At 44.0% G+C, this 101,098-nt stretch overlaps 2 protein-coding genes across 5 annotated transcripts; one reads left to right on the top strand and one right to left on the bottom strand.

Moving 5' to 3' along the window:
* Positions 1-18,404: 18,404 nt before the first annotated feature.
* LOC112264884 (exostosin-1c) lies at positions 18,405-90,031 on the top strand. 4 transcript variants are annotated; one of them, XM_024441783.2, is made up of 12 exons: positions 18,405-18,598; positions 28,359-29,704; positions 83,007-83,100; positions 85,049-85,156; positions 86,384-86,503; positions 86,844-86,976; positions 87,236-87,354; positions 87,465-87,560; positions 87,893-87,979; positions 88,084-88,244; positions 88,547-88,772; positions 89,367-90,031. In XM_024441783.2, the coding sequence occupies exons 2-12, from the start codon at positions 28,758-28,760 to the stop codon at positions 89,553-89,555; spliced, it is 2,280 nt and encodes a 759-aa protein (XP_024297551.1). In that variant the 5' UTR covers positions 18,405-18,598; positions 28,359-28,757; the 3' UTR covers positions 89,556-90,031. The 4 variants fall into 4 exon arrangements, with proteins under 4 accessions (XP_024297551.1, XP_024297550.1, XP_024297549.1 ...); XM_024441782.2 differs by having other exon boundaries at positions 18,405-18,604; XM_024441781.2 differs by lacking the exon at positions 18,405-18,598 and adding an exon at positions 19,092-19,685.
* Positions 89,985-99,408, bottom strand: LOC112264885 (mediator of RNA polymerase II transcription subunit 30). The gene is made up of 5 exons (XM_024441785.2): positions 99,256-99,408; positions 94,741-94,972; positions 91,345-91,503; positions 90,925-91,014; positions 89,985-90,788 (listed from the first exon to the last, which is right to left on the bottom strand). Exons 2-5 carry the CDS (start codon positions 94,963-94,965, stop codon positions 90,693-90,695), a joined length of 570 nt encoding a protein of 189 aa, XP_024297553.1. The 5' UTR covers positions 94,966-94,972; positions 99,256-99,408; the 3' UTR covers positions 89,985-90,692.
* Positions 99,409-101,098: the final 1,690 nt, after the last annotated feature.

Below are 101,098 nucleotides of genomic sequence, written 5' to 3'. Positions count from 1 at the left end.
CCAGTAAGTTGTGAAATAAGGAATGGAAACAATGTCCCCTTGAAATAAAGTATGTATATATCTGTTGTTCTGAGGGAGCAAGGAGAAACACATTTCTCCTATTGGAGAGTCAACTGGACTAAGCGAGGGTAGGTCAAGAAGGTGAGGTCTGGTTACACCTCTAAACAACATGAGAGTTCCAGATGAAAAGCATCAAAGACTATGACAAACTCTCTAGGTGTAACAGGGATATTGTAACAAGATAATGGTCTCTCCTCCACCCGTTACGGGGTCTGAGACTCCGAAGCCTCCCACCATTAGCTCTGACAAATTGAAAGCCCTAGTCCTTGGCGACTCCATTATCCGCAGTATTAGACTCAAAACGAATCATCCAGCGATCATACACGGCTTACCAGGGAGCAGGGCTACCGACATTAAGGCTAATCTGAAGATGGTGCTGGCTAAAGCCTAAACTGGCAAGTGTAGAGAGTATAGGGATATTGTTATCCACGTCGGTACAAACGATGTTATGATGAAACAGTCAGAGGTCACCAAGTGCAACATAGCTTCAGTGTGTAAATCAGCTAGAAAGATGTGTCGGCATCGAGTAATTGTCTCTGCCCTCCTCCCAGTTAGTGGGAGTGATGAGCTAAACAGCAGAGTCTCACGACTCAATCGCTGGTTGAAAACTGTTTTCTGCCCCTCCCAAAATATAGAATTTGTAGATAATTGGCCCTCTTTCTGGGACCAAGCCTGGCCTGTTGAGGAGTGACTGACTCCATCCTAGCTGGAGGGGTGCTCTCATCTTATCTACGAGCATACACAAACAATGTATACAAAACACTTCAGTCTGGTTTTAGACCTCATCATAGCACTGAGACTGCACTTGTGAAGGTGGTAAATTACCTTTTAATGGCGTCAGACTGAGGCTCTGCATCTGTCCTCGTGCTCCTAGACCTTAGTGCTGCTTTGATACTATCGATCACCATATTCTTTTGGAGGGATTGGAAACCCAAATTGGTCTACACGGACAAGTTCTGGGCTGGTTTAGATCTTGTCTGTCAGAAAGATATCAGGTTGTCTCTGTGGATGGTTTGTCCTCTGACAAATCAACTGTAAATGTTGGTGTTCCTCAAGGCTCCGTTTTAGGACCACTATGGTTTTCACTATATATTTTACCTCTTGGTGATGTCATTTGGAAACATTTCGATGAAACATGGTGAAGCCCCAGAATTGACCCTCCCTGGAAGCCTGTGTTTCAGACATAAGTGGATGGCGGCAAATGTTCTACTTTTAAACTCGGACAAAACAGAGATGGTTGTTCTAGGTCCCAAGAAACAAAGAAATCTTGTGTTGAATCTGACAATTAATCTTGATGGTTGTACAGTCGTCTCAAATAAAACTGAAGGACCTCTGCATTACCCTGATCTCTCTTTTGACGAACATATCAAGACTGTTCCGAAGACAGCTTTTTTTCCATCTACGTAACATTGCAAAAATCTGAAACTTTCTGTCCAATAATTATGCTGAAAAATGTATCCATGCTTTTGTCACTTCTAGGTAATTTTTTACATTTGTTTAAGTTCACATTTATTTAACCAGCTAGGCTAGTTGAGAACAAGTTCTTGTTTACAACTGCGACCTGGCCAAGATAAAGCAAAGCAGTGCGACACAAACAACAACACAGACTTACACATGGAATAAACAAACATACAGTCAATAACACAATAGAGAAAAAAAATCTATATACAGTGTGTGCAAATAAGGTAAGATAAGGGAGGTAAGGCAATAAATAGGCCATAGTGGCAAAAATAATTACAATTTAGCATTTAAACACTGGAGTGATAGATGGGCAGAAGATGAATGTGCAAGTAGAGATACTGGGGTGCAAAAGAGCAAAACATTTAATAGCCGTATGGGGATGAGGTAGTTGGATGGGCTATTTACAGATGGGCTATGTACAGGTGCAGTGATCTGTGAGCTGCTCTGACAGCTGGTGCTTAAAGTTAGTGAGGGAGATATGGATCTCTAGCTTCAGTGATTTTTGCATTTCGTTCCAGTCATTGGCAGCAGAGAACTGTAAGAAGTGAACCCTGTGGCACCCCCATAGAGACTGCCAGAGGTCCGGACAACAGGCCCTCCGATTTGACACACTGAACATTGTCTGAGAAGTAGATGGTGAACCAGGCGAGGCAGTCATTTGAGAAGCCAAGGCTATTGAGTCTGCCGATAAGAATGCAGTGATTGACAGAGTCGAAAGCCTTGGCCAGGTCGATGAAGACAGCTGCACAGTATTGTCTCTTATCGATGGCTGTTATGATATCGTTGAGCGTGGCTGAGGTGCACCCATGACCAGCTCGGCAATCAGATTGCATAGCGGAGAAGGTATCAAATCAAATCAAATCAAATTGTATTTGTCACATACACATGGTTAGCAGATGTTAATGCGAGTGTAGCGAAATGCTTGTGCTTCTAGTTCTGACAATGCAGTAATAACCAACAAGTAATCTAACTAACAATTCCAAAACTACTGTCTTATACACAGTGTAAGGGGATAAAGAATATGTACATAAGGATATATGAATGAGTGATGGTACAGAGCAGCATAGGCAAGATACAGTAGATGGTATCGAGTACAGTATATACATATGAGATGAGTATGTAAACAAAGTGGCATAGTTAAAGTGGCTAGTGATACATGTATTACATAAGGATGCAGTCGATGATATAGAGTACAGTATATACGTATGCATATGAGATGAATAATGTAGGTATGTTGGGATTCGAAATGGTCGGTGATCTGTTTGTTAACTTTGCTTTCGAAGACCGCAGGGTAGGATAGATATAGGTCTGTAGCAGTTTGGGTCTAGAGTGTCTACCCCTTTGAAGAGCGTGATGACCGCGGCAGCTTTCCAATCTTTGGGGATCTCAGACGATATGAAAGAGAGATTGAACAGGCTAGTAATAGGGCTTGCAACAATTTTGGCTGATAATTTTAGAAAGAGAGGGGTCCAGATTGTCTATCCCTGCTGATTTGTAGGGGTCCAGGTTTTGCACCTCTTTCAGAACATCAGCTATCTGGATTTAGGTGAAGAAGAAATGGGGGAGGCTTGGGCAAGTTGCTGTGGGAGGTGCAGTGCTGTTGACCAGGGTAGGGGTGGCAAGGTAGAAAGCATGGCCAGCCGTAGAAAAACGCTTAATTAAATTCTCAAATATTTTGGATTTATCGGTGGTGACCGTGTTTCCTAGCCTTAGTGCAGTGGGCAGCTGGGAGGAGGTGCTCTTATTCTCCATGGACTTTACAGTGTCCCAGAACTTTTTGGAGTTTGTGCTGCAGGATGCAAATTGAAAATGCTTGCCTTTGCTTTACTAACTGTCTGTGTATATTGGTTCCTGACCTCCCTGAAAAGTTGTATATCGCGGGGGCTATTTGATGCTATTGCTGTACGGCAGAGGATGTTTTTGTGCTGGTCAAGGGCAGTCAGGTCTGGAGTGAACCATGGGCTATATCTGTTCCTGGTTTAAAAAAAAGGTAATGGGGCATGCTTATTTAAGATTGTGAGGAAGCACTTTTAAAGAATAACCAGGCATCTTCTACTGATGGAATGAGATCGATATCATTCCAGGATACCCGTGCCAGGTCGATTAGAAAGGCCTGCTCGATGAAGTGTTTTAGGGAGCGTTTGACAGTCATGAGGGGTGGTCGTTTTACCGCAGACCCATTACGGATGCAAGCAATTAGGCAGTGATCGCTGAGATCCTGGTTGAAGACAGCAGATGTGTATTTGGAGGGCTGATTGGTTAGGATGATATCTATGAGGGTGCCTATGTTTACGGATTTGGGGTCAGACAGCTAGCGGGCTGGGGATAGCAGGCTAGCAGAAGGGCCTTAGAGGGACGTTGCAACGGAAGTCTGTTGTTGTAGCCCCCTCGTGCGGTTACGTCAGCAGAACAGTCGTGATGTATCAGCAGGGGTCCGTGTAGTAAAAGGGTCCAGGCTAATTGGCAAAATAGGTATAGTAGCCCAAGAAATTGACTGATGGACCACTTCAGCTAACAGTCCGGTATGCTCTAGACAGCTAGCGGGCCCCAGCTAGCAGGCTAGCAGATGGGTATTCAGGGGACGTCGTGATGAAGGAGCCTGTTGAAAAAAAAACTCTGGCGGATTACGTCGGTTGTCCAGTCGCGATGGAACGGCAGGGCTCCGTATCGGCAATAAAAGGGGTCCAGGCCAGTTGGCAAAATAGGTATTGTAGCCCAAGGAGTGGCTGATGGACCTCTTCAGCTACCCAGGAGATGGGCCTAGCATAGGCTAGCTCCAGGCTAATAGGTGCTTGCTTCGGGACAGAGACGTTAGCCAGGAGAAACCAATCAGAGAGCAGCTAGCTAGCTGCAATGATCCAGGTGAAGAGGTTCAGAGCTTGCGGTAGAAATCCGGTGATATGGAGAAAAAGGAGTCCATTAAGCTCTGGGTTGAAACACGCTGTACAGACTGGCAGGAGTTGTCCTGGCTAAAGGTTAGCTGATGACCGCTAGCAGTGGTTAGCTGACTACTAGCTAGTAGCTAGTTAGCTGTCTAGACTCTGTCGGGGGTTCCGGTCCTAAAGTAAAGAAAAAAGCAGATCCATATCACATTGGGTGAGGCGGGTTGCAGGAGAGTATGTTGAAATTGGGGTTAATAAAAAATGTTAAAAAGATATGCGAAGAAAAAAGATATAAATAAAGATAAACAGTTGAAATCGGAAGTTTACATACACTTAGGTTGGAGTCATTAAAACTAGTTTTCAACCACTCCAAAAATGTCTTGTAAACTAACTATAGTTTTGGCAAGTCGTTTAGGACATTTGATTTTTCCAACAGTTGTTTACAGACAGATTATTTCACTAATTCACTGTATCACAATTCCAGTGAGTCAGAAGTTTACATACACTAAGTTGACTGTGCCTTTAAAAAGCTTGGAAAATTCCAGAAAAGGATGTCATGGCTTTAGAAGCTTCTGATAGGCTAATTGACATAATTTTAGTCAACTGGAGGTGTACCTGTGGATGTATTTCAATGCCTACCTTCAAACTCAGTGCCTCTTTGCTTGACATCATGGGGAAATCAAAAGAAATCAGCCAAGACCTCAGAAAAATAATTGTAGACCTCCACAAGTCTGGTTCATCCTTTGGAGCAATTTCCAAATGCCTGAAGGTACTACGTTCATCTGTACAAACAAAAGTATGCAAGTATAAACACCATGGGACCACTCAGTCGTCATACCGTGTTCTGTCTCCTAGAGATGAACGTACTTTGGTGATAAAAGTGCAAATCAATCCCAGAACAACAGCAAAGGACCTTATGAAAATGCTGGAGGAAGCAGGTACAAAAGTATCTATATCCACAGTAAAACAAATCCTATATCAACATAACCTGAATGACTGCTCAGCGAGGAAGAAGCCACTGCTCCAAAACTGCCATAAAAAAAGCCAGACTACGGTTTGCAACTGCACATGGGGGCAAAGATCGTACTGTATGGAGAAATATCCTCTGGTCTGTTGTTTCAAAAATAGAACTGTCTGGCCATATAATGACCATCATTATGTTTAGAGGAAAAAGGGGGAGGCTTGCAAGCCGAAGAACTCCATCCCAACAGTGAATCACAGGGGGGGCAGCATCATGTTGTGGAGGTGCTTTGCTGCAGGAGGGACTGGTGCACTTCACAAAATAGATGGCATCATTAGGCAAGAAAGTTATGTGGATATATTGAAGCAACATCTCAAGACATCAGACAGGAAGTTAAAGCTTGGTCGCAAATGGGTCTTCTAAATGGACAATGACCCCAAGCATGCTTCAAAAGTTGTGGCAAAATGGCTTAAGGACAATAAAGTCAAGGTATTGGATTGGCCATCACAAAGCCCTGACCTCATTACATCATTCTCTCTACTCTCTCTTCTCTCTATTCCTGACATTTCACATTCTTCAAATAAAGTGGTGATCGTAACTGACCTAAAACAGGGAATTTTACTCGGATTAAATGTCAGGAATTGTGAAAAACTGAGTTTAAATGTATTTGGCTAAGGTGTATGTAAACTTCTGACTTCAACTGTATACACGGTACATGACAAGACGAAGACAAGAGACGCTTGACTGCTACGCTATCTTAGACTACTGCAATGCTCTACTTTCCGGCTCCCCGGATTAAACACTTAACAAACTTCAGTTAGTGCTAAACACGGCTGCTAGAATCTTGACTAGAACCCCAAAATTTGATCATATTACTCCAGTGCTAGCCTCTCCACACTGGCTTCCTGTTAAGGCAAGGGCTGATTTCAAGGTTTTACTGCTAACCTACAAAGCATTACATGGGCTTGCTCCTACCTATCTTTCCGATTTGGTCCTGCCGTACATACCTACACGTACACTATGGTCACAAGACGCAGGCCTCCTTACTTTCCCTAGAATTTCTAAGAAAACAGCTGCAGGCAGGGCTTTCTCCTATAGAGCTCAATTTTTATGGAATGGTCTGCCTATCCATGTGAGTGACGCAGACTTGGTCTCAACCTTTAAGTCTTTATTGAAGACTCATCTCTTCAGTAGGTCCTATGATTGAGTGTAGTCTGGCCCAGGAGTGTGAAGGTGAATGGAATGGCACTGGAGCAACAAACCACCCTATTAAAAAGTTGATTCATCAGCAGGATACAGTATGATTATTTAACCAGTTCTGAAAAAGAAAGACATGTTTCTATACAAAATATCATTATTGTTCCAAATGAAATACCTATGGGGGAAATATAACTACACTTTACAACAGTATGTGTTCGGTTTCTTGGTCCCGGTGACTCCTGGGCCCAGCTTGGTCTCATAGACTAGATCTAACATACTAAAAGTAAATCAGAGACAATCAAATGAGTATGATACAGTGTGTTACGTTCGGTATGTTTACATAAGACAGCAGGTTATGTTGGGGTTTTTTCCTTGTTCCGTGTCAATCATTGGCTCGTTGGTGAAATTAGCATTCAGACAATATCTTAAATTAAATCAATCAAAAACCTTTGTTAATGCAAATGCAGACAGAAGTTAACAACAGGAACATAGCATGCATGTTTCCGAGTAAGTTCTGCAAAATAGTAAAGGGTCCAAGTTATTTTATTATCCCCGAAGTCCAGCCTTAGTGATGTCACTGCCTACACCATTACCTTCTACTCATGAGACCAAGCCCATGCATACACAGCTATACAAACAAGAGATTCAGTGTTATCTAAAGGCTCAGCAGTAAATGTCCACTCCCCAAGTTGATTTATAGTGGAATGTCTGACTAGTCTCTTATCTCTTTCACTCTCCTGCAGAGTTCTGTCTCACAGTCGCACATCCCTCAGACCTTTTCTATATAAGAGGCAGAGATGAGAAAAGACTGTGGAACAATATTTAACATTATAATGCATATATATATATATATATATATATATATATATATATATATATATATATATATATTGTTCATCTGTAGTCTAGGACCCTATAAATGTAAGGAGGGAGGGGTGTTATAATACCTCCCCTTCTATTAATACAACATAAGCATAATCAATTATTATAATACATCTAACATTTGGTACCGCCTCTATCATGACCCCACGGTGAACTTGCTAACATTAGCAACAACAAATTGGAATTCATAACATAAGTTTAGCAAATCTGTAGCAAATTGTACAAATTGCAATTCCTAACAAATCATACTATGTCTATTCCTAAGTCCAGGTTGCTGGGCCTCATTCATAAAGGCAGCATCTCAGAGTAGAAGTACTGATCTAGGATCAAGTCCCCATGTCCATGTAATCTTATTAAGATCTAAAAGACTAAACTTGTAGCATGATGTACTACAGTACCATTAATGCTCTGTAACTATATCCTGTTTTATCTTACTAAACATGCTCCAAGCTAACACCGAGGCAGACTGGGACAGAAATTCAACACTGGCATTTTAGCTACCCCAGCCTACATCACATCACCACAGCATTTCTCAATCTTTAATGTACCAGTAACAGCGAAACAGCTCATTTTAACCAGCTCATGTTAAAAACAAATACAACATGAATAAACACCAATGGAGTATGGTGATACAACTCACCACTAGAACTGTGCCTCTAATTCTGTTGTCTCCCTGCTGTCTGTTTCTGCATCTTCTTTGCTGCCAATGTCTGTCTGTGCTTCTCCTTGATTCACTCTGTTGTCACTCTGTCTATCTGTCTGTGCTTCTACTTGTTCTCCTCAGTTGTTACTCGGTTGGTCTGTCTGTGATTCTCCTTGATCTCCTCTATTGACTTTTCTGGGGCACTTGCCTCTCTTGCTTGCTTGCTTTCTTTCCTCAATTTGATGATGGTCCTGAGCGTCATCATTATCTGGTTCACTCTCTGTGCTAGTTCAAGCATCATCCCAGCTGTGAGTGAAAAAATACACTTATTAGACAATTATAGGAAACTGATTTGCAGATTTTAAGTGTGTCAATACGTAGACATAATTAGGATTATTGTGTTCATTAGTATTACATAAAAAGGAACTGGCAGTATATCTGTGTGTCTCCCTCTCTGCTTTCTTCGTACCTCCACTGCACACGCCCCTGAGCTGCTTCTGTTAAGCCTAGCATCCTTTCTCACGGCACTGGTACCAGAAGACCAGGGGACCACACTGCCTGTACTGAGCTCAGCAAAAACTTAGGTGTGAATGAAACACATTTATTAGATAAAGAAGAAAAAATATATTTTAGATTTTAGATTCTTCAAAGTGGCCACTCTTTGCCTTGGTGACAGCTTTGAACACTCTTGGCATTCTCTCAACCAGCTTCATGAGGAATGCTTTTCCAACTGTCTTGAAGGAGTTCCCACATATGCTAAGCACTTGTTGGCTGCTTTTCCTTCACTCTGCGGTCCACCTCATCCCAAGCCATCTCAACTGGGTTGAGGTTGGGTGATTGTGGAGGCCCTGGTCATCTGATACAGCACTCCATCACCCTCCTTCATGGTCAAATATCCCTACATAGCCTGGTATGTTGGGTCATTGTCCTGTTGAAAAACAAATGATAGCTCCATTAAGCGCAAACCAGATGTGATGGCGTATCGCTGCAGAATGTTGTGGTTGCCATGCTGGTTAAGTGTGCCTTGAATTCTAAGTAAATCACTAACAGTGTCACCAGCAAAGCACCCCCACACTATCACACCTCCTCCTCCATGCTTCATGGTGGAAACCACACATGCGGAGATGATCTATTCACCTACTCTGCGTCTCACAAAGACATGGCAGTTGGATTTTGTGACTGCACTTGAAGAAACTTTAAAAGTTCTTGACATTTTCCGTATTGACTGACCTTCATATCTGAAAGTAACAATGGACTGTTGTTTCTCTTTGCTTATTTGAGCAGTTCTTGCCATAATATGGACTTGGTATTTTACCAAATAGGGCTATCTTCTGTATACCACCCCTGCCTTGTAACAACACAACTGATTGGCTCAAACATATTAAGAAGGAAAGAAATTCCACAAATTAACTTTTAACCAGGCAAACCTGTTCATTGAAATTCATTCCAGGTGACTAACTCATGAAGCTTGGTGAGAGAATGCCAAGAGTGTGCAAAGCTGTAATCAAGGCAAAGGATGGCTACTTTGAAAAATCTCAAATATAATATATATTTTGATTTGTTTAAATTTTTTGGTCACTAGATGATTCCATATGTGTTATTTCATAGTGTTTATGTCTTCACTATTATTTTACAATGTAGAAAATAGTTTAAAAAATGAAGAAAAACCCTTGAATGAGTAGTTGTGTCCTGGGGCCCATTGTCCTGCCATTCATCTGCTGCCATCACCTCATGTTTTAGCATGATAATGCATGGCCCCATGTCACACGGATCTGTATACAATTCCTAGAAGCTGAAAATGTCCTAGTTCTTCCATGGCCTGCATACTCATCAGACATGTCACCCATTGAGCATGTTTGGGATGATCTGGATCGACTTGTACGACAGAGTGTTCCAGTTCCTGCCAATATTTAGCAGCTTCACACAGCCATTGAAGAGAAGTGGAACAACATGCCACAGGCCCCAATCAACAACCTGATCAACTCTATGCGAAGGAGATGTGTCGCGGTGCATGAGGCAAATGGTGGTCACACCAAATACTGACTGGTTTTCTGATCCGAGACCCAACCATTTTTTGGGGGGTCTCTGTGAACAACAGATGCATGTCTGTATTCACAGTCATATGAAATCCATAAATTAGAGCCTAATGAATTTATTTCAATTGACTATTTTCCTTAAATGAACAGTAACTCAGTAAAATCATTGAAATTGCTGCATGTTGTGTTTATATTTTTGTTCAGTGTATATATTTTTATTTTATTTTCAATTTCGACCAGACCATCCCAATAAAATATGGCCGGCCCTTCTGGCATTTGCCAGAATTGCCAGACGGCCAATCCGCCCATGGCTAACACTACGGTGTCCAAGGGGCCAGGGTTCCGGTCTGGAAGCCCAATTTAGACTGCTCCTACAGTTTTGCTTCGGTACTGCAGTTTAACTGACACCCGGCCCAGAAAGACAATTTCCGTACATGGCCACATAGAGAAGTCAGATTCAAAAATTCCGAATAAGACACTTTAGTCATCACCTTTGTGCACAAAACGTCCATTCAATTTGTTATAGAGTGATAAATGATGCTGGCTCATCTAACCAATAGGTGGCGCTTTCACCGGTCCTAGGTTGGTAACCGTTCTGTGAGCAATAGAGATAGTTAGTTGAGTATTGGTCTCCATGATAGATTGGGGTAAATCAGTTCCTAATAAATGACAAGCAAAGATTACATCCTGTGTCCTCCAATTATATGTCGGTCTATTTAAGATGTTACAAAATTATTCAAATAATTGTCGCTGGGACCGATTTTTTTTCTCCAGCTCTCACAGACAGAGATATTAACATTTTATTTTCATCCAATGTCTGCCATGTTTTTGGATGATATGATGATGTCGTCGCTGCTCCCGTAGCTCCCTGTGCACACTGAGTCCTAGTACACATGTGATATTGGTCCGTTGAAACCCAGATGCAACCCGGATATAGACGTCCACAAATCGGCGTATGCGAACGTAAGTAGATTACCTTGAAAACAATGGTCGGACATCTTGAACGCAGTGTCCAATTCTTATTATACCTCAGTGATTGTGTCCCGTCTCCTTATCCTTACATGGTGTCAGAAGTAAAAAACGATGACGTTGATTGCCAATCTGTCTCCTGAAACAAGCTAACCTAATGTCATCCTCGGTGAGTGTGGACATTTACAAGCGAAAGGGAACCAGAGATGTTGTGCAAAAGAACAACACTTTTATACATGCTCACTGAAGTCATGAGGAAGCCCAGCAGCAGCATGTGTCTGTCCACAGGCTGACTGTGTGTGTGGAGTCTTAGTTGCTAGGCAAAGCCGGGCCCTCACCGAGCAGCACGGTCGTCACTAGCTTCCATAGCCAAAAAGTCATAATTATGGATAAACCTCGCCCAGTTCTACAATTTCTCTTTTTAAAATTGTCTTTGAAACCTAACCCTAACTGTAACCTTAAAGAGATGCTCTTATAATTGTGTATACATTTTATCCAGTTGTTCTGCAAGTAGCGCTCACGAGCCAAAAACAGTCCCTGAAAATTGCGTACAATCTCACATATGTGCAGATTTGTGCACCCTTACATTGCTCTCTCTCTGCTCTGCTGTGGGTGCATCATGTGCATCTTGCTAGCTGTCACTCATATGGCAAGGTGCTGAAGCTTATTGGTTGAAGTCATTGCTCTCTCTCTCTCTCTCTCTCTCTCTCTCTGCTCTGCTGTGGGTGAATCATGTGCATGATGCGAGCTGTCACTCAGATGGAGAGGGGCTGAAGCTCATTGTCTGAAACTAGAATTGCTAGGGGGCTGGCCCACATGGTGGAAAATGTAGGGAAAATGGCCTAGCACAGATCCAGAAAAAAAGTCCCTTTCAAACTAGGGATTTTGTGTCTAATTAAGGTGAAACAGTAATTCTGCATATAGATTATGCTTATGAGCTACGAATTGACACATCCAGCCCAAAGCATGAGGTTTAAAAAATACTTAATAATCGTCAAAGCTCCAGAGCATGTCTTTAACCTTAACCACACTGATAAACTTATGCCTAACCCTAACCTTAAATTAAGACCAAAAAGCTCATTTTTGTTTGCATGAAATTTTATGATATTTCCCATTTTAACTTTGGGCATTGGAATCTAGTGGAAACCGAGCAGTACAGAAGGGACAGGAGAGGAGGGAAAAAACACTAGGAGGAGGAAAAGTGTCTCGGCAAGCAGAATAAAACAAAACAAAGATCGAAATGGCAGTGGCAGTTGTACATATAATCAATGAATCAATCAAATGCATTTAGAAAGCCCTTTTTACATCGGCAGATGTCACAAAGTGCTTTTACAGAAACCCAGCCTAAAACCCCAAACAGAAAGCAATGCAGATGTTAGAAACACGTTAGCTATAATTCATCCAGAGCCCTTTGACTTCTCAAACACGGGAGAATGGCCAAGATGGATGAGGAGATTTGAGAGGTTTCGTCTGGCATCAGGGCTGAATACAAAACCAGAGGAATATCAGGTGAACTCTCTTAAATATGCTATGGAGGATGCCGCTGATTATATTTTGGGAGTATCAATGGGTTGATGCAGATAAAAAATACAGTGTGTTCAGAAATGATTCAGACCCCTTGACCTTTTCCAAATTTTTTTTCCACAAGCAGCTTTGGCAAATACATTTGCAAAATTTTCTAAAAACTAGTTTTCTCTTTGTCATTGTGGAGTATTGTGTGTAGATCGATGGGGGGGATGGGGGGACGACGACGACAATTTAAGCCATTTTAGAATACGGCTGTAACTTAACAAAATGTGGAAAAAGTAAAGGGGTCTGACTACTTTCTGAACGCACTGTAAGTATGAAGCAGAAAAGGGAGCATTTGAGCAGCACTGTGTCTAAAAGTATTATTTTATTTTTGAGAGAGCTTAATTCAACATGAGATGTCAAGATGAGGGAGAGAGTGCAGAGGCATTCATCCCAGGTGTACACAAGCTGGCTGAGCATGGTAACGTTGGAGTGCTCAAAGAAAAATTGATAAGAGACAGAATTGTTGTTGGAATAATAGACTGTCGGGGGCTGTCAGAAAAGCTACAGTTCGACTCAGACGTGACACTGGCAAAAGCTATTCAAAGAGTCAGACAAAGTGAAACTGTAAAGAAACAGCAAACATTACCGCACAGCAATTCAGTAGGAGGAGTGACCACTACAAATGTGGATCCCATCAAAGCAAAATTGAATAAAATTCCAACAAAGTGCACAGACAACATACAAAGTGCAAAACAAGACGTGAAAAGCTAAGTGAAAAGAAGTGCAAAATATGTAGAGGAGGACGAGAACATAGATGGAAGGACTGTCCAGCCAAATGACATGGAATGGCAACTGCTCGGCATCTGACCGTAAGGTGCTACAGAGGGTAGTGCGTACGGCCAAGTACATCACTAGGGCCAAGCTTCCTGCCATCCAGGACGTACAGTATATACTAGGCGGTGTCAGAGTAAAGACCCAAAAACTGTCAGAGACTCCAGTCACCCAAGTCATAGACTGTTTTCTATGCTACCGCACGGCAAGCGGTAGCAAGCACGCCAAGTCTAGGACAAAAAGGCTCCTTAACAGCTTCTACCCCCAGTCCCCCCCTCCATTTATTTTGTACACTGCTGCTACTCGCTGTTTATTATCTATGCATAGTAACTTCACCCTTACCAACATGTACAAATTACCTCGACTAACCTGTACCCCCACACATTGACATGGTACCGCCTGTATATAGCCTCGCTATTGTTATTTTATTGTGTTATTTTTTTGTATTTTTTAGTTTATTCAGTAAATATTTTCTTAACTCTTTATTGAACTGCACTGTTGGTTAAGGGCTTGTAAGTAAGCATTTCACAGTAAGGTCTACACTTGTTGTATTCGGCGCAAGTGACAAAGTTTGATGTGTCTCACACTCAATAAAAAGTGTGAGTTTGTCAAGGATGAAATCATTCTCTTGGGTCACAGGAATTCTGCTTTTAGGGCTCCCGAGTGGCGCAGGCACTGCATCTCATAGGCACCGCATCTCATAATAGAGCCATCACTACCGACCCTGGTTCGATTCCAGGCTGTATCACAACCGGCCGTGATTGGGAGTCCCATAGGGCGCACAATTGGCCCAGCGTCGTCCAGGTTAGGGTTTGGCCGGGGTAGGCTGTCGTTGGAAATAAGAATTATTTTCTTAACTGACTTGCCTAGTTTAAATAAAGGTTAAATAAAAATATATATAATTCAGGACTGGAGCCAGATCACAACAAGGTTGAGGCAATCAGGGAGATGCCGGGGCAATCAGTGTAAAAGGGGCCTTTGCTTGCCATGGAGTTGTGAAGACCATAGTTTCAGACAATGGACCGCAGTTCTCCGCAGAGATCTTCCAAGCTTACGCTCAAGAGAACAACTTCATGCACATCACGAGCAATCCTGTACAGCATGCTGTACAGACCATCAAAAATCTCTGGAAAAGAGACCTGGACCAAAGCATAGCACTGTTGGTGTAGCTAGCCACACCATTGGCACATGGATTCTCTCCAGCACAACTGCTCATGGGGAGACATCTGCGCACAAGCTTACCAAAAACAATGACCAAACTGCTTGCCAAGTGGCTGGATGTACAGGCTTTCTGCAAAATGGATGAGGAAGGAAGGAGGAAGCAAGCAAAGAATTACAACCAACACTACTGCTCAAGACCACTACATGACCTCACATCTGGACAGAAAGTGTGGATCACTACAGAACAAACTCTGAGAACAGCCACAACACCGAGATCCTACTTGGTAGAGACTGACAGGGGCGTGCTCAGAAGAAAGAGAATTCACCTTCATTCTGCACTTGAAGGCCTTCTTGCAAGACTGCCTTCCTACATATCCCTTGGCTACTAAGGTTCTGCTATTTTAGAGAATGCAACTGAGAAGATGTATGTTTTTTTCCCCCATTCTTAAACTGACACTGATGAGGAGTGCGTCTGATATGTTCGCAGATCATCAATTCTGGATCAAAGGAATGAAATCCAATCTCGTGAATATAAAGGAAGCCTTTTGTGCTTTGAAATATGATTTGTGTTGTGCTTTGAAATATGATTAATATCATAACAATTACTGACTAAATAATAGTATAAAGGTAGGCAATTATTTTGCTAACAGTGCAAATTCATTTCAGGTTGCTTAGATGTTTTTTTAAAATCTTTTTTTTTAAATTGTTCAGCCTACACCTTGAACACATAACGTTGTATTGTGTGGAGTAAGATGCAGCCAGTGCATTTGGGAATCCTACAATGTTTCCATTTGGAATGAAAGAATCCTGGAATCACATTGAAACTGTGACAGAGGCTGTTGCTAATCCGCAGACAGCCTGCACGGTGTTGCACAATGATCTCAGACCTGAGAGATGGAAGATAGAAGATAGGCTAGCTATGATGTCATGATAGGAGCAGCCTGTTGACAGAGCAAGCAGGTCACCTGTGATACAAGTCAGTATTCGATGTCCATCCATGTCTGAGGACATTGGGAGATGACATGGAAAACAGCCACTAGGGGCAACAGTGAGCGCTGTTACCTTCAAGTAGACAACACTTTTGGTGAGTGTTGTGGGCAGATATGGCGGATATGCAAAAGCACCTCTGGTTCAAATCCAGCTATAGACAGTTGTTTTTGATATTTTTCTTTTAACGCTATCACAAACCTTAATCCTTACCTTAACCATTTGGAGTTAATGCCTAACCTCACGAATTCTGAGTTAACGCCTAACTTAATCTTGGAACGACACAGAGGAGTAACCAAGCACTTCGAAATTTGACATTTGGAACAACTTTGACATTTCATGTTTGAGAATCATGGATGAACATCTAATTCTGACGTTAGCCTGTGAGAGCTTGTCGCAGGACTGAAAACACGGAGCAGCCTCACAAAGGAGAAAGAGACTGTGAGTAGTTACATCTTTTGAACACAAGGAGGCACTAGGTGCATAGACAATGACCCGCGTTTGTGTAGGCCATGTTCACAAAGAGACCATCTTGATCATCTTACTCACATGAGCATACAACCACTTCCTTTCTCTTCATTTTGATTGTTAGCACTTTATACCGTAGGGGTACAGAAAACGTGATTGACATTGTAACATGGAGGGCCTAATTAGGTAATAGCCTAAATTATGAATTGCGTGTGTTTGCAATGAACACCAAGTGTGATAAAATATTAAATTACTGAATTAGTTTTGAGTGTTATTTAAATGGCGTGAGATAGGCTAGTTGTTTTTCAGATTTTTCATTTTCCAACCTCTTAGCTTCCTGCTCAAACTAGAAGATTATATCACCAGACAAACTCAGAATTTGTCTGCGATATAATGGTTTAGAGTTAAGCAAAGTTAATCTTGAACCCAAATCAATTGCCGACATATCGACACCTTGGGACTTTAAGGTTCTATCTATTTTGGTCAAAAATGACTTATTCACAAATAGTTGCTCTTTAGGAGGTACTTCACATGTGAGTATGTCCCATATGTGAGATATGTCAGATTTGTGAAAATGTAAACTATCAAAATAAAGTTGCACACTCAATGTGTAATCTCCCTGCAATTGAATGGGTATTTACCAATGTTTCGGCATCACTGTGCCTTCTTCAGGGTGAAGAACCCTGAACCCTGAACCCTGCACCCCGAAGAAGGCACAGTGATGCCGAAACATTGGTAAATACACATTAAATTGCTGGGAGATTACACATGGAGTGTGCAACTTTCTTTATTTTGATAGTTTATTCGCCATTAGTCAGCACCTCCACACAAACTATTATTCAGGGTGTGTGCCAGCTCATGTTTTAAAAAAAATCAGATATGTGAAAATGTAAATCATCCCAATGAAAAGTATCTGTGCAAAAACCATTGGACTTGGTGCTATAAGGTTCTATCTACAATCCAACTACACAAAGCTGGGTTGTCAATACAAAATGACTGTATATAAGTGATGTACTTATTGAGTCATGAAAGAGGAACACGTCACAAAATAGTTCTGAGATCTGGGACTTGAAAACGACTCATCTCAAAATCATATATTTTGCCGATAGAGCCTTATTCCAAGTCTTTGTTTATTCATAGGTTCTGGTTGTCTTTTGCAATTACTTGGATTTTTTTTCACCACTTTTTCAGAAGAATGGCCCTCACTTAAAGGGAAACTCCAACCCAAAACGATATTTTGGTATTTGTTTCATTGATCCATTGTTGATATAGTCCCAAAATGTTTTGCATATCAGCAATCAAGTTTTCAAGATATATAACTTTTAAAATATAGAAATACAGGCAGTATGATGCATGTTACATGTTTTGCATCATACCGGCTGTATTTCTGTATTTTGAAAGTTATTTTTACCTTGATTTCTGACATACAAAATATTTTGGGACTATATCAACAATGGACCAATGAAACAAATACCAAAAGATCGTTCTTGGGTGGAATTTTCCTTTAAGTGAGGGCCATTCTTATGAAAAAGTGGTGGAAAAAAAAACAAGTAACCAAGCTCTTTATGGTAAAAACAAATAAATACATGTGCATTTGAGCATGGTTAAGGCCAACTGGAGAGACATTGCTGCGTTTGTCTTTTTCCATTTAAATACGAAAACCTTACATAGGAGTATTTCACCAAAATTACAAACATACCACATTTTTATTGATAACTAGCAAGTCATTTACTGACTTTGGGTGTCAGAGACCAGAAAATGTGTCATTTTACTGATCCAGAGCTAAGCTTTAGCAAAATTGTTAGTTCTCTATAGGATATAGTGCAATTGTCACTTTTATGAACTATCACTTTAACAAATGTGTGATGAACATTAATTAATATATTTTGATGATGTGATTAGAAAGAATGAAGGGTATTATCTTTATTGAATCATTACATGTCTGTAATAAGTTTAACATTCTGTGCCATGTAGACTTTTATGGCTGAAGCCAAGTGCGTTTCCACCCCCTTAAACAACGGATTTACAAACGTCTCAGGATTTTGATGCTCTGCACTTAAGGTACATTTAAGGTGAGGACCGTAATGGGTTATGAAATAAGAATTCACTACAACATCTGGGATGTGATAACTTTGATGCTCAATATCTCAGAACTATGTTTTGCACAAATATAACCTTATAGACCCATGGTCACGATATTTAGGGGTTCACTTCAAAGTCGAAGCCGTTCTGTGTGCGTATTTCAGAGGTTCCAAAGTCCTCCAGTTGCGCGGAACCGCTGGCCAGATGTGTGTATTTTCTATAAATAGCCTACAGCTTTGTGCGACTGAGGTACCTCGGCGCCGCGACAACCAATCACAAACGCAGTGGGCTGGTTGTCTTTGGAACGTTGTGTATGTTAAAAAATGACAATATATCGCAGATATCCATATCCGGTATTGCAGGATAACGTGTGCGTGCATGCGGAGGTGATTTGCAAATGCTTGGCCGAGGAGTGAAAAGGAAATCGGCTGAGAGGGGAACTGCACTTTATTTTGACCCCCCGGTGAGGGTGAGTTCTCTGTCGGGAGAAAGCAGGCGGAGCGCACTGGTGATGTAGGCAGCCCATACCCGGGATAGAGTACTATGTCTGTATTTAGTCTGTTCAGCAGCCTATATCAATGACTGTATGTTGCACTCCGGAAGTAATGGGATTATTCTCAATCACATAGTACTGTATATGGACAAGTGTTTATAGGAAATGTGGTGATTCTGCATGTGATATCGTACTCAGTGTCCAAGGGCATTGTGCCTACTGTTCAATATTAATTTCATAAGGGTACGAGCATAGCCTACGGAGTGCATGCTCGGCTCAGCCTCATACTGTCACTGTTGACATATTCTACGAGTAGCCTATGAACCCTACCGATGGCAGCGCATTTGAATGATTGGTCTATTTATAGCCACCTCGATTGTTTATTTCCCCTATGCATTGTTTCAATAGCTTCTACCGAATTGCATCAACGCCCTCGACACACTCACGCTCCGATAAAGGGAATGACACTTGTCGTGACCCAGGGATAGGCTGCAGTCTATGTCTCATATAGGCTAAAGTACTGCTGTCACGTTGAATATTCACTGAGAGGGAATCATATGAAATAATGTGCTAATTTCCTCTCTGCGGAGAAAGCGTGCCGTTTAATGTGGCTCCAGGTAGTGCGAACACCCAAATTATGCCACTGTGGAGAGTGAGAAAACTGTGATTGTAATCGCAGACATAGGCGGAGGGAATCGCCGTGGTGATTATTATTTTTATGGACGCGCCCGGTGTGTATGTTTGCGCGTGTCAGTCGTGTAACGCAATCATGTTACAGAGCTCGTAAATCGAGAGGAGCGCCAGTGCATCAACTACATCGATGTATTGATCTACCCTCATGCCGCTAGAAAGGACGCTCAATTTGTATGCAAACACAACGTGCCGCTGTAGCTAGAGGAGCGTCAAGAGAACAGAAGCAAGCAAGCAAGCAATTACATATTTGGTTGACAACTATTGCTGACAACTCACGAAGATTACCGACAAGGACTAAATACTTGCTTTTGAAAGTGGATGAGACTGTCTGCCTGTCATTCCCGTAGGACCGCAATAAGTACAGGTAACAACACAATAACCTAGCGGTTAGAGCGTTGGGCCAGAAACCGAGAGGTCGCTGGTTCGAATACCTGAATTGATAAGGTGAAACATCAATCGGTACTCTTGAGCAAGGCACTTAAACCCAATTTGCTCCAGGGGCGCCGTACTACCATGGCTGTCCCTGTAAAACAACACATTTCACTGCACATATTACGTGTATGTGACATTTTTGTGTTGTTTTACTCTTACGCTGTTTACTAGTTTTCTGAGGGATAGAAATATGTAGAACATGATGAAGGTTGAATGCTCTGCTTCAGAAGTCTTCTAATATGGGTGTAATTTTGCATTTGTTGCAATAGAACGATGGCATTCCTAAATGACATGTTAAATCCATTAACATAACATTATGCATGACCTTGTGTGTGTCAAAGAAATGCCATTGGCACATTTTGAGTTGTGATGATGGATGACCCTGTTTTTCCAAGGGGTGGACCCTCCGAGATGCCTTTCCTGCACACTCAGATTGGATACACTGACAGAGCTATAAAGCTCAGTATACCCAATTTCAAGTGAGGTGTCACAACCAATTCTGTTGTGAAGCATTTGGTTGACAAATTTAAATGGTGACATCCCCTGACAATAATTAATTTATGGTATTGACTGATGAAGCGCAGCCAAGGACGGGGACCTGGTCCGAACTGACACCCCATAAATAATTAGAAATCAAAACACTAAACCTGTGGAATGATTTCACATTCAATGTTACCAAACAGTAATGGCTTTAAAGCTAGCTGAGGGATGGGCAATGGGGAAATGCAACCACACTCAAATTAATAGACCGCAAGGATTGATATCTAAATTAGTTTGAACCATGAAGCTATACAGTGTTCGTTTGCATTTACATTGTTTACAAACATTGGAGTAAAACAAGCTTATATTTTGGGTTCTGATGGGGAATGACAGTTGAACTAAGCTCAAGTTATATTAGTGAAGAATCGACACGTGTATATATTCATTTGTACGTCCAAAAACTGATACAGCAGACTCGATTCTCTTTCAGAATTCTAGATGCTACTTATTATCTATCCATATTAGGAGAACGTGGTCTAGTAAAGGCGTTGAAAGAATCGTCATGATGATTCTTTCAATCTGGACTAGTCTATACTATATGACTCAGCTTGAATGTGATACCATGGTATCTAGAGATGTGGATAGGTGATTGAAAGTGACTCGGATCTCTGCTCCTCTGACAAGGATGTCGGACTCATTGCATCATTCACACTTAATATATTACCTTATTTTGTGTCGTGAAGGGCGAGGTACATCATGGCTGCAGGCTGGCTGGTTCTTGATAGGCATCATAGTGGAGGAATCAATGTTTGAATTATAGAATTGCTGGGCACTGCCATAACAAGTCACGGCACCCCCATAAAACACTGGCATCTCCTAGGCATACAAATATTATCTTTTATCCAGGCCATTCTTACACATCACTCCTTAGAGTCCAACCACAAGGATAAGCATTGTGTTTTTCACTGGGCTCATTGTGTAGTCGTGAAATTGTCCTTTAGACCTGATCCAACATTACGTTTTACTTTCATCCCCGTAGTCAAGTTTATTTTCACAATAATTTGATATCAGATCTGCATATAAGGGGGCATCTTCTGCTTGAGCACCATGTACAGTGCATTCGAAAGTATTCAGACCCCTTGACTTTTCAACATTTTGTTATGTTACAGCCTTATTCTAAAATGGATTAAATAAATTGTGTCGAGGCACAGATCTGGGGAAGGGTACCAAAACATTTATGTGGCATTGGAGGTCCCCAAGAACACAGTGGCCTCCGTCATTCTTAAATGGAAGAAGTTTGGATCCACCAAGACTCTTCCTAGAGCTGGCCGCTCAGCCAAACTGCGCAATCGGAGGAGAAGGGTCTTGGTCAGGGAGGTGACCAAGAACCCGATGGTCACTCGACAGAGCTTCAGAATTCCTCTGTGGAGATGGTTGTCCTTCTGGAAGGTTCTCCCATCTCTACAGCACTCCACCAATCAGGCCTTTATGGCCAGACGGAAATCCACTCCCCAGTAAAAGGCACATGACAGCTTCTTGGAGTTTGCCAAAAGGCAACTAAAGGACTCCCATACCATGAGAAACAAGATTCTCTGGTCTGATGAAACCACGATTGAACTCTTTGGCCTGAATGCCAAGAGTCACGTCTGGATAAAACCTGTCACCATCCCTACGGTGAAGCATGGTGGTGGTATTTGGTGGTGGTATTTTTTCAGCATCAGGGACTGGGAGACTAGTCAGGATCGAGGGAAAGATGAATGGAGCAAAGTACAGAGAGATCCTTGATGAAAACCTGCTCCAGAGTGCTCAGGACCTCAGACTGGGGACAAGTCTCTGAATGTCCTTGAGTGGCCCAGCCAGAGCCCAGACTTGAATCCGATTGAACATCTCTGGAGAGACCAGAAAATAGCTGTGCAGCGACGCTCCCCATCCAACCTGACAGAGCTTGAGTGAATTTGCAGGACAGAGAAGAATGGGAGAAACTTCCCAAATATAGGTGTGCCAAGCTTGTAGCGTCATACCCAAGAAGACTCAAGGCTATAATGGCTGCCAAAGGGGCTTTAACAAAGTACTAAGTAAAGGGTCGGAACACTTATATTTGCTCAAATTTAAGCAACAAAATGTTGCTTTGTCATTATGGGGTATTGTGTGTAGATTGAGGGGGGGGAGGGCAATTTATTCAATTTGAGAATAAGGCAGTAAGGTAGCAAAATGTGGAAAAAGTCAAGGGGTCTGAATCCTTACCAATTGCCCTGTAGATAGCATGATAAGTTGTGTTTTATATCCCACATGATCTGCTGTGTGAGCAGCACGAGTCGATGCAGAGCTAGCAGCTCTAGTTGTTCCAACCCATCTAGTGTGTTTGCTTAATCAGCCCTTGTGGCGTCGGAGTGAGATTAGCATATTATTGAGACACATTTAATCAAGCCAGGTTGTAATTATCATTGAGTTTGGAATTGAAGGCGGTGGGAGGCTAGGCATGGGTCATTCAGGCTAGAGGTAAACATCTTATTAACCATGTAGGAGTCTCTCACAGACACTCACCACATAGGGCAACAAGGTTGTATTGGGTAGAAACGCACAGCTATTAAATTTTTTTTTTTTTTTTAAATGTCCTCATAAAAATACCAGAGCTTAATTAGGTTTATGGTCATTACGGTCCTCAGGTAATCTCTACTAAATGGAACAATTCCACACTATTAGCTCACTGTAGACAGAAAGGAACCCAATTTCGTAACAGCCTTGGTCACGAATAAAACATGCCGCCTCCATTGTAAAAAAAAAAAACCTAGAGCAAATAGAATTACCTAGAAGCCCTTAATGCCTGGGTGCTTGGGCGTTGGTTGGACTGTTCCTGTTTTCCCTTTTTCCCAAAAGCACTATCTGAGATGACCGCAGTCACACCTCGACCACAACCTCAGTCATTCCTGGTCAGGTCTTCCCCACATAAACACACATCTCCACAAGCACACATTGCATGGCACAATAAGGCTAGGACTAGGAGTGGCCCTTGGAATTGCCGCTACGGTTCTCCGGCCTCTAATGACAGAGTCCAGCGCTTCATTTTAGTCTGGCTTCGCCTCTCACCTCAACGCAAGATTTGTTTTTCTTTAGGAACAATTTCCCTGGACTAACGTATGTCCAGCTTTAGTCAAGCAACACATGTTTTGTGTGTGCACAAAAACACGCGCACACACACAGAGCCTACTAACTGAACACGTTGGCAGAAAACGGCCTAACAAGTAGCAGTTCAGCATTTGAGTCTCTGTGTAACTCTATCACGCAGATAGACACTGACTCAGGCATGCCGACTCTGTTCGGAAAGAATTGAGTTACTATTTTAAAATCAGATGCTGCTGGTCGAGTGTCTATTTATAGTCTACTTTATATACCTATGCAAATCCTCTCCGACGTAGTAGTGCCATTTCCTCATGTACAGAGGAAATGACTACTTCCTTCAGAGTCCAACTCAAGCTCATTTCAGTTTTATCAATGCCTTCATACATATTCCCCACCCTGTTACACCTCTGTATTATTGCATATGAGTAGCAGTCGACAGTTGCTGTAAACACAATTCCATCTACTGCTGATTCAATTGCATTTCCTTCAATAGCTGCAGAGAGACTAGTTTAGTCTTGTGGGAACAGCAGGCAAAGTTGAGGGTAGGCAGTCTTTGAGGTCCTGAGGGAGGCAGAGGAGGGATGGATGGATGAGGTTTGAGCAGGCCGCCGGTCCAGCTGTCACCGACACTGACTGAAGCTTGTGAACCAACAACAAAACCCAGAGATGAGGATGCAGTGTAGGCATGGGAGGTAGAGATGTTAGGGTGAGGAAGGATAACTTGGAGTTTGATTGTCTTGCTAATAAAGAGATTTCACAAGGCACCTGTAAAGTTTACGGTGGGGCTTTTAATGCTCAATGCGAACACACAGGTGACAAGTAGAAGTGCTGTGTATAAACAAACATTGATTAGTCAGAGGAAGGAGTTTCTGTATATTTCACTCCCTACTGCTTTGACAACCCATCTACTTCCTTGTGTGTTAGCCTTCCCACAATGCATTGCAGTATCCTCACACCTCGCAAGTGTCCTTCTTATTTGAATCCACTACTTACCTGAAAAGGCAAGTCACAGTCATCTCAAGTATCCCCCAGAGATACCTTACTCTTTCAAGTCTCAATGCCTTCTTTTGTGTGACAAATTACCTTCTTTCACCCCATATCTCAAGGCTAAGCTGAAATATTTCACAGATACCTTCTTGAGTCTGACATCAACATATTGGCGGTGGAACTAAAAACAAATCCATAACCCTTCTTTACCATATGTGTCAAAGCTTCCTGTCAGACCAGTGATCAACCATACAAAAGATGGAAGGAAGGAAGGACGCAGTCTAAGAGCTTCCAACCAGAACCCTTAAGGTTCCCCTCTGTCTGAATCATGTACTTTCCCTCAGGCTCCTCAACAGGCCATGTGGCCTTTCTCAGTGCTAGGCCCTACCATACTGATCCATTCATCATTGATCTGTGACAGTGGAGCCACATACTCTCTTAGTAGGAGTCTGGCTGTGTAACTCCTTCTCCAAGGTGTGTGTTTATGTGCATTTGTGTAAAGGCTGTGACTGGCCAGACATGTCCGGGGTTTGTATTGGCCAACATTCATTAGCGCTCCCAGCGCTATGCCATCTCCCAGCGCTATGCCATCTCCCAGCGCTATGCCATCTCCCAGCGCTATGCCATCTATTGCTACACTGCTGTTTTCATTTACACAGTACAACAAACAGGATGGCGAGTGGGGTTCTATCGTTGCCTTGCATAATGTTGACAGTTGGTAATGGGGATTACTGATCAATTGTGGAGGGAATTAGTTGATATTTCCCTGGTTCTTTGGTGGCCGTGTGGGATTAAACATTTTGGTGTCTTTCATTTTGAGAAAATATCTCGGTATTAGTTGGAGAAGAAAGTGAGAATCCATTCTTGTCATTACCATCACCCTCATCATTACCTGAACTACAAATCATCAGAGACATTATAGTGCTCGAGTCAGGGTTGGAACCAAAATGTTTTTCCAATCATTCTGAGCAAAACCCCTATATCTTGGGAACAGAGAATTGACATTATTTATTATTTATTTATTTCTTATGATTTCAGAATAACATTTTTGTTCCGGAACACTAGAGATCACTTTCGTTCCGGGTTCTGTTTCCATTCTTCAAAATCGCTGTTTGGTTCTGTTCCCTGAACCGGTTCCAACCCGTAGCTCAGGTTGTCTTTTTTTTCTGTCAGACTGGATATATGTCTTAGCCGTGTGAGAGTATGCTGAGGTAGATTGAGTTTTACTTCAGCAGGAGAGGCAGGGGATATAAAGCAGAAAGGAAAATCAATGTCTTAACTAAAGGAGCTAGTAAATTATTGATGAGGACTATGTAATGGGATCCCTAGTGTCTGTTTCCTTACAACTTTGTCTGCTTGCCACTGTGCTGTGGGAGAGGAGCTTGGCTGAGCCAAAAACCAACACCCAGATTCTCTATGGCTCTCAGTGAGCTCACCATCTGAGACTACCTGATGTGCGCATACATACATGCATACATGCATGCATGCATGCATACATGCATACATAGATACATACATACATACATACATACATTATATCACAAAAGTGAGTACACCCCTCACATATTTGTAAATATTTGAGTAAATCTTTTCATGTGACAACACTGAAGAAATGACACTTTGCTACAATGTAAAGTAGTGAGTGTACAGCTTGTTTAACAGTGTAAATTTGCTGTCCCCTCAAAATAACTCAACACACATCCATTAATGTCTAAACCGCTGGCAACAAAAGTGAGTACACCCCTAAGTGAAAATGTCCAAATTGGGCCCAATTAGCCATTTTCCCTCCCCGGTGTCATGTAACACTAACGAGTCACAAGGTCTCAGGTGTGAATGGGGAGCAGGTGTGTTAAATTTGCTGTCATCGCTCTCATACTGACTGGTCACTGGAAGTTCAACATGGCACCTCGTGGCAAAGAACTCTCTGAGGATCTGAAAAAAATAATTGTTGCTCTACAAAAAGATGGCCTGGGCTATAAGAAGATTGCCAAGACCCTGAAACTGAGCTGCAGCACGGTGGCCAAGACCATACAGCTGTTTAACTGGACAGGTTCCACTCAGAACAGGCCTTGCCATAGTCGACCAAAGAATTTGAGTGCACGTGCTCAGCGTCATATCCAGAGGTTGTCTTTGGGAAATAGACGTATGAGTGCTGCCAGCATTGCTGCAGAGGTTGAAGGGGTGGGGGGTCAGCCTGTCAGTGCTCAGACCATATGCCGTACACTGCATCAAATTGGTCTGCATGGCTGTCCTCTTCTAAAGATGATGCACAAGAAAGCCCGCAAACAGTTTGCTGAAGACAAGCAGACTAAGGACATGGATTACTGGAACCATATCCTGTGGTCTGATGAGACCAAGAAAAACTTATTTGGTTCAGATGGTGTCAAGCGTGTGTGGTGGCAACCAGGTGAGGAGTACAAAGACAAGTGTGTCTTGCCTACAGTCAAGCATGGTGGTGGGAGTGTCATGGTCTGGGGCTGCATGAGTGCTGCCGGCACTGGGGAGCTACAGTTCATTGAGGGAACCATGAATGCCAACATGCACTGTGACATACTGAAGCATTGAAACTTTGGGCCCAATTTGGACATTTTCACTTAGGGGTGTACTCACTTTTGTTGCCAGCGGTTTAGACATTAATGGATGTGTGTTGAGTTATTTTGAGGGGACAGCAAATTTACACTGTTAAACAAGCTGTACACTCATTACTTTACATTGTAGCAAAGTGTCATTTCTTCAGTGTTGTCACATGAAATGATATACTCAAATATTTACAAAAATGTGAGGGGTGTACTCACTTTTGTGATATACATACATACATACATACATACATACATGCATACATACATACACAAATAGTCACGAGGCCTGCATACAGACACCGCCTGACTTACACATGGTTGCACATAAACACAGACAGAATGAGTTGGAAATGTATGTTTCAGTAGTCATTCAATTTACATTCAAAGGGAATTCTGTAGTGTCACAATACACTGGTCTAATGAGACAATGCATTGTTGATCAATATCACCCGTCTGTATGGAGCACGATAACAGGAGCAAAATGAAAGGGGGGGCATCAATTCTACATGGATGTAGAAGGTAGAAGAATGAGCGGGAGGGAGGGAGGGATGTAGAGATGGAGAGGAAAAGAGAAAGTGAGGGAGAGCAGGTGAGACCTGAAAGCTGCCTTTGTGTGGCGGCTGGCAGTAGGAACACTGGTCTGCTCTGTGAGGTGTTCCATACACACCACAGACACACACACTGGGGAGTTATGGGGGGGGGTGCTTTGGCAAACATACCGGGTTGCTGTTTTCAAATGTAACAAAAAGCCACTCTCTCCCCACCCCAAGATTAACAGACCATTACACTGCCATAAAGTGTCTCTATTTTCCCTTACTTTACCAATCTCCATTTTTAAGTTGCTAAACGGCTCCCCGTTTCCTCCTCCACTGTATCTGACGCTGTTCAACCAGAGCTTGAAGTACGTGATAATATCAGAGCTGGCTGCTTGATGTTCGGCATACTGAAACCAAAACGCCACGGTTCCAGGACTGGATGTCAAAAGCATAACCAGACCAAACATTCAAACTACTTTGACCATTTTCAAATATAGAGTGGTGGTATGTTTAAACTTTGAGAGTCAATGTTTTTTTTTATGTCTGTCTCACCAGAACTGTCTGCTATCTGAACTGAACTGAGCGAGGTCTGTGTTTTGAAGAGACTAGATTTCATCTTCAGTTCAACTCAGGGGGTTTTATAGTGACTTTTTATGTGAATGAAATGACCACCGCTGTGCTAATATATTGCTGAGTGTGTACACGCTTCATACTGATAGTGTATGTTTTGGTTTATACAGTATATCGGCATGTTGGTATGAGCGTGTGTTGTGCATTACATAATGGTGTGAGACCGTGTTCCTTGACTTGTTAATGTGCATAGTGCTGCTGGGCTCTGGCTGTGCTGTTAAGTGCTCCTCGGGTTGTGTACTGAGCTGTGATCTCGTTTATTTGCGTCCTCAGGAGAGACCCGGGAGACAGCGGGCGCCATGAGGCGGCGAGGAGGGCTTGAGAGAGAGGAGACATCGTCCTTCATCATCCACAGCATCGGGCAGTGCAGGAAGTGCACGCACGCACCACAGAGACGGTCTAGCAAGAGACAGGCTAACGGCACCCGAATCTGAGCGAGAGAAACCGGAGAGAGTGGCTTCAACATCCATTTATTTATCCTCAATGGGCTCAAACTGGATGGGACCAGACTTGGAAGTGACGATGTCCAAGTTACCACACCGTTCTATATTGGACCCTCCTTGTTAGACCTTTCGAAATAACTCGCCCACCACTGTGAGGCTTAGAACTGAGGGGCAGAGAGAGAAAAAGAGAGAAAGAGAGTGATAGAGAACGAGAGGCACTCTGGGCCCCATGCAGGCGCGTAAGAAGTATGTCCTGCTGGGGCTGTGTGCTTGCTGTTGGCTGCTGCTCTTCTACTGGGGCGGCGGGGTCCAGGTCCGTCTCTTCAAGCTGCTGGGGCGGCCGAGGGGAGAAGTGGTGCGTCCCTGGCCCAACTGGACCGACCGGGCCTTCCTGCCAGGCTATGCCCAGCTGGAGGAACTCCAGACGGGGCCGGGTTCCGCCGAGTCCCCCCGCCAGCGTCACCAAGCCTGGACGGGCATCTATAAAGACAGTCGCTGCCGCATGGAGACCTGCTTCGACTTTACGAGATGTCGACGTAGAGGGCGGGATGGGTTTCGAGTGTACGTCTACCCGTCGGAGAAGGGCGAGCGCGTATCGGAGAGCTATCGTAAGATACTGATGTCTATAGGCGAGTCGCGGTACTACACCACGGACCCTCGCGAGGCGTGTCTGTTCGTTTTGGGGATTGACACTCTGGACCGAGACCAGCTCTCGGGGCAGTTCGTGCCCAACCTGGACGATCGTATCAAAGGTTACCCGCTCTGGAACGAGGGACGGAACCACCTTGTCTTTAATCTGTACTCGGGGACCTGGCCCAACTACAACGAGGACCTGGGCTTCAATATTGGCCAGGCCATCCTGGCTAAAGCCAGCCTCAACACGGAACACTTCAGGCCCGGGTTCGACGTCTCCATCCCCCTGTTCTCCAAGGAGCACCCCCAGAAGGGGGGCGAGAGGGGCTGGTTGGTGCGAAACACAGTGCCCCCATGCAGGAAGTACCTATTGATGTTCAAAGGGAAGCGGTATCTTACGGGCATCGGGTCGGACACCCGTAACGCCCTGCATCACATCCATAACGGGAAGGACATCGTGTCCCTCACCACATGCCGTCACGGGAAGGACTGGGAGAAACACAAAGATGCCCGCTGTGACCATGACAACCTGGAGTATGAGAAGTAAGTCAGGATTTGGCATTCTGCCAAACTTCCAATTCAGTTAGTCACTCATTGAAAACAATGCATGACTAAGTGAAAATTCGACTTAAGTGGAAGTTAGGATTCTCCCCTCAGGGATAGGTTATTATTGTGAGGTGGTGTCATAACTTGTGTTCAGTTTCATCAGGAATACACATTGGGCTTGTACTTGTATTGCTTAGTTTTTACTTGTTCTGGCCGTTTATTGCGGCTCTTAGATTTAGGGGTTTTATGAGTTTGATTTTCTCTCATCTAAACTGAGGTCTCCTTCTGGATATTATCTGGCTTTTACAGTTACTGTTCCAGTTATCATGTTAGGATTATTGAGTGTTGGTTGCGTGTTGTGTTAGATTTAAAGTATAGAGTGTGGTCCTGGCTGTGTAAGGTCTTGGTGATGAGTTTACACTCCTTTTAAAGCAAGTCAACATCCAAAGACCAATAGATTGTCCAAAGGCCAATAGAAAAGGTTCTGAAACCTCCTGAGAAGTGTATTTATTCATCCATGCGTAGAGGAGCAGTGTCACGATGCAAAGAGTGGGATTGAGGAGAGGGAAAGTTGACTGGAATAAGAATAGCAGTTGATTGGGTAAGAATAGGGGGAGGCTAGCAGTTGATTGGGTAAGAATAGGGGAGGCTAGCAGTTGATTGGGTAAGAATAGGGGAGGCTAGCAGTTGATTGGGTAAGAATAGGGGAGGCTAGCAGTTGATTGGGTAAGAATAGGGGAGGCTAGCAGTTGATTGGGTAAGAATAGGGGGAGGCTAGCAGTTGATTGGGTAAGAATAGGGGGAGGCTAGCAGTTGATTGGGTAAGAATAGGGGGAGGCTATCTTTTTATGTAGCTTCCAACAAAGTACACCAGTAATCTGGTCCTGGTCAGTTACCTCTAGAATAAGAGAGAGAGAGCGAGTGGAGGGACTTGTCTTACCCAGTAATAGTAGTTGTCATCTGGCCAGGACATAGCTACCTTTCTCGGTTGTTGACATTGGGCCAGTGGTGAAGGGAAGGGGATGGACCTCCCACTCAATACTGTATGAATGAGCTCATTTATTCCACACATAACAAACGGTCTGCTCAGACATCAGGGGGTGTGGGGGCTTATGTTATATGATAGTGATTTGGATATGGCGAGGGGTTAGATAGGGGTGACAAAGACCTCTCTCTGACTCTCATATCCCGAGGAGTGGGTGGGCTTTTAACATGAGAACCATGCATGGAAGTGGAGTCAGAATGAATTAAATGAAGGCTTTACGATATATAAATGTCCCATGAAGCTGAAGGATTCTGAGAATAAGGTTAGGTAACGACTCCCACCATCCATGTCTCTCTCTCTCTCTCTCTCTCCAAATGCCATTCTTCCTCTCCCTGTTTCTCCTGTCCTCCTTGGCTGTGGGCTCAGGCAGGCTGCAGCCTCTTAGCAGGTTGCACCAGGTTAATGAGCCCATGCATCTGGTCCACCAAGAGATTAACCCAGGAGGACCTGGGACTAGACAGGGTAGGGGGGTGGGAGACCTGAAGGGGAGTACAGGACAGGCAAGACATGGGGGTTAGATAAAGGGAGGGAGGGACGAAGAGGGGGAGAGAGGCAGACAGCAGGAAAGAGAAGAAGAAACGGTGGGAAGGGGTAACAGATGGGGAGGAAGAGGAGAAGAAGGTAGGACTTCAGGCAGGGAAAGGACCCAGAAAGAAAGAGGGGCCAAGAGGGAGGGTGACGAAGAGGGAGGAAGGGAGGGAGAGAGGGGGATACTTTAGGCAAGGGAGAGGCTTTACCGCAGCTTAATGGCCTAGTTTCTCTTTTTTCTTACTTTGAAGGATTCCCTGAGAAAGGAAAGAAAAACCTGCATTGTACAGTGAATCTAAATGAGGGTGTGTGTGAAAAGAGAGGAGTGGAAATGAAGCACGGACTTTCAGGAGACACACACACACACACATATATATATATATAAAAAACACGTACTAGTAGAATACTTTACAGAGTTGCTTTAGTTCTAGTTGAAGCACTGAGGTATAAGTATCAGGGACGTGGGGGAGGGCGGTGTAATGGCAAAAGGATGTACCTCTCCATTCAGCTTAAACGGATATTCCCATGACGACGGCCTTGCCAAGTGGAAGACGGTGTCAGAGCATAGGCCATTATTCATGACCCAAAAAGTACTCAAGGAGAGGGAGAAGAGGGGAATAAAAAGAGATTAATAAAAAGACCACTGTTCGCTACTGCAGTGCAGAATATACAGTAACCGTAGGAATATACAGTAATATACATAAATACACTACATGGCCAAAAGTATGTGTACACATGCTCGTTGAGCATCCCATTCCAAAATCATGGGCATTAATATGATATGGAGTCGGTCACCCCCTTTGAGGCTAAAACAGCCTCCACTCTTCTGGGAAGGCTTTCAACTAGATGTTGGAACATTGCTTGCTTCCATTTAGCCACGAGCATTACTGAGGTCGGGCACTGATGTTGGGTGATTAGGCCTGGCTCGCAGTCGGCATTTGATGGGGTTGAGGTCAGGGCTCTGTGCAGGCCAGTCAAGTTCTTCCACACCAATTTCGACAAACCATTTCTGTATGGACCTTGTTTTGTGCACAGGGCATTGTCATGCTGAAATAGGAAAATACCTTCCCAAAACGGTTGCCACAAAGTTGGAAGAACCGACTCAACTAGAATGGCATTGTATGCTGTAGCGTTAAGATTTCCCTTCACTGGAACTAAGGGGCCTAGCCCGAACCATGAAAAACAGCCCCAGACCATTATTCCTCCTCTACCAAACTACATTTGGCACAGTGCATTGGGGAAGGTAGATTTCTCCTGGCATCCGCCAAAGCCAGATTCGTCTGTCGGACTACCAGACACAGTGAAGCGTGATTCTTCACTCCAGAGAACTTGTTTCCACTGCTCCAGAGTCCAATGGCGTCAAGCTTTACACCACTCCAACCAACGCTTGGCATTGAGCATGGTGATCTTAGGCTTGTTTGCGGCTGCTTTGCCATGGAAACCCATTTCATAAAGCTCCTGACGAACAGTTCTTGTGCTGACGTTGCTTCCAGAGGCAGTTTGGAACTCGGTACTGAGTGTTGCAACCGATGACAGATGATTTTTACGTGCTACGCACTTCAGCACTTGGCGGTCCCATTCTGTGAGCTTGTCCACATACCTTTGTCCATGTAGTCTATATAGTACAGTAAAGGACAACATCATCATTATTACATGCATATTGCATTATAGGAATTATGAATCTGAAATAATTGTGATTTTTCTATAAATGAACTGAAACTAGGCATGGCCCTGACATAATAAGAGGCTTGAATTGTACTGTAGTTAGTGTTCCTGCAGTTCGACCATGGGTGTGTACTTGAATGCATGCTTGTGTAAGTGTGTTTTCTTTGAATGGGTGGATTTGTGTGTGTGTGTGCATGCATGTGTGTTTCTGTGAGTGCGTATGTGTATGCCTTCGTGTGTTTGTGTGCATGTATAAGTGTGTGTGTGTTGGGATGTTGGCAGGCCCCAATAAGAAATCCTACACCCCACTGTAATTAGGGGCTGTGAAATTGTACCCCTGGAGAGCACGTGGTGTGTGCGGCTCGTGTTCCAGTCCAGAACAAACTCCTCTGTTTGTGTGTCTGTTTAAAAAAATGTGAATTGAGACAGAGCCTTATAGTTCTCTCTCTCTCCTGTTCTTTCTCTCGCTCTCATTTTTCCTCTTCCGGTCCTGATCTCCCTCACTCCCATCTCTCTCCCTCTGTCTCTGTAATTTTGTTCTTGACCTCCATCCCTAGCTCTCTCTCTCTCCTTTTCCCCTCTTCCAGTGTCTCGCCCACACTCCTGCACTCCCTTCTCTCTCCCTCTCTTTATTTTGTCTTCCTCTTGAACTCCACTCTTACTGCAAGTACTTCTCCCCATCGGTCTACACGCACTTTTTGATTTATGTTTTTTTTCATCACCGCCCCTCCCTCTTTTTAACATTCAATCAAATTGATTTATAAATCACTTTTTTACATCAGCCGATGTCACAAAGTGCTGTACAGAAACCAGCCTAAAACCCCAAACAGCAAGCAATGCAGATGTAGATGCATGGTGGCTAGGAAAAACTCCCTAGAAAGGAGAAACCTAGAGAGGAACCAGGCTCTGAGGGGTGGCTAGTCCTCTTCTGGCTGTGCCGGGTGGAGATTATAACAGTACATGGCCAAGATGTTCAAACGTTCATAGATGACCAGCAGGGTCAAATAATAATAATCACAGTGGTTGTAGAGGGTGCAACAGGTCAGAACCTCAGGAGTAAATGTCAGTTGGCTTTTCATAGCCGATCATTCAGAGTCCAAAACAGCATGTTTGGGACAAGGTAGCACATCCAGTGAACAGGTCAGGGTTCCATAGCCTCAGGCAGAACAGTTGAAACTGGAGCAGCAGCATGACCAGGTGGACTGGGGACAGCAAGGAGTCATCAGGGCAGGTAGTCCTGAGCCATGGTCCTAGGGCTCAGGTCCTTCGAGAGAAAGAGGGAGAGAGAATTAAATTCACACAGGACACCGGATAAGACCTCTCTGAGTCAAAGAGGGTCGCATTTAATTCAACTAAAAAGAGAGGTGGACCAGTGATCTCTCTATTGCTCTACTGCCCCCTATCAGTAAGCTGACTTCATAGCACCCAGTGGTGATGCCAGGTGGTTCCGTGTTACTATGTCTGGTTGCTTCTCAGATGGTTGTCTATTTTGTCTTGCCACACTGTAGTGGTAAACACATTATTTTGAAATGCTTAACAGAATCAGTTATGCTTGGCAACAAAAATGTGGCTTGTTTGCAGTCCCACATTTGAATATTTTGTTACCTTTTTAAATGTTCTGGTAAGAAAGACTTCCTAGCTCTACTGCCTCACAGTCCTTGGCTAATTGTTTATGTCTTAAGCAGACTCCCCCCCAACTCTTTGCATTTAGCTATCCCTCTCCTTTGGACCTGTGTATATTGAGTGGGAGAGTCCAGCCTGTCAGGTTGTCAGGTGCCTCTCAGGTTCCTGATGTGGAGCCGTTTGGCCCCTGAGGCCCACGCTGTCTTACCACCAGCACACGCGGGGGCCCTGGCTCTACTAGTGTGGATGTCCTTAATGGGGGCCATTCACCGCCGTTTATCCAGCCGGGCCAGCGCCATGGAGATCATTGCGGGAAAAGCCCCCGGCGTCCTCACTCCCTTTTGTCCGAGCCAACTGGAGCTGAAAGCCTTTGACAATATGGGAGAGACTATAGGAGATGGAGAGAGGGAGACTCCTGCCTTCTGCTGATAAGACTCTCCTTCCCCTCTCTCTCTGTTTTTTGCTTGTTTACCCGTTTTGATAGCCTCCACTTGACTTTCTGAACCCACAACTCTGTATCCAGAGATTATGGATGGTAGGGATTAGGAAAAAGGGGACATGTGAAACTAAGTGCTCCTTACACTATGTTTAATGTTACATACAATCAGGTGAAGTTGACCTTCAGCAAGTCTTGTCTTTCAGAAATGTCAAGACAAAAATAGAATACATTTATTAAATATACTTGTAAATGTGTGTTCATTAGTCATTTTTCTTTTTTTCGTCTGAGGGAAAAGAGGACTGCTTTAAACCATTGGTCTTAATGTCCCATTGGGTGGCTTGAGTCTTTGACAGATGGCTAGGGGCATGGTTCAGAGGCTATTCACTCATATATGTATGTGTGTCTGGTGTTAGGGTTAAATTGGGATTTGAAAGGGGTGGATTTAACCTCTTGAAACTAGGGGGCACTCTTTTTATTTTTGGAAAATAACGTTCCCAAAGTAAACCGCCTATTTCTCAGGACCAGATGCTAGAATATGCATATAATTGACAGCTTAGGATAGAAAACACTCAAACGTTTCCAAAACTGTCAAAATATTGTCTGTGACTATAACAGAACTGATATTGCAGGCAAAACCCTGAGGAAAATCCAATCAGGAAGTGCCTCTTATTTTGAAACTGTTGTGTTCCTATGCACCCCTATTGGCCATTGAAAGGGATATCAACCAGATTCCTTTTTCTACGTATTCCCTAAGGTGTCTACAGCATTTTGATGTAGTTTCACGCCTTTATGTTGAAGAATGAGCGTAAACGACTACATTGCGTAAGTGGCCAGCTGAGGGCTCTCAGAGTGATTCTTGCGTAAAAGACAGAGGTAGTCATTTTTCCTCTTGCTCCTACTGAAGAGCCAATTGTCCCTGTTGATATATCGAATAGATATTTAAAAAACACCTTGAGGATTGATTAGGAACTTAGGAAAATACTGAACACTATGAATAAGTCAAATAAAATCCAAATGTATTTGTCACGTGCTTCGTAAACAACAGGTGTAGACTAACCGTGAAATGCTTTCTTGCGGGTCCTTTTCCCAACAATGCAGAGTTAAAATAAAATAGGTGACAAGGAGAAATTCAGTTAATAATGAATAACAATAAAGTGTTAAAGTAACATGGCTTTATACAGGAAGTGTCGAGTCGATGTGCAGGGGTACGAGGTAATTGAGGTAGCTATGTACATATAGGTAGAGGTAAAGTGACTAGGCAACAGGATAGATAATAGACAGTAGCAGCAGTGTGGTTGTGGCATCAGTATGCAATGTGTGTGTTGGGATGTCAGTGTAGGTATGTTTGAGTGTGTGGCTAGTCTGAGTTCTACTGTTCATCTCTTATTTAATGATAGCCTGGGAGCTAGCTGAGGCCAGTTTGGTGTTGAGTCCCCTGTCTCTGCAACACCTATGATAAATGAGACCGACTGGATGCTGCTCCCAGCTGCTCGCTCTGGGACTGTCTACTAGGTATAGACTGTTTAAATCCTATTCTGACGCTTTGCTATATGGGCTCTTGGGATGTTATTATTAATAATAGTTAGGTGGGTGCTTACATTTGCCCTATTTCATGTACATGTATTATATACATGAGTGTATTATATACATGAGTGAATTGGAAATTAGTTTTGTTGCACATCTCACTCCCCCTGAGACACTCTCGGAGAGTGGGGTCACGGCCAGGGATCAGCCATTATTGACTGTGACCCTGGAGCAATTAGGGTTAAGTGCCTTGCTCAAGGACACATTGACAGATTGTTTTTCACCTAGTCAACTTTGGGATTTGAACCAGTGACCTTTCGGTTACTGGCCCAAAGCTAGGCTACTCTTCTGTGCTCAAACTAGCACTTGTATATTTTTGTTCATGTTGTCCTATAGAGGACCACACATTGCTATGATATGTATTTGAACCCGGAGTTCGACCTATATGCTTTGTTACACTGTGATCCCTGTACCTCAGTTTGCATGTTGTTTTCAGAGAACATTTGAATTGCTTTACTCTCTGCCTCTTGCCTTTTTACATACTACACCCAGCCAACACACACTGCCCTTCCCACTGCCTCTACACACCACCTAGCCTATTTCAGTCATTTCCTTCACTCTTCCCTCTGACCCTACGCCCTACATTACAAGCAGTCTCCACGATCAACTTCCTAGCCAACTCCATTCATAGCTCCATTCCGAGGACTATCCTTAGCTTGCTATCCACTACTATTACTACTGCTGCTCCTTCACCCAATACCCATGTCTCTGGACCCACACCCACCCCTCATATCCCACTCTCACACCAGAGTTCAGGTTACCCACACCCTGGCCAGATTGCCCATCCTTTTCCCTGTGTTTCCAGCTGTCCCCAGGTTGTCACCCCTGTCCCCATGGACCCACTAGCCTGTCCGGTATAGTCAGGCTGGCAGGGCTGCAGTAACCAGAGCCTGCTCCTCTCTTTCTGTCGCAATGAGTGTCTCTCTTTCTGACACCCTCTTCCATTATCTCGCTGTTCACGCTCTCTCCTGCTATTTCTCTGCCCCATCTCCCGCTCTTTCTCGTTCTCTCCTGCATTCTTTGTTCCTCCCTTTCTCTTTATCTACCCCATCTATTTTCCCCTGCTGTCTCTCCCTAGATATCTGTCTCTGCCCCGTCTTCCTTTCTCTTAATTCCTCTCTCTCCCTCTTGTCTTCACACTCTCTCTCTCCTCTCTATGGCTGTAATGTGATCAGGTGCAGGGAGTGAGCTGTCTCCACTCCAGTAAATGCATTAGCCCCGTCTCCTCTCCCTATCCCCTAGCTAGACTACTCTGCTGGCCCCAGTCAATCCCCAGTGTGGCTGGACGGCCGGGTCACAAGGCCAGAGCCATTCCAGGAATGGACTTTATTGCTTCTGCAAACACACACATACACAGATAGGTAGATATAAATGTGTGCATACACACACATATGCCCTAAGCAGGAAAATACACACTCATGCACACGTTTGTTTTTCTGTCCTTTTGGGGTCCAAACAATTGATTCCCATTCAAAATACTATTTTCTCTAACCCCTAAACCTAACCCCTAATGTCCCCACTTTTCCTTGTTCTCCTATCCTTGTGGACTTCTGGTTCCTCACAAGGATAGGAAAACCAAAAACACACACACACAATCACTGCTCCTAATAGGGTGTAAGCTGACAGACAGAGCCAGACTCCCTCCGTCAGCACAGTGAATCTATATTCATTCACTAGCTTCACTGTGCGCTAGAGACGAATGAACTAGAGCGAATCCATAGATCCACTAAGCCCACTGATTTATTGAGAAACCCTCTCTGGAATGGAATCTAGGAATCTATATTGCATGGATCCGTTCCCTACAGAATGGATTATATAGCCATAGCGTTAGGACAACATAGCGAGCAGGTTATCAGTTTGCCACTACTGCAGTGGTAAGCATTTAGGTAATGCTGTTAGTGCAGCATAGAGCATAGCTCGTTTCCTGGTTGTCTTATCAGTAAATCACTTATTCAAACCTGCTGTTTTAGCTTGTAGCATTTAGCTTCAGTGGAAGCACCACAGTTGTATGCAATGAATCAAGCAGATTGAATAAGAATGTCTTTGTGAAATACCAGGGGAGAGAGATACAGTCTTAGTTAATAACTCATACTTACAGTACAAATATAGTAGGGCTATTAGCTGTGTGGTAGCCTCCAAATGAACTTCATTAACCCTTGCAGTACCCCTTCCCTCTAGGGTGGGAATGGAATAGCTGTGCCCGCTGCTGATTGGCTGGTGTCCTGCCTGTTATCTGGAACGTCTGTCTGTCAGGAGAGACGTCGTGGGGATACCAATCCATCAAAAGGTGGCTACGAGCTCCACTCATTTGAGCTACGTGTGTGGATGGGCCAGCAGGCCCTATTCGTTGCGTTCCACTCAGAGAGGAAGTCAGCCTTGTATAGTGTATATCCACCAGGGGGCTTGGGAGCAAGAGTAGCTTACCAATCAAGAGGGGCCGAGCCACTCTATTTGACTCTAGCTAGCGACGACATTTGAACTTCCGTGTTATGTGCCTGTTTACAAATGCTAGCTACATGTCAGGCTAGTCTGCTGTTCTATGCTTTACGACACTACGTTTTTAGCCACAGAAACAAACACGTCTCTTATTAATTTGAACTGCAACAACTACTCAGGAGGAGAAGAAAAAAAAAGACTGAGAAAATGGCAAGTTCTTCCACTGAATACTACAAGAGGGGACAATGGAGAATACACATCTCTTGTCCTATGTGAAGCATTGACGAGGAAAGACATTTTCAAAACATTCAGAGGTCGGTTTGATGACTTGCGAGGGGCAAGCCGCTGAAGCATCTCGCACGGGAGAACTCACAGCTCTCCAGTAAATGCTGCAGAAATGCTGTCTGTGACCAATTGGTTTTTGGCGAGTGGCAGCACACAGCAAAGTATCATTACGAGTTATAACTTATACAGTGGCTTGTGAAAGTATTCACCCCCCTTTGACATTTTTCCTATTTTGACTTACAACCTGAAATTAAAATAGATTTTTTTGGGGGGGGGAATTGTATCATTTGATTTACACAACATGCCTACCACTTTGAAGATGCAAAATATTTTTTGGTGAAACAAATAAGAAATAAAACTTGAGCGTGCAAAACTAACCCAAAGTCAATACTTTGTAGAGCCACCTTTTACAGCAATTACAGTTGCAAGTCTCTTGGGGTATGTCTCTATAAGCTTGGCACATCTAGACACTGGGATTTTAGCCCATTCTTCAAGGCAAAACTGCTCCAGCTCCTTCAAGTTTGATGGGTTCCCCTGGTGTACAGCATTCTTTAAGTCATACCACAGATTCTCAATTGGATTGAGGTCTGGGCTTTGACAAGGCCATTCCAAGACCTTTAAATGTTTCCCTTTAAACCACTCAAGTGTTGCTTCAGCAGTATGCTTTTGGTCATTGTCCTGCTGGAAGGTGAAGCTCTGTCCCAGTCTCAAATCTCTGGAAGAGTGAAGCAGGTTTCTCACAAGAATTTCCCTGTATTTAGCACCATCCTTCAACTCTAACCAGTGTCCCAGTCCCTGCCGATGAAAAACATCCCCACAGCATGATGCTGCCACAACCATGTGGGGATGGTGTTCTCGGGGTGATGAGAGGTGTTGGTTTTGCGCCAGACATAGCGTTTTCCTTGATGGCCAAAAGGCTCAATTTTAGTTTCATCTGACCAGAGTACCTTCCATATGTTTGGGTAGTCTCCCACATGCCTTTTGGCAAACACCAAAAGGTGCTTATTTTTTTCTTTAAGCAATTACTTTTTTTATGTCAGCTCTTCTGTAAAGCCCAACTCTGTGGAGTGTATGGCTTAAAGTGGTCTTATGGACAGATACTCCAATCACTGCTTTGCAGCTTCTTCAGGGTTATCTTTGGTATCTTTGTAGCCTCTGATTAATGCCCTCCTTGCCTGGTGCGTGAGTTTTGATGGGTGGCCCTCTCTTGGCAGGCTTGTTGTGGTGCCATATTCTTTAAATTTTTTAATAATGGATTTAATGGGGCTCCGTGGGAAGTTCAAAGTATTGGATATGTTTTTATAACGCAACCCTGATCTGTACTTCTCCACAAATTTGTCCCTGACCTGTTTGGAGAGCTCCTTGGTCTTCATGGTGCCGCTTGGTGGTGTTGCAGACTCTGGGGCTGTTCGGAACAGGTGTGTGTGTGTATATATGTATACTGAGATCATGTGACACCTAGATTTTTCTTTCTTTCTCCTCTCCTCTTCTCCTTACGGTAATGCAGCATTGATCCTTGCTGGGAAAGATGCAGCTACAGTACTTCCCTGCTCTTTAAACCCGGTCTCTGCCTAGCGCTAATTGAAGTTGTCCTTAATGCTCCTGCTCTGATGCTCTCCCTGTTCTCTTGACTGGAGAGGAGACCCCGGTGAGAGAAATGTTTAACCCAAACCCCACTCCTCTAATGTAGGGGTGGGTGCAAAGGTAACCAGTAAAGCTGACAATCCAGTTTAGGAGTGGTAGAAACAGAGGGTGTAGAAGGATGTCCCTTGGGGGTATCCGTACCTAATGTAGGACATGCGAGGGTTAGGTTAATAAACAGGCTGGAGCTAGAACCTCGTTGTCGTGCTTCCTTATTGTAGCTCATACTATATGGTGTCAGAAGTGGTTTTAAAATTCACATAAACGTGAAGGACGTACCAAGTAAATCATACATTCAGGCTGTTTCAAAGCAGGGGGGGGCACAGTGTTGGAGATAACAGCGCATATCATTATTTAGCTAGCTAACAAGCAAGGACTAAGTTACTGCTAAGCAACATGCTGCAAGAGGAAGAAGCTGGCGGGATTTCAGGGTTTGCGACTCCATGTTCAACGGGTTCTGGCGCAAACACGGACAGGCCAGTGGCTAGTGCTGACGGATTTCACATTAGTCCCCCAGAGAAATGGGTTTGTATGGACATTCAAAACTGGCCGAAATGGATCAGGCGCTTTGAAAGGTACAGGGTAGCATCAGGCTTCAACGTGAAAAATGAGGCATTTCAAGTTAATACACTGATCTACTCTATGGGTGATGAAGCCGAGGATATATTAAATGCTTCAACGTTGACCGAGGAAGAGAAACTACAGTGCCGTTAAAGATTGTTTTGAAACGCATTTTGTAGGGAGACACAACATTATTTTTGAGAGAGCTAGGTTTAATATGCGCAAACAGGAGCAGGGTGAAACCACCAACAGTTTTTATCACTGCTGTTCACAAACTAGCAGAACATTGTCAGTTTGGCACGCTCAGGGAAGAGCTGATCTGAGATCGGATTGTAGTCGGAATAAGAAATATATCACTACTGTTTCCAGCTTACCTTGTCCAAAGCTGTAAACCAGGTTAGGCAGAGTGAGACAGACTGTAAAAAGACAGCAGAAGAGAGTGTAGGGGAGAGTGGGGAAATACATGCATTTTCATACAGAGCTAAAAAAAACAGAGGGGAACACAGAACAGAGACAGACGTGGAGAAAACAATCACTGACAGCACCAGTAGCTAGTTCAAGAGTTTGTCGCAAATGTGGGAAATCCCCTTTCCAAAGATGGAAAGATTGCCCAGCAAAGGATGCGGAATGCAGGAAATGTCACAGGAGAGGACACTTTTCAGCTCTGTCAATTTAAAGCAAATGCATGAGGTTTCAGAGGAGGTACAGCAGGACAGCATCTTTCTGGGAGAAGTAAAGGAAAACAACGCTGGCTAGCATTCAGACATTAAACTCAATGGGGAGGTTGTGTCATTTAAACTAGACACTGGGGCAGCAGTGACAGCTATCCCAACTAGGCTGTATAGCTATAGCAGAGATGAGATTTTACCAGTGGTAGGGCAGTTGGTGATTAAACAGGAGAGTAAAGACAAAAGTGCCATCCAACCTGTCTTCGTCATTGACTCTCTGGCCAGACCGTTGCTGGGGCTGCCAGCAATTGAAGCATTGCAACTCATTGAAAGAGTGAGCGAACTGGAGGACCCAGGTGAGGTTTTCAAAAAGAAATTCCCAAAAGTGTTTTCTGGTCTAGGAAGGATACAAGGTGACTACAAAATCCGCCTGAAAGAGGATGCTGTCCCCTATGCCCTTACCACCCCCCGCCGGGTGCCTATCCCTTTATTGGCCAGAGTAAAGGAAGAGTTGGGGAGGATGGAAGAAATTGAGGCGGTGTCTAAAATAGAGAGTCCCACAGACTGGTGTGCAGGGATGGTAGTGGTCCCAAAAGCCAATGGGGGAAATCAGGATCTATGTGGACATGACTAAATTGAATGAGGCACTCTGCAGAGAGAGAGACACATCTTACCATCAGTGGAGCAGTCACTGGCTCAGTTGGATGGCTCGCAAGTCTTCACAAAGCTGGATGCCCGCTCAGGTTTCTGGCAGATACCGCTGTCATCAGAGAGTAGGACACTCACAATGTTTATAACACCGCTTGGCCGTTACTGTTTTAATGTTTTGCCATTTGGAATCGCTTCCGGTCCAGAGCATTTCCAAAGACTCATGTCCCAGCTGTTGGATGGGCTGAGTGGAGTCATAGTCCATGCGGACGATGTGCTCGTGTGTGGAAGGGACAGAGCAGAACATGATGTAAGGCTCACAGCAGTTCTGACCCGACTCCAGGAGACTGGCCTGACACTCAATGAAAAATGCACAATCAGAGGTCTTGTTCTTGGGACACAAAATCAGTGCAGCTGGAATAGAGCCGGACCCAGAGAAGATCAGCACCATCACAGATATGCCCAGACCCCAGAAGGTGGCTAAAGTCAGGACCTTCTTAGGCATGGTCACATATGTGGGTAAGTTCCTCCCACAGTTCTCAGATACAACCAAACCTCTGAGAGACTTACTAGCCAAAGATAATGACTGGTCATGGAGAGGACATGCAACAGGTAGCGTTTGACAAAATCAAAGGAGATCTGGCCTCACAGAGAGTGCTGGCCCAATACCGTCCCCACGCTACGACAAAAGTATCAGCAGATGCATCATCATTTGGGCTAGGGGCGGTCCTCACACAGATGCAGGACAACATGGAGTGGCGTCAAATATTCCCGAAGCTTATCCGACACAGAGCAAAGATATGCTCAAGTGGATAAGGAGGCGTTGGCTATCACATGGGCATGTGAAAGGCTCAGCCAATACCTTTTATTGGCCTGCAGTTTACAGCAGAGACTGACCACAAACCACTGTTGGCTCTGTTAGGGACAAAAGCACTGGACGACTTGCCTCCCAGAGTTCTGCGCTTCCGCCTCAGATTACTGAGGTTCACCTACAAGATGGTGTATGTGCCAGGGAAGGTACTGATCACAGCAGATGCACTCTCCAGGGCCCCAATTAAACGTCCATTATCAGAGGAGGAGCAATGTCTAGAGGGTGAGGTACAGGTGTCCATTAATGCAATAAGGGACAGTCTACCTGCATCTCAGACCAAACTGCAGCTGATTGCAGAGGAGCAACAACGAGGCCACATCTGCCAACAGTGCAGCAGTGCAAAAAGGGATGGCCCAGGCAGGAGGAACTGCCTCAACTGCTGAAGCCCTATTGGGTGCACCAAAGTGACTTCCACTGTAAAGGAGACCTTCTCATGAAAGGACAACGGATAGTTATCCCAGAGACTCTACAACGAGAAATGCTAGACAGAGTGCATGATGGACACATGGGGATAACCAAATGCAGACTGAGGGCTCAACAGTCAGTGTGGTGGCTTGGTCTGAGTACTCAGATTGCCAAGCTAGTGGCCCAGAGTGAGGTCTGTACAAAATGTCAACCTTGTCATCCGGAGCCAATGATGGCAACGGTGCTGCCGAAACGGCCATGGCAAAAGGTAGGGGTGGATATGTTCTATTAGAAAAATGACACTTATCTGCTAGTGGTAGATTACTACTCAAGATACATTGACATAGCAAAGACACCCATAACCACATCAGCTGGTGTTATCAATGGATTAAAGTCATTTTTTTCCAGGCAAGGGGTCGCTGAGGTCCTGGTTACAGATAACGCTCCCCAGTTCTCTGCGAGCTCCTTTTCTGCTTTTGCCGCAGAATATGACTTCATACATGTGACCAGTAGACCCTACTCTTGCACAGAGTAATGGTGAGGTAGAGAGAGCTGTGAAAACAGTCAAGGGACTGCTGAAAAAGAACAAGGATCCATACAGGGCTCTGTTAGCTTACAGAGTTACACCACTGCATCATGGGCCGTCGCCTGCCAAGCTCCTGATGGGCAGGAGGCTGCGTTCCCCATTGCCTGTCTCGCCGGCTCAGCTTAAACCCCGATGGCCTAACAGGAAGGCCTTCGCTGAGAGGGACAAGCGGCTGAAACAAACGCAGACTGGAGACATTAAATCGGAGAAACCGTGCTAAGGAGAGGCCAGAGCTGACCGAAGGTCAACGCGTGTGGATTACAAACTCAGACACCAGCAATAGTGCTGAGGAAAGCGGATGCCCCACACTCCTATGTGGTGGACACAGGCTCAGAAGAGGTACGAAGGAACAAAACACACCTCAGAGCTCTTCCAGATCTACCAGCCACACAGACTGAGGCCACAGAAAATGCACAAAAAGAGTGTGAAGGAGAGAGAATGCTCACAGATCCACAAGCGCGCCCAAAAAGGGATGTGAAGCCACCAGAGTGGCTGAAAGACTGTTACGTGAAGAGAAAACAACATACTGTTGGGGACCATACCCAGCAAAAAATAGACTGTACCTAAGTTAATGTTCATACTGTGTGATTGAATGCTTTCATACTGTTTCAGGATGTTAGAGAATAATACTGGTTTCCAAATTGCATTTCAGTTATGCTTCAGTAGTTATGCATGTTGAGTTCTTGTTCATGGGAGAGGGGAAGATGTAGTAGGACGTCCCTTGGGGGTATCCGTACCTATGTAGGACATGCGAGGGTTAGCTAGAACCTCGTTGTCGTGCGTCCTTATTTTAGATCATACTACAGAGGGTTTTTTGAAATGTTAGTTCTAGTGAAACATTTTGATTTGCTAAGAATCGGCACAAACAAACCTGTTAGAAAAACAGATCCAGGTGAAACTTCAAGTCTCCATTTCCTTTGATGTCAATTTCACGCGCCGTTTGATGTTATGGGAAGCCATACCTGTCAATGGCAGAAAGTGGGTTTTGATGAATTTATCAAGAAAGACACCATGGCCACTTGAATGAAACGGACTGTGGTATAGTGGAGACTTTGTTTATTATGGTCTGGCTCTGACTGAGGCGTGACATTTGAAAAATGCTACATGCACATCGTCTCTGTGGTAACCTTCTCTTTGCTTAGCAGCAGCAGCTCTGTCGGCTGAAAGAAAATGGCTTTCTTCTTGATGTTCTGTTTTCTCATCTGATTGGGCTAGGTGGGAAATTAATGACGCTTATAAGTCCTGTCTAACTTTCACAGATTTTTGTTGTTGAGGGCGTAGCCTTAGACTGCTAGGTTGTGTCCTGTCCTACCTTGTCAGATTGTCCCAGTCCAAAATCGACACCTAGCCCCTTTCCCTAGCCCTTGTCCCTTTGCAGATCTGCAAAAATGGAAAGGTATAAGCAACAGTGCTTAAATCTAGCCAATACTTTCACATCTGCCAACATAGAAGGGGCTTGGGGTTGTTTTCCCACCGACCGGGCCGTTCCATTTATATTATTCCTATTCAAATGATGGCAAATTGTATTTGTCATATGCTTTGCAAACCACAGATAGACTAACAGTGGGATGGTTACTTATGGGCTGTTCCAACAATGCAGGGAGAAGGAAAATAGATACATAATAGAAAAGTATTTACACGCAATAATAAATGCACAATGATTAACAATAACTTTGATATATACCCGGGGTACCAGTACCGTGTCGCTGTGCATGGGTATGAGGTAAGAGGTAGATACAGTATGTACATATTAGAGGTCGACCGAATTTAATTAGGGCCGATTTCAAGTTTTCATAACAATCGGTAATCGGCATTGTTTGGACACCGATCATGGCCGATTACATTGCACTCCACGAGGAGACTGCGTGGCAGGCTGACTACCTGTTATGCGAGTGCAGCAAGGAGCCAAGGTAAGGTGCTAGCTAGCATTAAACGTATCTTTATAAAAAAACAATCAATCTTAACATAATCACTAGTTAACTTCACATGGTTGATGATATTACTAGTTTATCTAGCTTGTCCTGCATTGCATATAATCGATGCGGTGCCTGTTAATTTATCATTGAATCAGCCTACTTTGCCAAATGGGTGATTTAACAAGCACATTTGCGAAAAAATCACTGTCGTTGCACCAATGTGTACCTAACCATAAACATCAACGCCTTTCTTAAAATCAATACACAAGTATATATTTTTAAACCTGCATATTTAGTTAATATTGCCTGCTAACATGAATTTCTTTTAACTAGGGAAATTGTGTCACTCTTGCTTTCTGTGCAACAGAGTCAGGGTATATGCAGCAGTTTGAGCCGCCTGGCTTGTTGCGAACTGTGAAGACTATTTCTTCCTAACAAAGACAGCCAACTTCGCTAAACTGGGGATGATTTAACAAAAGAATATTTGCGAAAAAGCATAATCGTTGCACGAAATTACCTAACCATAAACATCAATTTCTTAAAATCAATACACAGAAGTATATATTTTTAAACCTGCATATTTAGTTAAGAAATTCATGTTAGCAGGCAATATTAAACTAGGGAAATTGTGTCACTTCTCTTGCGCTCATTGCACGCAGAGTCAGGGTATATGCAACAGTTTGGGCCGCCTGGATCGTTGCGAACTAATTTGCCCGAATTTTACGTAATTATGACATTGAAGATTGTGCAATGTAACAGAAATATTTAGACTTATGGATGCCACCCGTTAGATAAAATACGGAACAGTTCCGTATTTCACTGAAAGAATAAACATTTTATATGATAGTTTCCGGATTTGACCATATTAATGACCTAAGGCTCGTATTTCTGTGTGTTATAATTAAGTCTATGCTTTGATATTTGATAGAGCAGTCTGACTGAGCTGTGGTAGGCAGCAGCAGGCTTGTAAGCATTCATTCAAACAGCACTTTCGTGTGTTTGCCAGATGCTCTTCGCAATGCTTTAAGCATTGCGCTGTTTATGACTTCAAACCTATCAACTCCCGAGATTAGGCTGGTGTAACCGATGTGAAATGGCTAACTAGTTGGCGGGGTGCGCGCTAATAGCGTTTCAAACGTCACTCGCTCTGAGACTTGGAGTAGTTGTTCCCCTTGCACTGCGGCTTTTGTGGAGCGATGGGTAACGATGCTTCGAGGGTGGCTGTTGTCGATGTGTTCCTGGTTTGAGCCCAGGTAGGGGCGAGGAGAGGGACGGAAGCTATACTGTTACACTGGCAATACTAAAGTGCCTATAAGAACATCTAATATTCAAAGGTTAATGAAATACAAATGGTATAGAGGGAAATAGTCCTATAATTCCTATAATAACCTCAACCTTATACTTTTTACCTGGGAATATTGAAGACTCATGTTAAAAGGAACCACCAGCTTTCATATGTTCTCATGTTCTGAGCAAGGAACTTAAACGTTAGCTTTTTTACATGGCACATATTGCACTTTTACTTTCTTCTCCAACACTTTGTTTTTGCATTATTTAAACCAAATTGAAAATGTTTCATTATTTATTTGAGGCTAAATTGATTTGATTGATATATTAAGTTAAAATAAAAGTGTTCATTCAGTATTGTTGTAATTGTCATTATTACAAATAAATTTGTAAAATCGGCCGATTAATGGTACCGGCTTTTTATGGCCCTCCAATAATCGGTATCGGCGTTGAAAAATCATAATCGGTCAACCTCTAGTACAAAAACTAGGAATAAAGTGACTAGGCAACAGGCTAGATAATACAATTGTATTTATATTGGTTTTGGGTGTTCTGCCCCCTGCAAGACTCAACTCTCATTGGCTCAGGACTGGTTCTGTGCATTCCCGTCAACTTGTCAAACTTAATGTACCACTAATCTCTCTTCTGTCAGCTAGAAGGTGGGAGTTGGATGAACTTCAAGCTTCTCTCCTCTTCGTACTTGTTCCCAAGAGCTTTAGAGACCCAACCAGATAAAAATGACGCCCTCCTTCTCGAGCACCTTATGCGAACATCAGCCCGAGACAGAAAATTGAGAGTGGGGTCGAGGAGAATGACTCAATAGTTGGGCGGGCACATCTCAACAGTAGAAAGTAGCTTCCTTACTTTGTCTTTGCTTTTTTAACAAAATGCACAAGTGACACACTAGAGTCATCCTAGGTTTCCTTCACATTGCTTTTACCGAGCCTTTGTTCTCAGATGAGACCAGATCAAGGAGAGGAGACGAGGGGAGGAAGCCACTTTCGACTATTGAGATGCACCCCCTCCTGTATATATTTGAACTCTGTGTTCTTTATGCTGGAAGGGTTAATGAGGCTATACTGGGTCATGTTTGTGTAACCCTCACACACTGGTCTGGGGTCAGTGATAAAGAGACACGTTTGGACACACTGGTCAGAAGTCGTCTTTGTCAGACGATGGCGTCATAATGGATGTGCATATTTGGTGGATATGAGTTATGTTATTCATTACTTTGACAGTAATAAGCTTAGCAAGCAAGGGCACGTATATCTTTAGCTCTTGTTTTCATACTATCGGGTTGAATATTTAATTGGGAATGTACTCCGTAGCACGTAGTATAAAGACTAGCATATTCTGCAAGACAACAGTTCTTTAATTATCAGATACCATTTCCCCCAGGGTCTTCCTCTTCTATCCATCCTCCCTTTCATCCACTCCCCTTCCTCCCAAGCCCATCCTTCATTCTCTCTCCTCCTCAGCCAAACATCTCCCATCCTTCCCCTCCCTCTTTCCCTTCCTCCACCGTCTCTCTCTCTCCTTCCTTGTCCCTCACTCCTTCCTTCATCCCTCCATCTACCTCGCTCTCTCTCTTCATCCCTCATCTTCCATCCCTCCCTCCCTCTCTCCCTCTCCATCCCTCCTCCCTCGTTCACCCTGTGTGTTATCTGAGATGGCCGTTCGTACGTCTGTGGCCCAATTACTTGTAAACAAACAAGTCAAACAACCCCCCGAGCCTCTGTCGCGCCTTGCCAACCCGCGCTGTGCTTCACCTGAATCCATTTGAGTTTCTCCTATCACCCTGACCCTCTGATTAGAGAATGAGAAAGTGTGTGTGTGAGAGAGAGATGTATCAGAAAAACAACACTATCTCTGTATCAGCCGGCCAACATGCTTTATAAGGTGTTCTCACTCTACCTGCAGTTTTAACAAGGATAGTTTTTTTTACTGTGCTAGCTGTTTTTACTGTTTTTACTGTGCTAGCTGTTTTTACTGCCCTAGCTGTTTTTACTGTGCTAGCTGTTTTTATTGTTTTTACTGTGCTAGCTGTTTTTACTGTGCTAGCTGTTTTTACTGTTTTTACTGTGCTAGCTGTTTTTACTGTGCTAGCTGTTTTTGCTGTTTTTACTGTGCTAGCTGTTTTTACTGTGCTAGCTGTTTTTACTGTGCTAGCTGTTTTTACTGTGCCAGCTGTTTTGACTGTGCTAGCTGTTTTTACTGTTGACTGTGCTAGCTGTTTTTACTGTGCTAGCTGTTTTTACTGTTAGCTGTTTTTACTGTTAGCTGTTTTTACTCTGCTAGCTGTTTTTACTGTGCTAGCTGTTTTTACTGTTTTTACTGTGCTAGCTGTTTTTGCTGTTTTTACTGTGCTAGCTGTTTTTACTGTTTTTACTGTGCTAGCTGTTTTTACTGTGCCAGCTGTTTTGACTGTGCTAGCTGTTTTTACTATTGACTGTGCTAGCTGTTTTTACTGTGCTAGCTGTTTTTACTGTGCTAGCTGTTTTTACTGTGCTAGCTGTTTTTACTGTGCTAGCTGTTTTTACTGTGCTAGCTGTCTTTACTGTGATAGCTGTCTTTACTGTGCTAGCTGTCTTTACTGTGCTAGCTGTTTTTACTGTGCTAGCTGTTTTTACTGTGCTAGCTGTTTTTACTCTGCTAGCTGTTTTTACTCTGCTAGCTGTTTTTACTCTGCTAGCTGTTTTTACTGTTTTTACTGTGCTAGCTGTTTTTACTGTTTTTTTTTACTGTGCTACTAGCTGTTTTTACTGTGCTAGCTGTTTTTACTGTTTTGACTGTGCTAGCTGTTTTTACTGTTTGTTTTTACTGTGACTGTGCTACTGTGCTAGCTGTTTTTACTGTTTTGACTGTGCTAGCTGTTTTTACTGTGCTAGCTGTTTTACTGTTTACTGTGCTAGCTGTTTTTACTGTGCCAGCTGTTTTTACTGTTTACTGTGCTAGCTGTTTTTACTGTTTTTACTGTGCTAGCTGTTTTTACTGTTGACTGTGCTAGCTGTTTTTACTGTGCTAGCTGTTTTTACTGTGCTAGCTGTTTTTACTGTTAGCTGTTTTTACTGTTAGCTGTTTTACTGTGTTAGCTGTTTTTACTGTGCTGCTAGCTGTTTTTACTCTGCTAGCTGTTTTTACTTGCTAGCTGTTTTTACTCTGCTAGCTGTTTTTACTCTGCTAGCTGTTTTTACTCTGCTAGCTGTTTTTACTGTGCTAGCTGTTTTTACTGTTTTTACTGCCAGCTGTTTTTACTGTTTTGACTGTGCTAGCTGTTTTTACTGTTTTTACTGTGCTAGCTGTTTTTACTGTGCTAGCTGTTTTACTGTTTTTACTGTGCTAACTGTTTTTACTATGCTAGCTGTTTTTACTGTTTTTACTGTGCTAGCTGTTTTTACTGTGCTAGCTGTTTTTACTGTTTTTATTGTGCTAGCTGTTTTTACTGTGCTAGCTGTTTTTACTGTGCTAGCTGTTTTTACTGTGCTAGCTGTTTTTACTGTGCTAGCTGTTTTTACTGTTTTTACTGTGCTAGCTGTTTTTACTGTGCTAGCTGTTTTTACTGTTTTTACTGTGCTAGCTGTTTTTACTGTGCCAGCTGTTTTACTGTTTACTGTGCTAGCTGTTTTTACTGTTTTTACTGTGCTAGCTGTTTTTACTGTGCTAGCTGTTTTTACTGTTTTTACTGTGCTAGCTGTTTTTACTGTGCTAGCTGTTTTTACGGCACTAGCTGTTTTTACTGTGCTAGCTGTTTTCTAGCTGTTTTTACTTTTTACTGTGCTAGCTGTTTTTACTGCGCTAGCTGTTTTGAATGTTTTTACTGTGCTAGCTGTTTTTACTGTACTAGCTGTTTTTACTGTTCTAGCTGTTTTTACTGTTCTAGCTGTTAACAGCCATGTGTGTTTGCATGTGCACATGCGTATGTATGTACATGCATGCATGTGTGCGTGTGTGTGTATACATGTGTATTTGTCTCTGTGTGCGTGTTTACCAATCTTAACCAGATCTGTTTGGGAACGCTCTCCTGACTCATTGCCCCTTCCTATTTCAACGTCTGTCAGGGGGCTTGTAAAAGTAAAGAGAAAGTAAGAAAGAGGAAAGAACTAATGAGTCACTTCTGACTACCCCCCCTCACCAAGTCCCAAAGCAGTGCTTTTGAATTCTAGGCATGCACCAGACCAGAGCCGGGTTCAGCAAGGTAAACCGGAGGCTAGCAAACAAATCTGAAGAACGGTGCCGTATGCTTATGAGGGGTTAGTTTGAAGTAGTTTGAAGAGCCGGTCGTCACGGTTTCGCTCCACCTTGTTTGAAAGACAGCTGGACGGGTTGAGAAACACTCGAGAGGAGGAAAAAAGAGGCAGAGAGGGTGGGGTGTTGTTGGGATATCTTCTCAAGGATGTGTTTGTGTCTGTCTGATTGAAGTGCCACATCTGAAGAGGTGCTATTAGCTAGAGAAGGCCACTGAAAGCTGAAAGAGAGATGCTCTCTGCCAGACGTTTATGTTATACTGCACACTGGAGTTGACATGCTACTGAGGGCTTTTTGTGTGTGTGTGTGTGTGTGTGAGAGAGAGAAAAAGATGAGTGGGTGGAACACGGGTGCTCTTTAATTAATGTGCGTGTGCATGTGTGAGCGTTTGTGTGTGTTTCCATTTGTGCGGATACGAACGGTGTATGCTTTTGTGTGATGTCTGTGTGCATGTGCGCGCTTATGTGCGTTTGCGTGTGATCACCCTCCCTGGAGACGTGGTGGAGGAGTGCAGCCCAGCAGGAGCGTTCCTCACCCTGGCTCCTTGGTCTAATTAACTGTGCTACTAATTACAGCACCATGCAACAAGGAGGACTGCGTGTGTTTGTGTTTAGCCGGAAGATCTGTCTGTGTGAAAGATCCAGATAATGTGTGTTTGTGTCTCTCCTATGTAAAAGTGTAATAAAAAGCATGAGCTGGCGCACAGCCCAAACAGTTGGTAGAGGTGCTGACTAACGGCGAGTAACCTATAGGCTGTAAACAAAGAGTACGGAGACTCGTACTCTATATACAAGCACCCAGTCATTTATTGGGTAAACAACCGGCGTTCTGGCACCACGGTGCCTTCTTCAGGGAGGTGTGGAAGTGTGCCCTGAAGGAGGCACAGTGATGTCGGAACGCCGGGTGTTTACCCAATAAATTACTGGCCGCTTGATTTTTATTTTTAAAAAGCTTGATAGAGATCCCAGATGCTGTCATATATTCCACACCAGAACATTTTATTTTTCTCCAGGCCCCCATTATTAGCCAGATAATAATAATTTTGTGAAAAATGTCACGATCGTGTGGACCAAGATGCAGCATAGTATGTTTCCATCCTTTTATTTGGAAGAGAAACTCAAAGAACAAAAACAATAAAATGAAAAAACGAAACGTGAAGCTCAAAGTAGTGTTCGCAGGCAACTATTCCTCGACAAGATCCCACAAAGCACAGTGGGGAAATAGCTGCCTAAATATGATCCCCAATCATCAGAGACAATGATAAACAGCTGCCTCTGATTGGGAACCATACCAGGCGAACAGATCATTAATCACCTAGATAAACCACCCTAGTCATGGTCATGCTCCAACCAACATAGAGAATAAACAGCTTTCTATGATGGTCAGGGCGTGACACAAAAACCCCAAGTTAGACATGCCCACAGGTAAAAATGGACCAGCCCATCTTGCATTTGTCCCTGTGTGTGTCTCTAGGTGTGAGCTTATTGTCAGAGACAAGCACTTAGCCATCAGACTGGGACAGATGTTTGAGTGGCTGCGGGTTGGCACGGTAACCTTGGTGATAATGAGAGGGGGGCTTGGTTAATTGGCATGTGTGAGCTCTCTCTCCTGTCTCTGTCTGTCTGTCTGCTCTCAATGTCACCTTTTACCCCCTGAAGAGGTGCTCTATTCAATGCAGTGTGTGTGTGTGTATGTATGTGTGGGTGCGCATGCGTGTGTGTGTGTGCGTGGTGGAGACAGGATGGGGTTAGCTAAATGAAGATATGTCAATCAAACAGAGTTTAGCTGTGCAGGATTATATACTCTCACCTTTTGCACAGATGCACACACACACACACACACCTGCAAGCAGTCGTGCGCACATGCGCACAAGATTAACACATACCATCACATGTATCCTATATCACATTCTTAGCATACTGTCAGATGAAAACCTTTTTATAAAATGTTTGACATGTATTGAAAGCAGTAACTCTCCATGTACTGAAAGCAGTAACTCTTCATGTATTGAAAGCAGTAACTCTCTTCATGTACTGAAAGCAGTAACTCTCTTCATGTACTGAAAGCAGTAACTCTCTTCATGTACTGAAAGCAGTAACTCTCTTCATGTACTGAAAGCAGTAACTCTCTTCATGTACTGAAAGCAGTAACTCTCTTCATGTACTGAAAGCAGTAACTCTCTTCATGTACTGAAAGCAGTAACTCTCTTCATGTACTGAAAGCAGTAACTCTCTTCATGTATTGAAAGCAGTAACTCTCTTCATGTACTGAAAGCAGTAACTCCTTTCATGTACTGAAAGCAGTAACTCCTTTCATGTATTGAAAGCAGTAACTCCCTTCCCGTACTGAAACCAGTAACTCCCTTCCCGTACTGAAACCAGTAACTCCCTTCCCGTACTGAAACCAGTCCCTTCCCATACTGAAACCAGTAACTCCCTTCCCGTACTGAAACCAGTAACTCCCTTCCCGTACTGAAACCAGTAACTCCCTTCCCGTACTGAAACCAGTAACTCCCTTCCCGTACTGAAACCAGTAACTCCCTTCCCGTACTGAAACCAGTAACTCCCTTCCCGTACTGAAACCAGTAACTCCCTTCCCGTACTGAAACCAGTAACTCCCTTCCCGTACTGAAACCAGTAACTCTCTTCCCGTACTGAAACCAGTAACTCTCTTCATGTACTGAAACCAGTAACACCCTTCCTGTTTTGAAAGCAGTAACTCTTCATGTACTGAAAGCAGTAACTCCCTTCCCAAAACAAGTTGTTGTTTTGTCATCCTGTGGAAGTACTGTAAAGGATATGATATTTGGCAAGTTATTTTCTTGACTGCTGAGGCCTGATTTTGCAAAGGCAGTTACAGTAGCTGTTGGCTTGTTTGTGTTTCATTGTTTTGTAGAAGGAAGTTTGGCAATGCAAATGGCCCTTTGGGGATAATGAAGTCTCTAAGCTGTTGGAGTATTGGTGCTGTGTAGGCTGAGTTAGGGGGTGAGGAAATGGGTACAGGCAGGTGGTAGTTTTCTGTATTAGTATTTAAATCCTATGTTAGGAGAGGCTGAGTTGTCTGTGTGCCATATTACCAGTAGTTTTGTGTTAGGGGTGGGTAAAAGGCAATAGTCTGTGTCAAATTATTGTGTTAGAGTGGGTCAGGGGTTGGTATACAATTGTTGTGTTGTTTGTGTATTGGTGCGATGTAAAGCTAAATGTTATGGGGTGGATAAAGTGAAGTGGGTAAAGACAGTCGTTGTTGTGCTTGGTGTTTACAACCAGTCTCTGGGCTGAATGAATGTTCTAGACAGCCTCTGGAGCAGGGCCAGTCTGGCCACACTGGGCTCTGTGTGTGTGTTGGAAAGGCCACTCTGTGGAAAAGCCAAAAACAGGACAGTTACTCAATAAGGCTGCAGGCTGCATGATGTGGCTCTGACTAGGTGTGTGTGTGTACAGAGACAGCACCTTGTCAACTCAACACGACCTTCACAGACCATTCTAACCCCATTCCCACAGTATTTGGTAATGGGACCGTTAACGGCCCTTAAAGGGATGGTACAGTGATAGGAGCAGTAAGTAGCCCTTTAATGCTATGCTATCAATACTCTTACACAAATACTTGTGTAGCTATGGTTGAAAAGCATTTTTTGAAAATCTGAGATGACCGTGTTGTTAACAAAAGGCTAAGCTTGTGAGCCAATATATTTATTTCATTTCATTTGCAATTTTCATGAATAGTTAACGTTGCGTTATGGTAATGAGCTTGAGGCTATAATTACGCTCCCGGATACGGGATTGCTCGTCGCAACAGGTTAAGGTTCAGTCTGGTTATAGGGAGGTTAATGGTCATGGTAAGTTAGTAGCTGGACCTTAACCTCAAGCAACCAAAATGTGGGCATAATTATATTTTTGTTAAAGGAATGGTCAGTGATACAGGGCAGGTAATGGGGCAGTAGCTGGCCCTTAAAGGGATGGTCCATTAAATGAACAGTACCAGTCTCTCCTCTATAGGGGGTGGTCACAGGGTCAGGTCACACACTATAACACAGGATAGGAATTCTACTGAACGGCGTGATCCAAGGGAGAGCTAAACATTCCACACGTTCCTATGGGAGGGTGTGATGTGTGATGCATGTTGAAATCAGAGCGGTCACACGGAGTAGAAGGCCATATGATGGGTGTCAGATGCTATGTGAAATTGGTCTATTTTGATCCATGTGTGTGAGTGTGATGTACAGTGGGGCAAAAAGTATTTAGTCAGCCACCAATTGTGCAAGTTCTCCCACTTAAATATAAGGCCTGTAATTTTCATCATAGGTACACTTCAACTATGACAGACAAAATGAGAAAAAAAAAAATCCAGAAAATCACATTGTAGGGTTTTTTATGAATTTATTTGCAAATTATGGTGGAAAATAAGTATTTGGTCAATAACAAACGTTTATCTCAATACTTTGTTATATACCCTTTGTTGGCAATGACATAGGTCAAATGTTTTCTGTAAGTTATCTGGGTAAAAGGCAATAGTCTGTGTCAAATTATTGTGTTAGAGTGGGTCAGGGGTTGGTATACAATTGTTGTGTTGTTTGTGTATTGGTGCGATGTAAAGCTAAATGTTATGGGGTGGATAAAGTGAAGTGGGTAAAGACAGTCGTTGTTGTGCTTGGTGTTTACAACCAGTCTCTGGGCTGAATGAATGTTCTAGACAGCCTCTGGAGCAGGGCCAGTCTGGCCACACTGGGCTCTGTGTGTGTGTTGGAAAGGCCACTCTGTGGAAAAGCCAAAAACAGGACAGTTACTCAATAAGGCTGCAGGCTGCATGATGTGGCTCTGACTAGGTGTGTGTGTGTACAGAGACAGCACCTTGTCAACTCAACACGACCTTCACAGACCATTCTAACCCCATTCCCACAGTATTTGGTAATGGGACCGTTAACGGCCCTTAAAGGGATGGTACAGTGATAGGAGCAGTAAGTAGCCCTTTAATGCTATGCTAGCTATCAATACTCTTACACAAATACTTGTGTAGCTATGGTTGAAAAGCATTTTTTGAAAATCTGAGATGACCGTGTTGTTAACAAAAGGCTAAGCTTGTGAGCCAATATATTTATTTCATTTAATTTGCGATTTTCATGAATAGTTAACGTTGCGTTATGGTAATGAGCTTGAGGCTATAATTACGCTCCCGGATACGGGATTGCTCGTCGCAACAGGTTAAGGTTCAGTCTGGTTATAGGGAGGTTAATGGTCATGGTAAGTTAGTAGCTGGACCTTAACCTCAAGCAACCAAAATGTGGGCATAATTATATTTTTGTTAAAGGAATGGTCAGTGATACAGGGCAGGTAATGGGGCAGTAGCTGGCCCTTAAAGGGATGGTCCATTAAATGAACAGTACCAGTCTCTCCTCTATAGGGGGTGGTCACAGGGTCAGGTCACACACTATAACACAGGATAGGAATTCTACTGAACGGCGTGATCCAAGGGAGAGCTAAACATTCCACACGTTCCTATGGGAGGGTGTGATGTGTGATGCATGTTGAAATCAGAGCGGTCACACGGAGTAGAAGGCCATATGATGGGTGTCAGATGCTATGTGAAATTGGTCTATTTTGATCCGTGAGTGTGATGTACAGTGGGGCAAAAAAGTATTTAGTCAGCCACCAATTGTGCAAGTTCTCCAACTTAAATATAAGGCCTGTAATTTTCATCATAGGTACACTTCAACTATGACAGACAAAATGAGAAAAAAAAATCCAGAAAATCACATTGTAGGGTTTTTTATGAATTTATTTGCAAATTATGGTGGAAAATAAGTATTTGGTCAATAACAAACGTTTATCTCAATACTTTGTTATATACCCTTTGTTGGCAATGACATAGGTCAAATGTTTTCTGTAAGTCATCACAAGGTTTTCACACACTGTTGCTGGTATTTTGGCCCATTCCTCCATGCAGATCTCCTCTATAGCAGTGATGTTTTGGGGCTGTTGCTGGGCAACACAGACTTTCAACTCCCTCCAAAGATTTTCTATGGGGTTGAGATCTGGAGACTGGCTAGGCCACTCCAGGACCTTGAAATGCTTCTTACGAAGCCACTCCTTTGTTGTCCGGGCGGTGTGTTTGGGATCATTGTCATGCTGTAAGACCCAGCCACGTTTCATCTTCAATGCCCTTGCTGATGGAAGGAGGTTTTCACTCAATCTCACGATACATGGCCCCATTCATTCTTTCCTTTACACGGATCAGTCGTCCTGGACCCTTTGCAGGAAAACAGCCCCAAAGCATGATGTGTCCACCCCCATGCTTCACAGTAGGTATGGTTTGGAGTGTGACTGTTTGAGGTTGTGGACAGGGGTCTTTTATACTGATAACAAGTTCAAACAGGTGCCATTAATACAGGTAATGAGTGGAGGACAGAGGAGCCTCTTAAAGAAGAAGTTACAGGTCTGTGGGAGCCAGAAATCTTGCTTGTTTGTAGGTTACCAAATACTTATTTTCCACCATAATTTGCAAATAAATAAATTTAAAATCCTACAATGTGATTTTCTGGAATTTTTTTCCTAATTTTGTCTGTCATAGTTGAAGTGTACCTATGATGAAAATTACAGGCCTCGTCTTTTTAAGTGGGAGAACTTGCACAATTGGTGGCTGACTAAATACTTTTTTGCCCCACTGTACATCAGTCTACTCTGTTAGCGAATATAAAGGATATAATTGTGATTCGGAGGAGGGTGTTCAAGTGTTTGGGAAAGCAGAAAGGGCATTAAACAAAAACATTGAGACACACAGGCTCCGTGAAATTGCTTCCCTTGCCGTGACCTCTAGTCTCTGCAACTTATCTGTCCAATCACTCTCAACACAGACACACCACCGATTCCACATGATCCCAACACACACAGACGCAGCAGGAGGCCATTAAAACACATTCAAGAAGACACATACACGCCTGCATGTTCACCTCAGATAGACTTGAGCGTTACCTAAAGCAGAACTCCATGATACCCCAAGTTCCCTTCGGTGCAAAGGTAATCACCATCACCTGACGGAGCCAATAATCTGGCAACTCCACGAGCATGTCAACTAGGCTGCATTAACATTCAAAACAGGAAGCTTAGAATACGCCAATAGGGGATCCATGGAAATAGAATTCTAAATCCACTGGTGTATTTTTTTTTAACTGTTCATGTGTTACTCAAGTTACAATTTGTTTTTCCATTTCCCATTGCAAATGTAAAATAGCACGTTGGACAGTATAATTCCAAGGTCTCAACTATTTGTCGTTTTTCATCTTAGCCACCCACTGTGTACACTGTCCATAATCACAGTGTACTTTATGATGGCAAATGGAAAGATTATTTACTCCCAAGAGTTTGTAGTGTTGCAGTTGGGGAAATGTGAGATCGTAGGGGTTACATGGCAAAGAAAAACCTCATCTGTCTGACATAAGAACTTCCTGAAATAGGGTGGAGTCTTTATATAGATTACTTGCATATTTTAAGGATTTAATCAAGACCCACAATGCAGCAGTGTCTAGTTTGTCTTCTACGTTGGCATCTAACAGAATAATCCACACACGCTGATCTATCTTCACACACCAGCTCAGATGGAGGCACAATCCCAGAGCTGTGGAATCCCGCATACACATATTTGTACTGATCCACGCATACTTCCGCACTGAGACACACACACGCACTCACACATACACTCCCTACCTCCCAGGGGAGTGTGTCAGGGCCCCAACTGATTAAAGCTTGGCAGCGGGGGCTCTGTCAGCATCATAAAACACAGGCAGTCGTGTAGATGATCTGCCACCCATTTCCTAGGTGATATATTCTCTTACTCTGTTCTCAGCCTATGCACATGTATTCTCTCTCTCTCTCTACCTATCAACCAAGAGGAATGACTCATGTTGATGACCCCTAGACGACAACCCATCTGCTTCGTGCCCATCACACACTTTCTTTTTGACCTCCCTCCTTTTCCCTCTTCCTCTCCTATTCCTTTCTCTGCTTCTCCCATGTCTGCATCCATTATCCAATAGGGTGTTATTTTGTCCATGTAATAATGGGTGAAATGAGAACAGGGAAACAAGTAAACGTATATATGGCTCCGGTAATAATCATTCTTTTGTCCATTTTGGTATTTACTACAGATGAAATTGGACAATGGTCCACAATTCAGGACTATTGATTTAGTGTGGTTTGTATCGGTTTTGTACTACCGGAAATATACAGCTGCCTAGCTCGCTAGCTTACACCCAGACACTTTAACGTCTATATTGACTCCGAGTTGTTGTTCATTGAGCAATGTCTCTGTTAAAGAAGCAGCGGGAGATCATGTCATCTTACTTCATTGTGACAGTCCTACTCTGAGATGCTTGATGAGCACTGGCCCTGGTTTGTGGAGTAGCTGACTGAGATGTATAAAGAGATTGAGAAACCAGACTGAATTCTCTCACATTAGGACCATAATCCTCTCAGAAAAGCAACAGCTCATCAATGGTGGACAACTGGACACGATTCTGAATCAAACGGCACGCAATTAAATGGGAGGATAGGAGCCCAAGAGAGGGAGATAGGGTGATGGATAGAGTCCACTAGGTTCAAATGACCAAATCAAAATGTATTTGTCACGTGTGCCGAATACAATAAGTGTAGACCTTACCGTGAAGTGCTGTTGGTTAAGAGTAAGGAAAATATTTACCAAATAGACTAAAGTAAAAAATTATAATAAAAAATAACACAAGAACGAGGCTATATACAGGGGGTACGGGTACAGAGTCAGTGTGTGGGGGTACAGGTTAGTTAAGGTTATTTGTACATATAGGTAGGGGTGAAGTGTCTATGCATAGATAATCAACAACGAGTAGCAGCAGTGTACAAAAGGGAGGGGGGGGGTTAATGTAAATAGTTCGGTGGTGGTGGTGATTGTATTAATTGTTCAGCAGTCTTTGGCTTGGGGGTAGAAGCTGTTGAGGAGCCTTTTGGTCCTAGACTTGGTGCTCCGGTACCACTTGCCGTGCGGTAGCAGAGAAAACAGTGACTGGAGTCTCTGACAATTTCATAGGCTTTCCTCTGACACCGCCTATTATATAGGTCCTGGATGGCAGGAAGATTAACTCCAGTGATGCACTGGGCTGTACGCACCACACTCTGTAGCGCCTTACGGTCAGTTGCCATACCAGGCAGTGATGCAAATGGTCAGGATGCTCTCGGCGGTGCAGCTGCAGAACCTTTTGAGGATCTGGGGGCCCATGCCAAATCACAGATGTTACTGATGAAAAAAGAATTGGAATGAATAGTAGCTTAATCTTGTTTCCTTAAAACGCAGCCAGTCTTTTTTCTATGTGTAGTCATTAAAGTCGGGGTCAACTCGAGTCGGGAAGTGAATTGTGTATTTTTTTTGTTTTGTTTCAAGAGTATACAATGCTTGGCTTACTGTATAAATGGACTTTATACATGAATTGGAGTACAAGTAGACAGAATTGATGGGTATTTTCACATTGTAAATAATGTAGAAACATTTACCATGTTATCACTAAGTACCGAACAGGGATGTTGAAAAAAACATATTTTCTTAATGAATACATGGTCAGAATAGTACTACCTACAGTACCAGTCAAAAGTTTAGACACCTACTCATTCAATACTTTTTTACATTGTAGAATAAGTGAAGACATCAAAACTATGAAATAAAACATATGGAATCATGTAGTATCCCCCCAAAAAAGGGTTTCACAAATCAAAATAGATTTTATATTTGAGATTCTTCAAAGTAACCACGCTTTGCCTTGATGACTTTTGACTGGTACTGTATGTCCTGTTGGCCATGGTTTGTTTCCTTAGTGTACAACTTCATAGCGGCGGTCAGTCAACTCTGTTATACTGTACCTGCACCTGTGGATGGGCGTTCCATCTTCCATCAATGACTATTGGTACAGCTGCTTACGTATTGTTCTAAATGTATTTGTTTAAGGCCAAAGTAGGTTTAATGAATAGTCTTTGAAGCCAGTGGAGTCATTGACTGATCTATTATTGCCAATGTTTATTTATCTACTATTATCTGCTGTTGGGTTAGGCATATAGGTGGTCTGCTAATGATGACAAGCCTGTTGACGTTTCTCTGGTTTGGTGGTGTGGCATTAAGGGTGAGTGGTTTTAAGGGTGAGTGTGTAGGGAGGGTGGCAGACAGCAGTTGGTTTCTCTCAAGATGAGGGACTCTGGCTAAAGACTAAAAAGCGTCTGGCTTTATTATTTTTCAAGACGTTGGACACACACACACACACACACACACACACACACAGGCTAGACAGAAAAATACGCACACACAGCTACTCCAAAAAACACTCGGTGTTTTAACGTGTGAGCATGCAACACCTATTTATTTGCGAGCTGCATGGAAACACTGTCATTGATGTGTAAAGTCATAAATTATTCAACACCATTTCCTTCATCCAAAAGACAGCCTATTTTCTAAATCTCTCTCAACCTTTCCATCTCTTCCCCCTTTCCCTATAACAGGTTTTTTTTTTTTAACTATAGAGAGAGTCTGATTTTTCATTTGTGGTCTCCAAGTCTGTGATGGACATGAGGGAAGAGGGTTTAAATCTCATGGAAAATGAAAATAGGAAATGGAGGGAAGCAAAAAGGCAGTACTACACACACACACACTACACACACACACACACAACTCCCTCATTCATTTTGCTGACGACCTGACGGTGGTAGGCCTGATCACCGAAGATGATGAGACAGACTTTCGGGAGTAGGGTCAGAGACCTGTCAGTGTGGTGCCAGAACAACAGCATGACCCCTTTCACATCGACGGGTCTGAAGTGGAGCGGGTCGAGAGCTCCTCGTGTCCAAATCACTAAGGATCTGTCATGGCCCACACACACACCAACACAGTTGTGGCAACGCCTCTTCCACCCTCAGGAGGCTGAAAAGATTCAGCATGGGCCCTCTGATCCTCAAAACATTCTACAGCTGCACCATTGAGAGCATCTTGACTGGCTGCATCCACCTTTTGGCCTCTCTCTCTTTCTCACAGTCTCCCCCCTTCAATTTGATTACATTCCAGCACACTATTGGAATGAGTGGTAAACCCTGCCCATTGCCAAAACAGTTGATAATGAAACAATCTTTCAGTCCCACTTCCCTTCCTCCCTTATTTTTGCCCTCCAAGCAGACCTCCTAATCTCTACCACCTTCTTCTTCTTGCCATCCCTCCAGCCCTTTCAAATCAAATAAAACTTTTTGTCACATGCGCCGAATACAACAAGTGTAGACTTTACCTTGAAATGCTTACTTACAAGCCCTTAACCAACAGTACAGTTGAAGAAGAAAATAATTAACCAAGTAAACTAATATAAAAAGTAGCACAATAAGACTAACGAGGCTATATACAGGGGGCACCGGTACCGAGTCAGTGTGCAGGGGTACAGGCTAGTTGAGGTAATCTGTACATGTAGGTGGGGGCGAAGTGACTTTGCATAGGCAACAAACAAACAGCGAGTAGCAGTGTACAAAAGGGGGAGGGGGGTGAATGTAAATTGTCCAGTGGCAATTTTATGAATTGTTTAGCAGTCTTACGGTTGGGGGTAGAAGCTGTTGATGGGACTTTTGGTCCTAGACTTGATGTTCTGGTACCGCTTGCCGTGCAGTAGCAGAGAAAACAGTCTATAACTTGGGTGACTGGGGTCTCTGACAATTTTATGGTCTTTCCTCTGACACCGGTCCTGGGTGGCAGGAAGCTTCGCCCCAGTGATGTACTGGGCCGTTCACGCTACCCTCTGTAGCGCCTTATGGTCAGATGCCGAGCAGTTGCCATACCAGGTGGTGATGCAACCGTTCAGGATGCTCTCGATGGTGCAGCTGCAGAACCTTTTGAGGATCTGTGGACCATTGCCAAATCTTTTCAGTCTCCTGAGGGGGAAAAGGTTTTGTCGTGCCCTCTTCACAACTGTCTTGGTATGTTTGGACCATGATAGTTTGTTGGTGATGTGGACACCAATGAACTTGAAACTCTCGACCCTCTCCACTACAGCCCAGTCAATGTTAATGGGTGCCTGTTCGAACCGCATTTTTCCTGTAGTCCACGATCAGCTCCTTAGTCTTGCTCACATTGAGGGAGAGGTTGTTGTCCTGGCACCACACTGCCAGTTCTCTGATCTCCTCCCTATTGGCCGCCTCATCGTTGTCGGTGATCAGGCCTACAACTATTGTGTCGTCAGCAAACTTAATGATGGTGTTGGAGCCGTGATTGGCCATGCAGTCATGGGTGAACAGGGAATACGTACACACCCCTGAGGGGCCCCAGTGTTAAGAATCAGCGTAGCAGATGTGTTGTTGCCTACTCTTACCACCTGGGGGCAGCCAGTCAGGAAGTCCAAGATCCAGTTGCAGAGGGAGGTGTTTAGTCCCAGAGTCCTTAGTACGCACAAAGCTCATCACTAAGCTATGGTGTTGAATGCTGAGCTGTAGTTAATGAACAGCATTCTCACATAATGTTCAATTTCTCCAGGTGAGAAAGGGCTGTGTGGAGTGTGATTGTGTCATCTGTGGATCTGTTGGGGCGGTATGCGAATTGGAGTGGGTCTAGGGTGTCTGGGAGGATGCTGTTGATGTGAGCCATGACCAGCCTTTCAAAGCACTTCATAGCTACCGACATGAGTGCCACGGGGCAGTAATCATTTAGGCAGGTTACTTTCGCTTCCTTGGGCACAGGGACTATGGTGGTCTGAATGAAACATGTAGGTATTACAGACTCGGTCAGGGAGAGGTTGAAAATGTCAGTGAAGACACTTGCCAGTTGGTCAGCGCATGCTTTGAGTACATGTCCTGGTAATCCGTCTGGTAATCCGCAGCGGCTTTGTGAATGTTGACCTGTTTAAAGGTTTTGTTCACATCGGCTACCGAGAGCGGCATCACACAATGATCCAGAACAGCTGGTGCTCTCATGCATGCTTCATTGTTGCTTGCCTCGAAGTGAACATAAAAGACATTTAGCTTGTCTGGTAGGCTCGCGTCTGGGTTTCCCTTTGTAGTCCATAATAGTTTTCAAGCCCTGCCACATCCGAAGAGCATCAGAGCCAGTGTAGTAGGATTCAAACTTAATCCTGTATTGACGCTTTGCTTGTTTGATGGTTTGTCCAAGGGCATAGCAGGATTTCTTATAACCATCTGGATTAGCCTCCCGCTCCTTGAAAGCGGCAGCTCTAGCCTTTAGCTCGATGCGGATGTTGCCTGTAATCCATGGCTTCTGGTTGGGATATGTACGTGCAGTCACTGTGGGGACGACGTCATCGATGCACTTATTGATGAAGCCAATGACTGAGGTGGTGTATTTCTCAATGCCATTCGATGAATCCCGGAACATATTCCAGTCTGTGCTAGCAATACAGTCCTGTAGTGTAGCATCCACGTCATCTGACCACTTCCGTATTGAGCGAGTCACTGGTACTTTCTGCTTTAGTTTTTTATTGTAAGCAGGAATCGGGAGGATAGGGTTATGGTCAGATTTGCCAAATGGAGGGCGGGGGAGAGCTTTGTATGCATCTCTGTGTGTGGAGTAAAGGTGGTCTAGGTTTTTTTCCCCTGGTTGCACGTGACATGCTGGTAAAAATGTGGTAAATCTGATATGTTTGCCTGCAATAATGTCCCCAGCTACTAGGAGCGCCGTTTCAGGGTGAGCATTTTCTTCTTTGCTTATGGCCTTATAGAGTTGGTTGAGAGCGGTCTTAGTGCCAGCTTATAATACAGACGAGAACTCTCTTGGTAGATAGTGTGGTCTATAGCTAATCATAAAGTACCCACCCCTCATCTTACCAGAGGTAGCGTCTCTGTTCTGCCGATGCATGCAAAATCCCGCTAGCTCTATATTGTCCGTATCTTCGTTCAGCCACGTCTCGGTGAAACATAATATTTCCGGTTATTGTCCGGTTGGTAGGATAATCTTAATCGTAGGTCATCAATTTTCCAATGACTGCACGTTAGCAAGATGAATGGAAGGCAATGGGAGTACACTCGCCTCCGGATTCTCAGAAGGGTACCCGATCTTCCGGCGTCTTTTCTTCACGCAAAAGGCATGGATCTGGGCCTGTTCCAGTGAAAACAGGATATCCTTCTCATCGGACTCGTTAAAGGAAAATGTTTTTTCCAGTCCGCGGTGAGTAATCGCTTTTCTGATGTCCAGAAGATCTTTTCGGTCATAAGAGACGGTAGCAGCAACATTGTTAAAAATAAGTTACACAAAATGCAAAAAAAAAATACAAAATAGGTATTATAAATACCAATAGGTATTTATTGGGATGACCATAACCACACTGCTAACCTTATGCCTTACCCAAATTTTTTACAATATACAGTAAAGCCTATTTTGACCGCTGGCCCATGTAATGGAAATCGGGAGCTCTGCGTCCAGGACAAGATTCATCCCAATAAACATCCACCAGCTTCCCTTTTCACAATATCTATCTCTCTGCCCCTCTCTACATTTGTACAGACCACAGGTGGCTGGTGAGGGCAGGACAGCTCATAATAATGGCTGGAGTGAATGTTTGTGTTTGATGCCATTCCGATTATTCCATTCCTGCATTACTATGAATCCATCCTCCCCAATTAAGGTGACACCAGCCACCTGTGATACATACACAAAGCCCCCCCCTCCCAATCTCTTGCTCCCCCCTCACCCACGCTGTCTTTCTTCCCCTTTCTCCTGGTCTTCCTCTCCATGTTCATGCCGGCTCTGTATCCCACTCTCCCTGCTCCCCACCTTAGTACACACCCCCTAATATTTGTCTTTCTCTGCTACTCTCTCTTGTCACAGAGAGACAGGACTGTGTTTCTGCACTGCACTACACTTTAGCCTAATGGACAGTTGTCTCATTTCTATACATAACATCCTTTGATGAAGTTTCTCAAACTCTCAGCTCGGAGTGTGTGTGTGTGTGTCCATGTTAGTGCTTGGTTGAGGAGTGAGTAATAGTGCTAAGGGATCAACTGGTGGTCAGGTCATATCAGTCCAGATTATAGAGCTTAGTCCCTTTATCCACATCTCACTGTAATTAACAAAGAGAGACTGAGGGAGAGAGAGAGAGACACGCTCAGCGTGAGCTCCTGATTTGTTTCTCGCTCTTTGTTTTTAAAATGAGATAAACACTCAAGACAATAAATAATGAGCAACAACTCTATTCAATCAGAATAGGGGGGGGGGAAATAACTTTGTGCCTCAAATGAAGAATGATTGACTCTCAGTAGCTAGCTAATGTTACACAACAAAAACCTTGCCAGCAAGCTAACCAGCGAGCCAGAAAAAGCATGGGGAGTTAATGAAACTACATCAAACCACCAAATTACACATACAGTATATGGACACCTGTTTGTCGAACATCTCATTTCAAAATTATGGGCATTAATACGGAGTTGGTCCCCCCTTTTGCTGCCATACAGCCAGCAATCTTCTGGGAAGGCTTACCACTAGATGTTGGAGCATTGCTGCAGGGACTTGCTTCCATTCAGCCACAAGAGCATTAGTGAGGTCGGGCACTGATGTTGGGCGATTAGGCCTGGCTCGCAGTCGGCGTTCCAATTCATCCTAAAGGTGTTCAATGGGGTTGAGGTTAGGGCTCTGTTCAGGCTAGTTCTGCCATACCGATCTGGACAAACCATTTCTGTATGGACCTCATCTTGTACAGGGTGGCATTATCATGCTGAAATAGGAAAAGACCTTCCCCAAACTGTTGCCACAAAGTTGGAAGCACAGAATCAACTAGATTGTCATTGTATGCTGTAGCGTTAAGATTTCCCTTCACTGGAACTAAGGGGCCTAACCTGAATCAAGAAAAACAGCCCCAGACCATTATTCCTCCTCGGCTAGGTAGCGTTCTCCTGGCATCCTCCAAACTCAGATTTGTCCTTCGGACTGCCAGATGGTGAAACGTGATCCATCACTCCAGAGAACGTAATTCCACTGCTCCAGAGTCCAGTGGCGGCGAGCTTTACACCACTCCAGGCAACGCTTAGCATTGCGCATGGTAATCTTAGGCTTGTGTACCTGCTGCTCGGCTGTGGAAACCCATTTCATGAATCTCCCGACAAGCGGTTCTTGTGCTGACGTTGCTTCCAGAGGCAGTTTGAAACTCGGTAGTGAGTGTTGCAACTGAGGACAGATGATTTGTACGCGCTACGCACTCGCCGATCCCGTTCTGTGAGCTTGTGTGACCTACCACTTCGCGGCTGAGCCGTTGTTGCGCCTAGACATTTCCACTTCGCAATAACAGCACCTATAGTTGACCGAGGCAGCTCTAGCAGGGCAGAAATTTGATGAACTGACTTGTTGGAAAGATGGCAACCTATGACGGTGCCACGTTGAAAGTCACGAAGCTCTTCAGAAAGGCCATTCTACTGTCAATGTTTGTCTATGGAGATCGGATGGCTGTGTGCTCGATTTTATACACCTGTCAGCAATGGTTGAGGCTGAAATAGCCTAACCCGTTAATTTGAATGGGTGTCCACATATTTTGTACATATATAGTGTATTTAACCACTTATTGTTTTTAGCAAAATGATCCTTGGTATAACCTTCTTAAAAAATGTCCATGTACCTTAGTAGAACCCCATCCCCCTTCCCCAGCTTAGACAGGGCTTCGACTGTAATGGGTTAAGGAGAGAACAGAGAGAGAGAGAACACCACCACCAGTGGCACGCCCTCCCACAAGAGAGACTCAACCAGCACTACCCTCACCCCCACTCACGCCACCCAAAAAGGCACATCCAGCACCTCTCTTCCCACCATAGTGGAGGACCCCCCCCTCCCTCAGGCCCTCCTCACCACCATGAGCTGCCATGAGGGATGAGTTCACCAAACTGGAGGGGGAGGTGGTTCTGCTCAGGGTGAGCATGAGCAAACAGCCACCAGACATCCACACCTTAGAGGAGCTCCTAACCAAGGTGAGGACAGAGCAGGACAGCAGCCTTGCAGCACAGCTGAAAGAGGTTCAGCAAGAGAGAGACTGACTCAAGAGAGAGCTGGCTGTTCTAACAAAGGAGGTGAGAGAGCTCCACAAAGAAAGGGAGAGCAGTAATAACGAGCTGATCCACCCTAGGAGAGGAGATGCAGGAGAGAAAGAGAACATGCTGCAGGAGCAGCTAGATCACCACTCTGTGACTTGCCCTCACACAACATTGGAGCCCACCCCAACCAATCAGGCCTCCCAAGCCCTGCCTGCTGCACGCCTCACCCCAGCTCACAGAACAGCATCCCGCTGACCGCGGCACAGACCAGCCTGAACACCCACCAGCCCAAACTCTATCCCCTCTAGTCCAGAAGACACACTGATATCGTCCTGTTGCTGGACTCAAATGGGAAGTTTGTTCAGGAGAATAAACTTTTCCCCTCGACACAAAAGGCGAAAGGTGTGGTGCCCAACAACGCAGAGTGCCATGGAGCTGCTTGATAAGGCCCATCTCGGGTCGCCAAGCCACATAATCATACACACCGGAAGCAATGACCTGCGTGTTCAGCAGGAGAGGGTGGCCACTTCACTACGGGGAGTGATTGAGAAGGCCTCCGGAATCTTCCCCAACTCAAGGATTGTGGCTTCCACCCTTCTACAGAGGAAGGACTTCCACCCAACCACAATCTAAAGAATAAACGCCGGCCTCTCCCGGGATTGTGCCCTGCGACCCAATGTACACCTGGCCCACCATCCACCTGGACTGTCCACTCTTTAATAATGAATTTACCAAATGGTACAAACATCCAATCGAAATACTGCATGCTAGAGTTTTGCTAGACTGTATTTCAAATGCAGAGAACCTCAAAATAACTAAATGTAGAGCACAATTGGGCCAATACCCTTCCTTATTCGAAATGAAAAAAGAGACATGAAATTTTACAACCATCTAAAAACAACCGACCCTGGAAAATGTCATCACACAGCCCTACACTGAGTGTACAAAACATTCAGAACACCTGCTCTTTCCATGACAGACTGACCAGGTGAATCCAGGTGAAGTCTGATCCCTTATTGATGTCACTTGTTAAATCCACTTCAGTCCGTGTAGATGAAGGGGAGGAGACAGGTTGTAGAAGGATTTTTAAGCCTTGAAACAATTGAGACATGGATTGTGTGTGTGTGCCATTCAGAGGGTGAATGGAGAAGACAAACGATTTAAGTGTCTTTGAACAGGGTATGGTAGTAGGTGCCAGGCGCAGTGGTTTGTGTCAAGAACTGCAACGCTGCTGGGTTTTTCACACTCAACAGTTTCTTGTGTGTATCAAGAATGGTCCACCACCCAAAGGACATCCAGCCAACATGACACAACTGTGGGAAGCACTGGAGTCAACATGGGCCAGCATTCCTGTGGAACGCTTCCCCCGACAAATTGAGTCTGTTCTAAGGGCAAACAGGGGCGATGTAACTCAATATCAGGAAGGCGTTCCTAATGTTTGGTATACTCAGTGTGCAATGTCAAGAGATCGAAAAGAAGAGTCCCTTCAGCCAGCTGGTTCTGAGGCTCAGTTCACTAACCCGAACCAACCCCATATAGCCTCAGGACAACACTCAGGAAATCTGGCCAAACCAAATTATCACAGAGCAAAAATAAAACACCTATTGGAAAGACACCACAGAACTTCGATGCTATTTGGGCCTAAACAGGCAGACGACCTGACCACTGTGGCAGATAGAAAACGGAGTAAAACACTGACTAGGTACAGACTCAGTGAGCACAGTCTGGCCACAGAGAACGGTCGTCGCAGGCAAACCCGGCTGCCCAGAGAGACAGAACTGCATTTCCTATTACACTGTGGCAAATACTTAGAGAATCTTTCTTTCCCCAAATTATAATTCAGTACAAAGGATTTGCAACTATAAGTGATGAAAACATTTCGTAATTATTAGGTGATAATGTGCCCTCCCGCCATAACCTGAGGGACGGACAGTAAGAAGAGCAATGTAACGTCAATAATATTTGCCGTTTTGTTCTGGCTTTCATACCATGCCATGTGTCTTCTCAGTCATGTTGAGACTGGCCTACTACTATTGCTTTCATCTATTATTATTATTGTCACTAATATTGTTGTTGTAGTTGCTGTTGATGGTAATGCCATTTCCACTACTACTAGTATTATAGATGCCTTATTGCTGTTGGTCCCACCATTGCTGTTATACGTGTACTTTGACCTATGTAAAAGTTATTTAACTTACCATGTCAATAAAGTCTACAGAATTGAATTGAGAGATGGGGAGAGAGAGAAAGTGAGATGGAGGAGAATGAAAGAGAGACCGAGAGAAATGGAGATAGGCGTTAAAAGAAGCAGGCAATGATGTATGTACACACACACACACACAGATCCCCCCCCCTCCACAGAGAGAAGAGAGTGGATTGTGTGTCATGACAGGATGGACTGTATTTGTGTATATGTGGATCTAAGTACTATGTCCAGAACAAATAGCAGTGAGGATATGAACTAAGCTCTGTGTGGTTTCTACTAGAGAGTAGCTGTAGTTCAAGACCTCTGTAATATCCTAAGTTATGGGTATACTATACAGGCTGGGATGGGATCCACTGGGAAACTGGGCTGGACATCGGTCTGCCAAACAATGGTCAATCAATCTCTACCATGTACCGTATTTAGATCAGAGGTAAAACATCAGTGCAATTCATGTTGTCATACATTGCCTGTACAATATAGCTTATCTTTTATGCAGGAGTTCCTGCACTTACGTTTTGCTAAATGCACTGTATTCAAAAGGATAAAATGGGTACATTAATGCAGCACTAAACCCAGTCTCAAATGGCTTTACTTCATGTGTAGGAGTAATTAAGTTCATAAACATCCACGGGTCACATTTTACATTAAATTTGCACGTCCGCCACTAATATGGATGATAGACAATGTTATACTTGTATAATATATGTGTGGATGCTATCCAATCCAATATAACTTTATTATCCCTCGTGTAAATGTTTTTATGTTCAAAAACAACACCGAGAAACAGAGCAATTAGCATAGCTCTTAGATAAACGAATCACAGGGGACCGGCAGGCACTAACACAGCTTCAAAAAAACATCAATAGCAGATATCCTAGAGACCACCCACGGAATTGAGCTAACTTTGACACTGTCACATCTCCATTCCTTCTTACATGTGGATCATTATCCGTGTTCAATAAAAACACTGGACAAAACCATAAACGCAACGTGTCGCTCCCATGTCTCATGAGCTGTAGTAAAAGATCCCGTACATTTTCCATCAGCACAAAAAGTGTTTATTACAAATGTGTTGACATCCCTGTCAGTGAGCATTTCTCCTTTGCCAAGGTAATCTATCCACCTGACAGGTGCGGCATATCAAGCAGCTGATTAAACACCATTGATCATTACACAGGTGCTCCTTGTGCTGTTGACAATAAAAGGCCACTCTAAAATGTATAGTTGTCGTCACACACAGTGCCACAGATGTCTCAAGATTTGAGGGAGTTTGCAATTGGCATGCTGACTACAGGTATGTCCACCAGAGCTGTTGCCAAATAATTGAATGTTCATTTCTCTACCATAAGCCGCCTCCGTCATTTTAGACAATTTAGCAGTACGTCCAACCGGCCTCACAACCGCAGAACACGTGTAACTACACCAGCCCAAGACCTCCACATGCGGCTTCTTCAACTACGGGATCGTCTGAGACCCACCACCCAGACAGCTGATGAAACCTAATAATTTCTTAAACTGTCAGAAGCCATATCAGGGAAGCTCATCTGCATGCTCGTTGTCTTCTCCAGGGTCTTCGCCTGACTGCAGCTCGGCATCGTAAGCAACTTCAGTGGGCAAATGCTCACCTTCGATGGCCACTGGCACGCTGGAGAAGTGTGCTCTTCACAGATGGATCCTGGTTTCAACTGTACCAGGCAGATGGCAGACCGTGTGTATGGCGTCGTGTAGGCGAGCGGTTTGCTGATGTCAACATTGTGTACACATTGCCCAATGTTGGCGGTGTGGTTATGGTATGGGCAAGCATACGCTACAGACAACTATTTCATTTATTGATGGCAATTTGAATACACAGAGTTACCATGACAAGATCCTAAAGCCCATTGTCGTGCCATTCATCTGCCGCCATCACCTCATATTCCATCCAGCATGATAATGCACAGCCCCATGTCGCAAGGATCTGTACACAATTCATGGAAGCTGAAAATGTCCCAGTTCTTCCATGGCCTGCATACTCACCAGACATGTCACCCATTGAGCATGTTTGGGATGCTCTGGATCGACATGTACGAGAGCGTGTTCCAGTTCCCACCAATATCCCGCAACTTCGCACAGCCATTGAAAAGGAGTGGGACAACCATGCCACAATCTACAGCCTGATCAACTCTATGCGAAGGAGATGTCGCACTGCATGAGGCAAATGGTGGTCACACCAGATACTGACTGGTTTTCTGATCCACACTTCTACCTTTTTTAAGGTATCTGTGACCAACAGATGCTTATCTGTATTCCCAGTCAGATGCTTATCTGTATTCCCAGTCATGTGAAATCCATGTTTCAGGGCCTAATGAATTTATTTCAATTGACTGATTTACTTAAATTAACTGTAACTCTTGAAATTGTTGTGTTTATATCTTTGTTCAGTGTAAATAAATCATTATGATGATTTCCCTTTTAGATAAGGGAATCAAATGAATAAAAATAGATAAAGAAGATGCTGTCTAAGCTCTGATATTTTGGCTTGCTGTTGTTGTTAGCCTCGTCTTAGTCGGAAGACGCATTGAGTAATATATCAATCATAGCGACAACGTGTGTGTCAAGGGAGGACTGGGACAGAAGCCAGACAGACAGACAGAGAGATAGATAGATGGGAGGGAGGAACAGAGGGAGGGAGGAAAAACAGGAGAGACAGGCTTATCTGTCTGGCTTCTGCAACTGTCGTATTGGGGAGGGGAGGGGGGCATCCATAGAAGATACAGACATACTGTATACAAGATGGGATTAAACATCTGCACACACCGTGACGTGCCCACACACACAGACTTACACACAGCAGGAGATGATGCGCGAACACATGCACACATATAAACAAACACACTGAGCATAAACATGCACCGGTCACTCTAAGTCTTGAGTAATAATGCACAGCAACCTATTGGCATTTTCCGTTTGCAGTGGAAGCGGAGATTCTCTCTCTCGTTCATGTAAGAGGATACTCGGAGAGCTTATTTCTCTGCACATTGAAACCTTAACTGCCTATAAAACCTTTCCCTCTCTCCTTCGTTCTCTCTCTCTGCCTCAGTCTCAGTCTCTCGCTCCACCTCCGTCTCGTTCTCTCTGTCTCTCCAACTGTATTATCTTAGGCATGTTCTGTGTAGGGTGTAACCCTGATCTTGACCCATAGCCATCAGATAAAATTGCTACATAATGCCTCCTCACACACACATCCTATTCCTCTCTTTCTAGTTTTCTATTCATTGCTCCGGTCTCTGCTGCAAATTCTGTTTGTCTTTCTATCCCCTATTTCTCTCCCTCTCCTTATCACTCATTCCCCATTTCTTTCCTCTGTGTGTGGTGCTGGGGCTGTCCCAGAGGCATTAACAGCTGGCCACATCCTGTGCTCTCTCTTTCTGTATCCCCCTGGAAGGAGAAATGTCCAGTCTACTGCAGTATGGAATATGGATGGAGGCAGCACTGTGGGCTGTAGTGACATATGTAGGCTGGACAGACAGTGCATGGTTGGAGTATGAGTAGTACTTCTTAGACTGTATTTTCACTAATACATTTTGCCATTGTTGCAGTGTGGCAGGGACAGTGTTATAGCTGTTGTATGTGTTGGGATTAACGTTAAAGTCCATATGAACTGTATGATGGGTGTAGAAGTACTGTATGACAGTGGTGTGTGTGTGTGTGTGTGTGTGTGCATGGTATGCGTCTCAGGGTTAGCCCTTTTGTGTCCGCCGAGGTGAACAGAGCATGCACGGTATTGACTTTTGTGTCTGCCGAGGTGAACAGAGCATGCACGGTATTGACTATTTAGCGAATCCATACTGCCCGTCAGACACACACGTCACTGACATCTGACCTTTGCTAGGCAGAAATGTGGTGCGGTATTAACTGACCAGCAGCCGCTGTCAATCAACTGGTCGTGCCTCCTCCATGTGTGTCCATCTGTATTGGCTCAATACTCCCCCCTTTATTCTGCTTCATTACCTTATCAATGTTTCATATGGGGCCCGTGACCACAGAGAAGGGAATAGAGGGGGGGAGAAGATGAGGGAGAATAGAGGGGGAAGATGAGGGAGAATAGAGGGGAAGATGAGGGAGAATAGAGAATAGGGGGAAGATGAGGGAGAGAAAGATGAGGGGAATAGAGGGGAAGATGAGGGAGAATAGAGGGGGAAGATGAGGGAGAATAGAGGGGGAAGATTAGGGCGATGAGAGCGAGGACGAGGGAAATTGAGAGTGAAAGAGGGAGAAGAAAGAGGGAAGGGAGAAGAGGGGAAATGAGGGAGAAGAGAGAAGGGAAATGAGGGATTAGAGAGGGGAAATGAGGGAGAAGAGAGAGGGAAGATGAGGAGAGACATGCACGAGCTCACACTTAACAAACAGACCTTCATTCGTACACAACCCACACATAGTGAGTGAGTCACTGTGATGCATACTTTTTAAACATCCTTTTGGTGATAGCCGTACAACAGTGAGCCCTGGGCCTCAGCATGCTGACAGAAGCTGCCGTGCTGTGTGCACGGGTACCATCTGTGTACCATGTTTGTGTGAGTGTTGTGCATTTGTGTGTGTGGTCTATCTGTTTAGTAGAGAAAATATGTATAGATTGTTTCAATCTTCAGATTGTGTGTGGATGTGAGTGTTTGAGAGAGTAAAAGATACCGACAGAGGACAGTGACATCGAAAATGAGATGTGTGTGTGACATTTGTGTGGGCGGGAACAGTGTGTCTGTTGCCACGACTGCTCGATTCGATTCTGGTTTTCTCCAACGTGGATTTCCGTCATATTCTATGTTTAATATTTAATAACCTCAGCCCCCCCGTGGACACAGGGGATCGGAATAGCATCTGTGAGGCGTTTGCAGACCACAGACGCACACACATATATATACAGAGTGCAAGCAGAACACACACACCTCACACCAGTACACTTTATTACAGTACACTGCAGTGCACAATGTCAGTCTGTACACAGGCCTACTTTCTGTATTCCACACGTCAGGCACAGGAGGCTGGTGGCACCTTCATTGGGGAGAACAGGCTCGTGGTAATGGCTGGAGTGGAATGAATGGAATGGTATCAAATACACCAAACACATGGTTTCCAGGTGTTGATGCCATTCCATTCCAATTCCATTCCAATCCAGCCATTATTATGAGCCGTCCTCCCCTCAGAAGCCTCCGCTGACATCATGGTTTCCCTGGACTATCTGCACAGGCTCAGGTCAGGCAGAGGTTGGGCAAAGGTATAGGACGGCAGGGTCAGGGGAAGGCAGAGTGGTCAGGCGGGCGAGCTCAGGGTCAGGACAGGCAGGGTCAAAACCAGGAGGACGAGAAGAGAGACTGTGGAAAAGCAAGAGCTGAACACAAAAATTGCTGGTAGACTTGACTAACTGGCAACAGCCAAACAGAGAACACTGGTATAAATACACAGGGGGGTGGAGACAATCACAAAGACAGGGTAAACAGATCAGGGTGTGACACACTCATGCTGCTGCTACTGTTTTTTATTTTACTCTTATTATTATCTATCATCAGGATCTCCATCAGGCTCTACAATCCAGGAACAGAGTCAGTGAAAGTAAAAGGGCGCTATTGCTGGAATCCATTCGGGCTGCAGCGGTTGTTCAGCCCACTGAACTAGTCTCGTTTCCCCAGCGGTTTCTTCTCACTTACAGTTGGTGTATACGGAGAGCTCTGCTGCACTAAGTGCAGACGAACAAAGTAGGCTTGCGCAACTCCTTAGTGCCTATGGGGGACGTCTTCTCTACTGGACCCACTGATCTTGGTCGCACTGGTCTTGTACAGCATGACATTCGGACGTTGCCTGGGCCACCTGTGAAGCAGCAACCGTGGTGGATGGCATTCGAAAAGTAGCTCAATGCAGACCAGCAGTTCCAGCAAAGTCTTGAAACTGGAGTAGCCTCTCCAAGCTACGGCAGCTGGGCTTCACCAACAGTCATGGTACGCAAAAAGGACCAGACATACCATCAATGTGTGGACTACAGGGCTCTAAATGAGTTACTGTTAAGAATTCATATCCGATACCCCGTGGACAGCCAAATGGTTTAGCGCGGACTTAGCGTCAGGGCCCGTAAAGCAGCCGCTTTCTGCAGCAGGAAGGGCCTCTGAGTGGAATGGGATGCCTTTTGGGCTCTGTAACGCACCAGCGACGTTTCAACTGCTAATGGACCGTGTCCTGTATGGAATGCAATGGGCGACCTACCTAGTATATCTAGATGACATCATCATCCTGGGAAGGGATGTCACGGAGATGCTCCAGTGCCTGGCAGTGTTCTGTCGGCTACGCCAAGCCAACCGGAAATTGTAACGCTTCAAGTGCCGTTTCTTCCGCCGACAGGTAACCTACCTTGAACACATCGTTTCCAAACACAGCATCACCGCAGAAAATTCAAAAAAGTCCAAGAACGGCCCCAGCCTACCGGTGTTTCAGAAGTCCGTCAGTTCGTCGTTCTGACCTCAGACTAGCAACTATTTGTCAATGATTTTTGCTGATGGAGCCGTCTTGTCCCAGATGCAGGACGGTGAGTACTAGCGTATGGGAGCCGGCGGCTGTCCTCCACCGAGCAAAACTATTGTACTACACGGAGGAAACTACTGGCAGTAGTGGAGCTCACTACACACCTCCGTCAATACCTGCTCAGAAGACTCTTCATTGTGCACATTTACCACAGCAGCCTTTGGTGGCTCATAAGGATGAAGGAACCAGGTCAACTAGCGAGGTGGCTCGAGAAGCATAACTTCAAGGTCATACATCGTCCAGGACGCCGCCATGAAAATGCTGACGTCCTGTCCAAGAGGCCCTGCCGCCAGACTTGCCCCTGCACTATACAGGACCCTACCCAGAAAAATGACTGTTTCAGGCAGCCGGAAGTGCAGTATGACCTTTGCCTCAGCATAGCCGATTACGTTCTGGAAGCTACTTTATGGAGCTCCGCTCAGTGAGGGTAGGAGAAGACCCCATCCTACAGCCTGCACTCTCTGGAGCGGCCTTCGACGAGGAGTCGGGTCATCGGGACAGTGAAGAGGACACGTTGGACGTGGAAAATATTTGCCTCAGACACAAGTGACTCTGTTCTCTTCCATGGATGGACTCTGACATGGGCCCCGTCAAGAGATGGCTCGAGGAAGAACAGGAACGCCCATCATCGGGGGATGTCGCCTTTCGGGCCAGAGACTGTATGTCAAGGACGGCATTCGCTTACGCCGCTTCTACTGTACCGAAGGCGCAGGGTTTTACCCACAGATACTCCTACCTCATTGTGTTCCGGACGGACATCGTGAAGCAGATGCACGACAGCCCTGTAGACGGACACTTTGGCGTGGAACGCACACTTGCCCGGCTGCAGACAAGACACTACTGGTACCGAATGAGAGAGGAAGTCACACTACGGTGTCGTACATGTACCAGCTGTGCCGCTAAAGCCAGACCTCCAAGGAAGCCCCAAGCACCTATGGGGACTATCCTCGTGGGAGTACCTATATGGAGAAGATTGCCATTGATCTCATAGGCCCCATGAACAAGAGAGAACTCTACATATGGGTGGTTCAAGACTTTTTCACAAAGTGGGTGGAAGCTCATACATTTAAGTGCACCAATACCAAGTGCACACACACACACTGGTAGACAAATTTCAAGTTTCACACACATAAAGAACATTTAGATATTAGATCACAGTAACTTACTGTATATCCCACACCCATGATAGGCATTTGAAAAACGCTCACACACACACACTTAACGTACCCCTGCAAGCAAACACGCACGCACACACTCAATGGGTCATGACGATGGAGTTCAGAAAGGAGACATGCTCCATGTCCCGTTAGCAGACAGAACAGTCTGTTAATACTGGCTCTGCTCGACACACACACACACGTTTTGTTCTTCAAACCTCGTGGGGACCTAAAATTGATTTCTATTCTAAATCCTATTTTCCCTAAACCTAACCTTAACCAAAACCTAATCACTTACCCTAACCCTGATTGTAACCATAAACACCTGAGCTTAAAATAGCATTTGTCCTCATGGGGACGTGGGTAATGTCCCCACGAGGGATCGTTTTCCTTGTTTTACTATCCTTGTGGGGACTTTGGGGGATTTTAGGTCACCACAAGGATAGAAGAACCAACACACACACACACACACTTACTCACTCATTCAATAGGAAAGGAAAAGAGAGTGAGAGAGTACGACAGAGAGAGAATAACAGAGAGAGAGAGCGCCTGTTCATTTGTTCTTGGAAACAAACTGCTGTTAAATTATTTATTTGTTCCCTTGCATTAAGTAAATTCGCTCATTAAAAAACATCAGCGAACAAATCAGCATGACCCAGAGTGGGATGAAGTAGGTTGCCAGCGACATGCTCACTCCACTCCCACCACATGCTGGGGAGAGCTCTCTCTCGCTCTCTCTCGCTCTCTCTCTCGCTCTCTCTCTCGCTCTCTCTCTCTCTCTCTCTCTCTAATGGGTAAGTGGCGATACAAGTACATCCAAACAGACTTTATACACACTTGCATGAGAAATAACACACATTAGCTCATATCCACTAACTATCGGACACACATATGCACTTGCGCACACACACACACTGCAGTTCTGCAGAACTGGCTAAGCTCCCTCAATAGGTGGAAAACAGCACAACATTGCAGTATAGCGGTGGCAAACGGAAAACAATGCACCCTTTCGCTACCCTAATTCTCTAGGGTGTTTGTGCCTTTTGTGTGCATGTATGTGCTTCCATACTGTATGTATGTGTGTGTGTGTGTGTGTGTGTGTTTGCTGGTGGATGTTTGCATACATTATGTGAATGTGTGTTGTGCTGCAAGTGTTAGTTTGTGTGTGCACATTTCCGTGTGTGTGTGTGCGCAGATTTGTATGTATGTATACACCACAACCTTGACAGTGACACTCATACAACAGTTCACCGAGAAACTCACACCAAGATCCAAATCAATGCTAACATCAGCGCCTGTATCTCATCACTCACAGAGTGGTAAATAAACAATGGTCGGTACAGCCGAGACAGAGACAGGCTAGATTAGCGGCGGCCATATTTTATGCTGACGCCCCTTGAGCGTGTAAACAAGACTGTTGCCCTCAGAGCAGGAGAGACGAGGATATAGGAACTCTTTCGTTAAAAAAAAAGTGTTTATTTACTTAGAGCAGTGAGCAACATGACGGGCCGTTTAAAAAGGTTCCACTGGCTTGATAATGGCTTACATTTCCGAGTTTTTTTTTGCTGGGTTTCAACGTGTTTTACATTTAGAGGGTTGGGCTTGTGGGGAGGTCACCTGAGCTGCCTAGCTCAGAACTGTGAAGGGCCCACCTGGGTGATGCGTGGTACCCATTTTGTACCAGAATGCACTCCAAACATTGGCAGCTTGCCACAATTAGTTGGGAACATTGGGTTCTTTTGGTAGTTCCCGGGGGCATTTCTAATGCTGACTATGCACGGATTTCAGATCACTCTGTCAACTCCCATCATAACCTGAACAGTTCTTTTCCACCCTTAACAACTGATTTATGATCAATTCACCTTACCCACAGCCCTACCCATCTTAATTATGAACATAACAACACAACTGGCCCCATACCAGTTCTTAACACAAAACCACAGTCACCATAACCCGGAGGGGATGCTGGTGCCTGAACAAATCATGACCGTTCACACCCAAAACACTGTCGGAATGATATCCATTCAGATGCCAGAATGACCACAAGTATAAACATAAATAGAGAGCAAATAGACTACAACACTCCCTACCGAGTTACAAACTGCCTCTGGAAGCAACGTAATGGTCTGGGGGCTGTTTTTCATGGTTTCGGGGCTTGGCCCCTTCGTTTCATTGATTCTAGCCGATTCTAGCCGATTCTGTGCTTCCAACTTTGTGGCAACAGTTTGTGGAAGGTTCTTTCCTGACAGTGCACAAAGCGAGGTCCATACAGAAATGGTTTGTCGATCGGTGTGGAAGAACTTGACTGGCCTCCACAGAGCCCTGACCTCAAACCCATCGAACACATTTGGAATGTGAATTACTAATGCACTTGTGGCTGAATTGGAAGCAAATCCCTGCAGCAATGTTCCAACATCAAGTGGAAAGCTGTTATAGCAGCAAAGGGGGGTACCAACTCCATATTAATGCCCATGATTTTGGAATGAGATGTTCATCACGTAGTGTATGTTGCTGGAATGGAGCAACTCATTGTGTCAAATGTTTTGAGGTCTGTATAATGCACATCAAATAAAGTTGGATTGGATTTGATTAAAAGCCATACTGTGTTCCATTCCAACGCCATCATCCCCATCTGCCTATACCCGAAAGAATAAAGTATTTCACTCTTTGACCACCAACGCAATTATAATCACAAAGCATTAACGTAAACCATATACCCTTACTTATACTTTGAAATTATGAACATAAATACTTCATGGACCAGGTCATCTTAGTTGGCAATATTGCCACTTTTTTTCTAGCATGGTTTTCTACCAACAGCCTCAAGTCAAGTCCTGAGAGGAATGTGTACAGAATATGGGTACTGTTACGTTGTAGCTACAGTTGGATTTGATAGGATGTCTTTCAGTGTGACTGACTGTCCTTTTTAAAATACAAAACTCTAGAAGCGGACACTGAAGCTGACCCTGTGTGGGTCAAACCAATAGAGACAAGTTTTTTTTCTTCCCAAAACACAGCTCATGTAGTTCATACAAATGTAGTACATGCAACAGTCAGTGGCAATGGAATGGTATAGCTAAGATGTGGCCATGTCTTCCTGTTGGACTCTCTAACACAAAACCAAATTGTATTATGTAACAGGTCCAGTTATTCAATCAAATGTATTTAGAAAGCCCTTTTTACATCAGCAGGGATTATACAGAAACCCAGCCTAAAACCCCAAACATTGCAGATGTAGAAGCACGGTGGCTAGGAAAAACTACCTAGAAAAGGCAGGAACGAACCAGGATCTGAGGGGTGGCCAGTCCTCTTCTGGCTGTGCCTGGTGGAGATTAGGGTAAGGAAATGGGGAAACCTAGTCAGTTGTACAACTGAATGCATTCAAATGAAACTTCTGCATTTAAACTGAATCAGAGAGGTGCGGGGGGCTGCCATAATCAGCGCCCAGGGAACAGTGGGTTGACTGCCTTGCTCAGGGGCAGAACGACTAATTTTTTACCTTGTCAGCTCAGGGATTTGATCCAGCAACCTTTCTGTTACTGGCACAACGCTCTAACCACTAGGCTACCTGTCAATTATACGAGTACAGCTTGTTCTTCAAGATGTTCAAATGTTCATTCGGTAGATGACCAGCAGGGTCAAATAATAATCACAGTGGTTGTAGAGGGTGCAAGAGGTAAGTTGGCTTTTCATAACCGAGGTCGAGACAGCATATTGAGTGTGGGCGTGTTTGCTTGTGGATGTCTCATTCCCCAGACAGAATTGTGCCCAAACACTTGAGTAGGTCTTTTAACAGAAGACTAATGTCAATAGGTCTCTCTTGACCCTACCGTAATAGTCTTTTGTCTCTAGAACCTCTGGTCTTCATGGCAGAAATGGAGCCTTTGTAAAAGTGCGAGCAGAATATTTTTTTGTCCTCCAACACTAACTCTCCATCCCACTCTTTCTTTCTCGCCTCAGGTTTGATTACCAAGAGCTGCTCCACAACTCCACCTTTTGCCTGGTTCCTCGGGGGCGTCGCCTGGGCTCCTTTCGCTTCCTAGAGTCTCTGCAGGTAGGATGCTAAATACGGATCACAACACCCTAGCATGGTCCTAGAAGAATGCCAAATACTGCTCAAAATACACGGGCATGGTCGCAGATATGGGATTTGTTTGTGCCGTCTTGCCAACTCCTATAACTCCTGGGACCAAGCTACGTGCACGAATACACCTCTGAACAAGATTATGCATTGACGTGTATTGTGTTAGCAATTACACTATTAGTATCATAGCCACACTGTCGAATGAATGTATGTGTTCTACTAATGTGTACAATTTAAGGTTAAGGCGTTAACCATGATGGTGGTGTTGACTGATTTGCAACAAAAAAAGGGGGGTGGGGGGTATTTGGTAAATATAACATTGAATGGGTTTGTCTTTCATTAAACTCAGCTTCAATAAACCATGTAGTTAAAGAAATAATGATATGGCACAAACTGTGTGGAATTACCACCCATGTGGATGTTTTGGTGATGGAGCTGTGTTCATGGTTTTACCTACCAATGAACCTCCCAGACTCTTGTGTTCCCTGGCCCTCTCTCCCTCTCTTTCCTTCTCTCTCTCACTGAGTCTCTCAATGGTCCGGAAGCCTTCATAGGGTTGCCAGCCTGCCACACTGCTGATCTAAGCTGAATGGGCAAATCCACTGAACACAGGGCTTGGCAGGGAAGCTCACTCTCACACAGCTAACTCTTTCCTCCTCCGCACTCCCTCCCCCGCTCTCTCTCTCTCCTTCTCCCTCCATCTATCTCCTTTGCTTTACCATTCGGGCCAGTCTGAGATTTGTAAGATCTCCTTTTACTTTTCGTGCCAGCCCACAAAAGAACGTGCAATTACCAGTGTGGTAGGAAACTTATTGTCTGCGTTCCAACTCTTGGTGCACGCACGCACGCACACACACTGACCCTGATGCTCCTCTCCATCTCCCAATGTAAACAACAACACACATATGCCCACATGCTGAGCTGCACTGGGATCTAGACAGGGGAATACTTCTTAGTCAGTCCGCTTCACAGCACCATGTCTCTGGGGAAGTGGCTCAGGCGAGCCCCAGGCTTCACATCAGCTCTGGAGGCCTCAACATCTGGCTTAACCCTGTTACCTGGAGCGTAGCCTAGCGTATCTTAGCGTCGTCTGCATGACTGCCTTGGTGAGGGCTGGTCTCTGGTGAAGCAACTAGCGGAGCTTCAAACCGCCAGAGGGGGAATCTCAGTCGGAGTCGTCTGATCTCAGTCTGTAGCTGGTTCTGGCTGCTCTCTTGTGATTTAATTAGAAAAGTAAATAAAACCATCAACACCCAGGACCGCAGCTTGGAGAGAGAGGGAGGGAGAGAGATTGAAGGAGGGAGCTGAAAAAAGAAAAGTAGAACATCAAAAACCTGACTGTCAGTAAACAACGGGGATACGGCAACATCAAACTCAGCTTTAAAAAATATGATCTATTATACCTCTCTTCTCTCTCGCTCCATTTCACTCCTTCTCTCGCTATCCTCTCTGTGTAGTGTACTTAATTAGCAGACTAGGGGTCTGTTAAATCTGTGTGCGTGTGTGAGAGACGTAGCAGAAATGTGATCTCTTTTTCTCTAGGGCCTCAAGGGGCTCCTGGGACAGGCAAGATAGTAGCTGTGACTCATGCAACCTCCCCAAGAGAGTGTCACACACACACACACACACACACGTGTCATCAATTTCATTATCTGCTCAGACTGCCTTATTGAAGTACCAGCTGCTACTATGGTGGTATGTGTCAGAGACGAAGCCTGGAAATCTAGACAACATATTTATATTGAAAAATGGCCCGTCTACCACAAGCAGAGCAGATGACCAACGGTAGCATTACCACTGACCCTGCCCGTTTATGTTCTTGTCACACTGACCCACCCATTTCCCAAGTGATAGATTCTATTACGCGTACATCTGCTGAGAACAGAGTATTCCGTCTATTCTCTCTCGCTGTCTCTAGGCGGCGTGTATTCCAGTGTTGCTCAGTAATGGTTGGGAGCTGCCCTTCTCTGATGTCATCCAGTGGAACCAGGCTGTCATAGAAGGAGATGAGCGATTGCTACTGCAGGTAACACACACACACACACGCAAGCGTCTCACATGTTCACAACAGGTCTGGAATCAATTGTTTGAACCCAGTTGATACAGGAAATAACCTGACATTCAGCTAACCAATCCCCCCTATAAAAAAAACATTTTCATTTTGGAAAGGACATGTTAAAAAAATCATAGAATTGACTATTAAAAATGGAATTGACCACAACAACGTTAGGCCCATGTGCACTCGCATGTACACACACTCCCCCTCACACACACGTGCCCCGGTGGTTAGGGATTTGGAAATTGAATTTTGAGGGAATAAAGCTGGTGACAGGAGGTTGAATGGGTCCAAGCACATCAGAGTCAGGAGACCATTGAGAGGTGAATCTCTCTTTCAGATCAAGAGATGTGAGAGGAGGAGGAGGGAGGGCCTTTGCTTCCTCAGGTCCCTATCATTAGAAGAGCTGTTATATGGTAGACTAGGTTCTAGGTAGAGTCAACAGGCTGGCCTTTTAACATCACTGTAGAAGATGCAGACTTCCCTGCTAGGCTAACTTGATTTAATTCTAATAAAATCACATTACTTTAGCCAAAGTAATCGCCTGGTGTAGGCTTACCGGTTAGGTGAGTCTATTCGGTATGTTTCCCATTTCTTCAGCTAGCCGACACATTCATAGTAGTTTAGGAGAATGAACGGGGTGAATTTGGGCTATTTTCATTTGGTGCCAATGGAGCGACCCTTTTTACTTTCCTCTACTATAGCGTAGTGTCATCATGGAACTTGCCTGAAATGTTGGTTTCAGGTAAGCCATGTGCTATAAACAGATGCAGCTATCATAGCTCACCTACCGGGCACCTTTCCTGAACCCAAGCTCTCCCTCTTGCAAAACAATACCATTGATAGGGGATTTGACTCTGGATGGGTTGAGATAATGTAGCTAGTCCCTGACCACTTTCCCCGTCTTCCTCCATAGTAAGGGTTATTGACTGTCAGTGGGTTGAGTCAAGTATAAACTGCTAGGGGCTGTTTATGTGGTTCAAAAGGTTTACAGCCACAGGTAAAAATGTAACATACTGTAAGAACATTTTATTCTTTTACCAGGCAGTGGAGAGCAGTGTCGTTCTATGAAGCACATTTCATTCGGAAGATTCTGATTGTATGCAACGCAATAAAACATCGACCTTGCCTGCTCTGCCCTCTCACCTTTGCTCTCTCAACCCTCCTCTTTCTCAACTTGCACCCTCTCTCCCCCAGGTCCCGTCTACAGTGCGCGCGGTGGGAAATGAGTGGGTCCTGGCTCTGAGGCAGCGCACTCAGATGCTGTGGGAGGCTTACTTCTCCTCCGTGGACAAGATAGTCCTCACCACACTGGAGGTAGGACTGAAACGGACTGAAACAGTACCTGTTGTTGTTGCTGCGATGTGCTCTAATGAACACGACCCAGGAACTAAGAGAGAATGGATTGACCTCAGATTCATTTGTATGGGATTGTTTTGGATTGGGTGTTTTGTTGTTATACTGGCACCGGCTGGTCAAAGTGAGGAAGTGCATGTACTTAAGATTACTGTTTGTATTCTTGAGGTGATTACTTCGGTTTTACACACACAAAGTTGGCCAGCCCATATGGACATCGATAATTCATGTTTGAACTAATGGGTACATCAGGGCGTTCTCCCCTCAAACGTTCTCACCTTGTCATCTCTCTCTCTCTCAGATAATCAAAGACCGGGTGTTCTCCCACATCTCCAGAAATAAGTACATGTGGAACGCCTTACCAGGAGGCCTGCTTGTCCTGCCAGAGTACTCCACACACTTGGCCCACTTCCCTTTCTACTACCTGAGCTTAGGTAGGGAACCACACCAGACTGGACTGGTCCCGACTAGTTCAGACCTACCTGACTAGACTGGCTCATCCATATAATTATACCTTATCTATAGGGTCTCCTATAATAACTTTATGAAATATACATTTGTGTTTTTATAATCATAAGTATACAAAGCAAATCTAATATTTGTCTCCTACAGTAAATGTTACTTTCAAATATGAAACGCTGTACATGGTAGATTGTACTTTAACTAACTTCTCCTCCTCGTTCCTTCCTGCAGGGGTCAGTCCAGGTCAAGAGTTCACCGCCATCATCCATGCAGTCTCTCCGTTGGTCTCCCAGTCTCAGCCAATCATGAAGCTGCTTCAGGTGGTCTCCAAGTCCAAATACTGTTCACAGGTGAGTGTGTTGGTGAATAAGAGGTCATAGGTAGCAAATAGACTGCTCCATATTGCTTCATTAAGCCTATTCACTCTTATGCTTATTTTGTCTCACTCTATTCCCTCTAGATCATCATCCTGTGGAACAGTGAGAAGCCGCCGCCCCACAGGAGTAAATGGCCACCCATGCCTGTCCCCCTCACTGTGACAGACGGTAGGAGGAAGGTGAGTGACAATGACGTCGCCAAATCCCAAGTAAGGCTACAGGAGGGGCAGAATGAAAGTCATTCCTGTCTGCCTCTCTCTGTAAGTCTACACTCCTCCTCCCCCCCCCCAAAAAAACCACACTGAATCTATGGGATTAAAATCCTTCCTTTGTCACTGCTTGTCATTCACACATCCGTGACATTGACTCATCCTCTCTCTCCCCGTGCCACAGACCTCAATGGAGCGGACAGTGTCCCTGTCATTCCTTCATTATCCCAAACACAAACCAACCACTGTCAAACTTAACAAGGAATGGAAATGACCATCTCTCTCAATTCCCCTCTCTCCAGACGAGCAGTCGTTTCCTGCCCAACGTGGCCATAGAGACAGAGGCAGTACTGAGTCTGGATGAAGATACAGTCCTGCTGACCAGTGAGGTATGACCTTCCATTACAACTATACGCTGTGGTAGAAAACACACACACACACACACACACACACACACACTTTACCCATGCAACTGTATTCACTCTTCGCGCAGGTGAACTTTGCCTTCTTGGTGTGGAGGAGTTTTCCTGAGCGTATCGTGGGCTACCCCCCTAGGAGTCACTTCTGGGACCCGGTGAAGCATGCGTGGGGGTACACCTCCAAGTGGACTAACGAATACTCCATCGTTCTGACGGGAGCAGCCTTCTACCACAGGTACTGTAACCATAGTTCATAGAACGGGCCTCCCCATTCAAATGAACCAGTCAATTTGCCAGCCCTTTCTATGGATTCTGTTTCTATGACTACCATCGTGTACAGCTGATCTGACACACAACAGAAAAACATAGTAAACCAACAAAGACCATTAAACAGATGGTCTATGAGCTGTGGCCCTTACATTTTGCCCTTAGAATGTATTACCAGGCTTAATGTACAATATCCCAACCAACAACTATTTCCTTGCCATTTTAGTGATCACTTTGTTATCTCTGACCCTTCCATTACCTCTCCATCAGGTACTATCACTACCTGTTCTCCCACTACCTGCCCCCCTCACTACGGGCGCTGGTGGACCGCACTTCCAACTGTGAGGACATCCTCATGAACTTCCTGGTTTCCTCCGTCACCCACCTGCCACCAATCAAAGTGGCCCAGAGAAAGCAGTACAAGGAGCTGCCCAGCCCACAGGTGAGGCGACACCCATCGATGGTGAATTTGACCAATGAGCTGCCCAGCCCACAGGTGAGGCCACTCCCATCAGCTGGATGTCTGACCAATGAGTTATTTATTGCTGTAGTTGTGATACTGTATATAAAGCATAACATTTGTTCAAAAAAGTGACATTACATTTTTCTCAAATTTTAAGATCAACCAATACCAGAATGACTTGATAGACAGCTTATTAACTAGGGTTAGACTTGTTGAGAGTTCAACCTGTTATAAGATGTATTTTTACACAACAATAATCATTAAATCCCTCGCCACAGATAGTCGGTTATTGCTGCATAACAATAACTTGCTCCGGTTTATTTTTGTAAAGATGAGATTATCCCAGACCGTATGTCACAGTGGCGGTTATCTCGTCCGACTGTCAGACTGGAGATAAGAACAACCCTATTTGTAGCAGTTCCCTAGTTTTCTGACAGGCAATACACTGTACAACATCCTTATCAGCCTATAACGAAGATTGAGAAATTGTGACACCAGTAATAGTCTACATTAGTGTACAGAACCATAATTCCATTTGTACATCCCGTCTGTACGTTAATGTTGTGCGCACGACGACCTGGGTTTCTAACTCACCCTCTTCTCTCTCCACATCTTTCATCCTCCCAGGGTACGAAGATGAGCGCTCCGTGGGCCAACCCAGAGCACTTTACCCAGAGACAGGAGTGTGTGAACAGCTTTGCCAGATGGTTCGGCTACATGCCCCTGGTCCACTCCCAGTTCCGCCTGGACCCCCTGCTCTTCAAGGACCAGGTGTCTGTCCTGCGCAAGAAGTACAAGGACCTGGAACGTGCATGACAAAAACACTGTGTGGAGGCCTGGTCTGGTGGTTAAATGTAGACAGAGCCTGGTGATAAGAGGGAGGGGACCTAAAGCTAAGAGAGACCCCAGGCTATTGGAGGAGTAAACATATGGAGGAAGCCTTAAGTCCTCGGTGAATGAACACTTGAAGATGCCACTCACTCCCATTGCTGTTTGAATGGAGTGGAACTTCATATCAAAGGAAGGCGCCAAGTGGACAGTTAATGGTGCAGTGCACTCCAAGCTGGTGTATTTCTACAGTACACCGGCGAGTTGAGAATGTCGCACAGCGATTGGTTCATTCCACGTAACTGTAAGACCAATAAAAACAGTGCAAACGGCAGATTTCAAAACATGTAGACTTCTGACATCACAAAGCATCACTTCAACTGCATTCACCAGACCCTTAAAAGTATGCAAAGCAGACATTTCTCACAATGTATTTATTTTGTAGAAAAAGACTCAGTAACCTATTGCTTGTGCTTTCTCCGAGATCATGCGCAGTGTACAAAAATAGATTCACACTTCCTCAGCAGTCGGCATGCAATGTTCTTAACCCTTAAGGTAAGCAGGGGGGGTGTTGCCCAGCACTCAGGAAGCTAACCTCAAGAATAATGCTAAAACACAAACACCTGAGATAAATAGCTGCCAGTGGCGATGAGATCCCATTGTCTTCAACTCAGCTTACAGGTGACAGTCACTAGTTGGGACACAAAGAATAAGGGCAGATTTTTTTGCTGATACTAGATCAGCCTTTTGTGCACTGAGTAAAATTCACAACACTGAATTCAAGTTTATTTAGCTGGTCCGGAGTCAAGTGCTTACCACTCAAAAAAAGGCAGGAAATTCACCTGAGGCTTGGCAAGTCTGAACTCATAATACCGGAGTAAAAAAAAAAAAAAAAAAAAAAGATACTGACAGTACAAAACATTTGTAGTAAACTCAGTTCATTCAATGTCTCTGAAAGCACCATACTGTAAAGGTAGATCACCAAAAGCTTCTAGCAGTCTGTCTCACACAAGTACAACAATGGTTGGAGGTACTAGGGCCAAGAGTTTTCTGGGTCAGGAAAAACCCATGGCCCCTAGTTGGAGGGCATCGTGAAGTGCAGTGAGGGAGAGTTCATCTGTGATATCATTTCCTGAGTGTCAGCATTGCGTTGACGTCCCATAACAGGTTCCTCATCTGGTCCATCAGAATCTTCATCTCCTGGTTTTTCTGCCTCATCTTCTGTGAGAGGGACCATGACACACCGAACCCAAATCAGATTCAAGGAAATGTAACATCTCTGTACTAAACTATTGGTTGTCATCCAACAAACGATATTGAATCAGTGACATACAGACGAAGTGGACACGTCACAAACCTCCAGCACTTCTAGTCTCTCCTGGCTTACAGCCGGACTGCAGGGCTCCACTCTCACAGGGGCCATCTCCTCCCTTACATATGGCACCAGCTGGAAAGACAGACGTGTGATACACTAAGTTCATCACATCATTGGCACACAAACCAACTACAGGACAATATACTGTCAAAGGTGACAAAGTACAGACAGAAAAACAAGTAGAGCTTGTGTATAGCCAGAAAGACAAACACTAGAGGGCCGACCCGAATCGTACTGTGCTGGCTCGGATATTTCATTTTTCACGTGATCCATACCAGCATAGTTCCAGCAACTATGGTGAATGCATAACCAAGCCAGCCCAGTACAGCTTGGATAGACTCAGTGGAGTGAAAGGTCAATGGAATCATTTTTTTTTTTTACATAGATTTAATTGAGCCCTACCTCTGAGGGTTCTTCCTGCAGGTCAGAGGTCATCTCAACACAGCGCTCGTAGAGAAGGCGGAGCTTGCGAAAAAGCAGGGCCAGCTGACGGAGGTGCTCCTGGAGTTTCCCGAAGCGGTCCTGATACACAGCCTGGCTCTGGGTCACCCCGTTAGGCAACTGATAGATGGGGAAAGAGGGAGGACAACCACAGAATGACGCTAAATAGTGTGTATCTTTTTGAACGGCAGTGTTTATGTATGTTGGTAATACACACACTCTCAAAAGTTTGGGGTCACTTACATTTCCATGTTTTTGAAAGAAAAGCACATTGTGTCCATTAAAATAACATAAAGTTAATCAGTAATACAATGTAGACATTGTTAATGTTGTAAATTACTTTTGTTGCTGGAAATGGCTGATATTTAATGGAATATCTACATAGGCGTACAGAGGCCCATTATCAGCAACCATCACTCCTGTGTTTCAATGGCACGTTGTGTTAGCTAATCCAAGTTGATCATTTTAAAAGGCTAATTGATCATTAGAAAACCCATTTTCAATTATGTTAGCACAGCTGAAAACTGTTGTCCTGATTAAAGAAGCAATAAAACTTCTTTAGACTAGTTGAGTATCTGGAGCATCGGCATTTGTGGGTTCGATTACAGGCTCACAATGGCCAGAACCAAATAACTGTCTTTTGAAACTCGTCAGGCTATTCCACGTGAGAAATTGCCAAGAAACTGAAGATCTTGACCAACGCTGTATACTACTCCCTTCACAGAACAGCGCAAACTGACTAACCAGAATAGAAAGAGGAGTGGGAGGCCCCGGTGCACAACTGAGCAAGAGGGCAAGTATTAGTGTCAAGTCCTCAACTGTCAGCTTCATTAAATAGTACCCGCAATGCTGGCCTTCTAGGCAGAGTTGCAAAGAAAAAGCCATATCTCAGACTGGCCAATAAAAAGAAAAGATTAAGATGAGCAAAAGAACACAGACAACTGGACAGAGGAAGACTGGAAAAAAGTTATGGACAGACGAATCTAAGTTTGAGGTGTTCAGATCAAAGAACATTCGTGAGACGCAGGAAAAATGAAGATGCTGGAGGAGTGCTTGACGCCATCTGTCAAGCATGGTGGAGGCAATGTGATGGTCTGGGGTGCTTTGGTGGTGGTAAAGTGGGAGATTTGTACAGGGTAAAGGGGATCTTGATGGCTATCACTCCATTTTGCAATGCCATGCCCTGTGGACGGCACTTAATTGGAGCCAATTTCCTCCTACAAAAGAACAATGACCCAAAGCACAGCTCCAACCTATGCAAGAACTATTTAGGGAAGACCGTATGGTACGTAAGAAGTGCCCATCAAGCCAATCCAACTTGTGAGAGGTGCTTCAGGAAGCATGAGATGAAATCTCTTCAGATTACCTCAACAAATTGACAACTAGAATGCCAAAGGTCTGCAAGGCTGTAATTGCTGCAAATGGAGGATTCTTTGACGAAGGCAAAGTTTGAAGGACATAATTATTATTTCAATTAAAAATCATTTATAACCTTGTCAACGTCTTGACTATATTTCCTATTTATTTTTTAACTGATTTCATGTATGTTTTCATGGAAAACCAGGACATTTCTAAGTGACCCCAAACTTTTGAATGGTAGTGTGTGAAAATATCTCAAACACACACTACCAGTCAAAGGTTTGAACACACCTATACATTCAAGGGTTTCTTTATTTGTATTATTTTCTACATTGTAAAATAATAGTTAAAACATCAAAACTATGAAATAACACAGAATCATGTAGTAACCAAGAAAGTTCAAACAAATATATATTTTATATTCTTCAAAGTAGCCACCCTTTGCCTTGATGACAGCTTTGCACACTCTTGGCATTCTATAAACCAGTTTCACCTGGAATGCTTTTCCGACAGTCTTGAAGGAGTGCCTACATATGCTGAGCATTGTTGGCTGCTTTTCCTTCACTCTGCGGTCCAACTCATCCCAAACAATCTCAATTGGTTTGAGGTCGGGTGATTGTGGATGCCAGGTCATCTGATGCAGCACTCCATCACTCTCCTTCTTGGTCAAATAGCCCTTACACAGCCTGGAGGTGTGTTGGGTCATTGTCCTGTTGAAAACAAATGACAGTCCCACTAAGCGCAAACCAGATGGGATGGCGTATTGCTGCAGAATGCTGTCGAAACCATGCTGGTTAAGTGTGCCTTGAATTCTAAATATATGAGTGTCAGCAGCAAAGCAACCCCCACACCATCCCACCACCTCCTCCATGCTTCACGGTGGGAACACATGCGGAGATCATCCAAAGACATGGCAGTTGGAACAAAAAGTCTCATTTGGACTCAGACCAAAGGACAGAATTCCACCGGTCCAATTTCCATTGCTCGTGTTTCTTGGCCCAAGCAAGTCTCTTATTAATGGTGTTCTTTAGTAGTGGTTTCTTTGCAGCAATTTGACCATGAAGGCCTGATTCACGGAGTCTCCTCTGGACAGTTGATGTTAAGATGTGTCTGTTCCTTTAACTCTGAAGCATTTATTTGAGCTGCAATTTCTGAGGCTGGTAATTCTAAGGAACTTATTCTCTGCAGCAGAGGTAACTTGAGGTCTTCCTTTCCTGTGGCGGTCCTCATGAGAGCCAGTTCCATCGTAGCGCTTGGTTTTATCGACTGCATTTGAAGAAACTTTCAAAGTTCTTGAAATGTTCCACATTGACTGACCTTCATGTCTTAAAGTAACGACTGTCGTTTTGCATTGTTTTCTGAGCTGTTCTTGCTATAATATGGACTTGGTATTTTACCAAATAGGGCTATCTTCTGTACACCACCCCTACCTTGTCACAACACAACTGATTGGCTCAAACGCATTAAGAACAAAATAAATTCCACAAATGTACTTTTAACAAGGGACACTTGTAATTGAAATGCATTCCAGGTAACTACCTCATGAAGCTGGTTGAGAGAATGCCAAGTGTGTGCAAAACTGTCATCAAGGCAAAGGATGGCTACTTTGAAGAATCTCAAATATAAAGTATATTTTTGGGGTTAATACATGATTCCATATGTGTTATTTCATAGTTTTGATGTCTTCACTATTATTCTACAATGTAGAAAATAGTAAAAATAAAGAAAAACCATTGAATGAGTAGGTGTGTCCAAACTTTTGACTGGTACTGCATTTATATATACACACACACTATAAACAGTATTATTTTGAATCTCTATGAGGGGGGGGGCAGACAGCACATTCTTTAACTAACCTTAATTTCATCAGGTGAAATATTTCTCCCCAAACCCCCATAACAGCAGACATTTAAATGAGACATGGATTTGAATACATATGATGTGAAAGCATAATGTATAAAATTAATGTGTCAAACCTTTGGGAAACACTGGCATTACCTGTGTGGCTCGTGTGATCTGGAAGATCTCCATGGTGCGTGTGACGATGTCCTGGACGGTCTCCTGGCCGATTCGACAGAGGAACACAGGGGAGATCTCTCTCAGGGCTCCCTGAGGGAGCATGGCAGGCTGGCCGGGGCCTAAGCCTGGGGGCAGGTGGGACTGCTGCTGCTGGGAGAGCATACCAGCCAGACCAGGCCCCTTTTGAGGTAAGGGTGTAGCCATATGGGACCTAGGGAGGGGAAGAGGGACTCAAAGTGGAGGAAGGGAATGGGGAGGGAGGTCAAAGGGTGAGAGGGGGTGTGGCACAATGGAGTTCACAGGTAAGCAAGCACTCATTTGCAAATTTGCACAAGCAGCTTTTATCAAATATAAAAATCAAAAGGATACTGCTTTACTGAAAAGATTTGTTAAACCAAGCTAAAGATATTTGGGGGAGGCATTAACCTGTGTGGCTCAGTTGGTAGAGCATGGCACTTGCAATGCCAAGGTTGTGGGTTTGATTCCCATGGGGGACCAGTACAAAAAGTACAAAACTGTGGGTTCTGGATAAGAGTGGTCTGCTATATGACTACAGGTGTTTTCACACTTGGTCTCTTTCAGACAGTTCGCTTAATTTTTGTGCAGTGTTGGAACTCGGCCTCTCAAGAGCCACAAAGCGAACCGAACTCAGACCACCTCTCGAGATGGTCTCAGTTTGGTTTGCTTTTGTAGCTCTTTTGAGGGGTCAGAGTTCCGTTCTGTTTCAGGGCAATTAGAACACAAAGCTCCCCAGGTTCACTTGTCCTTATTCCCACACCACACACTAGGCTACTGCAACACCGTTTCCCCTGCCATAGCCCTTCACATTGGTGCCACAAAAAAGAGAAAATTATGATGAGCAGTAGAGGTCGACCGATTAATTAGGGCCGATTTCAAGTTTTCATAACAATCGGAAATCGGTATTTTTGGGCGCCGATTTGCCCATTTTTAAAATATTTTTACATACCCTTATTTAACTAGGCAAGTCAGTTAAGAACACATTCTTATTTTCAATGACGGCCTAGGAACGGTGGGTTAACTGCCTCGTTCAGGGGCAGAACGACAGATATCCACCTTGTCAGCTTGGGGGATCCAATCTTGCAACCTTACAGTTAACTAGTCCAACGCAATAACGACCTGCCTCTCTCTCGTTGCACTCCACATGGAGACTGCCTGTTACGTGAATGCAGTAAGCCAAGGTAAGTTGCTAGCTAGCACTCATCTTATCTTATAAAAAACAATCAATCATAATCACTAGTTAACTACACATGGTTGATGATATTACTAGATATTATCTAGCGTGTCCTGTGTTGCATATAATCTGACTGAGCATACAAGTATCTAAGTATCTGACTGAGCGGTGGTAGGCAGAAGCGGGTGCATAAACATTCAAGCCTATCAACTCCCGAGATGAGGCTGGTGTAACTGAAGTGAAATGGCTAGCTGGGTAGTGTGCGCTAATAGTGTTTCAAATGTCACTCGCTCTAAGCCTTCTACTACTTCTTCCCCTTGCTCTGCATGGGTAACACTGCTTCGATGGTGGCTGTTGTCGTTGTGTTGCTGGTTCAAACAATACTAAAGTGCCTATAAGAACATCTAATATTCAAAGGTTAATGAAATACAAATGGTATAGGTGGAAAAAGTCCTATAATTCCTATAACTACAACCTAAAACTTCTTACCTGGGAATATTGAAGACTCATGTTAAAAGGAACCACCAGCTTTCATATGTTCTCATGTTCTGAGCAAGGAACTTAAACGTTAGCTTTCTTACATAGCACATATTGCACTTTTACTTTCTTCTCCAACACTTTGTTTTTGCATTACTTAAACCAAATTGAAAATGTTTCATTATTTATTTGAGGCTAAATTTATTTTATTGATGTATTATATTAAGTTAAGTGTTCATTCAATATTGTTGTAATTGTCATTATTACAAATAAAAAAAATTGGCCAATTAAATCGGTATCGGCTTTTTGGGTCCTCCAATAATCGGTATCGGTATTGAAAAATCATAATACATCGACCTCTAATGAGCAGTATTGCAGAAAAAACATGATTAGTAATTGTCAAGGATGCACAGAAATTCTAAAATGCAAGGAGTTTTCAGTTCAGATTATTTGTTTGCAATAAGTGATCTATAGGCTAAGAGAGCTTCATAAACTGTTTATTCAATTGTGGGGGTTGAATAGTGTGAAAAGACAACCTATTTGGTGAGAATCACAACATAGAGCTAAAATGGATTTTGTACCCTTAAAGGGATGGTAGCCTACATTGGGTGTACAATTTTCAATTACAGCATTATGTAATCTGTTAACAATAATATTTACAAGTTAAAAGTATCTTCTGATTACAATTATTATGACTAATCTTTTAAGCAAATGCAATCGATTAGCTTTCAAAATGTAAGTAGGTATATGGTATATCCAATAACACATTCTGAATAGCTTGTCCTGCACTTTGTAAAAACCCAGTGTATTGAGTGAATGTTGGGAAAAGATCTTGGTTCCTTTCTAAACAGAGCAATATGAATGCAAAGATGACTCGGATCACAAAAAAATGTGAAGTGAACTGGCAAAAGTGTTGAGTCCTCATTTAAAAGGCAAGGCCAGCTTGAATACAAAGAAACAGCTCTTTAGCTTTTCGTTTGTTTTTACCACACAGTTCACTTTAAAGAGGACTATGTCAATGTAATTAACAGCACCCTTGTTATGCTAGCTACTAATTTGCTAGCCCAATAATGGACTAAATAAGCTTAATGTTACTCATTATGGTCCAAGGATCTTGCATGTTCTGTATAAAGGAGAATTGGCTCTGGAAGCCAAAACAGCCAATTACTTCCATCTACACGTGAATCGATTCCATAGTCAACCCCATAGTACCCTCCAAGCTCGTCATCAAGCTCGAGACCCTGGGTACTGGACTTCCTGACGGGCCGCCCCCAGGTGGTGAGGGTAGGCAACAACATCTCCTCCCCGCTGATCCTCAACACCGGGGCCCCACAAGGGTGCGTTCTGAGCCCTCTCCTGTACTCCCTGTTCACCCACGACTGCGTGGCCACGCACGCCTCCAACTCAATCATAAAGTTTGCGGACGACAACAGTGGTAGGCTTGATTACCAACAACGACGAGACGGCCTACAGGGAGGAGGTGAAGGCCCTCGGAGTGTGGTGTCAGGAAAATAACCTCACACTCAACGTCAACAAAACTAAGGAGATGATTGTGGACTTCAGGAAACAGCAGAGGGAACACCCCCCGATCCACATCGATGGAACAGTAGTGGAGAGGGTAGCAAGTTTTAAGTTCCTCGGCATACACATCACAGACAAACTGAATTGGTCCACTCACACAGACAGCATCGTGAAGAAGGCGCAGCAGCGCCTCTTCAACCTCAGGCGGCTGAAGAAATTCGGCTTGTCGAGCCACTGCCTGTTCACCCCGCTATCATCCAGAAGGCGAGGTCAGTACAGGTGCATCAAAGCTGGGACCGAGAGACTGAAAAACAGCTTCTATCTCAAGGCCATCAGACTGTTAAACAGCCACCACTAACATTGAGTGACTGCTGCCAACACACTGACACTACTCCAGCCACTTTAATAATGGGAATTGATGGGAAATGGAGTAAATATATCACTAGCCACTTTAAACAATGCTACCTTATATAATGTTACTTACCCTAAATTATTCATCTCATATGCATACGTATATACTGTACTCTATATCATCGACTGCATCCTTATGTAATACATGTATCACTAGCCACTTTAACTATGCCACTTTGTTTACATACTCATCTCATATGTATATACTGTACTCGATACCATCTACTGTATCTTGCCTATGCTGCTCTGTACCATCACTCATTCATATATCCTTATGTACATATTCTTTATCCCCTTACACTGTGTATAAGACAGTAGTTTTGGAATTGTTAGTTAGATTACTTGTTGGTTATTACTGCATTGTCGGAAACTAGAAGCACAAGCATTTCGCTACACTCGCATTAACATCTGCTAACCATGTGTATGTGACAAATAAAATTTGATTTTTTGATTTGATTCTCAAATGCGGTGCTGTTTCTAGAAACATACATCCCTGTACTTTCAAATCACATCAAAAATAACCTTTTTTTGAACGATAGGCTCGGAGAGGGGGGGGGCGTGCCTGCCGATTGGCTACAATTGCACACTATTGAGTATCGAAGACGAATGAGTTCAACGACTCTTCTGTGTAATGGGATTGAGAGTCTCGACCAAGGGCTACTAAGCTAACGTTAGCTAGTTATTCAAGAAATAGAAACGTGTGTAAATGAATTTTATACCAAAGAGAATCATGAAAGGTCTAGACTTGGATAGCGTCGAATCTCGCCTAGCTAAATTAAACAAGCGGCGTGATTATGTTAGCCATAGCTAGCTAGTTAACGTGTTAGCTTGCTAAAGGATGAATTAAATACTGTGAAGCATGCTAGTGAAATGTAAAAAATACATCAACTTACGGTGTAAAATGGTGTCCTTACAATTGTCAGCTGTGACTTATCGTAGCTACGTGTCTGTTTTATTTGTAAATGTGTTGTTCCGACGACTCAACAGCCTCTTTCAAAGAAGACAACCGCGTTAGCTTGTCAATCACGTCACTTCCGGCTTCTATGGGACTGTAGTTGTACATTTATCCACTAGGGGATAGTACAAGCATAGAGAGCAATGATGGGAGGCACAGTCCATATCTTGAATTTAAGGCATACCATAATAAATCACAATTCCCAAACTCAGAATTGTCCTACAAATAAGGTGCCATCTTATTCAATAAGACAGTGGAATAAAGACATATACACTCTTAAATTCAGCAGTACTATCCATAAAATGATTTGTTATAAAGAAAAGAAAATGTTTGTTCTATTAATGCCACCAGTTATAGCATTTGTAAATGCAGATGTGTGCAGATATTGTCTATTGAGTCCAGATATTGGTTACTTTTGATAAATAACTATGGAGAACCGTTGTAACCTTTTGTACAAGGTGAGTTTAAGTGCCTTAAACTTCAGACAGACACAGTGTAACACGGGTGGGTGTTACACTTCAGTCTGTCACGATCATCGTAGTGAGGAGACCAAAGCGCAGCGTGATGTGAATACATATTTTAATGAAAAGACGGGAAAACACGATGCGAAGTACACTAAACAAACAAAATAACAAGACGACCGCTATCAAAACTGAGTGCAAACATGCAACATCACATAAACAATAACCCACGAACCCAACCTGGAAAATGGCAACCTAAATAGGTTCCCCAATCAGAGACAACGATAAACAGCTGCCTCTGATTGGGAACCAATCCAGGCCACCATAGACCTACAATATGCCTAGAGCAGAGACACCTAGTGCAGCAGGGTTAGAGCGGTGGACTACTAACCGGAAGGTTGTAAGTTCAAACCAGAGCTGACAAGGTACAAATCTGTCGTTCTGCCCCTGAACAGGCAGTTAACCCACTGTTCCTAGGCCGTCATTGAAAATAAGAATTTGTTCTTAACTGACTTGCCTAGTTAAATAAAGGTAAATTATTTAAAAAATTTATACAAAACCCTAGATGAGACAAAAACACGCATACCACCCTCTTCACACCCTGACCTAACCAAAATATATAAAGAAAACAAAGAATACTCAGGTCAGGGCGTGACACAGTCGTAGACTATCCAGCCTACCGAAGGAGGAGACAATGAGCGAGGTGCCTGATAAAGAGCTCCGGGCCTGTCTAAGTAACTGACTGACGCTGCTCCCTCTCTTTGCCATCGAAGCGGAGGGAGGTTCGATGGCAAAGAAGGTACCACAACACCTTATCTGAAGCTGTGGAAGACCATCGCCCAAGACCTGCCTTCTTCTTCATGTGGCTTTCCGGCAGACTAGATGCTGTGTTGCCTATTGCTGCGGATTACGCGTTTTGGTCACAAAAAAAAAGGGAAATGGGGAATGGGAAAAACTTCAAATGCCCACCATCAAACCCTGCACCTAAACAGTATCCCCTAAAACCCACCACCCCATCCCCTTACCTTTGGCCCTAAACAATCCTACACCAGGCCCATCTGCCTGGGAGGAAGGAACCTCTTTCTCAAAACTTCCTGTAGATCTTCTAGATGAAAATCTCTCACATTCAAATATTTCTCTGCTGCTGCAACTACATAATCTATCATCTGTGATTTTCCACTCCATCAGTGCAGTTGATCACCATAACAACTTTACTCAAACTCATCCTCTCTGGCTCATCCCTCAGGCGTACTCACTGGGGGCCTCCCAGTCGACTCAATCACCCTTGGGTTATCCTCTACTCTCTTCACTGCCTCAGCA

The sequence above is a fragment of the Oncorhynchus tshawytscha genome, linkage group LG13 (genome assembly GCF_018296145.1).
Source record: "Oncorhynchus tshawytscha isolate Ot180627B linkage group LG13, Otsh_v2.0, whole genome shotgun sequence".
Classification (NCBI taxonomy): domain Eukaryota; kingdom Metazoa; phylum Chordata; class Actinopteri; order Salmoniformes; family Salmonidae; genus Oncorhynchus; species Oncorhynchus tshawytscha.
The sequence above is the reverse complement of the archived record's forward strand: the minus strand, read 5'-3'. Positions and strand labels throughout refer to the sequence as shown.

Coding starts and splice junctions, on each gene's coding strand:
- LOC112264884 (XM_024441783.2), top strand. CDS start 28,758: ATGCAGGCGCGTAAGAAGTATGTCCTGCTGGGGCTGTGTGCTTGCTGT. Junction 85,157..86,383: donor ATGAGCGATTGCTACTGCAG/GTAACACACACA, acceptor TCTCTCCCCCAG/GTCCCGTCTACAGTGCGCGC. Junction 86,977..87,235: donor TTTCTACTACCTGAGCTTAG/GTAGGGAACCAC, acceptor TCCTTCCTGCAG/GGGTCAGTCCAGGTCAAGAG.
- LOC112264885 (XM_024441785.2), bottom strand. CDS start 94,965: ATGGCTACACCCTTACCTCAAAAGGGGCCTGGTCTGGCTGGTATGCTC. Junction 91,504..94,740: donor AGATCACACGAGCCACACAG/GTAATGCCAGTG, acceptor CCCATCTATCAG/TTGCCTAACGGGGTGACCCA. Junction 91,015..91,344: donor TGCAGGAAGAACCCTCAGAG/GTAGGGCTCAAT, acceptor CTGTCTTTCCAG/CTGGTGCCATATGTAAGGGA.